Consider the following 144,179-nt stretch of genomic DNA (forward strand, 5'->3'; position numbering starts at 1 on the left):
GCTGGTCATATATAGGAAAGACTGAACCAGTTAAGAAAAAACAGCTTTCAGCCCCAATTCTCCAATGTGCAGGATGACTAGAAACCCCAGTCTATTACTGGAAGTGAACACAACCATTTTTTTTCAAGTCTTCAGAGATTTTAGATAAGGATTTACTTCATCCATTCTCTATACCCTCACATATCCATGTTATTACTAAGCTTGCAACAGAATGCTCTGGGAATCTTGCAAGAAGGAAAAGGCCAAATGTATGTTACGAGCTCAATAAGACTTGTTATACTTCAGGGTGCTTTCTGCATACACATCACGTTACTTCTACCTTCACTGACAACTACTGCTTTTAATTGCAGCAAATGGGGAAAAGAAAGAACCTTGTCTATGTCTCCACTGTAATCTCAAATGTCACTGCAATGTAAGGTGGGGATATTCAATCTACTTTTAAGTTAGTTCATACAGGAGGCAGGCTGACTGCAATTGTGCTGGACTTGGTATCAGCAAATTCACCTGCTTCCTCGACTCATTTACAGCCAGTTGAATACACTGCACTGGAGTCATGTCTACTACATGGCAGACTTGCTTTTCCTGGCTGGAAGTCTAGTGTCCATAGCAGTAGGCTATGCCCTCTGTGCTCTGTAGTGGAGCCTGTGGTGTAAACCAAGCAGGTCCTCTGTCATAACAATGAAAAAGGTAAAAAATCATGAATTTGATAACAAAATCACCTCTTTTACATGATTTTAAACTTTTTAGATGTATTAAATAATAATCCATGAATCAAAAGTGGAATGAACAAAAATAGTGAACAGGTTCCTTCCCAGGTTATAAGTAGAGATCAGTTTGAAAAGATTTATAGAGGTTTCTAGGATAAATAATTCACAGTAATAATGAAATTATTAAAAAGCCATAAACTGTGACAAATACACAGGAAGCTCATTCAAACACATTTCTTTCAAATCACTCTGCATGAATCACTGACCTTGTGGAAGATGGCCTCTTAAGTCACTATTAAAAATCTGAAGGCTGGGTTGGCATTCCTTCCTCCACCACAAAATATGTTTCTGGCATTAGGTCAGAATTGCTCTGTGGACTTCCTCATCCATCAGTGTAGGGTGAATAAAGTCTCTGCCCACACTTTTATAAGAAGATCAGTTCATTCATGTCACTAAGACCTGACCTAAAAAGCAATCTCTGAATGAAAAGCATCCGTGATAGTCCTAAAACCCCAAATTCAAACCTAAAATGTTTTTCTCTGAAAAGATTCCTGGAATTGTTTAGGTCTGAACATATGCCTGTTCCCTTCCAATCTTAGGAGGCAAGCCATGGGTCAGATTCCTGTCAGCCGTGAACTATGAAGAAATGCAAGCAATTTCTATAAGAAAGCTCCATGGGCTATCAAAACTGTCTATTTCAGTTCTATTATAAAATTACCAAAAATGAAGAGTCTTCAGGGTCCTCTGTACAAGGACAATTTACCAGACAGCCCTTCTCTTGGCAGCGCTGTTCCCTAGGAACATCCTCAAATGGAAGCTGTTGAGACTTGAGTGCTTGGCCTGCCTCAGGAGAGAGATGAGCGGAAGACCTCCCTGCCAATATGCTTCCAGCCGCAATTGCTAATTGTATTATTTGCTCTTTAAAATGCAATACCAATGAAGCTGTCCTCACCATCACAAGCAGGCAGAATCACCCACATCTACTTAATCTCCTACTTTATTGCCTATTGAAAAGAAAGGCAGTTTGCCCTAGCAGCATAAAACAGGCAGCTGTGAGACAGCAGCCATCCATTTCTACGCAGTATACAAGTTTGATCTTGTTTGGCTAATTATCCCATTAACCTGTACCTAAAGATCTGATTACTGTAGCTGTGGGTGACTGAATAAAGGGCAGCAGCGGTGGGCCTGGAGTGTGGGATCTGTGCTAACCTTCTCTGGTGTGTTTGTATCTGCCTGAGCCAAATAGACACTTAAGAGACCAGCAAAACTTAGGATTTTATCATCATCATGAACAAATAGGAATTTTTTTCTCTTTCTCTGTCTTCTTTTTTTTCCAAACTGAAAATAGGATTAGTGTTGACATTCAAATACCAAAGGCTTGAGTTCAAAACTAGTCACGATGTGCAAGCTTAACTTGAATGGCTTTGTGGCAGGGCACATTTGTCAATGCAACTGGAAAAACTCCTAGAGAAATAGAGGTTTACCTGTATAAAACCTGCCAGCATTTGCACTAGGGGCATGTGAATTGATCTCGTGCAAGAACACTACCGTCTAGCCTGTTCCCTTCAACCACACAAACCTTGACTTCATTCTTACTTGGACAAACAGTGATGGACATACAGCTTTCAGAATAACCCTGATGCCGATTGTACAGTAGAAGTTGCTCCAATCACGCACACAGAGGAACAGGAAATAAAACCACCATGTCTTTATTTTCACACCAAGTTCTACAAGGAACGTGGAAGACAGCACAGCTGCAAAATGCATGCACTAAAAGTCCCAGTGTATAAAAGATTCATAAACCTAACCAGCAGAAACCTAACAAAAAAAATAAGATAAGGAGACAAAGGAACTGTCTATGAAATTAATAGAGGGGAGTAATTATTTTGAGCAACACTAGAAATTATATAGAAGTAAAATAAGAAAAAAGAACTTATTGGAATCTTTATGTTTCTTAGGAATGGAAAGGTTGATGAACATCCAACATTACCTATAAGGACCTCTCAACAAGAAAAGAACAAGGCTGGTGGAAATGCACACTTGGGGTGTGCTTAAAGAAAAGATTTATAATCTTCCAGGAAAAATCTTCAACATCTGAAGAATCTGAAGAATATTTTGAGACAAGGCATGTGTTGGGGGAGGGGGGCATCGTTCCATCCCAACACACCCAGTCAGTTGCCAGCACCTACAATAAATGCTCGGAGTGACGCAGATATATTCCAGCCACTCCAGCCAATGAGCCAGCATCATTTGGAGCTCAGCTCAGATGCTTCTATACAAATGCCCGTAGCATGGGAAACAAACAAGAGGAATTAGAGATGTGTGCACAACTGCGGGAGTATGATATAGTAGGCATCACAGAAACATGGTGGGATGGCTCCTATGACTGGCGTGTTGGAATGGAAGGTTACAGGCTCTTTAGAAAAGACAGGCCTGGCCGGTGGGAAGGGGGAGTTGCTATTTATGTTAGGGATAGGCTGGAGAGTATGGAACTCTGTCTGGGGATGGGTGAGCAGTCGACAGAGTTTGTGGGTCAAGGTTAAAGGGAGAACAGCGATGACGGACATCACTGTGGGGATGTGTTACAGACCCCCTGATCAAGAGGAATCTGTGGATGAAGTGCTCTACAGACAGATAGGAACAGCCTCACGCTCACAGGCCCTTGTTCTCATAGGAGACTTCAACCACCCTGACATCTGTTGGAGTGAAGGTATGGCCCGGCACAAGCAATCCAGGAGGTTCCTCGATTGTGTGGAAGACAACTTCCTTCTGCAAGTAATAGAGGAGCTGACAAGGAGAGCTGCCATGCTTGACCTCGTGCTCACCAACAGGGAAGGGCTGGTTGGAAATGTGACGCTCCAGGGCAGCCTTGGTTGCAGTGACCACGAGATGGTCGAATTCGAGATCCTCAGGACAGTGAGAAGAGCATGCAGCAAGCTCACTGCCCTGGACTCCAAGAGAGCAGACTTTGGCCTCTTCAGGAGCCTGCTTAGTAAGGTTCCATGGGATACAGCCCTAGAGGGCAAGAGGGCCCAAGACTCTTGGTTGTTATTCAAGCATCACCTGCTACAAGCTCAGGAGTGTTGCATCCCAACTAGAAGGAAGTGCAGCAGGAGGGCCAGGAGACCTCCTTGGATGGATAAGGAGCTGCTCAGGAAAATTCAAAGGAAAAAAGAGGCTTATAGAAGGTGGAAGCAGGGACAGGTGGCCTGGGAAGAATACAGGGATGCTGTCCAGGAAGCTAGGGACCAGGTGAGGAAGGTTAAGGCCCAGTTAGAATTGAACTTGGCTAGGGATGTTAAGGATAATAGGAAGGGATTCTGTAGGTACATAGCGAGTAAAAGACAGACTAGGGACAATGTAGGCCCCCTGTGGAAGATATTGGAAGAACTGGCTACCCGGGATTTGGAGAAGGCTGAGGTTCTTAATGACTTCTTTGCCTCAGTCTTCACTGGCAAAGTCTCTGACCACACCACCCAAGTCTTGGAAGGCGAACGCAGGGACTGTGAGAATGAGGACCCTAGGCCCAATGTAGGAGAGGATCTGGTTCGAGACCATCTTAAAAACCTAAACGTACACAAGTCCATGGGACCTGACGACATCCATCCGCAGGTCCTGAAGGAGCTGGCGAATGAAGTTGCTGAGCCACTGGCCATCATATTTGAAAAATCATGGCAGTCAGGTGAAGTTCCCGACGACTGGAAAAAGGGAAATATAACCCCCATTTTCAAGAAAGGGAAAATGGATGACCCATAACAGACCAGTCAGTCTCACCTCTGTGCCTGGCAAACTCTTGGAGCAGATTCTCCTGGAAGGCATGCTAAGGCACATGAAAAACAAGGAGGTGGTTGGTGACAGCCAGCATGGCTTCACTAAGGGGAAATCCTGCCTGACCAATCTGGTGGCCTTCTATGATGGGGCTACGGAACTGATGGACAGGGGCAGAGCAGTTGACGTCATCTACCTGGACTTGTGCAAAGCGTTCGACACTGTCCCACACGACATCCTTGTCTCTAAATTGGAGAGACGTCAATTTGATGGGTGGAACACTCGGTGGATAAAGAACTGGCTGGATGGCCGCATGCAAAGAGTTGTGGTCAATGGCTCGATGTCCGGCTGGAGACCGGTAACGAGTGGTGTCCCTCAGGGATTGGTGTTGGGACCGGTCTTGTTCAACATCTTTATCGGTGACATGGACAGTGGGATTGAGTGCGCCCTCAGCAAGTTTGCCGATGACACCAAGCTGTGTGGTTCGGTTGATACGCTGGAGGGAAGGGATGCCATCCAGAGGGACCTTGACATGCTTGTGAGGTGGGCTGATGCCAACCTGATGAAGTTTAACTGTGCCAAGTGCAAGGTCCTACACCTGGGTTGGAGCAATCCCAGGCACAGCTACAGGTTGGGCAAAGAAGAGATCCAGAGCAGCCCTGCAGAGAAGGATTTGGGGGTGTTGGTTGATGAAAAAATGAACATGAGCCGGCTTCAGTGCACTCGCAGCCCAGAAAGCCAACTGTATCCTGGGCTACATCAAAAGAAGCATGACCAGCAGGTCGAAGGAGGTGATCCTGCCCCTCTACTCTGCTCTCGTGAGACCTCACTTGCAGTATTGTGTGCAGTTCTGGTGTCCTCAACATAAAAAGGACATGGAACTGTTGGAACAAGTCCAGAGGAGGGCCACGAGGATGATCAGGGGACTGGAGCACCTCCCGTATGAAGACAGGCTGAGAAAGTTGGGGCTGTTCAGCCTGGAGAAGAGAAGGCTGTGTGGAGACCTCATAGCAGCCTTCCAGTATCTGAAGGGGGCCTACAAGGATGCTGGGGAGGGACTCTTCATCAGGGACTGTAGTGACAGGACAAGGGGTAACGGGTTCAAACTTAAACAGGGGAAGTTTAGATTGGATCTAAGGAAGAAATTCTTTACTGAGAGGGTGGTGAGGCACTGGAATGGGTTGCCCAGGGAGGTTGTGAATGCTCCATCCTTGGCGGTGTTCAAGGCCAGGTTGGATGAGGCCTTGGGTGACATGGTTTAGTGTGGGGTGTCCCTGCCCATGGCAGGGGGGTTGGAACTAGATGATCTCAAGGTCCTTTCCAACCCTAACTATTCTATGATTCTATGATTCTGCTTCTCCAGGTAGAGTTCTCTATTGCAAAGGGTATTTATGTAGTCCATTCAAGAAGAGACAGAGATTATCACACCAAAACTTCACAAGTTGTTCTGGGAAGTACAGCATGGATATTTGGAATTCAGTGGAATTTTTCTTTTTTATCTGTCAGCCTGCAAAGATCAGATCATTTACCCTGTCCTATTCTTAAAAGCAGAGAATGAAATCGAGACAAAAAGCAGCCTTCTCCATGAAAAATGCTTTTCCTCCTTACATTGGGAAATATTTTATTTTCTTCCCAACTAGAGAACAGCAAGGACCCAGAAAGCTACACTCCAGCAAGCAGCTCTTTTTGTTAGACTTCTCTTCTGAATACCCTTTTGCATTAGTTTCCAGAAAACTTAGCAGTCAGTTTTTTGTTACTGGTATTCTCCCTATCTGTCCTCGTGTACAGGATATATGTGCATGAAAAGAATTTGCAAGACTAAAGCCAGAGTGGAGCCTGCTCAGAGATCTTTATATTGGTAATACTGGACAAAGGAGCAGTATAATTCCCTTCTATAGGATGAGAGTTATCTCCTGGTTGCCCAGCAACAGTTTGATTGACTGATTTTATTCTTCTGTTGATAATGTTAGGTGTAATTTCTGGGCAGTGTTTCTAATCTCACATGGTCACAGGTTGGTGATTTTCATTCTTCAGTTTCATTTCCTGTGCCTAGAGGCCACAGTGCTGGGCATGTGTTATATTACAAAACAGCTGAGAAACAGGATTCCACAAACAAAACCTCACCTGTTACACCTTTTATTGGGTGCTTTTGTTATGTGTGGTTGGGATACACACAGTGGTTTTCTATCAGCAGCAGTGATACAGCAACCACATATGACTACCGTTCCTGCCTGTCAGGGGCTTCGTGCAAATGCAGGGATCATATTTTCCACTCTCATACTCACCTTCTGTCCTTCGCTGATCATTGTTTGATATGTCAATGATAACCCTGATTTTTTCAGAACCTGCTATAGGAAGGACACCACTTTTCTCTATACATCTACCACTTTTCTCCTCCAGTGTTCACAGGTAAGTGCAGCTAAGTAGCTCTTGCTGTCAGTCCTGGAACTATCAAGCTCAGAGGCAGTGCTTTGTTAGGTGAAGACTTTTGTCTGGAAACCCTCACTTCGATATGCTTACAGATGCACATCTTCCATGAGCTTCAGAGGGTGATTTGAGAGGAGTTAATTTGGTGTAGATCTCAGTGATTCTTCAGGGACTTCAGTTGTGTGGATTTTAATTTATCTGAAAGTAAAGCGAACAAAAGAATGGCAATTTTAATTGTATCCATTGTGGGTGGTGACGTTTTGTGCTTTATTATTTTTATGTGAAGTGTTATTATGTGACTGACTGCTATGTCAACAGGCACTCCAAGTTTTCAAATAAAAATGCAGCAGAATATCCAGGTTTCAAGAGTACTTGTCTCTTTCTGTTTAGAAGCTGAAGAGACTGTCATATTGCACAGTGTACCAGGGAATATCACATCTTGGGATATGACATCATTTGACCTAACATCATAGAAGCTGAGTGGCATCATGCATGAGCCAGCACAAAATATTATATGGGAAATTCCGAGCAGTGCAGAGGTCCCTGGTCCTGTAAGTACTTAAATATGAATACAAATACTTAAATATGTATACAATAGACAATAGACTAGCAATGTTGCCAGGTTACTCAGCCATTGCTTTAATATGCAACTACTACAGTTTGTCATGTCATTCCTCCTTTATGATCAGCAAAAGAAAACATGGTATAGTTTGTAACACGCAAGCAATTCATGGACAGAATGAAAGTGAAGCGTTCTTGCTCATGCATTTGTATCTGACACTACCTTGGACTCTGCTGACCTGGGTAAACCAGAAGTGGGAATGATCTTTGTTTTTGTCTCCATCAAACTGTAATCCCTAATCAATAGAGTTTTGCTGAGCTGCAGTTTAGGCTCAGTCATTATCTGGTTTCTCTCTGGGACCAAACATGTCTTTAATATTTTTTTTCCAATTTAATATTGCTTGTTGGTGCAAGTACAGTAGTGCTTCCATGGAACAGCTCATACAACAGTTATGAAAACCATTAAAAAGCCCAGAAATATCCACCACAATGGGACAAGCCCTGCTTATGCTGAAGCTACTTGAAACGTTGATCTCAAGTGAATGAAGGTTGCTATTGTGAAGCAGCAAATTCCTGCAAGAAATCAGCATGCCACATTGTGCCCAGGTGCTCACCATGTAGCCTTCCGTATCCAGGTCCCCTCTATTCTTTCCTAGGCTCATGGTAAGGGCTGCGGAAACAAGCTTGGGATGCCCCACACCTTCCTTTCCCCATTCATTCTCCAAACACCTTCTTAATTTACACACTTTTGCATCCTATAATGTCATGGGGCAATCACAGATAAAGAGACTCATTCTCATTTACCTGGAGACTTTTTCTAGGCTTTCCAGCCCAAAGCCAAACTGTTAGATATTTCAAACAATTTAAAAAAAAACCATCTTGATGGAATATGGGGTTTGGTTCAAATTGTGAGGCATCTTGGGTAAATGTTTGCATTTCCATACCCACCATGTAAAATACCCCGCACAGTTCACTAATGAAGTAACAATATATTTAATGCTTTAGGAGCTGACAACAGGCATGCTATTATGCTGGGAGCTGGTACTGAACCATGTAAGCAGACACCAGTATGTGCAGCTTCGGACAATTTTCTGCTTAACGGTATAGGCAACTGATCTGTTGGACATCTTCAAGTTTTCATCTCTTTGGACCTGGGCCATTGGGTTCAGGTAGCCTTGTTAAAAAGGGATTTGCAGGTCTTTGCGGTGCTACAACCCTGCCAAGCTGGAAGCTACAGACAAGGTCAGTGTCTAGGACTCTCTTGTATTAAATGAGCAAGTAAGCTTATATGCATTGCAGATTCCCTGCCCATGAGATCTCTTGTCTAAAGCAATCTGCTGAAAGGTGATAGGTTTGAAGTGTAGGTTAGACAACATGCATATGGCAGAGGGTTTGTAATATTCTAAATAGCATCCACTGTGTTTTCTTGGGTCAACATACAAAGGATGTTGGTAAATCAATAGTTTAATCCACGTGTGACAAGACAATTCATCAAACCTCTTACAGAAACGCTTCTCTATGAGACAAAGCAAGTTTGCAGTGTTGCTGGCAGAAGCCATTTTGCACCACGTGGCATAATGCAGTTATAGCCAGTGAGAGGTGCCTACAACCTAGCCTTTCTATGCTGAGGGTAGATGAGCTGGGCAATCCTAGTATTTGGGCTTGGAAAACACTATTTAGCACACAGTGACTTCTTGTATTATAATACGTACATAGAAGAGGTGGAAATAATGACTGTGTGTTCAACCTTATTTACAAAGGGGAATTTGCTTTGCTTTTGGTTGAAGAATAGGAGCTATTGCTCCCTGGGCATTACAAAGACACAACTCATGGCAGCTCTTTCAAAGGCATGGGTAGGATGCAGTTACAAGAAAAGCGAGGGATATAGCTATGTGACAGTGACACCTACAACAGAGAGGAAAAGAATGGGGTACTTATATTTCACCATTTAATAACTTTGTGTGAATCAAGGGCAGCATCCGCAAAGCCTGGGTCCCTCCAGTTCAGTCCAGAGCAGCATATTCAGACATTAACTTCCCTCAGCTTCTGAAATCAAAGGCAACAATAGGTACATGAATATATTAGCAAACGTGTGTGATCACAAGCATAAGGCCTGCAGGTTTGAATGATTCAGGCAGGAACTTTGCAGGCGTACATCTCCACATATCAAATAGAGGTGCCCTTCTAAATTCCCAGATTCAAAAATGTGCTTAGAGCCCCCACCAGAATACATATATTAAATGTAAAAGTTCTTTGACCTAAAGTCTGAATAAAGCAAACGAAATTAAAGCCAAAGGAAAAGAACAGTAGAGGAAAAGAACCCTATCCCTTGCAAAAATTTGTACAGTCAGATAGAGGCCAAAGATTTTATTCTGAAACAAGCCTATGTAATATAACTGAATGAGAATTCTTGAAAACAATTGAGTGCATGTCAAAATAGGGTTATGCCTTGTGCACATGTAGAATATTCTTGTTATAAAATGGTTGCTATAACACAATAGTGAGCAACTTTTTTTTTTGCAAGGCCATTAGAGCCTTACAGATACTTTAAACCCACGTATAATTGCTCACAGGCTAAGAGCTTCTATTCATATTACTTAAATGCCTTGCTTTAGCTGAAGACAATTGAAATGAGTACAGTGTGCAAGAAGATAGAGTGAATGAGCTATAACCTTTCTTCACTAAAGCAGGTACCAAAAGATACCAGTCTTGTTTCACTCTGTGGATAATGAACACAGTTTAGTCTCTCATTTCACTTACCTTCCAGGCTATGTGTCATTGTGTAAAGGCTGGTTTTTTTGCATTTTTCTTGTTCTTTTTTTTTTTTTCACTTTTTCACTTAGAGAGACTCTACGGATGAGAAGGAGGGAAGTCCATCTAAAAGAATGCCTTGTTCTTGGCTTCTCCTGCTTCAGCTTTTTAACTGGAACAAAAGTATAGTCATTTCAGCATCAGTGACTCCAAGAGAGCACCCAGTGAAACGACAGATGACATTTTACATACTGGCCTCAGACACAAGTAACTCCCGAGAATGTTCCTGTGGTACAATTCTTCACCACCTCCCCACTACCATGGTCACCTTATAACATGGTTTGTGAAAGAGTCATATCACTCCTGAGAAAAAGGACAGCACCTACAGAGAAGTAAAAACAAAAGCAAAGCTCCATCAGTAGTGACCAGAGGAAAACACTTTCAAGAGTGTGTGAAACAGCAGAGAGCAGAAGGGGACACAAAACAAGTAGTAACCTGTGTCTCTCTAATAGCTATGGAGAAGTAGGTCTTCTTTTTTTTTTTTTTTTGGGGGGGGGGTAAAATAACTCCTGAAAGTATTTTTCCTTCTTCAGGTTGTGGTAATCCTAAATAGAAATTCACTGATTTTCCACTGAGTTTGTTAAGCTGAGCAGATTTTTTTCCTTTCCTTGAGCCCTAAATGTGATGCACCTATTCAGCCCCAATGCCTTCCATCTCTAGAAGCAGCTACTCTTATCATGGGATGTGATAGAAGCCAAGGTCATTAGCAGTGAAAGCTTGTGCGTTTGCATTCCTTCACGTGTGTCCCTCCAGCTCCTGCAGTTTCCTTTCCTGGCAGCAGCTGCTCATGCTCTTCATCCTGCTTTTAAATGCAGTAAGGAATAGGGAAGTGACAGTAGTACTGAGTGAACAGCAATGGTGTAATCTTGCAAATGAGCCATCACAACATGTCCAGCTATCATGTTCTGTGTAGCTTTATGTTTGATATGTCACATCTAACAAACAAATACCTAGCCTGGCAAATACCTAGAAACACCTAGAAACTTCTACTGCTATGTCAAACTTGCTTGAAATAAGCAAAAGTTGAGAAAGAGATACACTAACAGATACACAGATGGGTCATGGTCCTATATATTCTGTTTATAGAGAAACATCCATAAAACCGGTATTATTGTGGAGCTGTTGAAAGGCACTGGGATGGTTAAAGAAATTCAGTTGGGCAGACCCAAGTCCAGCTTTCCATACACGTCAGTGTAGCAGCTTGATCAATGTCAACATTAGAGGCAGCTCAGCATCCTGTGCAGTTCGTGTCTTCCTGACTCACTCTGAAAGAGAGTACAAGACATGGCAGGTTTTTCTCCAGTAGGCTACAGCTGAGACAACCTTCTCCACTCTCCGAAATAACCTCATCCCAGACTCTTCAGATGAGTTGGGGGCAATCTGAAGTAATGCTTCGTAGAGGGCTGGGCTGACCTGAAATCTGCGGTGTGTACCTGTATGATCCACCAGCAATGATTCACCCCACTCTGCCAGTTGCAGCTTATGCTTCACCTCTGAGGAGGAGGTGCTACAGATAAGGCTTCAGGACAAGATAGGATCTAACTCTGGACTTTTTTCAGCCTAAATAATGCAGTCTGTGTGATGCCCAGGTTCTCTACACACACTCCTGTAGTCTTTCAAACAAGTACTCTTCTAAAGATACAGCTTTTCTTAGCCTGTGAAACGCATAATACACACTGGAGAGCAAGTGGGGGGAAAAAAGACTATCTCTTTAGGAGGTAAAGCTGCACTGCCAGGTTTCTGGAAGTTGATGCCTAAGTTCTCTACACATACTTCTCAAATCTTTCAAACAAGTGCTCCTCTAAAGACTCAGTTTTCAAGATGGTGGCTTTGTAACACTTAGGATAAAATAGAATACTTAAGTTGGAAGAGACTTCCAGCGGTCATCACTGCCTCAGAGTGAATTTCACATGAAAGATGCAGTTTCCACGATAATGAAATCTTTTTAGATTATTTTGTTCTTTTTTTTAACAGATTTTTCTCTTTCCCTCCCTACCCCCCAGTCACAGTTATCATCATTAAAGACTTTCTGTTGCTCGGGCTATTTCCAAATCTGAATTCCTCAAATTGCTGGACTGGCCTAAGCTATTCATTCTGAAACAGTTCCAGCTTAAACTGGAATTGCATTTTAGTGGCACATGGCTTCCCAGGAGCCCATGCCTCCTGTGATGTCCCACAGCCTCGTACTTCAGGGAATTTGCCATGGGCACAGTGCAGCAAGAGGGCCAGGAGACCTCCTTGGATGGATAAGGAGCTGCTGAGGAAAATTCAAAGGAAAAAAGAGGCTTATAGAAGGTGGAAGCAGGGACAGGCGGCCTGGGAAGAATACAGGGATGCTGTCCAGGAAGCTAGGGACCAGGTGAGGAAGGCTAAGGCCCAGTTAGAATTGAACTTGGCTAGGGATGTTAAGGATAACAGGAAGGGATTCTATAGGTACGTAGCGAGTAAAAGACAGACTAAGGACAACGTAGGCCCCCTTCGGAAGATATCGGGAGAACTGGCTACCCGGGATTTGGAGAAGGCTGAGGTTCTTAATGACTTCTTTGCCTCAGTCTTCACTGGCAAAGTCTCTGACCGCACCACCCAAGTCTTGGAAGGCGAACACAGGGACTGTGAGAATGAGGACCCTAGGCCCAATGTAGGAGAGGATCTGGTTCGAGACCATCTTAAAAACCTAAACGTACACAAGTCCATGGGACCTGACTACATCCATCCGCAGGTCCTGAAGGAGCTGGCGAATGAAGTTGCTAAGCCACTGGCCATCATATTTGAAAAATCATGGCAGTCAGGTGAAGTTCCCGATGACTGGAAAAAGGGAAATATAATGCAAATTTTCAAGAAGGGAAAATGGACGACCCAGGGAATTACAGACCAGTCAGTCTCACCTCTGTGCCTGGCAAACTCTTGGAGCAGATTCTCCTGGAAGGCATGCTAAGGCACATGAAAAACAAGGAGGTGGTTGGTGACAGCCAGCATGGCTTCACTAAGGGGAAATCCTGCCTGACCAATCTGGTGGCCTTCTATGATGGGACTACGAAACTGACGGACAGGGGCAGAGCAGTTGACATCATCTACCTGGACTTGTGCAAAGCCTTCGACACTGTCCCACATGACATCCTTGTCTCTAAATTGGAGAGACATCAATTTGATGGGTGGAACACTCGGTGGATAAAGAACTGGCTGGATGGCCGCACGCAAAGAGTTGTGGTCAATGGCTCGATGTCCGGCTGGAGACCGGTAACAAGTGGTGTCCCTCAGGGATTGGTGTTGGGACCGGTCTTGTTCAACATCTTTATCGGTGACATGGACAGTGGGATTGAGTGCGCCCTCAGCAAGTTTGCCGATGACACCAAGCTGTGTGGTTTGGTTGATACGCTGGAGGGAAGGGAATGCCATCCAGAGGGACCCCGACACGCTTGTGAGGTGGGCTGATGCCAACCTGATGAAGTTTAACCATGCCAAGTGCAAGGTCCTACACCTGGGTCGGAGCAATCCCAGGCATAGCTACAGGTTGGGCAGAGAAGAGATCCAGAGCAGCCCTGCAGAGAAGGTCTTGGGGGTGTTGGTTGATGAAAGAATGAACATGAGCTGGCTTCAGTGTGCGCTCGCAGCCCAGAAAGCCAACTGTATCCTGGGCTGCATCAAAAGAAGCATGACCAGCAGGTCGAAGGAGGTGATCCTGCCCCTCTACTCTGCTCTCGTGAGACCTCACTTGCAGTATTGTGTGCAGTTCTGGTGTCCTCAACATAAAAAGGACATGGAACTGTTGGAACAAGCCCAGAGGAGGGCCACGAGGATGATCAGGGGACTGGAGCACCTCCCGTATGGAGACAGGCTGAGAAAGTTGGGGCTGTTCAGCCTGGAGAAGAGAAGGCTGTGTGGAGACCTCATAGCAGCCTTCCAGTATCTGAAGGGGGCCTACAAGGATGCTGGGGAGGGACTATTCATTAGGGACTGTAGTGACAGGACAAGGGGTAACGGGTTCAAACTTAAACAGGGGAAGTTTAGATTGGATCTAAGGAAGAAATTCTTTACTGAGAGAGTGGTGAGGCACTGGAATGGGTTGCCCAGGGAGGTTGTGAATGCTCCATCCTTGGCAGTGTTCAAGGCCAGGTTGGATGAGGCCTTGGGTGACATGGTTTAGTGTGAGGTGTCCCTGCCCATGGCAGAGGGGTTGGAACTAGATGATCTCAAGGTCCTTTCCAACCCTAACTATTCTATGATTCTATGATTCTATAGATGTGTTATGAGAGTTAATTAAGACTTTGTGGGAAAAGGAGGAGTGTTGTGGTCCCCATCTTCAACTTCTCTGTACCATGATCAGAAAACACTTTTCTGGTGACCCAGTGTGTTTTGGGTCAGTTTCATTTATCTCTTAGCTTGCTTCATGGTGATATAAAAGGTGCCCCAAATGCCCATTTCCATGGTAACCCTTTTGGGCTTTTGATTTCCCAAAATCTCAAATCTTTTGTTCTCAATTTTCAAAAATCATAAATATTAATATTGGATTTTTTTTGTGGGGGTTATAAATTCCTTTTCTTTTCTGCAATTCTAACTACCTGTAATGCTTTCTTGCTGTCTTCCCATATATATGCCTCTCTGTAGTTACATATGATATAAGATTTTTCCCACGTGAATTATCACTAGGACCTAATCCCAGATCCCAAAGTCCCATAGTAAAGATCTGTTCTCTACAAGCTGACACAACAGTAGGCAATTCATTGAGCACAGGCAGACACATCTTTTCCATGAACACATTTAGCATCATTGCTAAAACTGTCTCAGCAGCAATTTCAGCTAATAAGAAAATGAAGTTAGCGCAAAGCTTCTGAAAATAAATCCTGTGGAAGACGTCTCTCTGCTTTAATAGAGATTGAATGCAGTCCATTTCTCTTTACCCGTGTCCCAAACAACACATCAAAACAACGTTTAGCAAGTAAGCTACATTTCACAACGCACTAGCATCACAGATGGATGTAAAGTAAGTTGCTTGGCAGCATAAATGCCCTGGAGAGAGGAAAGTTGGTTGGTGTTTTGTTGTTGATTTTTTTGCCTTTTCTTTTCTGTCCAGCCTGTTTTCTCCCACTACTTTAGAATTGCCCAAGATAATTCCATTATCTCATTTGTGTCTCTGGTGGCTGTTAACCCTCTACGCTGCTTAAGAGGTGCTGCCACCAGAAGAAGCCATTCCCCCTGCTGTTTGAATTCAGGTTGCAGAATAGCTGGGCAGCACTGCTGTTAATTCCCAGCATATCCTGCCTAAGTAAGACTCAAACACCATGAAATCATAGGTGTGAGAGGTGCTTTAAAAAGCAGGTACTCCAGGTTCTGTTTAACCAAGCAAGGAGGAGAGATGTGGAGAGACATCATCCAGAGCAAGTCATCTATTCAGTGATTTTTCCCGATTTTCCAATTTGCTTAATAGTCTCAAAGACATTATTTTCTCAAGTGCACTGGTGGCTGAATGGCATGTGGAAAATGTTATTTTACTTGAGATTTTCCCTTCAAATGATGGGCTCCACAATGTAGGTCTTGCTAAGTTCTCCCTGTGCTTCTTGGGAGGACTAAACGCAGGCCGGGTCCCACCATCTGCAACGTGGCCCGTGGGGATCCATCGCAGAAAATTTGGCCCATGAAACTCCATTTCAAATTTCCCAGCTTCTCTGCCCAAGAATATTAGAAACGTGGCACTTGAAATGTGTTTTCCTGAAACATTTGGTCTAGTCAAGCGCCTTCGCACAATGTATGTGGCAAGCAGATGCAACGGGGTCACAAACACTCCTGAGACAAATGCTTAACGATTCGGCAGAGGATGTGTGGATTTTTTTGTTGTTGCCTGCTGCTAGACAACTTCGTACGCTGCTGGTAATTGCTGTATCTGGGGTCTTTTTGTTTGTATGCTTATGCCTTACCCAGTAGCTTTGTTCATGGCAATAAAAATATTCCGAACAGCTTGGAAAACTTCCTTTGCTCTGACTTGAAAAGGCTGAATTCAGTTCTTCGGGAACTCAGTGGGAGCTGGAGCTGGATTAAGCTCTGTGGTAAAATTTTTACCTCTTACCATGCTGCTGCTGCGGCAGGTGCTGAATTTCCTCTTACTGATCGGTTAATTTATCCTTTTATGGTAATGATGTACCAAAATCCCCTAAATTTCTTCCCTTATGCAGGGTTTCCCTGAGCTCCAGCAACAGGAGGTACTCAGCCAGCTCAGTGCCCCAAAGCTTCAGCTTTCCAGGATTTGTCCTGCACCAACAAGTTCTCTGTGTCAGTCAAGGAAATTTGCAATACTTCTTACTCCTTTTTCACATACTCCATCTCTGGAGTATGCCTATATGCTTATTCTTCCCCCAGAGTATCTAGCCTATCCAAATCACAGTTCTGAGTAGAACTGGAAACAAGGACAGGCACATCCTCTTACAGCTTGAGGGAGGAGAGGAGAGACAAGGACTTTACAGGTAAAGTTTTTGGTTTAAATCTGAAAAAGAAATGGTGTATTTACCTTAACTAGTATCCATTTACAGTTTGAAACATAGGTACAGTTATTCCCAGGATGTAACTTGATAGACATTAGCTAAAAAGAAATAGAAAAATAGCATGTCTTCCTTCATAAAGAGATCTGCCAGTCTTTGTTGTCCTGTCTTTCTTTGGTGCCCTTCAAAACCATTATTTTGGTATCTTGGAAGATTTTAAACAAAACTTTAGATCTAGTCCTATAAATCATGACAAAACAATTAAAAGAAAAAAGAAAAGTGCACATGTTCCCAAGTTTTGCTATTTTCCCACCACTGGAGAAAGGATTTTTTAAACAAGCTTTCCATAATCTTTTGAATGCTCAAATACCACAGGGCTGAAACAGAAGCTGTAAGCAGCCACCATGCCTCACAGTATAGTGAAAATGTTCTGTTCAAACTAAAAAACACCAAACCCCTCCAAACTCCACTCAAAACAAAACAGCAAAGGCAGTTTTCTTCTGTGTTACTGTAAATTAATTTTAGAGGTGGACACATCTCTAACTCAGCTACAGACAAACCCAGGAGCATAAAGCTCAAAATAAATCTGGGTCATTGTATCCAGACCACCATGGTAGCTGGCAAACAGGTAATAACTGATAAGTTAGCAACGTCCACAGAACATCCATTCCATATGTCCCCTATCTCACAATGTATTTCCCCTTACTCTGCACCTCTTTACATCCTGCACTGATGCACCACAGATATTTCTAACACCTTAGGTCCCTGTGACAGGCATAAAAGTTGTTTGGTTTTTTTTAAATATATTCTTAAATAACATAGTTTGGGTTAAAATTTTCACCCATAAATTTGAGCCTCATTTATGGAACCTCTCACAAATCCTTCTCATTTATTGAAAGACAAATTCTAGTTAAAGATCTGTCAAGAAAGGACATTCAAATAGAGCAACTCACCTAAAACATGACCCAAATCTGAATCTCTATGTTCACCAATTCCTGGCAATTCCGGTTTAGTCTGGAACTAAGAAACAGAAGCAAACAAATACATAAATACATGCCACTTTTTTCTGAATGCATTCATGCTGGACAAAAGTGAAGAAATGCAAAAGATATGGTCTTGTTTTTCATTTTAGGAAGAATTAGTTTATTTAAGATGATCATTCAGCTAATCTAATGTGTTGCCAATACTTGTTATTTGATACCAAGGCAATAAAAAGACTCCATAGAGCAATTCAGATGATTGCAAATAATAGGGAGGTAGGTCCTAGACACCCATATTGCCTCCTAAATCATAACAGTTCCTACATTGTTTAAAATACAAATCACACAGACTGGTTTAAATCCAGCTTTAATTCTCAGTCTAATGATTACATTGGTCAATTTCCAAGGCCACAGCTGAAGGCCATGAGAACTTTTAAAATATTTTCCCACCCATATATATACTGTCCCAAGCAGTGAAAAAAAGAAAAAAAAAAAAAGAAATTAAAAGGCAAGCAACCAAGAAAGAAAAAGAACAAAAACCATGCAGGCAGCACAGTAGTGAAATAGAACTTTCGACATGGAGTTGCTGCAAATGAGCTTCAAAATCACCAGGAGATATTACGATCTTCATTCAGCATCCCGTCAAATTCTCAGAGCTGTTTTGGAAGGTGGAAGGGGCCGCATATAGCGCCTTGGACCTCTTTACTATGGGTTTGAGGAGTTTCAGGTTTCTTTCCTTATTTTATTTGCTTTCCTGTGTGAAACAGATTGTCATAGAAAATTATTTCAAGACCTTTCCCTTCACTTTCCTGTGCAGAGCTACAACAGAGTACTATTAGCATCTGGTTCTGCATATGCTTAGAAGCCCATTCATTTCCAGCCACTTTCAGAATTAGGGCCCTGACATGTAATAATTCACTACAAATTCTGATATGCATTGGTTTTGTTCTTAAAATTTCAAAATACCCAAAAATCTCTGCAAGCCTCTTGGGAGAATAACTTTCTGGGGAATCATGACATTCTTCATAGCATTCTGATAAAGAAGCAGTATGACAAATGCTTGGTCTTATAAAAAAGCTGGATAATATCAAAATAAAAATATGAATACAAATTTACGAGCTGTATTAGTCATAATTAACCAGTCAGGAGAAATGTCAGTGTATACAGATCTGCCATGTGAAAAGTACTGAATATTTTAGCAATTCTTTCAGAAGGTACTGAACTTTTCTTGCAATCAATTATTCATCCCTAAAACTTTCCTTTCCTTATTTCCTCCTCAAATTATTGCAGAACTTTCTTCGCCTCGGTAAGATCAGGGGTGTAATCACATCCTTGTATACAGTACACAGACAAAAACACATACCCATAAAAAAAAACCTGCAACAGATACCACCCCCAGCTTTCCCCAGTTGTACATTTGATGCTTGCTGGTGCCATTAAGCAAACACAAAACAACAGCAAGCGCATTCTGTTGAAATGTTTAGCTAAATGGAACCAAAACAGTCACAGTTCACAATTTCATAAATACATTAATTAGAAGTGTCTCCAAATAGCATGTGATTTTGAATTATTAACATAAAACACTGCATTATAAATGACTGCAAATTGCATTCCTTAGTGCTCTCCATGCTTAATTTATTATGCCGTAGGAAAATTTGCAAATTACTTCACTGTTTTATATTTAATGGATAGTTTTATATGTATATTGTTTCATTAAGATAAAATTAAACCACAGTGTACATATTATATGCCTTTCCAGTGACATAAATGTCACTAGAGACCCTCAGACTTTGTCAGAAGGGGAACGTGCTTCTGTCATCCCCTAGATTTAATAACGAAGTGAAGATCGGGTTTGAGTTTCTGCCCTTTCTGTGCCCATCCACAATTGCTCTTCCCAGCCAACCCATTTCCGAGGTTTGCGAAGGGCACTGCAGAAAAGTTTCCTGCCATTTGAAAGTACAAAGAGGGGTGGTGGAGCAGCCCTCCCCTCTCTGCCTTTGCGGTTCGAGGGCAAAGGGGTCTTTTCAGCAGTGGCCTCTGCTGCTAGGGCAATGCAGTCATCACATCACCCATGTTTTGTAGGTGAGAAAGAAGGTAGCAAGCCAGGTGAGCCTGCTGCCTCAAATCCCACAAGTGAAAATACCTGTGGAGTACTGCTTCAGTCTCCCAGGAAGAAGAAAATAAGTTTGGCATGGGCTGGTGTAGTACACTGCCAAGTTATCTGCTGTCACATCTTCCTGCAGTAAGGAAAGGCTGGAAATAAAATATATTAGGAAATCCTGGTGAGGCTAGGTGAGAATAGATGTCTGGAGAAACACCAGGGAGAGGGGGTGAAGGACATAGCATTCAAAAGGAAAATCCATTAAAAATTTAACTATAAAGACATTCATCTTGGGCAACTTCTTTGTATGTTGTCTGTTCCTAGCCATTTGTCCTCTTTATGTGTAAATTCCTCATAAGAGGAATTGCCTCTAACTATGTGCTTGTAGAGTGCATATTACAATGGGGACTCAACTTCCCTGAAAACCTGAAATGCAAATAGAGCATAAATAATACATCTTATTTATGATACATAAAAAAATAACATTGGGCCATGAAGAGGCATTTTGGACATGTTTAAATAGGCTGTCCAATTCCCTGTTTTCTGAGGACTAATAATATCACTTTGATGGATGTGATAGATGTTTCTTAGAACTCACTGTCAGGCACTTTTATAAGAGAGAAAATATGCTGGTTACCTGTTTGCACAGGTTCCAGGTAGTTTTCAGATGTCTTTTTGTTTAATAAAAATATAGCACAACAAAATACTGCAGGATGGATAGGAGGAGGAAAGATGGCATATTTGGGCAAAGCTATAAATTCTGTTTTATGTTAAAATTGTATTAATGAAATTGAAGCTACAAGAAGATGCACACGGGAGAGAGAGACAGCCCTCTAAGCTATTCTTTTCAAGTAATGAAGATGAGACTGTCAGAGATTGAGGTGTCAAAACTGGAAGTGCTGGAACAAATTCACAAATTAAAGAGCAACAAGTCACCATGACCAGATGGCATACATCTGAGAGCTCTGAAGGAACTTAAGAATTAAGTGGTTGAGCTGCTAACAGAAAAATATGCAGCCTTTCATTAAACTGCTATCATGCCAGAGGACAGGAGGTAACAAATACCTCGTCTCACAAAATCTGGAAGGTGTGTTCCTGCGAGCTTGATTAAAGCTGTAGATTGCTTTTCTCTTTTAATCATCCTGGCTTCAGAGAGAAGTTCAGCAGATCCAGCAAAAACAGCTAGCCTCAGCCGATTGGGAGCCCCCAACGAAGGCGAGCGCAAGGGGTTTGCTGATTCAGCATACAGTGGTGACCATTAACCTGAATATGGCTGGAGGGCCTTCCAAGGGCTGACTTAAGTGATAATTAAAAAACAACTGCCCTAATTACCCCCTGCCTTCCCAAACATCCACAAGTACCTATCTCTGGCAGTATTTTCAGAATTGGTTAACTCTTTCCTTGGAACATTTATGAATGGGATGAGAGGGCAAAGCTATTGCCTCACTAACCCCGAAGTTTCCTTCTTCCTTTATGTCCTACTTGCATTTCCTTATGATCCAGATAAGAAGCTTTCTGTGGGAGCATACAGAGGAGGCGCGGAGAGTTAAAAATTAGCTCGACATCTACCTGTGCAGCACAAACCATGTACTTTTATCATTGCATCGATTTTAAGGTGAGTGTTCAATCGTCTAGTCCTGTGGTGCACAGCTGCTGTGCTGTTACCTAGTGTGCACGCAAGCACACAGCCCAGCTGATGGGTTGAAACAGTGCAGACATGTCCCCACAGCCTCAGGTGCACCTTGCATTTGCAGATTAGCAGTGCAGGGCACCAGCAGCACATTCGTGCCTTTTCCTGCCATGTAGGAGTGGAGAACCTTACCTCCACAAAAGCTAGGCTGACAGATACAGGCATCTTTGATCCCATCTTCTGGGGGTTACAGAGCAGAGAGGTTTTGCACTATTGTGCTCATATCAGATTGAATAAAGTATATCTTCCTTCTAGATACTTAGCCTGGGACAGACAATGTTAGGATTTAGGAAAGTCATCTCTACCAGTGAAGGTCTCTGCCAGTCACTGGCACTACTAAAAAATATATGCCTCAATTCTAAATTAAATACACCTAGCTTTCATGCTCAGCCACTTGTTCTTGTTGCATTCTTATGGTTAATGAAAGCCCTCAGGAACCAAGTTACTACTTTGAAGATTACAAACAGATTTCAGACTATCAAAGCAAGAGCTGTGGGGGAACAATTTAGACACCAAAAAAAAAAAACATTTGGAGATTTAATTGAAAAAAAAACCAAACCAGAAAAAAGATCAGGTCCTTCTTCAACAGCCAAATCAACCCACGCCTTGTAAGAGCTTTCATTTCCAACAACTAGAGACTCTCCTACCATTTCAAAATATTCAGAATTGGAGAACTGTTATCTAGGATGCACAGAACAGGAGGGGAAATAACTGCTTGAGAATAACCATCCGCTTGGCACTTCAGACATGTATTTCCAACATATAAGAGTGAGACTCATGTCACTGCTTTGAGTGAACGCCTGAAGCTATTATTTGGGGTGAAAAAGGCTCTCTTTCTAGTTAGGATGAGAAGTTCTATCCATGTTGAAAATAAAATATACACATATGCAGGAGGTTTTAAAAATACTTTTTTTTCCCCACAGATTAAATAGTTTGTAAGAGAAAACTCCTGGCCATGAACAGTCTTGCTTGCTTAAGGGCTTCACAGCTCCCTGAAGTGACTTTCCTTGCCGCAGAGGATAGCTGTAAAGCAGACGTTGAGAACCCCTGATTTAGATGCATGGGCTGAGGCCAGCTCTTACCTTGCCAGTATTGTTCAGCCTAGCAGTCAGGCTGGACATACAAATGCTTATGGACTCCTTGCCAAATGCAGTGAGCATGAAATGTGGGGCTTTTTTTCTCTGAGGTGGGTGGTCTAGAAAGTGAAACCTCTTCTTCCAAAGATGCAACAGAGGAACGATGGCTACATCAGCTATACATAACAACAGCTCTTGGACTGTGATTTGATTCTATCTAACCTGGATCATCATCCTAGCTAGAGTTGATGGAGTGGCGCAAAGAAGAAGAAGGACTGTTGCTGCCTTCTGATAACTGTTGCTAAACCTTGTTTCTCCTTCTCAAGCATATATACTCACATTTTAAAGGAAAATATGGGCATTTCTTCGGTTGGGGGGAAGAATAACAGCGACTGGTTTAAACTTTGGCTTCACTTCTTGTTATTTCTAACACATACATCTGTGAGTAAAGATCATAACATGAGCAGAAGTCCTAGCAGGATGGATGGGCTGGCGTAGACCATCATCTTTCATGTTTTCTCCCTCTGATGGATCTGCTGGAAAAATGGCATACTTTTTATTATGTCCCAAAAGTTCTCACTTTCATTATTAGCAAAGGATCATTTCACCATTGTCATTGCCTCGGTTTCAACCTTCAGAAAGGTAAGTTCTAGTAGATACATCCAAGTGCTCTGGGTGGTCAAAGCCACTCAGTCTTCTCCTGGAATGGGCAATCCTAAGTTATAGGTCATGATGGAAAGTCCCACCATGAGTGACTCTTGTATTTTCAAAATCTGCTGGAGGAACTTCAAGCAGATGTTCTCGCAGAAAAGTGAAAAACAGGATATGTGTGGGAGTCCTCGCTGGGAAGAATGGTGGCAGTCCTGCGGATTAAGTAATGGCCATAGGACTCACACTCAGCAGAAATCTACAGTTTGAAAATAGCTAACCCTCCCAACATATTCCCTGTACATTCTTTTCATGGCAGTCACTTCCTTATCCTAAATCGGGCGATAAATATGGACAAATTCACAACTTGCTCTAGTGACATTTAACCTAGAAATACAAGCCATTTTTCATGTTTTATCACAAACGAATTCCACTCATGGTTACGAAAACCCAAGTTTTCCCATGCTTGACTCAAATCAAGGCATATGCCAACATTTTTGCAATCCCTAGGCTGGTGTAGTGCAGCTTATTCTTCATGAAGCTATCACTGGAAAACTCCACATGGTTCAGAAAATTGATGTGCATCTCTTAAATGATCTCCAGTGGCCACTGGCTGCTGCCAAAAAAAGCTTCTGGTGCTAAGACTGCTACCTTTCTCCATAGCTGAGAACCCACCCTGCAAAGACATGGCCGTTTTCCTGTCCCAGTTGCAGCCATCATGCTCTGTGGGCTTCTTGCAGACCTTGATGCTCTCTCAGCAGAGGGTCTCTGTTAGCTGCACATCTCTCTGGCTGCATCCAGCATCTGCTGGAGTTTCAGAGTCAGTTCAATCTCTACATACTTTTGGAACCACCAGAAGCTCAATTTGAAGAGTTCAAGTTGGCCTGAATCGTCTATCTGGTTTTCAAATCTCTAATTGGCTTTTGGCAAAATTTACCTCAGCCTCTAATTTTTATAGCATCTTTACTGTTAGCATTATTTTCTTCTGGTTGAAACCAGCTGAAGGCAGACAAGTGTCACAAATGCATGAAACTGTGAGAGATAATCAATGAGGCTGAAATAATTTCTTTTGTGTAATTGAAACAGACTCAAATAACCAAATCAAGTTGATCCTAACTGAAAACTAAGCTTGGTTTCTCAGATCGTGAGCTGAAGTGGCTTCAGGACTTTCAGCTATAAGCCTACTAAACCAAAAGCACAACCTTTGTACCACCCAGTGGAGCCAGGATATCCCTCAGCATCCTTTTTCCCTAACAATGCTTGAACACAGAGACCTGGATGCAGGCTGTGGGCCCAGGCAGGCAGTAAGAAAGTGGGTTTGAAAAAGCCAGTGTAATCTACGTGTATTTACTGCCTGGACAGCTCCTTCCTGCTGGACTTAATAAAGGCAGGTCTGGTGCCAGGTTTCTCCCCAGCTTGCTATCCTTCTCAATCCAGCTGAAACAGTTCAACTGGAAATGTGGGGGTATGCTGGGATCAGCCTAAAGCACTTCTCCAGACAATGCAAGAGACTGCCACAGTGGATGGACCATCTTGACGGGTTTGATATCAAAGAAAAACAATGTCTGTTTGACGTTGTGCAGCACTTTGGGTAAGGTCGTTAACTTTTTCAGGCTGTAATTTCTTTCATTTTGTGGAAGTCTCATGTCCCTGAGCTTTGCTCAAGACCCAGAATCTAATGTCTTTGTCTGTTTTCTCCCTGACAAGTCTCAGAGATATTAAAAATCAAAAGAACACTCTAAGGAGCAAATAAAGCCTCTTTAAAGTACTGCTTTACTTTTGTGTTAACTCACAGAAGACTTTTGCTCTCTCTGCCTGGCCCCAGTCAGATCTTGCATAAAAGGGAAAAAACGCACTTTAAAGCACTGTTTTCTTTCCACTTCCCCATGCACTTCAAATCATTAGTCTTTCAGCATTTCTCGTTTATTCCCAGACTGGTTTGTGCCGAATCAGATTATAATACATTAAACCTCCAAGAAACACAAAGCTCTCCAAAGTGCTCTTTGGAGTCTCTGTACACGTGTTCTGTTGCTATTTCCGTCAATAATTACTGCCATCTCAGGGTCAGCTCCTGCATGCAGGTCCCACTCAGACACACTCAGCCTCACCTCCCTTCACTGCAAAATGAATTCAGGATGGAATTTGCCTGTTCATCGCCTCTGGTTTTGTGTGCCAAAGCAAGGGAATTGCCTTGTCTGCAAGGATGCCCTGCCCTACTTTTCCAGGCTCAGTCCCTTTTTGCAGAAAGGGCCTTCTGCAGCTTCTTTGGAGAAGTAGGGATGGTGGTTTCTACCCAGCTTCTCTGGATGCACCTTAATTCCCTCTCTACGAAAGGCAGGGAATCACTCAAATCACAGTCCTGGCCTGATTGACATCTATGCCGATGCTCTCCTGATTTCAGTGAGACCAGTGCCCTCACCAGTGAGTGAAGACAGCCAGGGCTGGGGGCAGTTCAACAGTATTTGTGCTTTCAGAAGGAAACACTGCCCTTAGCTTGGCCTTTACCCTGAGCAGAAGGCAGCTGCATAGGGCTATCACATCTACAAAGAACAGCCTCATCCTAAGGCAGCATAGTGCAAATAATTGAAGATAAAGCCGTTGCCAACCACATCAGCATCAGCTTCGTAAGCACACAGAGATAATTCACAGGGAGGACCTGCCCTGAGCGTGGTTTGACTCATTACTCACAGGTTACTGGAGAGCAGTAGCTCTGATTTTCCCAAGTAATACTTACAGCTCTCCACTGGAAGGACATGAGGAGTTCCAGGAGGGACTCGAGGGTGCAAACAGCCCTGATCTGTGGCTGCCAGGGCTGATTTATCCTGTGATTGCTAAAGCTCCTGAGAGCTGCGGCTGCTGCTGGTCAAGGGAAAGAAGCAAGAGCCACAGCTCTGGGTGAGCTCTGCTGAAAGCACCTGGGAACCACTTCTGCCCATTCAATGCCACAATGCTCAGTACATTAAAGTGGCTATGAAGTTACAGCAAATAAGCCATTGTAAGTTCTGCAGAGAGCATTACTGAAAAAAAAACCAAAACCCAACAGTAAGAAAGAGAGAACAAGTGGAACACTTGACATCCAAAGAAACATCAGTGGGAGATGAAGCTGTGCTAGCAGCATTTTTTCTTTTTTTGCTTCTGCAGGGGTGGAATGCACAAAAGCCCTCGGTATTATGAAAATCTGCAATGTGGTTTTTGGTCAGGCCCTGCTCCCAGAATGAATTTCTAAGGGAGTGAAAATATTTGTCTGTAAGCTACCACAACTGTCCTTTTCTTTCTTCTGGTGAAGATGAGGCTGCATTTCTTCTGAGGGCGTAAGGATAGCAATGGCAAACTAAGAGGCACATGCTTCCACTAGAGTCTTGTTAGCAAATCTGAAATCCCTCCTGAAGTGCTGCTCTCCTGCCAGTCCTGATCTCTACTTCCAAAATGAAGCCTGCTCTCACATTTTTGTGGTGGTTTAATAATGTGGAATAATGGGTCTGTGATGGAAACAGGGAAGGTTAAAATCCATTTCTACTCTTGCCCTAAGCAAGAAATGAGCAGATACCTCCCAAACTGAAAGCCTGGTTATCTCGTCTGCTGCAATGCCATGCCAATAAAGAAGCCTTTTTTCTATTTAAAGAAGTAATATAATAAAATGTTGGTTCATTTCATTATAATAGCTAGGAAGGATTTGCTAGTTTCACAGCATAAATTTAGATTAATTTTTTTGATTTGACAACGTTATAAAAATTATATTGATTCTGAAATTATAATTTTAGATTGGTTCTGTCATTTTAGCCTATTAGCAGTCTTTAAATGAAGTGATCCAGTGTTACAATCAATCTTATCTTCCATTATGCACTTCCTGGTGCTAAAATGTGAGATCGATTCTAATTAACTACACTGGTTCAGTTATTTGGGTAGTTTGTTCAGAGGAAAAATAGTTACTGCCCTAATATCACTAAACAATCTATTATACATTTTTGCACTGAATTTATATCCAAAATGAATGTCACTCCTATGGTAAAAACAACAGTCACAGCTCTCTAAAATTTTAGGATGGCAACATTAGTGATATTTCATTAGCTAATACAGCACATGACATATTTTCAGGGTCCACCTGAGCTTTAAGAAGCAAAGCAGGGTCAGCAAAAAATACTTTCTCTGCAGCACAGCCTCTAAATCTATATATGTACATTGAAAGCGACTTCTAAAATGGCATTTCCAACATATAGCAGCTGCCAGCTAAGAGAACAGGTTTAAATGCTGCTTAAGAATCCATGATGGTGAAAATAATGCTGTGAAGCAAGGTGATGTGATTTAAATATGAATCAGCTCAAACATATTTCTTCTTGCACTCCCTAGCTTCAGCTTGCACTGCTGTACCAGGGCTCCAGTGGGACTGCTGGCAGACCTGGATTTCCACCTTGTCTTGTGGTAGTGTCAAACGCTTTAGACCACTGGCCTTCAAATGAACTAGAGATGGTAGTGTAAGTGCAAGGCAGTGAGGGACCAATATGTTGTGATCCTGCCTGAAATGAACCTGAAGGTTTGATGAATACTTGGAGAGAAAAGTGGAAGCCAGAAAGACCTGCACCCTGATCTGAAAACAGAGACACAAAGTCTGATGTCAGATAAAACTTGAAGGAAAACATACATTGCTTGCAATTTTATTTCTTAGTAGGCTTAAATCATTCTCTTAACTCAAAAAAACACTATATACCAATCTGTTACTTTTCTCCTCTATAATGCTTGTGCCTGGTGTCTTTTCTAACTTATTCCCTGCTACAGCTTTAAAGAAATTGAGCATATACACCCTCGCTACTAAATCAGCTCATCTATCTGTCACACTCAGTTCAACCTGGAAATTATCAGCAGTTCAAGAGATGCTACACTAGCTTTTCCAATCACTGCCATTGCATCCTTTCATATGGAGTGACTTGCTGGGGAATGAGTCAAGGATAAGAAATGTGAGCCTGGCATACTGCTGCAGCATATTTCTTGACCTCCCTCTCTTCATACACCCTCACACATGCTTTGTTCTCATTCTCCTAATGGCATTGTCTTTCTAAGAAGCCAAATTGATGAAAAGAACTGTGAAAGGGAGCAGCAGCTTTAAAATGCTTCTCTTACTCTTACTTCTTTGTTGCTTTTCTTTAAGATCTCGTCCTTGGGCATTTAATGGAAAAAAATCAGAGATCAGAAAATTACTGTGAGCCTCTTTTGTCTGTCCCCTTTGAGCTGAAAAAGCATCTTGCCAAGGGGAAGAGAAGTCCTGCAGAGGTAGGTAAAGCTGAATGGTAAGTGGATCAGCACTGTACTTCCCTGTAGGCCCTCGAGTATTGCTGCCAGTTGTCATGAAGCTTGACAATAATTCTTAGTAAGGGGAAATCCCAAAATCCCATTTCTTGATGGGCTCTTTTTATTCCTTCATTGAACATGTCTTGATACAGATGATGTTCTGGCTCAAAAGATTGAGTTTGGATTCTGTACAAAGCCATTGCAGAAACCTACCCTACGTGCTGCAGGAAAACTTTTCTGTGGGAATCTCCTTTCTATACTGGTGGTTTGTTAGCTCAGTGACAGAGTAACTGTTTTGCAAGTGAACCTCTTGATTTTACTGTTACTGCTATTGAACTTACATTGCACACTGTCATTAATTACTTGCCACCTCGTAAGAAGCCCTGAGGAGCCTGATTCTCCACTGCCTCACACTTCATGTAATCATTTACATCAGTGCAAAGCAAGCGCAAAACACTATCATACGGCTGCAAGCAGAGAGGTCTGACTCAGGCTGTGTTCCACCACCTTCTTCCACCAGACAAAGCAGTGGAGGATGAGACTGAAAAGCTTCAGAAAGGTTTTGTACTCACACTGCTCTTGTTTGCACAAAACAAACAGCATTGGTTCACCTTTTTCTTTTGACTTAAGGATGCCTTCTTGAAGGCCAGTTGTTAGGGAAATCTCATTATGCCTGCAAAGCAGCATTAGTGCTTGGTGCTTTGCAAGGCAGAAGAGGATGCTGCCTTGGTGGTTGAACAGTGGCCAGGGGAGACTCCAGTGTGACTTGCTTTCTATTCAGGTCTCCCAGGATGACAAGCCGGAGCCACTCCTGCAGCAGCAGAGCCTACGCTGTTACATACCTGGTGAGACGGTGGTGGGATACACAGCCTGGCCCCACCTGGCCATCCATTGTTGCCACTAGCAAAGCAAGAGGACAGACTCCTGCCTCTCACAGCAGTCTCCTGGAGTTTTTTGAATCTCACCACCAGCTGCACAAATTGCTGCAGACGCTGTTTGCAACATGAGGCTGACACAGACATGGTACATCTTCCATGTGCCATGCACATGGGATATGCAGTCTGCCCATGGCCCTTTGTGTGGTGGCAGGGGTTCCCTGTTGCTGCAGCCTTGGGAAGCTGCTGGGGTGTGCCAGGTCCCCCTCCATCCCCATGTTTCATCCCAGCAAAGCAAGGCACCCCTCACCAGTTGGGTTTCTAGGCACAAGGATGGCATATTAACATGGGCATCACTAGCAGGGCTATGGATGAGGGAAAGGCCATGTCCCAGGGCCCCTGAAGGAGAAGACGGATGGGGTGATGTAGAAGGAGACCACGCTGTGTGACCAGTGTCACCTTGAAAACAAAGGGTGTGAGAGCAGAACAAGGTGAGAGATACTGCAAAAGAGAGAGGAGATGACATTTGTGCAGAAAAACTCTTTTGTTTCTTTGCCATTTCACAGGCCGTGTGTCTATTGAATGTGGCTTTTGCTGCCAAAGGACTTGTCATATTACATTAGGTTTAGCAACTTCTGCTGTGGCAAAGTGTGTAGCGTCTCCCTTCACATAAAGAAAATATTTTCACAAGTCTGTTTAACCTGCTAACTGTGATTACAGACAGTTGGCCCCTGACATGACATTTATTGCTCCAGCTTCCAAGTGAGATCCTCACAGCACTGCCCAGCCAGCTACCTGAAGAGCACATATGTGTGTGAAAACCTTTAACAAGTTTCTGCTAATGACTTCACTTTGTACCCTTTTAGTAGGTCTTTAGCAGCTTGATAGAAAAGATGTTACCCTACAGTAGTACAAACAAGAGCTCAAAGAGCATGTGCTAGACAACATTGCCAACCCTCCTGTTTTTATGCTCACCTTGAAATGTAAATTATAATATATTATATCTGTTCTCCGTTGCAAGTGCTCTTTGCATGCATATTTCTACACTGCTCAGCAATATTCATCATAAATGGGAACTACTCGGGGGGGTAGATCTAAAAAAATCATTGCCTACCTCTGTTTGAGAGACAATCTCATGCTGAGTGAAAAGACAAGAGGTTAAGAAATTACACAAAAACTAGGGCTGTTCAACAGGGCAAGGTGTGCTGACAGTGGCCACTAAGAAAAGATTGACCTAGCTGGATCTCAGCATCAAAGAGTCCAAGAGAAAACTGGCCAGGAGAGTTTGCCATGAAATGGAAACAAATGAACCCCTCAAAACCCAAAGCAGAGTAAATGCGCAAAGCACATAACTTCCCTGTTCCCTGCAAGTTATGCTGATCATGTTCACAGCATCCACTGTAAAAAAATGCCAAGAGACTGACTTCTCTATCACTGCATCCAGTAACTGTTCAGGCTGCTGCAAGACCTATGTACCTATTTTCACCACGTTTGTGAAAAAAGGAAGGATAATGAAGGCTTTGTCAGGACAAAAGAATATCATCTGGCAATCATTTGGTTATTAATTATTGTTAAGTGAGGGGGGATGAGCTATTTTAAATTGGATTTGTTATTTTAACTATTTTGTGGGAGTTGCCATCATTTAAAAATGTGTTAAATGGCCCGGATTTTAGCCTTCACTTTCCTTTCATGTACAACGTACTTGTGGGGCCTGAATTCTTACATGACTTTCCCTATGCTTTTGGCAGGTCACTTTGCTGTATTCTTTTCCAAACAGAAATTAAGCTTTGGCCGAGGGAGAAACAGAGCAGAATGTAGCCTGCTGCAACAGCTTGTAGTGAGTTGGAAAGAACTCTGTGTTATAGATGAGAGCTGAGCAAATACCCTTCTTTTTTTTTTTTTTTGGTTAATTTCACTGTCTTATTTTTAAACTTGCATGTGCATCTGCCAGCAGCACTGCATCTTGTGATAATATTCCTATTAAGCAGGTGGATGTATTGTGAGCACAGAAAATTTAGTTCCATTTCAGTTAAGGGTATGCTCTTTAGTGATTAAGTTTCTTCTATTTCTTCTGCTGGATTGGGAATTAAACTGATTCTGTGGCATCAGTCTGAACAGGCTCCCTCACAGTTTTGTCTTCTAGCATGTCAGAAAATTATTTACAAAAAGGCTATATAAGATTTAATGGCAGGCTTTCAGAATTTCTTTTGCCAGTCGTACCCTCTTGACAATAAAATAACTTGTGCCCAGAAAGGATACATAAGAGCTGTGCAGCTCTGTTCTGCATTCCTTGTTCACTCTTTTAAAGTCATCCCTTTCATTCTCTGCTTGTACTGACATCAACTGAAGTGGGCTGGATAAGCGACAAAAGGTGGGTATCAATACACAGGGATGGAGAGCTCACTCTCTGAAACAAAACTGTTTTCCCTCCTTCTCTCCCCACAGCTCAATCGGAAGAAATCATCCCAGAGCAGCCTCCCCTGATGTTGAGATCCTTTCCTGGAGATTTCTGATGTGCTGCAGTAAGAGCTGTTTCCCAAGACCCTCCATAGGTCTCCAGGGATTTTTCATGGTCCAGTCTTGGTTAAAATAAAAAGCATATTCAGGGGGAATGACTAATCCCCTGTCTGAATGTGATATGCCTATTGGAAAGTTTGTGATGTGGTACACTAACTCTCTGATTTGTTTGGCCGTGTGAAAACCTTTTAAGCTGGCTCTGGAAATTCACCCCTGAAGCCTCTTCTGGGGCTTGTATTTTTATTTTTTCCCCATTTCCTCAAATCTTTCCCTTGTTTCTAAAGAGTGCCATCGTCCGTTCCTGAGCCCTCAAATCCAATTACCAAACAATGTACAAATATATGGCTGAGCGTGGTCTATGGGAACAGCTGCAAAATTGCTAATATTAGGTCTAATTTAGCTACAATAAATTAGCAAGTGTGTGGAAGCAAAATGATGACAGCATAATTATAACAAAAGTCGATGTGTTGAAGTATATGGATGACAATACATACTAATTTTAGTGAAAAAAACGCACCAAATGAAATGCATGCAATGAACAGACGGGACTAATAGCTCAGACACATATACTTAATGTGACCAGTCAGTGTAAAAACAAAAAGATAGATGAAGCTGTTCAGAACCTAGTGCTAACAAGCAGTGTAGTCTGAAACCATTAACTGTCAGGGGTAATAACACTCAAAGTACTGAAGTGCAGTAAAACAGCAGCACTTTTCTCGGGATGATGTGCTGATGTACAAGCACACACCTGTGAAGAGGGTACTAAATCTATCCTTGCATTTATTACTATGGAGGGAGGAAAAACAACACTAATAATGTAAAGTATAAACGAAAATAGCAGACAGCAGAGAGTGACATTTGCATGGTCCCAGTCAGCTTGTTAGCTGAAGTGGGTTTTAATTAGCTATTTTCCAGCAAGCAAACGAGCAAATTAGTGGCAGCCATAAACAAGCAGAGACAATCAGGCCCAAAGAAAAAAAAAAAGAAAGAAAAGATCGGACCTTTTTCGGTGTGTTTTCCTTTCAGAACTACAATGCCTTCGTGCTTCTGCTAAATATTTCTATTAACCAAAAGAATGTGGAAAAGCAAAGACCTTGGCAATGGTGTGATTTCCCAGAGTGGCTCAAAACATGATGTTAATAGTACCTCAGGGACTAAAAGCCCTGCTCTGAACAAACCTACTCTCTGTATCAAGGGGTAAAGCTTGGGCCTCCTGTGCATAGCCTCAGAGGTCTGGTGCACCCTGGCTCTGCCCTCCTGCTGAAGGCTGTCCTCAGCTCTTGGTACCACAGGACTCCAGTGCTGTGCCTCAATCCTGCTCTGGATGAGGAAGAGCACGTGCTTCAAAAAGTGCAGTGCAGGGTATAGGTGTGCTGCTCTACATCTTCACCTTCACACCCCAACAGGCATGAGACAAGCAATGGCCAGTTGAGACCAAACAGGTGCCAAAAGCAACCAGCTGCTCTTGCTGCTGAGGAAGAAAGCTATGGCTCTGCAAAGGCAGCAGGAGACAGAAACCACTGAGGAGGGAAAAGGTGAGCAGCAGAGGACAATCCCTGGTGCTAAACTACCTTGCTAAGAGAATATGTTTATTTGTGTAAGGATAAGGATGGAGCCCCTGGCAGATAACATGGATTCTGGCAGTAACGAACAAACCCAGTTTCGGTGCTTCTTTTATTACCATAGTACTACTGGCTGCATAATGAGACTTGCCCCACTGTTACTGTAACATAAAGATGAGATGAAGATCCTTCACAGCGTGGTCCAGTAAGGCTCAAGGTTAAGCAGTTCACTGTAGTACTTTTGTTACTGAACTGATTATATTAACAATCAGCCATAATGAAAAACATGGCAAGCATATCCCTTGAGTCAGATATGTTTACCCTCCTGTTCCCTCTGATTTTAGGAAATGTTGATGTTGCAAAGATAAGAAACCAAATATAACAGGGCAAATTACTTCAACTCTTAGGTACCTGAAGAATTTAGGTACATTCAGGGTAAGATACAAGTGTGCAAAGTCAGAGAGCAGTAAACAACTACTAGAGGTAGTTGCTGAGCAGGAGGATTTGGCGATTTGAGAACTAATCTAGACCTTGAGAAACTAAAGTTCATATTTTACTCTATGAGAGACTTCTCCCATGACCATGGGTGACACAAGCCGTCTGTCTAGAGATAGTAGTGCTTCTGCCTTAGGAGTTTGCTGCAAAATGTTCATTAAACACTGTGTAGTGCTCTGATATTGTGGAGAAGGGGCTGATTACCTGGAAGGGAAAATGCCTAATAAAAATTAATCTTATTTATGCATCACTATTGGTACATGTGGCACTAAAGAAAGACATTGCAGCAGGCTTTCAGTTGGTATAAATTATCAGTGAGCTGCAGGAGAAACTCTCCTGCATCCCTGTCCTTGTCTTGTGCCAAGGGTATTACAGTCTAATTAATACAGATAACATGAGTGCAGACGCCTACCTGTTGGGCGCAGTTGGAATACTAACACAAGGGAAGGGCTGGGGGAAGGCTCTTAAAGAAGGTTTATTTTATTTAGTTCATCTGTTTAGTAATGTTTTGACGGTCAGAAAACCCTGGCAATGAGTAGAGCCCAAGAGTCAATTAGTAATGGGGCAGAAAATGTAATGAGCCAAAAAATGAATTAACTTGAGCAGACTAGGCACAGACACAAGGGGCCAATGCTTTTTGCTAGTTTATAACCCCTGCCCCTCCACTGGATTCAGAAAAGTAGGATGAGGTGTGATTTAACATAGAAACAGCCCGCAAGACATTTCCTACCGCACCCAGGGTAGCTCTTTGCCACAAAAAGCACTGCCGATGCACCTGCAGGCAGGCAGCCTCTATCAGCTCTTGCCTAAACCGAGCCTCTACCTATAAAGTTTTCTGCCATTACCACCACTGCTGAGGAGGGTAGATCACCACCATGCCCAGGAAGAGGAGACAGACAGGGGTACCCTGTCAGACAGGAGCTCCAAGCATTGCCCCTGCCCAGCAAGCAGGGCAGCGATAGGAGAGTAGTTTGTGCAGTACAGTGATGAGCCATACACAGGCAACCTCTCTTTGGCTGATTTTTTGCTCTCTTTGCCTCTTCAGACTTTCTTTTGTTCCTCTTTTTTTTTTTTTTATTTTGATGGCTTTCAGGTATTAGCAAACATACATGCTTTGAATTAGGATTCAGTCTTTGGTTCTGAATCATGGACTGTTTTCAGCTCATAGAAAACCATAAGCACTTTCACCACATTCAGACTGCTTGCACATTTTTTTTTTTGCAATGAACTTGTTTCCCTGTCTCTGACAGTTGTACATGAACACTGGGGTGGGGAAAAAACAGGCAATTTCTTTTGCAGGTACACACATGTGGTAACTATCTAGCATTCACACGAGGACACGAGGTAACCATCACCCAAATTGTCACGTTAGCCATCATGTTAGACATTAGAATCAAAGAAAATGATTCCTAGTTTAGGGAGCTGCTTGCCTGAATCACAGAAAAACACAACTGCCCCCAAGTGTGTGCTAGAATGATTTTCAATGCATGCTGCCTTTCTGCAATGCGCAGTCCTATATGGCCCATAAGCTTTGTCCTGAGGGAGATAATTCCAGCAAAAAAAACCACCCAAACCCAAAGTTGTTATGTGGAGTGCAGGAAGGGAAACTTTGAGCAGAAAAAAAAGAAAAATAAAAAATGCTCATATCATTTTAATTCTCTTCTTGCATGGATAGTTCAATGTCAAATGAAAGCATAGGAAAGCCACAAAGCACGCACACACTTCAACACTGCACCTTTCTGCCTGGGTCGTGCCCAGTGCCATTTCATCATGGCCAGGGGACTCTGGGGGAAGTGGGAGCAGAAGGGAAAAAGAAAGATGATCTTTAAAAGAACAGAACTGTTGAAAATTCAGAGCAAAGAAGTCAATTCATAGCTTTATCAGCATATAGCAAGTGGAAAAGCAAGATATTCCTCTTCAAAGAGGAAAGTCCCCAAATGTATAAAGGTCAAGATAAAGGGGCAGAATTTCTGCCTGGCTCCATGCAGCTCACGGCTGCTGTGACACTGTCTGGATCTTCAGTCTTTTTGGGGTGAAGTATCACTGAGCACAGGAGAGTCATGACCAGCTCCCTGAGCATCCAAATAGAAAAAAAGCAAGACGTCTAATCCAAACCCTTGACACTTTATATCAACAACTGTAAATCTTTGCCTCAGCTCCTGCCAGCCTCACAAGTTAAATGCAGAGAACTGTTCATTTCTTATGCCTATACTGCTCTGTTGCTTTTAGCGAAGTTGCAGGTTGTAATTGAGAATCTGGTAAGGATTTCTTTTCACTGAGTGATGTTACTATCTTCCTTGTTGGAACTCTTTCAGCCTTGTAATAGCTCTTTTTGAAGGACATCCTGATCTACTTTCCAAAATCTTCTGCAGAAAATAAGTTGCATTCAGAACAAGGAATGAAGTTGAAATCCAAAGCCCTCCACAACAATATCTCACTCACCTCAGGACATGTCCTGACAATCCCTCTGCATGAGGATGCTTCAGCAGCAGAAGGAGAAACAGCTTTCAGCAAGGATCCTGACAGGTAACAGAAAAGAGGCCTTCCAAAGCTCAGAGAGATTGGGAAAGCAGGAGACAAACAGCTCAACATTCAGCCCCTCACAGGTCCAGCCTGAAGTGGCTGGGTTACCCCAACCTGGGCAGTGAAGCAAATTAGACTAGCGAAACCTGTTCTCTTTGGCTTCTGTGTTTAAAATATTCCATACAGAAAATAAAGATTAAATGTCAAAGGGGCGCTCTGCTCTCAGTTCACCCCCACTAAAGAGTTACCACTGGTCTCTGTGGTCTTGTCTAAACACAGCAGTGAGACGCTCAAGTTTTCATTACCGCAATAGAAAGACTGCACCACACATACATCAAAACTGTATTTCTTCTCTGTTTTTCTCTCCCTCTCTCATGACTTCACTTTCAATCCTGTTCTTTAAATTTAGTTCTGCCATTATTACTTGCACTGAGTGTATATTAGACGCTAGACTATCAGAAATTAATTAGAGGGCTTAGCAAAAGCAGACCCAAAAAAAGGGTCAGGGTGGCAGAACCGGATGCTAAATAGCACCTTCTTTATGAGTGGGTTTTGGAGACACAAATCTACCTTCAATTCTCACTGACTCTGGAAAGAGTTTGAAGAAACAAACTCTTGTGACATGAACTTTTATTTCCAGATCGCTGTAAGAGAACACCTGGTGGACAAAACCAAATTAAAGTCTAATGAGGCACATGCTAAAAACCACAGAGGTAAGGACACACCACAGCTAGATAGGTCGTTCCCAGTTTTGCTAAGCCAGCATGGTCCTAATAGGTCAAGCCCTGGTGTCTCTGGTGTTGGTCTAGTTAAAGGAAGCAGCTACTTGATGTCTGCCACAACGACAAAGAAATTGCCATCGTGGAATACATAGTCCTTTTCCATAAGGGCAGTTTTGAGCTCTCTCTAATATTTTCAGCATATCAGTGTTATCACAATTAATTTGCTTTATGACAAGGCAGAAGATGTATTTCTGTGGGAATTGAACTGTGGCCAGGCTGACTGGCTAGAAAAAAAGCACCTGCCTTTCTTCTTTGCTTATAGTTTGGAAGAGTTAATCCAGTCACACATTTCCATAGGACACAGACCAGACTGAACAAATGTCTCTCCTTTCCCTTCCTGGTAGCTCCCCTTTTGAGAAAAAGGGGAAAGAACCAGAATTCTAAATACAAATGTGTCTCACAGGGTAATGGAGAGAAACCAAACATCTCCTCTTGTATCTTCTCCTCTTTGCTTGTTTTCACTCTTGAATGGGAAAAAGGGAGTCATTTCAGGCATCTTACAGGAAACAGGAGAGGATGCCTCAGGCTGATATTTTGCAAATGAATGATGAAGCCCAGATATGAACTTAGGATCAGACTGTAGCTATAATAAAACTACTCTTGACATATGTGATTATTAGTAGCAGTGGGAATATGAGAAATTCATAGGATGAGATACAATAAGATCCCTTAAAGTCTCAGCATTCTTCTGTAATTTAAATAGATTAAGGGTGCAAATCCCCCGGATGTAATCTCATGAGTACATTTTCCTGGCAGTTCATACATAACCAAGAAGTGCTTCCCAGAGGTGTCATTTTCCTTCCCAGTATTTCCATCTTTCTGCATCTAGTTCCAGCATCAGGCGTGGAGCATGGGAAGAACTAGGCAGAACTAGAAACTATCTTATTTTGAAACTGAATGATTTCCTTCAAAAACTGGGTGTAGCTGTATGTTGGGAAAATCATTGACACTCCTTGTAATTATTTAGTCTAGTCAGATAACTTTTAATACCTATTTCTATTTCCTTTAAGCCTTTATCACAGAAAATATGTTCAGGGGTTTTTTGCATCCAGGTATAACAATGATTTCCTTATTAAAAATATATTATACCAAAAGGCAGATAGTTGTGGTTTTCTTCCCCCAAAGAAAAAAATAACTAAAAGAGGTTCAGGAAGAAGAAATGGGTTATAGGCACAGAAGCACTTTTTTGCATTGCAAATACAAATCAGATTCCAAACTACTGAATATGATACAAACATAGCCTTGCACAGAATAAAATTAATGGAAATACCACTGTTGACTTTATTTGGCTTTGGATCACCCAAATGGATCACTATATATACATATCTAAAGCAAAGAAGATATTGACATAAGCACAAAGGCTAGCCACAAGAACCAGAAGTCTGGAATCTGGAAAATAGGTAAGCCACCCATATAAAAATATTCAGTATTTCCTCCTCTTCAAATATTCACAGTGATGACTTTCTTAAAGTTTTTCAGATGATCTGTGTATTCCCTAGATCCCATCTGCTTTTCTGTCATGTGCTTAGTTTTATTCAAATGCAGCACACAGAAAAGAAACAGTACCTTTTCCCTTGGCTTGATTATGCCATTATATAAGAGACCAAAACTCATGGAAATGGGAAATGCAGAAGAAAAACCAGACCACAAAACAGCACATGTGCTGGAATGACAAAAAGAAAAAAAAAATTAAAAAAAAATCAGTTGCTAAAGTTACTTTCTTGGTATTGCTTTCAGGCAGCAATGGGCAAATAGGAAAAAAGAAATCTCATTCTAATTCTCATCTGAAGATAAGAATGATGAAATTCTTTGGATTTGTAAAGCTGTGTTGGCATCTTGTCAATTCAGGTTTGCATGGAGTCGGGCAAGTCCATTCTCTGGACTTCAGATAGTAACATTTCCTCTCCCTCTGGTCAAGTGTAAGGGATGATCAAAAAACCCAGTCCTCTTTGAGAAAACTTCAGTGGTGTTTCTGCATGCGAAGTTCTTGGAAAGGTGTTTCCTTACCACTTCCCCTGCTGCAGCCTGGTCTTCATCATGGCTTTGCCTTGAGTTCCTGAAAATGCTGAGCACACACTCGCCTGCTGCACTGCTTCAGATCATCACTATCAGTGGTCCTGGAGCTAATCACAGATCTAAACAGCATACACACCGCTGAAGCACATTGCAGGTTCCTCTACCTGTCTCCTATTTATTTTTTTCCTTACACATTCCTTGTGTTTTCTATGACACAGTAATGGATAGAAAACGTGCATATCAGATGACTATCTCGGAGTAAAGTGAGGCATAAAATTTTAGAAAGAAGTTTTCCACTAAATTCTTATTCTTTTGCTGTGCTAAACATTTCTGCTATGTTGCGTTGATGATGATTAATAGAGGACCTGACACCGAACCAAACAAGATATAAGAACGGTACTCATTGTCCTTCTCTCAGCACATTTTTCTCTAAGCTATTTTGAGATTAGAAAATAAATTGGTTTTCAGGACTTAGATATTTCCAGTTGTTAAATCAAAAATTATATGAATCAAATTCTTGAGAAATATTGACAATAATCTCTCAGGAAACAAGAATTTTCAAGCTATGACTGAAAAAGAAGAGAGAGTTTCTGGTCTAAGAGAAGAATGTGAAGACACATTTCTTTTGAAGGACAGTGTGAAAATTCAGACAAGCCTCCATGCTGCTCCAAATCAGTGCAAAACAAAGCACAACAAGATTTTCTAGGGAAGGGTGTCAGAAAGAGCTGGAAAAAGAATCATCCTTCTGGAGTGTGGATAATAGGCTTTCTGAAGTGGGCTAAAGACAAGATTGATTCACATCCCAAGGCAGTGCACCTAGACAAGTGTCATTTCCTGGACATTAACAGTTCATAATGCCATGACTAGCATAGTAGCAGCAGACCACATCTGACCAGAGCAGCTGTGAGATAGAAGGGACAGGCTTTCCAATTAAAACATTTAATTGATATTGTATAAATTGGAGCTAAGAGATGCTGTAAAACAAAAGGCTTTAACTGCTGGGAAACAAAGCTAATGAAAGTAGGAGCACCGTGTGAACTGCACCCTCAAGACCCCTGGCCTCCTCCAGGAATCCTTAGACCTACAAAGAGTTTTGATGTCAATTTACGTTCCCACAAGGGTAACAAGAAGAGGGAAAAATCTCAGGATCACTAGGGGAGAAAAGAACATGGGGACGAAGGTTACTCTAACCTTTTTCCCTGCTTAAACAGCTGAAGGGACAATGCTTGACATACTTAAGCCAGAAGGGACCTGAATGCTCATGTGGTCTGACCTCGCATGAAACACAGGTTAGAGAGAAGCATCCACCAGTTCCTGCATCAACCCCAGAAACCTGTTCTGAGGCAAAAGAAACTTTCAGGAGTGGCCAAACCCCTACCCAAACACAGAAGTCATTTTCCCAGAGAATTGCAAGCCAGAAAGAAGGAGAAAAGATGTTTTTCCCCCTTTTCAGGCCTCTCCTCTTTGCTTTCTCAGATACCTCAGGAGCTTTGTAGGAGTCAAAAGGCTTCTCCCAGCTCAGGGGTCTGTTGCATTAATGCAACACACTAGTTGGATGATCGGAAAAAAAGCCCCTTTCCAAATTCTGAGTTTTGTGTTCCCAGCAAGATATCCTTTCCTCTGGCACCTCCTGCTACTCTCTCCCACTTGCCATGTCCCAACCCCTGAAGCAAACATTTGTTTCTCTCACCAGAAAACTCCTTGTCAATCAACCCCAGGTCCCTTCCAGACTCTCGGCCCACCTCAGAGTCACACAAAGGAGCATCCAGTGTTGTGCAAGCAACACTCACTGCTCCCATCTGGTCATCTCCATCCTGCCCCACTGGTCCCTCTTCAGAGAAGCTGAAGTCAGCTAAAGAGGCCCTAGCATAGCTTTAAGTTCAGTTTCATCTCAGCCTTAACATTGGTTTCTGCTTGGAATGTACACCTGATTCAGTGGGAGAGCTGCTGCATTTCTGTCTCTCAAAAGCTCTGGTTCCTTTTACCCATGTAGCTTTCCTGTTTGTTGGCCTTGTTCCTCCCTCCTCAGAGAAAACAAACTGGCATCAGATCTCTGAGGACACTTCACCCAACACCCTTTAGGAAAGCTGTCACATCAGAGGCCACTTTGTATTTCAATCCTGACTTCCCTGCCTGCACGTACACACACACAGAGAAAGGACAGGGACAAAACACTTAAGATTCCAGATCACTGACACAAATGCAAAAATGTTCATAGCTGTCCTGGTTTAGCAGTAGTAGTCATTTTTTCTCCTTCTTAGTAGCTGGTGCAGTGCTGTGTTTTGACTTTCGGCCTGGGGATAATACTGATAAAACCGATGTTTTCAGTTGCTGGTCAGAATGTTTACCCTGACCAAGGACTTTGTGAGTCTCATGCTCTGCCAGGGAGGAGGGGAAGCCAGGAGGAAGCAGAGACAGGACACCTGACCCAAACTAGCCAAAGAGGCATTCCATACCACAGCACGTCATGCCCAGGGTGTAGAACTGAGAGTTCCTGGAAGGGCTGGATCACTGCGGGATGGGGGAGTCATCGGTCGGCGGGTGGTGAGGTGTTGTATTCTCTTCCCTTGTTATTTCCTTTATCATTATTACTATTAGTGGTAGCAGTAGTGATTTGTGTTATACCTTAGTTATTAAACTGTTCTTATCTCAACCCGTGGGAGTTGCATTCTTTCGATTCTCCTCCCTGTCCTTTCAGGAGCGGAGGGAAGAAAGGGTTGAGGGGGGAAGTAGACTGCATGGTTCTAATTTACGGCCTGGGCTTAAACCACAACAATAGCACAAATGTTCTTGTGAGCCACAAATATTCCCAGATGCCTCTGCTTTAAATCAAATACTTCCATCCTTAGAAACTTCAATGGTGCCTTAATTCTGGAATACTGCAAACTGCCATTCCCAGAGTATTCAGTGTCTGGGACCTAGCCAATCCTTCCCAACAAAGACAACAAGGAAGCAGCAAGAATCCACCTTGTTCCTTTACTTCGATAACCTGGGAGTTAACAGTAACTGAGGTTGGTCCAACAGGCAAATGCAACCATGTATTTGTCATAGCTGTCATGTTGTACTTTCCACATGCATATTAATGCTCTACTCACCACCTTTTCCATTGGTAGGAAGAAGAAACTATTGTCCAACCATGTTGTTACGCCATGAAACCATGGTTTCAGCAGCAAAAGCAGAGCTTTTAATTTTAAGAAGAAATGATCCATGAATTCATCTCATTTGTCTTTAGATTGGATGGGAGCATCTCTCTTTCCCCAGCAAAAGAAAAATGGTCACTATCCTCATTTTTCACTTCTATTATTGATTGTCTCCTTGCTAGGGTAAGAAAGGGATAGATCCTCTTTTGCAAAATGAAAAAGAACATGATGTTAAAAAGAGTTAACCCAGGTATAAAACCTTAATTGCTGGAGTTCGTTTTATCACTACTTCTTTATCACTGATTTTTCAGACAGGCACCTCCTGAGAATCCTGTCATAGCTAGCACCTGACCCTGAGACCTCTGGGTACAGACCTATGAGCCCTACCTGTTGCATTAATGTAGGATTCTTATCAGCTGCCACTTACAGTAGCCCTGATGTGCTCCTCCAGGCCCCAGGTTCTGGGTTAGAGACTGCTGCAGCCCTGAACAGCAGGACCCCATGCTTGCATATTTTATTGATCTCAGGATGCACTTAGGCAATGCTTTTTTTCTTTTAACATTTAATTTACTATTTCTTTCAAAAGAAACCAGCACAAAGGTGGGGGCTTGCTCTCTTGTCCCCAGAGGAAGAGAGTGTATCCTGACATGATAGAGTGGATATAGCACTGAGGGCAGAGAACAAACAGCCTGTGGGACAGCCAAACTGTGGGACCGTGGGAAGCCTGAGGGATTTTGCAGCACCAGTGCAGGTACTGAGAGGATGGAGACCAGGAGCATCCCATATACTTGGCAGTTACCTCAGAGGAAGCTGAGAAAATGTGTCAGATTGGGAAGGCTCAATGACAAAGACCTTTTTCTACTTAAGAGAATGCTCCTATTAGTCACCTTAGGCTTGCCCTGGTAAAAATCTCCTGGTCTTCTACCTTCATAGCTGGACTGCAGCCATACAGACATCACACATATGTTTTGCCCCAGCAATTTTTTCATGTATCTTTAAAAAGCAAGCTGCCATAAATTGTTTTCGAGTTACAGAGTATTTTGTTCCCAAGGCAATATTTCAGCTTGCCATAATCACACATAAATGAAGAAATATTCTGGTAATTATACTAGCAAAGAGCAGTTGCTTTCAGAGGTTCATATTATAAAAAGATCCTGGGAAACTGCAGATGAAGAAAAGAGAAGCTGTGCTCCGTTTGCTCTCCCATCCCCAGCTCTGGTGAGGGTTGCAACCACCTCATCTTCCTCCAGAAAGGCACTGTAGCCTGAGGACCAGCACTTCCCATTGCCCTCAGTTGGGGCCATGGCCAGGCTGGGCACAGGAGCTGCCCAGGAGCAAGATGTGGGGCCAGAGCCCCCCACACTGAGACAAGGGAGCAGGAGCTTTTTTGAAGGAGTCCTTTTGCAGATTCTGCTTTGCATATCTGGTCTCCCACTGACTTAATCTCTCCCTATTTTAGCCAAGAAAAACTCAGTCTAGTACTGGTCACAAAGTCAGTCGCCATCAAGACTTCCCTTCAGCTCTTCAAGAAGCATTTTTCTGTCTGCACTACTGAGGAATATGGACCCCTCCCAGCTCTAGGCCCTGATTTACCACTGTTTGTACCTACAAGCAAGTGGCTAAATGCCACTATGGCAGCATGCAGCATCTTTACATACACCTTGCACAAGTGAAGTGGGAGAGGAAAGGAGATGCAAGGCTCTGGCAAGCTCTACTTGCAAACAGTGGAGCCACAAGACACAGGAAGCTTCTGGTTGTCTTTCAGAAAAGCCAAAATATTTCTTAAAAATGCTCAAAAGTGCTGTTTTTAAAGGGGTGGATGGCAGAAATGTTTCTGTCAGTCTCCACTGTCTTTGCTGAGACTGTAACAGAGGAGTGAAAACAAGGAGGGCATATGAGATGCAGCCCTGGTGCAGCATGTTATAATGATGCATCTCCTGGAGACAGCATTGCCTTTGGATGAGATGTCTCCCCAAGAACACTGCCACTCACTGCTTACTGCAGGTGTCAGATGCCCCGACTATTGTTATTATCATTATTATTATATATTTGTCTGGTGCCAGCAGTGCACCTGGTGCTCATCATCAACTCAAACAAGCTCCCGATTTTTAACAGTGGGCCGACTGCATTTCCACCTGTGAAAATCTGCCTATTTGCTGCTTCAGGCCCCATCTTCTCCAAGGGGAAATATGCAATACATAGCTTTGTTTCCTTCCTCCATGACTTTTGGTACCTGTTATTTTTTTCAAACGCACAACAGCCCAGCTCCTCACCACAGTAAGCCAGTCTTTTTTATCCATTATCTCTTTGGGATCAGATCACTAATTCACGTACAGGATAAGACAACTGCCAAATTATTATACTACAAAGAGAAGATCTTCAGACACCTGTCATCTTGATGAAAGCAGCACCATCAACTGACCTTTGCCAGTTCAAGGTCGATAATGAGACAAGTCAGGCAGGAAGAGCAGTATGTGCTGACTCCATTAACGCTGGCTGTGTGCACACTCGGTAGCACTGCGTCTCCTGTCAATTAGTGTGGGTAAACTAGGGACTGCTGATTGCCAGAGACATGGCATAGCGAGCTGCTGCTACCTTTACTTCTACACCCTGCTGCATTTTAATTAGCTCCAGTCCCCTGACTATTTCTTCAGAGCTTCATTACTGCCGTCTTCAAGAAACTCGAAGCAAGCCTTTTACATTGCACATCGCTAATGAGAAGAGATGTGAACATCCTCACCATGGAGTTTGATAATGCCGGACTGTCTGCATGTGTGTGTGAGGGTGTACGTGAAGATTTAAGGGGCTTCTCAGCATAACACAGCATAAACATCGCTCAGAGATGGCAAAAGAATAGAATGACTCAGAGCACACAAAGGAGAGTATTCCCAAAATAACCAAAAACACAGGATGGAAAAATGATGCACAGTCCATGATGTGTGCAGGTGAACGTGTGTGTGCCTGCATAAGGTGTCATTTCAGTAATGATTATTAAAGACCACCCATATACACTACAGCTCAATAGCATGAGGTCATAAGCTTGGAAATAGTGAGCTCCCTGAAGGGGCACCAGTTCTGCCTTGCACAGTCCACACAGAAGCCAGCAGCCAAGAAAGTTGGCAGATGAAGGAGCTGGAGCATCACTCAGTCATTTCCAAAATTCCGCATGGAACGCCACAGTTTTCAACAGAAAGCCAGGTGGTTTTTGTTTGGTTGGGGTTTTTTACTGTATTTTTAACCTTTTTGCAGTTATTTTGATAGCATCAGCCTAGCTGTACTAATTTTTCTCGAGTTTCAATTATATTTGAAGCAAATTGTGATAGACAATTGCTGTCTTTACAGCCGAGTGCTGGCCAGACCCGCTTCCAAATAGCTTCAGGTTAAAAATATTACAGGCTGTACAGTTCCCCCTTCACAACACACAGATGTGGTTGGTGCAGATCACCTCGGTGAGGGATTCATGTTGACATTTTGAGTCAAAGTCTTGGTCCCATTCTGTTTTTCTGGCTTCACCAGCTGACAACTCCCTCAGCATATGGGAGGTTCTGATGCTAATATTTGGCTCAGACGTCTATATATCCCAGCTATAACTCAATATGAATATTACCAGAGTCCCACTCCCACCGTGTATGACCACCAGTATTTATTCCTTCCTCACAGCAATAGCTCTTTTAATTAACTTCTCTTGTACGTCACTCATGCCCTTACAGACTTGCAGCTAATGAGCCAGAAAACCTACGCTAGGATTGTTTTCCTCAGCGAACACTGGCACAAATCTTTTAGATGCAACAAAAAGTTGCGATGAGAGCGCCCTTGCTGGAGATGTGATGGAGAAGTTGTGGGGTGGTCTGAAGAAATTCTGTTTACTACATGGCTCCAGCAGCATTTGGACAAGATGCCTGGTGGGAAAGGAATTGGAGGCTTTTTACTGACAGTCTTTTTATTCTCAGCAACTGTCCAGAAATAAAGGATGGGTCTCCTTCAGCTCAGTGACTGCCTTTACTGCTTCAGGAGGAAAGGTTCCTCAGAACAGTTTGTCCCTAGGAAATCTCCTTTACAATTAGTGACCCACCTTCATTTGGTGTTAATTGCTTCCTCTGCGCTGAGCAAACTTAGACCTAGAGAAGGCTGTAGATTGAAACTGGATTCAAAATCTTTTCAGTAAAGCTGCTTCTGGACATACACCAACAACATCTGCTCTCCTCTAAGTGACTGCCAATACAATGAAGCAGTCTTCCTGGAGGGGATGCTCCCATGACTGTGAAATGGAGGGAGGAAACAAAACCCAGAGAAGCTGACTGGTCACAGGGGAAAGCTCTTCTCATCCCGTAAGGAAGTGGTGCAGAACTGTGCCTCTTTGGTGAGCCCATGGCCTTTGCAAACCATCTGCCCAACCTCTGGGACTGTGGAACTTCATTCTGTTGCTCATCAGAGTTGTTCTGCATATATTTCCATTAACAAAAAACTAAAACAGAACAAAAAACCCCACTGCCTTCTCCTCCCCCAAAGCTTACACCCCTTTTTAATTTCCTTTGAATGACAAAGAAAATAACACTTTGCACGCAGGCATGAGATAGGGTTTGTAAAAGAAAAAATAATACATCGTTTGCTTTTCTATAGTGCCTCTACCCAGTGGGGTTTTTGCTTTCTCTGAAACAAGAGCCTGTTGTCAGCCTCCACACAGCCCTGTGCACTTCCCCAAAGCTAACTGGAAAAAACTAGTCCTTTATTTCTTAAGGCAAATAGCCATTATCCAGAAAAGCTTGCACACCCGGCACTGCTTCTCCTTCTATTCCTCACCCACAAGCGGTCAAATTGCTTCAGCATTCATGCTGTGCCATCTAACAAATGCTTGTTAGCCACCTGTGTGGATATCTTTAAAACAGTAACTTTAAAAAACACCCACCATCATCCAAACATATGGATATATGCCTGAGGGATGAATACATTCTGTACATACAGTTTCTCATGCCTGATGCAATCAGATGTTCCATCTATGCTACTGCAGGGACACCTCCCTGCATCCTCCTACAGGCTTTTACACAATGGCTGGGGAAAGGTCAATGGGTATCAGTGGTAGTCGCAATCCAAATTTACATTATCATCTCAGCGTTAAGGCTTTATCGTGCAACCCTGATCAATAAAGATAGAGCTGATCAATAAAGATACAGCTGATCAATAAAGATAGAGCTGATCAATAAAGATACAGCTGACACAAAGGAATCATATTTCAAAAGAAATTAATGGAAGTTGTATGGATGGCAGCAAGAACAAGTGCATGCCAGTTGCCACATGGGATCACTTCATGAACATCTCAGCAGAGCAGGAGAAGCCACTTTCACCAACCCTGGCTAAGGGGAAGTCATGCTTGACCAACCTCATAGCCTTTTATGAGGAAATAACATTGTGGATGGATGATGGCAGAGCGGTGGACGTGGTCTACCTTGACTTCAACAAAGCATTTGACACAGTCTCCCACAGCATCCTCATAGCTAAACTGAGGAAGTGTGGTCTGGATGATCAGGTAGTGAGATGGACTGCAAACTGGCTGAAGGAGAGAAGCCAGAGAGTTGTAGTCTATGGGGCGGAGTCTAGTTGGAGGCCTGTATCTAGTGGAGTGCCTCAAGGGTCAGTATTGGGACCAGTATTATTTAATATATTCATCAATGATTTAGATGAGGGAATTGAGTGTACTGTCAGCAAGTTTGCTGATGACACTAAGCTGGGAGGAGTGGCTGACACACCAGAAGGCTGTGCTGCCATCCAGCGAGACCTGGACAGGCTGGAGAGTTGGGCAGGGAGAAACTTGATGAAATATAACAAGGGAAAGTGTAGAGTCCTGCATCGGGGCAGGAACAACCCCAGGTTCCAGTATAGGTTGGGGAACGACCTGTTAGAGAGCAGTGTAGGGGAGAGGGACCTGGGGGTCCTAGTGGACAGCAGGATGACCATGAGCCAACACTGTGCCCTTGTGGCCAAGAAGGCCAATGGCATCCTGGGGTGTATTAGAAGGGGGGTGGTCAGTAGGTCGAGAGAGGTCCTCCTTCCCCTCTACTCTGCCCTGGTGAGACCGCATCTGGAATATTGTGTCCAGTTCTGGGCCCCTCAGTTCAAGAAGGACAGGGACCTGCTGGAGAGAGTCCAGCGCAGGGCAACAAAGATGATTAAGGGAGTGGAGCATCTCCCTTATGAGGAAAGACTGAGGGAGCTGGGTCTCTATAGTTTGGAGAAGAGGAGACTGCGGGGGGACCTTATTAGTGTATATAAATATATAAAGGGGGAGTGCCATGAGGATGGAGCCAGGCTCTTCTCAGTGGCAAACAATGATAGGACAAGGGGTAATGGGTACAAACTGGAACACAAGAGGTTCCACTTAAACTTGAGAAGAAACTTCTTCTCAGTGAGGGTGACGGAACACTGGAACAGGCTGCCCAGGGGGGTTGTGGAGTCTCCTTCTCTGGAGACATTCAAAACCCGCCTGGACACATTCCTATGTAACCTTATTTAGGTGTTCCTGCTCTGGCAAGGGGATTGGACTAGATGATCTTTTGAGGTCCCTTCCAATCTCTAACATACTGTGATACTGTGATACTGTGAAATCTCTTTTTATGTATTTTTCATAATGCTCCAGCCATGTATGTCTGCACATCACAAGGCTGCTTGAGGAGCCTGAAAACATTAGCTTTAAGGCTCAAAATCAGAAGGAAACCACATCATATCCCAAATCTCTTTTTTACAGGTGACAGAATTACTGCCTAGGAAAGCGCTTTTTTCAATGCTTGATTAAAATTTTTCTATTAAGGTGAACTGGTTTCTCAACAGAAAACAGTATCACCAATAGAGCTAAGCCTAAATCTTCCCCCACAAAATTGGTGTATCTTCAAGGGGAAAAAGATAAAAATAAAAAATATATATTTTTTTGCATATACTTCACTGAAAGCCAAAAATACAAAAATATTTCTGACATGTATTTCACTGAAAGCCAAAATGTTTTGACTGAAGATATTGCTAAAGTGCCTCAAGTGTGCTAATTCCTTGACTCACTCTTCCACAAGGGGCCTGCAAGATTTGCCAGAGGGTGGCAAAGAAAAGGACTCCCACTTTGCAGCACTTCAGCTCTTTGAAAGAAGACATTTCCTGAGGGAAGATTTGGTGGGATGAAACAGTTCTGGCTATAGGAAGCATACGGGTTCCTGTATTAATGTGCAGTGGCAGCCTATCAGAATTGAAGTTGCTCTTCTGGCTCAATTGCTTCATCTAATCCTGGGAATTATTCAAAATTCTACTTTTTCCCATGGTTTTAAGCAAAAAGAGTATAAAAAACAAACAAACAAAAAACCCAACAAAAAAACAACAACAAATCCAAACAACATTTGCACAGGCTGTATTTTTCCCTTCTGCCACACTTCTTCAGATCACATTTGCTAGCAAGCCAGATAGTGGGCAAAAAACATCCATTATCATTCCCCAAGCAAACTGATGCACAATATGCATTGCAAGATACCACAATGGCCATGACAGTTACACATGAAAGACCATGAAGTCAATGGAAATTTTTCCTATAACTCTGTCCTAACTGGGCTGTACTCTTTCCAGCCTGAACAACAGTATCTCCTTGCAGCACTGACAGGCAGGACCAGCAGTGCCTGGACCACAGCTCTCCAGGTAGCAGCCGCTTTTCCCAATGAAAGCCATCTTGCAGCTTTTCAAGCTCCACATAGAGGTAAAAAATTGTGGATGTCTGTCACACCTCTAGCACATCTCAAAGTCTACTCAGAAATGCCTGTCACTCTGCATCTCCTCTGCTTGGCTGACAGCTTAGTAAGGGGCTGGACTCCATTAAACAGAAGATAGCATAGCAGCAGCATCCACACACAGGCATCTATCTTGCCTTGAAAGACAGACACACATAGAGGGTTTCCTTCTTGATCAAAATAAAAGACTGTTTTCATTGAAAAAAAAAAGTGAGAACTGAGGTAAAATTTTGCTGTGGTGTGCAGGTGTGTAAAAAAGCAAAATAACAGGATTTTTGAAAGCATATTGGTACCTACTGCTCTTTAGAAATAAGATGACGAGAGAAGCGGAAGAAAGACAAAGCAATGCTGATCAAAATAAAGGAAAAAAAGGGTTTAGGGATTTAAGTTTCCCCAGTAGTCAGCTACATAAATTGCCTGTGAATAAGGGTTTAAAATGTTTTAAAATGTGCTTGAGGAATATGTAGGCTTGCTTATTTGCCAGGGAACAACATTTGTGCCTTTCTATTGGTCCTGTTCTAAATCACCCAAAATAGACTGTAGTGTTGCTAATAAAGCAATATGAATCCAAAAAGAGCAGGAGCAGAAAAAAACATCCCCGGGTAAAGATATAAGAAATAAAAGACATGGTTGGGTTTTGAAACTGAGAATAGTTCCTGCAAACCAACATATCACTAAATATATGCCAGAGAAGGAGGGAGAAAACATGAGGTGTAGTAACTGTTATGTGTCCATGAGAGATTTATCTCCAGAATCTCTTAAATGCCAGTGTTATCTGTCTGCTAGAAGCACAGGGATATTCAAGCAACACGACCCATTAGCAAGGTCTCTCCAACTAAAGACCCAACGAGAAGAGAGACCAAATAGAATACAAAGACCCATATGATTTTGTCTCTCCTAAGGTTTACCAAATTTCACCAAGGACAGAGCCAGGAAAGAAGCAAATGCGATTCTTTCTCCAAAAGAAGTAGAAGCTGAGAAACAACCAGCCTAAGCTTGAGAGATTCAGAGCCAGGTTGTGACCATCATTTCATAGCTTGGTGCACATGCCAGTCTGTGTGGGTTAACCTCTGGGCTCCCAGCTGTGCACATGGCTCTTCCACAGCAGCTCTTTCCTTCTGCACTGCAAACAGGGCACACCTCATGGGATGGGCCACAGCTGACCAGGCTCTAGGCTTCCGCAGGTCAGGGTATAAACTAACTGGCAGCATCTTGTTCCATCTGCCCTCAGCAGTGATGACTTTGAGAAACAGCCCAGTAACTGCAGAGCTGTAACGTGCTCCTGTGTCAATACAGTATTTCACTTGCTAAAACTTTTAAGGTTTGCTCATGTTGGAAGAAGCTTCCCCTTAAAGATAAATGCAATCTATTGTTAGGTCAATATCTACAGCTCATGGCTGGACTGTGTGAGAAAAGCCAAGTTTCAGCATGTGTTAAAAATGTAAGGGATAATTCAGGATACTCACTTTCCTACCTCAGCCAACAAAATGAAAGTCATTTCTGCGGGGCTTGCGCTACAAACATCAGTTCCTTCCTGTAAGGTTAAAAGCAGCTTCAAATGTCTTGTTCAAGGCATATTTCAGCAAGGCAAAGTTTATAAGATAAAAGGCCACATACAGACCACATTCTGTTCTCCTTTAAACTCATGTAAATTAATATGGAGCATCTCCACTAGCTTCAATCTAGCCTGTGCTTGTGTGCTACAGAAAAGGGATTTGGCTCTATGCTTTTAAAGTTGCTGTGGGAACCAACAGGCTAAAGCAACCCAAAGAAATGTGTGTGAAAGAAATCTCCTCCTTGGCTTCTCTCTTCCCTAGCTATGAGGCTACGAGATAGTAAAATCCACAGATAGCAGTCTCCCCAAAAATAAAATAAAGAAAAAAACAAAAACCCACACTAAAACCCACTAAAGGCTATCAAAGAATAGATAAATCAGCAGGAAATGGAGGGAGAGGAGGGGAGGAGGAAGGAAAAAAAAATACCTCAAGAGCCTAGCAGGCTCACTAGGCAACGTGAGAATGGAATAGTCTCCATTCTTTTACTCCCCATTAAAACGTGTTTGTTCCCCCATACTAACCATCTTATTTGATTTCTTTTTGCTGGATGGATTTCTGTATTGGTCACCAGGAAATCAAGAATAAAAGTCCACTTGATCTTCTATGCCCTCGCAGAATTACTTTAAATTCAGCAGGGCACAGAAAAAGAAAGGTTTCATTTTCTGGTTTGAGTCCTGGATCTTCCTCTAGTATACAGTAACCCTGCATGGTTTCAAACATGCTCATTAGGTGCTGAGCTAAAGGTAGCTATAATTAAATGCAAGTTTCCATCTACTGCCAAGGTGCATAGGTTTCCAGGGAGCCAGCTCCTTGTCACCTTTTCTGTGTACTTGTGGCTAAATATGAATATTAATGAACTCTGAGTTCTCTTCAGGCTCTGTTTTCCCCATTTACTCACAACTATTCTACCTTTCTGCAACGAAAGAAGGAAAAAAAAAGGCAAAATATAATTAGCTTCTCTCTGAGCCCTCAATCTGCTCTGGCGTCAGTGACTGAGCCTCCCACTTTGCCAGTGGACAACATGCTAATGAAGAAAAGGGTCTTTAATAAGATGGGGGTTTGATTATCTTCAGCTGCCCTGATAAGCTTGAGGGAGAACTGGAATGAAAAACATATTTCTTACCCATGTTCCTGGCCATATCGTTCAGAGAAGATGTTTATTCTGATTAGAAACATTTTATCCCAGCTTAGGTCCCAACACTTCATGATTGAAAATCATCAAACTCTCAGAGGGAGTGAGGACAGAGGGTCTGGTCTTAAACTACTGATGCTAATAAGAATAATGACATCTCCTGTCTGCCAAGCCATCACTTCTCTAGAGCTTGCAAATTAGCTTTAAAACTGGAGTAGGAGTCCATAATAATCACGCCACATCCGTGGGACAGCCTGCCAACACTGCACACTCTGCTCCCCGGTCAAACTCTCTTTTCACCAGTCCCAGGCCAGGCAAAGCCCCCACTCTCGGGCACAGCGAGCTGCTTTGCTCCGCTCTGCCATGGGCTGATCCCAGTTCAAGAGGTGAAATCAGGGAGCACACATCACCACAGCCTGCTGCCTCCTCCACAAATTACACCGTCTCAGAGAACCAATAGCAGTGCAGCACTTCTCCTTCCACCAAGAAGGGTAGGGGAACATGCAATGGAAAACCATTCTTAGGATATGGTGTCCCGACACCAAATGAGAGAGGATTTTAAAAGGCAAGTGGTTGCTCTTGCTAGCCTGGCCAAGGGCTGCCACCTCACCAGGGATACCAGGCCTCCTTTTCCACAGCCTGCCCATTCTTCCTGGGCCACATCACCACGGGAGCAGGTTGAGTTCCACCAGCTTTTTGGTGCCGAGCCCCACTGAGCACCACCCCCACCAGGGCTCAGCTCAGCACCACCTTCCCCTCAACCTCCAGAAAAGACTGTTCACAAGGACTACTGTGAAGACCCTCACAGTGCAACGACTCATTATTCAAGTTAAATGGGCTGGTTCACACCACACGTGGGTATGCCGCCAGCTCCCTCCAAAATGGGACACACATCACTGCATCTTGCGCTGTAAAAGCACACTCCTCTTTATATACATCCCCTGAAAAGGTACAGGCTTGCGCTGAGCATGTCCAGGTTTGGACTGGAGAGAATTCCCTGAAATGCAAGACAAAAAGCAGATTCCAGCCTCCTCCAAATTATTTTATATTAAAAATTAATTCCCTTCGACTGCGTTCACACCTCTGTGGTGTTTACTGACTGAAAACATGCTGGTAAATGTGTTTACTGAAGAAACATTCCCTGCACTGGCAAATTCCAGGCAAATATTTGTGGTAAGCAATTTTCAAAACTGCAAACCCAAATATTTATCCCAGAAAAAAGATTCTAGAAGTCCACTCAAAGGACAGAAACATACCACGTAACCTCTGTCTCCAGCCATTCGGACAGGAGCTCAGCAGCTCTGCAGACAAAGAATCCTTCAGAAGGATCCTGGGAGCACCCGGTAAATTCCCAACTTGCAGACCAAAACCCAAAGGACAGGAAGGACAAAACTTCATGAAGCAAGCAACTCACGGCAATTATTTGCTTAGTGTGCCCATCACGTTTGCTGAGAGGAGGAAGCACAATCAGGGCCTGATACAGCTCCACCAAGGTTCAGGAGAAATTCCCTTCTGTTTCTTTGGCAAATGAATAGCAGCTCATTCGAGAGTGCAGTTTGCAGCCTACCTTTAGAAGCAGGGGCAGCAGGATGGTGGCCACTAGACCTCAATTAGATATGAAAATATCATATAGATGGAAACGTACATAGTTTCTGTACATAGCTGCAGAAACACCCTTACATCTGCAGAAACCAGAGGGAAAAAAGGTAGCTTAGGAGGCAAATTTTATACTAGATCCAAGCCAAGCATCTATAATATATGTTTTGTTTGGTATTTACACAGAATCTATCTGAAAACGAAGGTGCCTTTAGTTGCCAAGGGTAGCAGATGTGTTTTATGCAAACTACTGCCAAAAAGTAGGCTAAGAAAGGGGGAGAAGTGGAGAGGGAAGTTCAGCTCCTTCAGCACGGAGGGCCTGGTGTCCAAATACTCCAAGCTGACCAACATGCAATAAAATTTAAAATATTTAACCCAGATGGCTAAGACTGCAGCTGATTATTTTTAACCTCACCAGTAGCACAAGGATCAGATGTTGGCAGCAGAGTTCAGCCTTTCTGGCATGTACCTTTCCCCATCACCTACAAGCGATACACGGGAACGGCCAGAAGACTTGCCCCAGGCCAACCCTGAGAAACTGCAAGAGCAGGATTCATTTGAGAACTTTGCCACTGACTCCTCCAAATAAATTGCATGGTTCAGGCTACTCAACAACTTGGTCCCACAGCCCAGTCACACCTGACCAGCCCTCCTCATACACTCACCACAGAGGAGAAGGCTTGACCAGCCTGTGGCACGATGCCCTCTGAGCAGTGCACAGCTCCTTCAAATTCAGCACCTTGATGGGAATGGCAGGAGGAAACATGTATTGCCACTAGCCAGTACAAGCTGGCTGTTCTCCTAAAAACCAAACAGGTTTATTTCTGAGTTCTTAGCCTTTCCATCTTTCATGACCTAAAATTTCATTCTCGAAGGGCTTCCTTGAAGGCATTTTAAGCAGAACTGCACATAAAAAGCCCAAATGGCCGACAAAAGATCAATCTCATTTTTCCCAATGAGACCTGTGAAAAATTGTATTTTTATTGTGCACTTTTAACCTCTCCCAGACTCCCTGTCTCAGTGCCTACTGCACAGCATATGGCTCTAGCCATCAGAAGAATTAAGCGAGTATCTAGGAAGATAATAAAGCAGTAAAACCTACAATAGAGATTAAACGCTCTGGAAATCTGTGAGTAACTGGAAAAGGTTTAGAATGATGTTTCATTGTAAATAGGAAAACAAACAGAAAACAATTTTGTTTTAAAGCAGCTGAGAATATGAAGAGGCTGTGAAATTGTAGAAGAATTTGTTAACATGCATAAGGCAGAGAAGTTGATTGTCGTGTACTAGGAGGGCTAACTTATCTTTGTCAAGGGAGCAGAGAGCGATCGATACCAGCAGCAAAACACCCAGTCAGAGCCTGCTGGGGGAACAAGCTCTTGGAGATGCAATGAGAGTTTGCCAAGCAAAGAGAATTTCCTGGTCTGGACTGGCATTTGCACTCCTCCAGCAATGTAGGCACCACAAAAAATCCAGTGTACCTAAGGGGAAGCACCTGACGCAGAAACACAGACCTCAGATCCAAGACAATGGGTGCAGAAGTCCTGACAGCAACCATAATTTCATGAACAAAACACTGTAAGTAGCCAGATAAGGAGAAGGGTTTGAATCCACAGCATTGTTTTCAGAGGTAGTAACAAGTCACAGGACATGGTGTCTCTGCAAAGGCCACATTTTCCCAAAATTCTCATGGGGAGGAGGCAGAGTCAGGCCCCTGCCCACTGCTCCTAGCACAATGTCTGATAGGAGCCTGCAAGCTGACTCCAATATTACTCAAAGAGGCCAGATGATATTTCATCTCCAGAAACACCCTTTGAACCACAGGGTGGCAGAGAGCATCTCAAAAGTCCCCGTGGACAGCGCATGGCTGTGAATTGTCCTTGTCTTATTGGCCCTGAGGCAGGAGATGTGCACAAGCATGCCTTTCTTAGGATTTTACAGGAACCCTTTTGCACTAGTCATTGTTTTGCACAGAAATTCAAGTGTCAGAGCACTGGCTAGGTTGATAATTGCTGACTTTGCCAAGACTGAGAAAGAAAAGCCTCAGCATCTGACTGATGTAAAAACAACACGAACTTCCCTACTGGAATCTGAGCCCATGATGAAGGCTCCCAACTTTATAAAGTCTTCCATATATTAATAAGCTTAGTTATTTGCAAGTCTAATCATTAATGTACCATAATTAATGCAAATGCCAGACATTACGGCTGTACCTATGTTACCTGCTGAAATATGTATTGCAGCGTCTGGGTGATCCGGGGGATCATGCTGCACACCACTCCCACTGTGCCTGGGTTTCTGCTGCAGAGGTTAGTGTGCACTTGAGTTTCATCCTAAGAAAACATGCGCCCAGGCTCAGGAGCCAAGAGATGCTGCTGCATTCAGTAATGGGCTGTATGTAAGGACAGAAAACCTTACCAACTGCCTTACAAGCCCATACAGGGTGGACTCTCAAAAGCATGTCCTGTCAGAGGTCAGCTAAAAGAATAAAAATACATTTTTCTTTATTGCCTCACAAGGGATGAAGGCTATTTAAAAAGGAGTAGCAGTAGACAGTACTTTCTAGGATTAAACTGCAAAGCAGTATTTGCAGAAAACCACACACTGGTTCTGACTCTACAAGATGCAGAGATTTTACCTTGGTGTACATCCAGGTTTCCACCTCTGCCTCACCAGAGCTGATCAAAATCGACAGCACAGACTGTTCAAGAAGCTCTTGTTGTCAGAGAAAGAAAAATGTCAGGAGAAACATTTATATCAGCACAATCATTCCTCTGGGCCTTTTGCCCTCCTTCTCTCAACCCTGGCTATTAAACAGATCACTCTAGCTAGGAAGTTCTTCATATAAATTCCTTACCCATACACACTGCTGACTGTTTGATGATGTTGTCAACTTCCCAATGCCACAATGTTTTGGGTTTGGTTTGGGGTTTTTTTGTTTTTTCAGAAAAAATGTGGGTATTTTTTCAGATGACATACTGTTTAACAGAAGACAAAAAACAAACCTCCAACTTCAGATACTGCAGAAAACCATCATCCTGTGACCAAGAACCGCAGAATGCCTGAGGTAGGAAAATACTATTTGTTCTTGTAATGGATTTTATGAACAAATCAAATGAGGTGAGATGTTTCTGAAAATTTGATCATTCATCACCAAAGCTTTTTACCATCTTGTACTCATCAGTTCTACTACCTGCCACTGCTGGAAATATTTCCTCTACATAGAAATAGATACAACATGCACACACACACTTATTCATATGCACAGACTCCAAGCAAGTGCCTGGCCTTTTTGGAGAATGGCGGATTCATAAAGATGAGAGGAACATTTAATCAGTCTTTTTTATTTGCTTTTCTTTTAATAAAAAGCTACTCTAGCTATGGAATGTGAACTATTACCTACTTCTTAAATGTTCGACTTGACTATTCTCCCCCCTTTTTCCTCCATCTCACAAATAGACTTAATATAGCTGTATGGGATATGAATCGTATTTTTCAGATTTGATTTTGTCTGTCAGAATGGCAATGATTTTAGACTTACAGAGATATAAAAAATCCCGAAGGTTTGAGTAAACTGATAACTAGGATACCTTAAAGCATTTTCTGAGGCTTTGGGAAAGAAGATGCCATGGTTGCAAAAAAAGTGGTTTTAATCCTGGCAAAGTTTTGCACGTGTGTATACATGTTTGTGTGTGCTTTTTAATGTCATGAAATACCAGAAAGAAGTTTTGGGGTTTGTGGGAATAAATTTTCAGCATTTTTGCTCATTTAAGGGATGGCGGCCAAAAAAAGTCTATTCACAGAAGCTTGGCATCAATCCCTCATGGAGACAAATAAGTACATTACAAGATAGCACTGTTCCCTTTCCACTGCACAGCAATGTAGGATTTCACACTCTGTTCACATTGCAGAAGATTGAATGAAATTTGTCAATGCTCACAAGGATCATTAAAAAAAAAAGAGCAAAACCCAACCTTTGCCCTGCAAGCTCTCAAGGTTAGCAGCTGCTGGTGTGGGGTGGTATTGTGATGGGTTCAAAGAATGAAGGATGCCGGGGCTGTACCATTACAGGCTGGTTTGTCTCTTGCTCGTCAGCAATGTGGTCAGTCTTGGAGGCACTCCATGGCTTGGCCTTGGGAACTTTCCCTCGATTTTTAAGACTGAAGACAGATGGTTTTCTGCTATTTGTGGCCCCTGGGTGAGGATAGAAGTGTAGGATTTCTCTCATATACTCATCACTTACACTGGTGGCTGGTGACCAAACAAGGCAGTTGATAGAAATGGTGGTGTTTGGCTATCTATCATTCATCATTTTCAGGTTGAATGGCACCTCACTCTGAGGAAGCACTGTTGCAACCGTAAACAATCTCAAAACAACTTACTTAAAATACTGTGAGACTCCAGCTCCAGAACTATTGCCCCCAAAATAAAACTACAGAGGTTATTTATATCTTCTCTTACCCCAACATCCTCTTTTTATTTCTTCTCTGGAAAATGCTTTTACTGCATCTTTCATTCCTCTTTCCCTCTCACCAGCTGTTTTATCTCCCTAGTGCACATGAACTCCTTGTCAATATCATCTTGCAAATTTTCTCCTCTGTTTGCCTGACAGCAGTCTTAAAAGCTACTCTCAGTTTCCTTCGTTGGACCTTCTTCAGCTACCCTGCCCCTTCAGAGGCTCTCTGGACTTTGGGGTGCTTATAGGATGCATTGAAACATATTGCATCTTTCTGACCCCAAAGGAAGCCTTGTAGCTTCCGAGGTAATAAGAAGCCTGAGCTGTAAAATCTAGGAGGGACAGCATCCTAGAGCGACATCAAGGTGGATATATTCAACATCATTCTCCATATGTAATAAAATTGGCTTTGCTAGGAGTTTCACTAAGGCTCCACCATTTTCCTGACTTCAGTATTTATATAATTAAAGTACATAAAGATCTAAACTGAGAAAGTATTCAAGTCTGACTCCAAAATTGGTCAAATATTTGCAGTGGTACGCATCGCAAAACAACACAAGTTGGGGGGGGGGGGAAGAAAAATTATTAGAACAAAATTCTGGGGTGACCAGGTGACCATTATTATTTCCTTTAAAATCTCAGAGGTGTTCATGGCAATGCCTGTTTCTAATGCATTGGGAAACTAAAAAAAATAACAAACAAAACAACAGCAACAACCAACTAACCAAAAAAAACAACCCCCCAAACATGTAAGACTTATTGCATTAAGGTACTTTTAAGAAAATGGAACATAACGCTTTTCTGGCAAGTGATTTGGCTGCGAAAATGCTTCTTTCACTGCCCTCACACTGTAACATTATCAGGCAGGCTGGGCTGTTCAGAGACAACTGAAATAGGATTGTTTCTTTTCCCTTTTGTTTAAATATGATTTTGAAGTGGTTTCACAAACACACTCAAATATTACCATACTGAATGAGAGGCAATTTCTAAAATGCATGTGTTATTTCCTTCCAGTGTTGGTACAGGAGGGAGAGATGGGTTTGAGAAGGCACTTTGCTCCCGCACTCTTCCATGCTGAGACAAAGACCTGACCTCGCGCTTCCACACTGCACTCAGAGCTTCCACTAAAGGGGTTTTGTCTTCTTTTGTCTGGCAGGTTTTGGCTTCATCTGAGTCAGATAGTCTGGAAATGACCATACAGGTTAGAAATTTGCAGAGTTTGTGGAAGCTGGTGAAGCTTGGGTAATGCACTTTTATCACTGTATTGTTCAGGAGAAGAGTTACTGTTCTGAGAACCAGAGGGAACCTTTTAAGACTGCATTTTTTTAGCCAAAGTCATGCAGATTGTTGGGTTGACCTCAGAGAGTCACTGCTCTCATGGCAAATCTCCCTACAATGGCAACTACTGCTTTAGAGGAATTTCCTGGCAAGAGAGGTTACATCTGTACTAGTAAAATAAGGATGACCATGACAATCCTGGGGCAGTGAGGCCAGCTGGCAGAAAACAGCCTGTGTCCACATAATCAAATTCTCCTACCTTTTCAAAATGCATCTAAAATGCTTGTTTCCCCAGCAGCTTCCTTAGCAATGCTTGTTTCCCAGCACATACACCATTACTTAAAGTGCTTGTTCCTGTTGACACTACAACGCCTACCAAAGGATGGGGATGGGCCAGTGACAGGTAACCTGCCTGATTTGCACCCAGGTATTCTTAAAGATGAGTCCTTCATGTTAGCTATCCTGAGGCTACTTAATGGGGGTGCAGGCAGAAAAAGGGCAGGAGCAACATTTGACTGTAGCATAGCTAGATCTATAAGGAACATGTGTCTGCACCCAAAGATTACAGGCCCATCAGGCAAATAAAAACAAGAGTATTAGATGCAACATAAATAGTCTTACAATTTACCTGCTCAAAGAGAGCCAGGGGAAAAGGAACACTAGAAAGAACGATCCTCTGAACAGTGTAAGACTAGTGCACACGCAAGAAGGCTCTGGAAAATCCCAGCAGACTCAAGGGGATCCCTATGATTGCATAAATTAATTTTTTTATTAATCATCACAAAACACAGCACCGAATTCCACTTCTGCACTTCTAAGATTAATGTTGGGGTGCTGTGCCCATTGGTCATGGTGAAACTCTCACCAGCATTAATGCATGCATAATGTTGCACAAGCAGTTTATCATCTAACTGTCATGCTTTCTGCAAGCATGACATCATTTCTTCAGGTTTCATTGACATATATGGTAGAAGCACAGGGAAGCACAGGAGACAGAGCTGGAAAACATCTTGAAATGTCCCAGGGTAGGACAAGCTGTATCTCAATGCTGCTCCTAGTGGATGCTTGCCTCCCCTACTCTGATAAAGGGCTCACCAAGGAGGATGGCTCACCAGATGTTCTTGCCCAATTCATCACTATCATCATGGGGTTTTTCACTTTCTTACCTACATCCTTCTTTCTGCATCTTACAACCACTACTTCTTGCTTGGCCTGCCATGGATATAGAGAATAGATCATCTCTTTCTCTTTCCACTTGGAAACTGTTATCCTATCCCATTTCTCCCACCAGTCTATTCTTCCTCAGAGTGAATAACCCAAGTGTTCTCCTATTTTCTTCTTAGACTATGTGCTTAGACCACATTTTCTGGATATCTTAATCTTGCTTTACTCCATACACTCCAAGTGATGGATGGCTTTCTTGAAGAGTACTGCCTGACACTGGGCATGAAATAGCTTTACCAGCAGGAGGATTATTATATGTATTTGTTGTTTATACATCTCAGTACGGATTTGTTTATACCTGCTCATCTTGTGATCCAACATAGTTCCAAGATCCTTTCTGGAAGAAACCAGCAGTTTCTCATCCCAAATTTAATGAAGTTCTATTGTTTGTTTTGGTTGTTGTCTTTGGTTTTCTTTTTGCCCACTACTGCGGATAAGGCACTGTGGAATTTCATCCTTTTTTTAGGAAAAGTCTTCAATTTGTCAAAATCACTTTCAATTCTAAATCTTTCTCCTGTTGTACTTGCAGTTTTTTTCATATTGGATGAGCACTGGATGAAACCATGTGGAGAAGAGTGTTCACAAAGGGAGATTTCTAAAAAGCTGACACTTTATCGCAGTTCCATAACACATATATTTTGAAATTCCTGTTCCCCCTGCTGATATTAGCCAAAAGGTTGATATCTTCTGACCTATGAGTTTCAAATTCACTCCTACACAGAGGCTGCAATAAGATCCTAGAAAGCATTGTCTAATTGATAACTCCGAACTTCAGCCAGGCATATGCATCTGAGATACCTAACTCATATCTGTGTGGATCAACTTTTACTACTAGGTATTTTATATCCCTTCCAACTAAAAAAACAGGTTTGAAATCCTGTGGCCTTCTTCCTGATGCTCTACTTCTCCTTGCTGAAAGCGAGTTTTGCACACTTTGTGAATCAACAGTGTATTATTTATCTTTCACTTCTTTTACTGGCAAAATCTTGCTTTTTTTCCTGTGCTGAATTTCTTGCAAACTGAGTCACTTTATTTGATATAGCAGATCTGTATGTTAGGGTTCTGCAACACACAGGCAGCATGCTCCTGGGCTGAGCAGAGCGCTGTGAGTCAGAAACTCTTTAGTTTCAACCCTAATTTTGCTATACAGGCAGCTGCATAGATCTAGGCTGCTATTTTAGCTCCCTATCTTGTTTTACTACCAGCCAGTGCTAAAACAACACAGCAGACGTTATCTCCCTTGTTTTCAGTAAAAGTCCAGAATTAATACCTACAGTGAATTGCACTAGGCTAAATGCACTTAACTACAATAATTCTTTTGTGTTTTCACTGCATATTTACAAACAACATCTTGGAAATAGGGTACCAGATCTTCAGCTGGTGTAACTGTGAGGCTCTACAGATGGCCAGGAGAACAGTTCGTGAAGGCATTATGTTATCGAACTGTATTATGTTATCAGGTTCTGTAAATCCTATTTGACAAGATCTGCTATAAAACCAGTTTCTGCACCCCTGAGCTTTAATGCAAAACACCTGCATTTAGACTTCTTTCTTCTGCTGAGGGCAAAAATATTTTAGAATCTGAATCTCTTAATGGAATTGATGTATCAAAGAAGAGCAGGTGGAGTTCTTAAAAAAAAAAAAAAAAAGATTTTAAAAGGCAAACAAAGGGAAGGAAAGCAAAGGAAGGAAAGCATACTAAAGAAAGAGCACGAGAAATCAAACAGAGGAAGATTAGGAGATACAAAAACTGGAGATAAAACAGAATTAGAAGTAGAAGAAGCAGAGCAGCAATACAATCTAGAAGGTCAATTGATAAAATATGTAGCAGTGAAGCAACATCAATCAATACTGCTCAGTACGAACCAAATCACAGCCTAATAACCACATCCACTTTGTGGTACTATCTATCACAACAACAGCATGAGCCAGTGGCAGTTCAACTTTCTGCACACTCATGGACTGGCCTCTGTCAGGGCTCCTGGTGCTGTTTCATGCTGCCATTAAAGCAGCAGGGCCTTTACATGATGGGCAACATCATCCCTCGGTTAGGCCTGCCAAATAGATGGGACAGCAAATCTGGGGTGGGAGATAGGCAAGAAGGTGAAAAGCTGAATATGCAGCCAGTAGGATTTGGGCCCAAATGAGAAGTGGTTCATCACAGATTGCAAGCAATGCAACACATAGATCAATGTGCAGCAGCATAGAGGAAAAGCAGAGAGAGGAAAGATACATGAGGTGTAGAGGTACATACACTACAGAATGACACAGAACACATTAGCTAGGGGTGGGAAATTATCTGGACAAGAAAGGTGGGATGTATTTTGCTCTCGGCTTGGTGCTCTGTCTCCAGCAATTGAAAAGTGACTAAGAAAGAACTTAGTTCGTTGATGAGAAATGCATCACAGACCTATGTTCTCCAAAGCAAGATCGGGATAGCAAGAGTGCTGTTAAGAGTGAAACCTTACAGATCTCTCAGATGGGAGGCAGCCTGCTCCCTGCATGGGAGCCTGAACAAAAGAGAGCAACCTGGTGCAGTTTCCTCCTGTGTACAGATGTGTACCCCACTGATCACCCCAGGAACAGCTTAGCCTCACACTTTACTTCCCTCTGGGTCAATCTCAGGGTTCCCCTGCAGGTTCCCTCTCCTGTTCAATATGCAAGTGGGCAGGAAAATCCTGCAGCCCAGCATGGTTTGGTCACAGTGTATCTCCAGTTCAGCTCTGGAGAGAAAGGTCTACCTTCTCCATAGAGGAAGACGGACACATATAGAAAATAAGTGGAGATTGGACTTAGAAGGCTCAGTCTGATACTGATACTGATACAAGCTCAGTATCAAATGGTGAGATCGAAGTCAAGTCTGGCCCATTTTCATAACACATTGTGGGAAAGTCTCAGCCCCTTCCAAACCAGTAAAACTCTCCAAAGGGTTTCAAAGGCCTGAGAATTCATCTTAAGTTTTGATTTAACCTCTATGATGCTTGACCTGCGTCATAGTCTCCTGTATCCTTCCCAAAATACTCATTTAAGGTTTTTATAAGTAAAGATAATCAGCAGTATATATGCTTCAGGAAAATACTGCACTAGTGCTCAATATGACAGCACATTTGATATAGGTGGCAGTTACTACAGTATGCCCAAAAGGAATTGCTGAAAGACAAAGAGTAAAAAAAAAAACCAAAAACAATCCTGCTCTTTCTCCAATTATTCTTATTCCAGAGAAATACTGGATGATAAATTTTTACTTTCTTTTCTATACAAAGCCACAGAAAATGACCTCTTCATTCTAAACTTTGCCCTGGGTCTGGAGGCTCTTTAAGCTGCCACTGGCACAGCATTCCCATGCCTGTTGCTAGCAACAGGCACAGGAGTGACAGGGCTGGCACTGCCAGCCACTCGCTCCCCTGCCTGAGCAGTGCCCGCAGCACAGCCAGGCAGGTTACAGGGGAGCCTGGCATGAATCTGGAGTGAATTTTGCAGTCACACACCTGTGGATCTGCTGGAGATGACTGCAGCCCCTCGGGCACCATGCCTGCCAATGCAACACACACAGATGCTATCGAAGCAGTAGCCCCAGGAAAGACTTGGAACTTATTTCCTTGGTTTTCTCCACACCTTTTCCTTGTCTTTCAGTCATTCCCATGCCTGGGAACAAACTGGTTTTTAGAGTATGGATTTTTTTTTTGCTTGTTTCGATTTCATGTTTTGGAGAGGATCATCATCACTGTCCAACAGAAATGATAAATTCACAACTCCGAAAATTCTGCAGGTTACCTTCTTAAAAAGAAAATGAAATTCATTTGACAAATCCACAATGAGATGAACAGGCCTCACATTTCAAAACATTTCATCTCACTAAAAACATCTTTCACAATCTTAACCTGCTTGAAGCATGACCAGATCAGCAAAGCAGGCTTACGGTGCTCACCAACTGGCAGAGTTCTTTTTCATACCATAACTAAACATTCAAGAACAGTTCATGAAGGCATTATGTGATCAAACTGCATTATTTTATCAGGTTTCAAGGAAGATGCTCTACCATATTTTTTCCACTTTCAGTAGCAGTGGTGCTATATAATATATAACTTACAGGACACATTTTGAGAATATCATGCATTGCTTATACCAGTGCCTCACAAGTGTAAGGAAATAAACCTTACTGCATATATTTACAGAGCTGTTTGCACGATTTTGGAGTCTAATTAATTGAAAGTTCTACCCAAATGAGAAAATGAAGAAATCACAGGGAGGTTGACAATTGGTACAGGAGTGGAATTGTCTCAGGAAATTAATCAAAATGTGTATAACCAATTATTTGACAGGCATTATTTTTTCTAATTATAGCCAGATACTACAGCTGGCAGAGAAGGTAAGGTGGCTTTTTACGTAACAGCAGAGCACAGGACATCTGCCACCAAAATCTATTCCACAGCTAGTTCTCGTAGTATCTCAATTAAGACAGTCTCTGATAAAAATCACAGATAAATAACTCTGTACATTTCCTATTCTGTGGCTGTGTAAGCAAATGAAGTCCTCAACCTGCTAAGTATGGAAAATACTGCCCTGTGTGCACAACAACCTGTCCAGATGCTGGGAGAAATCCAGCTGAGATTGTTATCTTGACCCATGCCCAGCTTACGCTTGCAATACCCTTTTGTGCTCACTTTATCCAATGTTATTGGGAAACAAAACAACTTTGTTGAGTTTCTAACATCCATTATTTCACCATTCCATGTGCCGTTAATCTTCAGTGCTGAGGATGGCTTTTTTTTGTTTCACAGCCAACAAAGTAAAACTCAGTCCACTGGGGTTAATTCATCACTAGTAACCTTGGCAATATTTTTATGCTGCTCCAAACACTGCCAATGTACAGTTCAAACATACATATATCTGTGTTCATACATGCCCACACACTCTTCTAGGCATGTATATGTAAGTATATGGGTACACACAGAGAGAAACAATTCAAATATAGTTCATTATGTTTTCCTTTAAAAATAATTTTAGTTAGTGGCATTGCATAATCTGCCTGGCCTATAACCAGGAGCCTGCACCTGCACAGATCCCAGTTGCAGAACCCCTCCTGTAACTGTTAAGCAATTTGCCTGTTAAGCACCACTGGTAAGAGTCTGGCAGATCTTATACTCAAAAAACCCCACATTGTTTTTGGCTCATATGTTACTAAGACACTGCACTATTTTTCAGACTATCTAGAAAGCCACTTGTTGCCATACTGGCAAAAGGGCTTGCTTTCCTCTTCAAATAGATTGAATACTCCTTTATATTCAAGGAGCACAGCCCAGAAGTACCAAATCCCTCCTAAAATAATGTTCCTGTCCTACATGCTTTCCCTATATTTGGAGACGTAGGAAGGAGCAGGGCTCATCGTTCCCTGCTCCTACTCCTACTCTTCTATAGAGGAGCTGGCTCTGAAAAGAGAAATGAGGAACAGTTCAGGCTTCCTCCCTTGGAGAGAACAATTACTTTCTATTTCTCCTTACTTCACTTCTTGCTAAACTTTTTAGTTAGTCTTTCACTAACATTATTATATCCATCCTGATCAATACATCTAGCATGGGCAACAGCAGTGAAAATGCACTGCAGCTCAGGTTGTAATACATGACAGCAACAAGACTAAAGATGACCCACAGGCTGCAGGCCCATGCTTTGGTTCCAGTGGCTCTCTGAAAACTACATTTCTGTCTTCACTGCTACTGCCCTGCTAACACATGCTACTTATTGCTAGGCTGCAGAAAAACATATAAGAAACCACTGGCAAACACATGGTCTGCATAAGCACTGTAGCATGACTGCAAATAAGGGCTCTCAAGGAGGTCAGGAAGACACTGGCAAAACAGGTATAGAGGTGGGAGCTGAGAAATATTTTCCAGTCATTTGATTACCCCTGGCTTCCAAGAAAACAGAACTACTTATTTACAAAAACATACACAAAATTTGCACCAAAGATGCCCGACTCAATCATTGGTTACTCCACACGAATTCCAAGGAACTAAATTTTGGCTGCCTGCTCAGCTCAAAAAGGAGCAACAAAAATCAGTCATGTTATCGTCTTCCTTAAGTTTTCCTTACTTGATTCCTCCTCTTTGGTCTTGGATAGAACAGAGAAAGAGATCAAAAACAAGCAAGTGCACAGATCTCTGATGAAAATTTTTCTGAGATTTCTGGTGATAAGTGCAAAATCACTTCTCATATAATAGCTACCTAACTCGATCTGTCTAGAAGCACATCTGCTAACCTGAATCAGTTGTCCTCTGTAGTCAGGGGGAGGCAATAGGCTGGCAGATTCACCCTCTGGAGATGCCAGTCTCAGACACATACCTTGGACAAGATAAAACAAGCTTTGGAGATGCCTTGTTCTCTCAAATCTAACTGTAGGAGGATCCTGGAAAACTTCAATTTATGTGCATTTACAAGGGTAATAATATATGAATGACTGGCAGTAAAACAGATGAAGCTAAGTGGGAGGGATCCTGCCTTTAATATCTTGTGGACAACATAAAGCCTAGAGTAGTGACTGCTATAGAAACCTTAGTACCATTTCTGCGTCTTTTACCTTGATTCTTCTTTCCGTTGTAAGTTTGGGATAAGTAAAATTCTGTGCAACTAGTCCTTTACTTTGTGAATTATTTAAATAGAACAAATTTTGAGGCCATTCTTTGCCTTTCTTTACCAGATGAAAAGCTTTCTAGCCATGCCATTAATCTGCATGTACTTCAGTGAGGAGATGATGTGCAGGTTTAACAAACTACTGAAGATCAGTGCTTGAAAAATGAGGACCATTATTATTCCATGCCTTGCAGATTATGAACTGATAGCTGTAGTCTCCATTCTTTGCTTGCGCTTCAAAACTTGGAAAACTCTGCACATTTAGAAGAGCATTCATTTAAAAAGGAAATGGATTTCTCTGTCTAATTAGACTAAGTGCTCTCTCCTAGTCTTTGTCCTTGTCTTTCTGGGATCTCATTTACAGTGCTATTTAAAAGGCGCCACATCTGTTACAATGAGCTGTCTGTCAACTAAACATCCCATATCAGACACAATTTTCTCTCACCTTTTACTTATACTTTTCAATAACAAGATGATGAATGCAGATTTTACTCAGCAGTTTCTAGAAACTGCTGAAAGGAAAGTTTGCCCTCCTCTCTATCTTCTTCCAGCTTGCAATATAGTCTTGATTTAGAGACACCATGAACACAGAATGGAAACCTGAATGAGTTTGGCCTCCAAGTTTGCTTTTCTTTATACCGCTATTTAAAATAAATAAATAAATAAATAAATCTTGGTCCTTGCCTGTTTTAATTGAAAAGTCTGTTAATTGCTCAGTAGCAATAGACATATGCCTCACTGTAAATTTTACTTTCACCCCTAGCAGTTGCAGCTGGTGTTGATTTAGTGTTACCCTGATAACCCTGCTGGGTGGTTTTTTACTTGATTTACATTCCCTGTGAAGGGTGGAGGTAACATTTGCAAGAGTGTGAAAACAAAGTGACCTTACAGCTAAACTTTCCTTCCTACAAACAGCAAAGCAGTGTTTTTTACCATCTAACCTTTAAAAGCAAAATTCCAAGGGTCATCCTGAGCAACACTGCTGCAATGAGTTTTGTTTTCATCTACCAGCCACAAGCATTCAGGGTCAGCTTTGAATGTTTCTTTGTTACTTTGATTTTCTTCATCCCTGTTTTTTGCACATGCATACAGAAAAGTAAACAGAGCCCAGGGGAAGGAGGCAGACCTTGTGCTGCAGGTGTCCCAGAGCCTACCTCTGGATATGCCATGGGCGCACGAATACACAGCACCACGGTAAGGACTGCTGTGCCACCTCCAAGCCACTCAACCATGTTCGTCAGCCCAGGGCTGGGAAGAGAAGTTAACCTGGTTCCTGCAGCCTCACCACATCTTAGCTCAGGGGAGCACCCTCGCTGCTCAGACAGAGGCTGCCACCAGGACTCAGCTAAACGTTCAGGCTGGATGTTCTCTGAGCTTTTATGATACAGGTCTTTCTTGTGGATCTTGTGTGCATTTAAGCTATGAATTCTTGCTGTGCCTGGTTCATCAATGACCTGGTTTTACTAGGTCATTTACTAGCCTTCAGAGGCTCAGTCACAACACAAATAATGATTAATAGCAACAATAAGAACCATTGTCTGAAATGCCTGTGTCTTGTTTGTGATGAATAGCTGCTCAATACTTTACTCTGCAAATATAGCACCATATAGGGGGGAGAACAATATTCTTTTTTTTATTCCATTTTCTATCAGTGTGTTATCAGTTACTTGCTGCTTTCTTGCATACAGGTTCTGGTAGATCTGAACTCAGAGTATTAGTCTAACATTTTAGCCTCGGTTGAAATGCATACATTGCCCTTCCTACTTATATATTGACAGCCAGACTTAACATTCCTTATGAAAACCATGAGAAGAGCTAGCAGAAGCAGGGCTCAGTTTTCACAAAGACCAAGATGTGCTTTTGGCTGAGTGAAACAGCTGTGATAAAAGGTGGGACCAACACACAGGGTTGTTAACTAACTGCTTCTTTATGTCATTTTTCATCATTTCCATTTTAGGCAACAAAACTCCATTGACACAAACTGATATTTAACAACTAATGATTTGAGACGTTTGGTTTTTTTGATTGCAAGAGGATTTAAGTTAGATTTTGACACACCATCTTAGTATATCCCTTAATACCTTTAGCTTTACACTGTGGGATGGGTGTGCTAGATGCAGCCCTTATCTGATCTGAGCCAGCCATAGAGCAGGCAGTCTTTGTCACATTTTATCTTACAATACAGATACCTTCTCTTGGATTGCATTTTGGATTTGTCAAGTTTAGTGTGAAGCACAGCAGACAGCCGGAGGGAACAAAATCTACGGTTTTTAACCGTGTTCCTTAATGAGCCTGCCCCAAATTAAAACAGCCTCCATTATAACTTCAAAAACTTTCCTACTTCTCAAAGATGAACTGCATATATCTCAGAAACAAAGTTCATGCCAAAGGGCTTTTTTGTTTTTCCCTTTTTTTTTAGCTTAACTGCCAAATGCTGCATTAACTCACTAGCTGAAATGCTGATTCATCGGACCCTACTTGTCAGAAATGCTTGTGTGTTCTCAAATAGAGATTGCTTTCTTTTCTGAGAGTTGAGATGCCTCTTCTATGACAAGTTTCAAGCCCTATGGCCTCAAGAGATACCTCATCCTTATTTGGTTCTGAATTGCCACCATAGATTTAAACCTGTCAGCCACCCTCTCGAAACCTCTCAGGGGTGGAGTGTTATGATTTTTTTACTACTATTTTAAAAGTTTATTAATATTATTTTTACTATGTTTTATTATTTAATTAAATTCTTTGCTCTGTTTTTTTACAAAAGAGTTTCATCGAGAAGCTGGATCACAGGTGTTCATCTTATGGGGGATATTTGCTTCAAGAGACCCTACCTCAGCAGGCACACATTCCTCAATTAAAACTGGAGCCATTCACAGTGCTATCAGCTCCCTTAGTTTTCTGCTTTCACTGAAATCACAGGATTTCAGCAGGAAGTTGGAAGTTAAGATAAAATTAACAGAAGAACAGAAATAATGACAGAAGGGCACAGGGATGTAGAAACTAGTGGACACAGTATTGGTTTGGTAGTTCAGGGCAAAATTAATCACTGGGCAGAGGCAGATGATGTGGTTTACAGTGTGTCTAGTGGAGGGCAAAATCACCTTGCTCATTTAATGTAAAAGAGCTGACAGTACTAATTTTCTCACACACATTTGGTAAGTGCAGTTTAAAAAGAAAACTAATGTTATTTGGTTTTAACCTCAGAAATGCTACAAAATTTACAACCTGGATCTTAAGGGTCTGAGTCTTCTGAATCTGAATCTTTTTGAGTTAACACTATTGTTGAGGAATCCAAAACAAACAGTTTAGGTTAAATTCCGCACTAGGCAGACAGCATTATAGGGCAAGGAATATGACAAATTTCATAACGTGAAAAGAAAAAAAAAAAAAATCCTATTTGATGGTGAAAAGATTCCAGCTAAATTTAATTTTTGGATTCAAAGACAGTTGGTTTGGGCCTGAATCTGTTCAAAACCAGCTCCTGTTGCTATTTACAATGTTAGCAAGTGATAGTGGTTTTTAAAACATTGTAATTCCCGTTACACTGGTATTTTATGGGCTGAAGTCCCATGATCCCTCATGCAGCTGTCAAAACCTCCAACTTTCCCAGGACAACTGTTACAGTTTATTTAAGTGCTGTCAGTGCCAAAATATGGGGCATTCTGAAAATCCGATGGTAGCACAAAATAAACTGAAGCTGAGTGTCAGAAAAAATGAGGCAGGGAATACATTGCTCACTGACTGAGTTAATGCGAAAAGGCATTATATAATAAAAACCTTCTTTGAAAACAAGGAGCCACCACCAGATTTTCTGTTTTTACTGCAAAACTCAGTACTGAAAGGCTGCAAAAAACGTAGTCATTTCACCCCAGAACTGAGGGTTGGCTTTGCACCGCTGTGCAAATACAGCTTTTGCCCTAGGAGAGGCATGTTCTTTCACAGCTTAATAAACATGGCAGTCATCCAGTCACGTCCCAGGGATGCCAAACCTTTACTTTCCCCACTTAGCCCTTGCTGTCAAATACTTCCAGTGACTTCTATATGGCCATTCGCAATGAAGAGAGAGCTACCAAGATCTGACCCTAAAGGACTGAGGAAAGACAAGCAAAAAATGGGTGGGTCTGAGAAAAATAAGAAAAGCAGGACAAAGATCATAACAAAACTTTTCAGATGCCTCTTGCCTTTTCTTCTTGTACGTTCACACGTAACTTAGTTGAGAACTTGGTCCATCCCAGCAGCAGCAGGCATACTGTGGAAGTCAGGGCTAGAAGGCAACAACAGGATCGGCCAGGAGCCTATGTATCATCAGGCTTTTCTGATGCATCTTTGTGTACCTGATGCCTGCTGGGCTGCGTAGCCTTTCTGATAGAAGATGTAGCATCCAAAGAAAACACACTGATCAGTCTTAAGGTAAATACAGGGTTACAGATTTCGTTTTCAAAGTTCTCTTTCAATTTATTTTAAAAAAAATTAAATTGGTACTACCAAATTTAATGACAAGGCTACCCCGCTGAGTTTGGAGCCCAGAAAGCTATTGTCTCCCTGGTCTATGTATCCTAGACTGTGCTAATGTTTCCTATAATGCGGCTAATAACCAACCATCAGCAATAAATGCCTTGTCATCTCATTGTTGTACACAGCAATAGCTGGAGCAGTGATACTGACAAATGAACCTGCGTAATCACTTTAGATTTCTTTGTTACATTTCACAGTGTGAAGACTGCTTCTGCTCAGCACGTCACAAAAAAACAAACAAGAGCTATAGCTGTCTCTTCCATCAATCTCAGCTTATTTTTGTCAACCCTCTGCCTGTACAGCCACAACCCCACCAGCACTTGACAGCAGATGGGGGAGCTGATGGTTTGGTGAAGGAGAGATGGATGGTGGTCAGAGTGAGACAGATGGACCTCTGCACTCTCCCTTCTTCTTTGTAAACAATTTTTGCCTTGAGAGAGTATGCGGGCAGAGGGAAAGTGAACTTTTTCTATACTTTCCAAGGCTGCCTTACATGGAAAAAGGGGGGAGAGGGGGCTCTCATTAAAATCCAGTTGAGTCTGCCATTTTCCCTTTTACCTTTTCAATCTTTTTATAGTTTCAAATCATTAGCTATCAGCGTGAAGCTCAAAGGTAGCGCTAGCCATCTATGAAACAGTGACACATTTGACAATAATGCTTTTGAAGAGCTTGTCACATCCTCTTCCCAAATCAGTCTCATTAATGCTCAGACTGTCTCTCTTTTCTCCTTACTTCTTTTCTCCTGATTTCCCTCTAATTAGCTTGGGTTTTTTATGCTCTCTCGTTCCACAGTTTGAGCTTAAAAAAAAAAGGAAAGAAGAAAGAAAAAAAGAAAGGAGGTGGATGTCATTTCCATGAACCCCAAGGCCAAGTTAATCAGGAGAATTAATGACTCTATTATCCATTAGACTTTGGGCTATGGTGCTTATATGGCAGCACCTAGTGTTCTCCAATCTCATGCTTCTTCACTTTGCTCTCACAAATGTAAACTTTTGCTCTCTCCTGCAAGCACACTTCCTGATCCAGTAAGCCCATCATGCTTCCCTTCAGCTGGTGGCTGCCATGACCCAGGATGGCAGCCTGGGCACTTCAACAAGGAAGGCAGCAAAACTTACCATCTGAAACAAAGGAGATGGGCAAAAACGAGGTGGTGCTGGTTTTGCTTCTCTTTCTTGCATCTATCTCCCAGGAGATAGGAGTAATCAAAGGGAAAGAGCTTTTGAGTCTAGACATGAGCTCCTCTTGCCCTGGACAGGCAGTAGGTTCCCCGAAATCGTTTGCAGGTTTTACTTTGAGAATCCTCCCTGAAGTCCCTTCAGAGCACGGCATCTCTGAGCCTTTCTGGCTTGAGCTGCCCTGCCCTTCCATGTTGGAGGGGGTCTGTTCTGGCTATCCTCAGTATGGGCAGCATTTCAGTCTGCTCTTTCCTCACACCAGTCAGTGTGGCACTGCTGTGCAGGTGAGGCCAGGTCCCAAACTGGGTCATTTGGGCAGTCTGCTCTCAGTCTGCCTTTCCTCACTTCTGGGACGAAGTAATGATCATGCCCTGAGCTGACGGAGAGTTGCTCTTTTTGTGTCACTGAGTTTTGCAAGGAAACTTTTCTTCTCTCATTCCAACTGCTTGATTCATAGTTTTAACAAAACTGCATTGCTACACAGGCAAAATGCAGACAGCCCCACTCCCCTGCCCCCAGCTACCTCTGTTCCAGAAATGGCATACTTTTGTGATTAAATAAAGTATATGATAAGGAAGGACTTTGCTTGGCTTGAAGAATAAGGGCGGCTTAAATTTGCTTTCTGAGAGGATAGCTTTATTTTCACACTTGTAACAAAAAAAGAGGCATGATCCCTAGGAATGATTTGCACACCTGCTCTAGTCTGCAGCCACACAGCCTTGAAAATCAGTGACAGCTCTGCCTTGATCTCACTAGGAGCAAACTGACTACTGGCAAGTGCCTCCCATTGAAGCAGCGCAGCGGGGCATCATCCACAGGGCTCAAACCTCCCAGAAGGCACAGTAGCCATCATGAAAATGTCTCTGTGCTTCTGGAAAAGCCACAATCCTTTTAGCCTGAGTGATCCCTGTGCTTTAAAGGAAACAGAAAATTGAGCTTTCCCTCACGCCCTTTGCACACTGAAGTGGTTTTGACGATAAAAACACAGCCTCTGCGCTGGGGCCAGGAGCCTCTCTCCACAGAAAAGTGCAGGATACCAAGGCCAAGCTGTATGAAGTATAAGCTGCTTGCATGGCAACTGATAGAGACATTTTTGACTATCAGAAATAAAAGGCAAAAGACAAGTACTACATGCCAGTGCACCCCAGAGAATCCAGCAAAATAGGTATCTTTTTGTATATGCACCCTTGTTAACTCCCTAAACAGTTTTTAACTCTCATACACACAGGTCTTGCTACAGCAGAGATGCGAACTAGGGTAAGCCAAGACTGAACCCTGCCTCTCCTTCTTTGCAGCACTGGATTAAAGTGGACAAAAATAGGAAGCCTCATCAAGGTGGTTGTGTGAGGCTTCATGCTTTTCCAGGGAGCAAAAAGGCTGGGAGCACGACCTCTTCCAACTCTTCTGCCTGCATTGGACTAGTTCTGTCTCTTATCAAGTTTTTGGTTCTAACTTCATTATGGTGATCACCTCCCTGCCTGGGTACTCAGCAGTGCTGATTTCAGACTCACCCCTGCACCACGTCCTCTTCCCTGCGCGTATGAAGGTTTCTGCTGCACTGTGCAGCTCTTCATGCTAAAGAAAATGCTTGCACAAGCACTAAGCGCCACAATGAGCTCCAGTGTGCCAGCTCCTTTCTATCAACCAAACTGAGTGGTCTGTAGGACTAAAACTTTGAATTGCAGCTGTGGCAATGGAAATTAACTGATTTGGGTGCAATTCTGATTTGTTCATGCAAGCAAGATCACCTCAACTTTGAGCTTGGTCAATCGCTGGTGCAAGTCCTTTCCTCTTTCTCTCATAAACTGGTACTTTGCACATGAGGCCAAACCAGGTTCTGCAATGACAAGTTGAAAACATGTTTGCAAAAATACACAAGATGCCTCACATTATAATAATTATAATACACATTATAAAGCTTCAGTATCACCCATTCCGCCACTCCTGCAATGAACTGCTGCGGAATAATGACAAGCATGGGTACAAGCAAGCAAGCACCCTCTCCCCATTCCATTACCTGTAGCTTTTCCCTTCTTTTGGGAGCCATTTCATAGCCTTCCAAGGTAATTCTTTGTCCTTCTTCAAAATGTGACCCTGCTTGTCAGCCATCACAGCTTTTTTGTGGCTGCAGCCCTGCCATATTAGGGTCTGGGTATGACCTGAGGAAGGGTGGCCGTGCAGCTGGACCAGGAGTCTGCAGGTTAACAGCTGTTCAAGAAATAAGGCTATGGAGAACATCAGCTTCTCTACAAAAGCTTTAACTGTCTGGTTTGAACATGGGACTTATCAAACCCTGTGAAAATAGCTTGAATATGGGTAAAATAAACGATAGAAAACTGAGTTCTTCCCCTTCTTTCCTGAATATTTGCTGTATCTCCTTAAGGTCACACAGGTTCTTCCTGAAGGGCCCCATCCTCTGAAGCAAATGGCAGATGAACCTAAAGCAGACATGAAATCACAGACCTGGCCTGTTCGGCACTCGACATTGCTAGCAGCTATACCCCAGCAGCACTGCTGTCCTCATTGCAATAGTCTGCCCAAGCCAGTTGTGGCAGCTACAGTGGTAAAACATACTTGCTGCTATATGTGTGCTCTGGGTTCCTCTTGGACTGCAAGCTCATCAGAGTCACTGCAGACCTGGTGTCATCTTCCAAGGCTCAGTCCCATCTCCTTCATAGTCAGCATGAAAACCATGACTGCTTTGCAGGCTGCTGCACAGGGGCACACGAGCATGAGAATGACTGGTGCTGGCATGAACTGCAGGAGAGCATTCTAGCATGGTACACAGAGGGGGATCCCTGAACCGAGGCCACCTTAGGGGAGGTTGAGATAGTTAGCAGGAGCCTTCAGTTCACACAGTATCAGCTAACAGGACCTGGGCAGGGCCCGGACTAATGGTGGCCAAGCCTCCCCCCCCCAACATAAAAGAACCACTTAGACATGTACAAGTGTGCCATCACATGGCACATACAGGAAAACCAGTTGATCAGGCCCTGTCAGCGTGGGTTTATGAAAGGCAGGTCCTGCATAACTAGCCTGATCTCCTTCTATGATAAGGTGATCCACTTAGTGGATGAGAGAAAAGCTGTAGATGTTGTCTACCTAGACTTTAGTAAAGCCTTTGACACCATTTCCACAGCTTTCTCCTGCTCATGTCTTGAACGGGTCTACTCTTTGCTGGGTAAAAAGTTGGCTGGATTGCCAAGCCCAAACAGTGGCTGTGAATGGAATTAAATCCAGTTGGCAGCCAGCCACAAGGGGAACTCCCTAGAGTTCAGTACTGGAACGAGTTCTGTTTAATATCTGTATCAGGATCTGCTTAATATCTTTATCAATAGTCTGGATGAGGGGATCAAGTGCACCCTCAGTAAATTTGCAGATGACACCAAGTTGGGCAGAAGTTCATCTGCTTGTGGGTTGCAAGGTTCTACAGAGGGATATGGGCAGGATCAATGGGCAAAGTCCAATTGTATGCAGTTCAATAAGGCAAAGTGCCGGGTCCTGCGCTTGAGCCACAACAACCCCATGCAATGCTGCAGGCTTGGGGAAAGTGGCTGGAAAACTGGACAATGGAAAAGGACCTGGGAGTGCTGATTGACAGAGCTGAACGTGAGCCAGCTTGTGCCCAAGCAGACAAGAAGGCCAAGAGCATCCTGGCCTGTGTCAGCAACAGTGTGGTCAGCAGGAGTAGGGAAGAGATCATCTCCCTGTACTTGGCACTGGTGAAGCTGCACCTAAATCCTGTGTTCAGTTCTGGTCCCCTCACTACAAGAGAGACACTGAGGTGCTGGAGCAGGTCCAGAGAAGGGCAACAAAGCTGGTGAAGGGTCAAGAATGATGAGGAATGTCTGAGGGAACTGGGGTTGTTTAGTCTGGAGGAAAGGAGGCCCAGGGAAGACGTTATTGCTCTCTACAGCTATCTGAAAGGAGGCTATAGTGAGGTGGGGGTTGGTTTCTTCTCCCAAGTTACAGTAACAGGGACAAGAGGAAATGGCCTCGAATCACACCAGGGGAGTTTAGATTAGATATTAGGACAAAATTCTTCACAGAAAGAGTTGTCAAGCATTGGAACAGGCTGCCCAGGAAAGTGGTTCAGTCAGCCTCCCTAGAGGTATTTGGAAGATGCATAGATATTGCACTGAGGGCCATGGTTTAGTGCTGGACTTGGCAGTGCTAGGTTAACAGTTGGGCTTGATGACCTCAAAGATCTTTTCCAACCTAAACAATTCCATGATTTTATGGAGAATTTTCTTACATTAACTTCATAACAAAGCAAAAATTTTGGTCTCAAATTTTGCTGCAAAACAGGGAGTAAAGTACCCTGGTGGTCACTGGGGGAGAATAATAATCAGTGAAAATATTAGAATAAAATCCATGAGTAAAAACCAAGAACCAGCATAGCCAATAACCAGCACTAGCATTTCTCCCACATGGAGACATTATTTCACCACCATATTTTTCACACACTGCTGTCTCAGGTTCACTGGGCCGATGTGACTGAGCAATCGCTCCCCTCACGCAAAACTAAATTGACCTGAGAAAACATCTTTGATTTTATTGCCTTGCTTTCAATGCTTGTTCAAAATCCAGTGCTTCTTTAGATATAGCTTTAATATGCACTTTTCTAAAGTGCTTTCAACAGTAAATATAGCAGACCAGGGATAAATTTGGCCCAATGCATTTAACCATATGAAATAGAGCTAAGGCACTGGGGACATCCTTGAGTTTCAACTCATCTGTCCCCCAAAATCCATAATAATAATATTTTTATTTTAGCACTCATACCTGAAGGCCTCTAGGTACTTTAAAAAAATGTGTAGAGTAGTAAAAGCAATTTAGTCCCCAATACTTGCATATTTTAATTCATGGTAGATTATTATTCCTCTGCACACATATTGCTTTAGTCATCTACATTTTTATACCCTTTCTTTTTACTGTACAACTGAGTTCTTAACTATATTTATGGACTGCTGTATTTTCCCTGTACACCTATGCACCTTATTATTTATTCATAATCTCCCATTTCTCTGTAAGTTATTGTTCACAATATATTTTTAAAATAATGATAAAGCTTAAACTCCAGATTTTGACTTTTTAAACTAAAGAAGAGACTGCACAGGGCTAAGCAATGTTTGGTTTACACAACAGGAGTGAAGACAGGATTTGGCTCAAGAATACATCATTCCATGTAGGAGGGAAACCATTAAGATTCACACCACATCCTGCCTCTCTTGCGCACGAACAACGAGCAGGCACAGGTACCAGCCGACTCACACTCATTGCAAAGAGGATGCATTTTGCTAGCACAGACGTCTCATTAACCATCAAAATTCCTCATAGCAGCATGTTAGCCAAGGCCTTAACAGCACGCTGCGCCATTTCCCAAAGCACCTTTCTGGAAGCAAGGATGCTCTTGGCAAGTCCTTCGCAGGACCACTGCGCCCTGTGACAGCACCAACACGAGTAAGTCTGCATGGAGCCGTCCAGGAGCCTTGTGGCAGTAATTATCTGCTTTGTAATCGACTGTGGTGGAGGTTTATAAAAACATTGCACTCTGAGCCTGGTGTTTTTCCATGTCTTTTTCCCTTGAAGGTCTTTCCCAGAGAGGAATACTGCATACAGTTGATCTGAATTAACTGTTAAAATGGATTAGTTAAAAGTGCATATTCAGAATTAACTTGGTCTTTATGAGACTTATCTTTCTTTACCTTAATTCTGAACAAAGACATCTACACAGGGACTTAATGCAATTTAATCAATCCACTTAAAATTCAGTTCACCTAGCTAGCTTGTATTTCTTTCCTTTCACATGCCTGTTTAGACTAACTTATGACTCAACATATCTGAGGAACAGCTGACAGAGGGCAGGAATCTGTAGAGAGTTGTACCTGGTTTCCTGAGACATGGTGAGTACTTCCTATTTTCACATATGGATATGCACTCACAGAGCCCAGCAAAGCATCCGCACGCCCTTGCAATTTTGAAAGAAACTTGGGTCTGAAAACAGCCAGGATCCCTTCCGTCATAACCACATGAAGGTGCCCAGCGATGGCCCTTAGGAAGTCCATGTGGTTCTACCAGGGTTGACAAGCACCTCCTCCATGCAAAACTGAGGCATCCAGATGAGAGGAGACAGCTGTACCATTTTTTGTAAATTCCCACCTAAGGACCAAGTCACAGGGAGACACAGACACTATTTCTTATAACAACTTCTATTTGCTGAGCTGTTATTTCCAAGAGGTCATGCCACAGGGTTTTTGCTCTTTACCAGCTATTCCAACAAACCAAAACCAGGTCTCTCCCTGGAGTTAGAGGAGATCAGTTAGTCCCACTTGACTGTGTGTTTTTGGCAATGCTGAAATGGGAATCATTTAAGCTGTTTAAGAGAAACTACCACATTTTTCAGACTTTTCTTTTCCAGAAACGAGGAGAAATGAGCTGTGAATATAAAACCTTGCTCTCTGTGTTACAGCTTTCTCTTTCCCTATATATTCATATATCTAAGCCTTCTTCCTCTCTATTAGGTATGTTTCTCTTCAGAAGCCACATATTTCACTGTTCATCTCCTAAGGGCAGCCAGAATATCACATGAAAGGGAGTTGTCATTTCTCCACTATTCCTTTTGGGAATTTGGCCCAGACAAGCCAGTAACTTGAAGGATTTTGCAAGTTTTTCCTGCATGCTCTCTTTTCTAAAGAGATTAGAAATAAAACTCATAATACCATTAGACTTTGTATGTATGAGAAAGATATTTTTTTGTTGCTGGGTTTGAGATGGAGGAAGAGAGGCCAGTGAGAGTTGGGAAGATGCTGCATTTTAGAACAAGTGAAGCGTAGGCTGTGTCACTGCCCTCTCACAACATAGCCACATGCTGTTAGACTGCTTGAGGAGAGGAAAGATAGCATTTCTCACATCACACATGTCCAGTCACTGCCATCTAAAAAATACCGGCTTTGGACAAGTCTCACCAGAGCTCTTTGCTGAAAGTAAGTAACATTCATAAACAGATGGGCTCATTCTGGATTTGATGCCACTCCCAAGCCACTGGATCAATGTCTTTCCCTCCTCTGTTTCCCCCATACAGAGTCAGACACCAATTCCTCAATGTATTTACAGCACAGCTCTGTCCCTCTGCCTGCACTCGTCCTTGTCCCTTTGGTTGCACCATCTTGTTATCATCAAGCTCTGTACCCTAGAGAGAATCTCCCATGGATTATCTCTGCCTTATGTACATATCAGTTAAAATAAATTTCCATTGCCATATTTTCAGGTTTGCCTTCTTTCTGTTCAAATAATCAAAGCATTTTTCCAGGTCTTTGTCACTCCCCTCCTCCAGGCCTCCAGATTCAGATTCACCTTTGCAAAGGATATCCATCCATTCTGGTGGCTTTACCTCCTCTTCCTTCTAAGCATTTTTTAATGCCAGTCTCCAGCTACACATGCCTCATACCTTCACCTAGGCACTCCAGCTTCTTGCTTCATCTCCCACCAAATATCTCCCCCATGTTTTCACTGACACCAGCTTTGCTGCCTGCTCCTAAGCTTCTTGTGATGAAATTTTAACATGCTCACTAGGACAGGCTATTAGATGAACACCCTGACTGCACCTGTCCAACAGGTTTATCCACTTCTCATTCAGTCCTTCTCATTCCGCTCCTCTACACAGACAGGTCCCATGTAACTAGCCCTTCAGTGATGGCTGGCGCAGCCAGCATCCAGCTGCCACACTATTTACGGTATTTTCACTGTAATTGTTTTCACAGCTTAGCATTACTTTGCTATTCTTCACCCTCCTTCCCTTGTCTTAGGCTATGCAACTTCAAGCCAGCATCACTACTCCTGAGTTCCTGTTGCTCCTACTGAAATGAAGACATTAAATGATAGCATCCTGGGACACTGGAAATACCCTTGATATTAAGATAGGTGTTGCCTTGTCTCACACATGCACACAAACATTAGGTGGTCACAAGAGAGTAAGTGAGAGGCACTATCAAATATCTGGTTAGCAAATGCCCTTTTGCTTATACCTTGTTGCAGTAAGAATATCTGTCGTTCTCTTAGTGGTTTGCTGCTTGAAGGGTTATTTTAATTAAAACGTAAAATGTCAAACATTAGTAAGAAGGAGGATAACCCTGTGGGGAGTGAGGATGAATCAAATTTATTAGTCACTGAGCAGCAGGCTGGTAGCCCTTCTCTTGGAGAAATTTTAAAAGGCAGTTAATGCAAAATACAAAATCAGTCTTATCTCCCCCTATTCTAATAAGCCTTCTGAAGAACAATATCACAAGTTTCCAACAATTTTGGAAATTAAAGATAAATCTGCTACAGAGATTAGAGCAGTGTCATTTTTTGTGTGCAGGACACACAAAAACTAAGTCTCATTCGTGGACTGTAAAGGAAAACGTCTCTCTTAGGGTTATTTATCCCTGTTATCAAGAGATGCCTGTGTTAGCACCATACATGGTGTGTCACAGGACTGTGAGAGCCACTGGCATTTGGTAGCAAGCACGAAAACCAACCCTTGGAACTATTTTTCAGGGAATTATTTCCAAGAGCAGAATTTGCCTATCCACACTGCTCAGGAGCAAGGATGACTCTAGACTCCTCAGACACGAGTGGAGAAGGTTAGGATTTTAGCATATACCAGCTTTACCTCTCCACCTACTATCATGATATCCTCTGCAGTTCTACTTTATTCTGTGCCTGAATCCACTGGATTGTTCTGTCTGTCTTCCTAATCATCCACAGATAAATACCATGTTTTTTATTTTGTAATGTTTCTTTTATAGATAATTTCTGGTGTAATTTTTACTTTGTTAGTATTAAGCTAACAAACGATCACATTTTGGTTTAGTTTTCAAGTTTCAAATTTAAGATTCAATGGTAGAGCCTTGTGAGTTATTCACCATAGAGATTACTGAGAAGCTTATGAGAACACTGAGAGCTTTTTACCTTATACACATAGCTAAATGCACATAGTGACACAGAGATAACCATCACTTGCAAAGGAGGGGCTGTAGGTGGTGGTTTTCAGCTAGATCTTCAGCTCCTCTACAAATAAATGGATGGTGGCATTTGCTCTGAACACCTCTACTCATGGCAGCAGTCAGGGATTTTAGTTGATAATGATACCCCTTGGGTTATTTACAGCCCATGCACACTGTTAAGTCATAAGGCAGGGTACAAGCACTCCTCCCTGGTCATTCATGGTTCACACAGTTGGACTGCTAGGGCTAAGGTGCCTTGGGCAAAGTGGATAAGTCCCTTCCTTGAGAGGGCATCAGCTGCTACAGGATAAATCAAAGCAGCCATCTCAACAGAGACTTTACATAGGCGATAATTTTCACACCATCAATTCACAATGATATTTTTATTTTTTTTAACTCATGATGGGGTGTAAGTTCTGGTAAAGAATTTGAACAGCTTTTAGTTAAGAGTCCTTAAAATTAAATTGTTTCATTCGACTTGAAATATAATTCTGTATGGCAGAAAAGACAGGCAGCATTTGGGAGGTAGGGAGGGAGAAAAAAAGAATAGAGCAACAATATAGAGCTTACAAATTAAAACCAAGTGGAGCTGTCAATAAGATCTTGCTCACCATATTGTCACAGAATTTTCCTTCTGTGTCACGTTGGTCATTACTGTAACACTACATGAGAAATCACTCCATCTGTTAAAAAAGAAAAGAAAAGCAGCTGCTACCTTCCTGCAAAATGGAATTAACAAACACCCAGTAACTGTATTCCTTTTGACTTTTGTAGTCACAATTTTAGTCCCATTTTAGTTGTGCCATGCAAGCCACCAAGCAGTTCTACCGCCATAGTAATAAGGCCTGCAAAAAGCCCATTTACCAAAACAAAAGATGCTACCTATGGAAACTGCAATGACTGTGACAGTTTTAGTTCCTGCACTGATGGTTTGGAGGGCTTTGGGTTCTCTTGTGGCAGGGGAGATGTTAACTTATTGGGGAGAGGAGCACTAATCCAGTCACTGCAGTAAAATACGAAAAATTTTCACAGAGATTCGAGATTATTTTGCTGACTTAGCTTGGCAGTTGAACCAGGTGAGTCCCATTACATCCAGCCACAGAAAATACAAGCATCTGAATGCATGAAGTGGATGAGCCTGGAGCAAGAGCATCAGGCTGCCAGAGGAGGCACTCAGGCTCAGGAGGAAGCCTGGGCTAGGATTTTATGACTTACCATTAACACTGAACACCTGGGAACAGGCTGTGTGTACCAAGAAAAGGACTTGGTGGGATCACACCTATGTGTCATACTTTTCTGTACCTAAATTAGGCTGGAGGGTAGCCTGCAGTCCTTGCAATTCAGGGAATATTGAGCCAAAATCAATTTGGGCTCTCAGGGAGAGCCCAAATCAAACACCTAATGGAGACCAAGTCCTGAAACAGTTATATTTCTCCTAAGAAGGGCAAGATAACTAAACTCCACTCACAGAAAAGAATCCATAGCAAAACCACACACGACAACCAGTGTTTTTAAATAGCTATTGAGGAACGAAGGCTGGTCTGTGATCAGACAGGACTGTACTGGAGACAGCACTTGCGTTAGATGGAGCCAGCTGCTAAATAATGCCTTAGGCAAGCTGCAGCCTGCCGGGGGACACCCCTTATTCTCCATCTTTGAGTGTGCCTCCTTGTCCTCCCTTCCATCTGCTTAGTCTTGGCTCTGGAGGTACACATCCCACCAATGGCTGCCTTCATGCTGGCAGGTTTCTGCACCAGCTTGAGACGTGACAAGAGCCACCAAGCCACAGGAAAGTGTTCAAATGTGTATCACCATACTCATGTCACACTTTTTATGCTCCTCACCAAGCATGCGCTGCTGGTCAGGGATGGAGATAGGAGCCCCTTTAGAGGCATGATGTTACAGTGAGTATAGCTGTTATCATGCAAGGGTGGTTTGGGTTTTTTTCCCAGCAGTTCAGGCTTCTTTTTTCCTGGCAGGTTGTTTCAACATGCTTGTAACCACGTCTACATTGGAAGAAAACACAAGAGGCAAACACAGTTCCAGCTGTTTGAACAGAACCCCCCTGAACTCAAAGAGGGTTCACTCTGGGGGGCATTCCTGATCCATTCGCTATCCTGTAGGACTCTTCAGTTCATCGGGGAGTGATTTGCAGCTATTCTGCAGCAGAAGGAAAATGCTGGTAGGCAGCATCATTCCAACAATCTGCAAGATGGTACTCTAATTTTCTGGAAAGATTGGATTTTGTTAGAAGTGCGTGAGTTGTATCTGTTCATCTGGTCTGTTAATTCATCCAAAGGCTTCACCATTCTAATAGGCTTAATGGCTACTGTAGCTGATAGGATACCTCAAAATAATCATTAGAGGTACTCCATTAAAGAGAATGTTATTTGTATTACAACAATACACAGACCCAAGTGAGATCAGAGTTTCATTTTCTAACACAACGAAGTAATAAAAATCTACTTCCAAAGGATTTTTATGGAAAAGACAAGTAATGGGTGAAGGGAAGTTGAGGCACAGAGATTTGAAGTGCTGCTGCACAAAGGTAGCAAAGCAAGGAATAGAATTACATGATTTGAGTTCCCCTGATACATCTACAAACAGGAACTTCATGTTAGTATCAAGGTACAGTATTCAAATAAATTGCTCTGCAGTAAAAGTGATCTGAAAAAAACCCAGAATCAGTGCCCACTGAAGTTGGCCAGGAATTTTTTAGAGCTTCAATAAAATGGCACCACAGAAGGAAGTGAGATTTTTTCATAAGAACCCATCAGTTTCTAGAAGGAAAAAAAAAAAGGCAAAGCAAAGTAAACAGAAAATCCTCCCTGGGAAAGCTGCCTCCAACCCATGATGAAAATTCTGGCTATGCCTAGAGAAAGGCCTAAGGGACTGGAGACCACTCTGAGATGATTCAGAGCACAGCCTGGCCCAAGGCTTACCTCAATTTGGAGCACCTTGTCATGGTGAGCCGAGTCCTTCTCATTTTCCCTGCACTCTTTTGCAAGTGAATGCAACTGAACTGATGAAGATCAGGTTTTCTATCCCTGTTCTGAACCGGACAAGAAGAAACTTAAAACAGGGGCTTCCAACTAAAGGGTTCCACTACAGGACTTACCTGAAGGGCTCTGGAGCTTCAAAACTCAGCAGTCACATCTCCTGCCTACTCGTCTACCTACATGCATGGGACAGAGTCACAGTTTTAGCATATATCATGGGTTTTAAACACAGCAAAATATGCTGTAAGGGCTGCCTGACTTTCCAGCCCAATTGTTTTAACCAAGACAGGCCACAGGGTTTGGATCTGTGCAGGCATTTTAAATACCACAAAGTCTGTTACCATTTATGTGGCTTTGTTTCAAGCTATCCCCTGTTTTGACAAGAAACAAAACTGTCATTTTGAGGCAACACAACGCGAAGGCATTCAATGCACCTGCCAGACTGCCACCATGCAGTTTTTCAGCATAAAGGGTCAGCAAAACCACTGCACCACACATGAACTGTTACATAGCGATATTCATTGTGCAAATGAAAAACTGTTCTACACAGCATGCCTGACCAAGTGCTTGGCACCAATGCAAGAACTGGTCTATGAGGCAAACTGGATTTTATCGCAGGCTGAAAGACTCTTAAAGTCCTTGAATACAAAGAGCTCCATTTAGAAAGAAATTGCAGTGTGTAAATATAATCCACAATCAAGGCTCTCAGAGTCACAAAATAGCATGACTATATCTCTGATTACTAATTTAATCAGGCACCACAAGCACTTAAGTGAAGAACCCCAACCAGACAAAGGGAGCTCCTTACAGCTGTTTTTAGCAGGCTGTATTTTGCAACAGACATGTGAGCACAGATCCCAGTTTGTAAGCTATCCCATGTCTGAAGGGCAACATTTACTAAAACAAAGTGAGATTGTACAGACACAAAGTGAATTGCAAAACTCTGCACAGATCCAGCCCTGCACTCGTAAACCACATATCACCACATTATGAGCAAACACAAGTCTTTGCACCATTCACCCTGACTCTCATTTAGTCAGGATGCATCAGAAACTAGAGTTAGCTTGAATGACTTGAATGACTTTCAATTTTTATTGGAAAGATCTACCATAATTTCTGGTGCAGAAATAAATAAATTAATCAAATGAAACCCTGACAGATGCCTGCTACAGATGCAAGTCTCATTATGGATTAAGTGGAAGTCCTAAGTCACCTATACTCGGCAAAACATCTGGGAACAGCAAGACCTAGTGGGATTTTCTGACCTGAGCTCCTTGGAAGCTTCAGAGGAGCTAGGGCCACTCTTGTCCATCCCAGGGCAGCAGCACATACCACACAGCAGCTGGAAAGTTCTGACTTCCTTCTCCTCCACGCTCCTGTGCAGTGTCTGAGGGGAAAGGGAGATCTAACATTGCTTTATTCTTTTAAATTGCCAAAGAGTATACAGGTCTCTCTGGCTATGCGTTAGGTGCCTCAAATATACCTGTCAATTGGGTGTCAGAGAATAAAACTGTAAATACATAGGCAGCATTTGCATTTTAGCTCACTTCTCTTTTTCCCCTATTCACCTTGTTCCGTCCACTTTCATTGAAAACCTTTGAAGCAATTCAGCTAGCATCTTCTTAGTGGTGCTGTGCCACAGACTGCCAATCCCATATGGACATGAGGGAATTGGGTTGTTTAGTCTGGAGAAGAGAAGGCTCAGGGGGGGACCTTATCGCTCTCTACAACTACCTGAAAGGAGGTTGTAGTGAGGTGGGTGTTGGTCTCTTCTCCCAAGTAACAAGCGACAGGACAAGAGGTAACTGCCTCAAGTTGTGCCAGAGGAGGTTTAGGTTGGATATGAGGAACAATTTCTTCACAGAGAGAGTGATCAGGCATTGGAACAGGCTGCCCAGGGAAGTGCTGGAATCACCGTCTCTGGAAGTGTTCAAAAACCGCATAGATGAGGCCCTCGGTGATATGGTTTAGTGGTCTTGGCAGTCCTGGGGTAATGGCTGGACTTGATGATCTTAAAGGTCTTTTCTGACCTATCTGACTCTAAGATTCTACCTCAGACATAGCAGAGCAGTCCAAAATTGCAAGTTTACATACCTATCGATAGGTCCTGTGACCAGCACACTGCTGCTTACAGACATGAATTATATCCATTTGCTTAATTTTCTGACAATATCTCAAAGTGATATAAAAATATCTATATGACACATATGTTCTCCCCCTCTCCTACCCTCCTCCCCACTCAGCCCTAAGCAAGCAACGGGTGAAAAAAATTCACAACGCCACATAACATGAAATCTCTGCTTAGTTGGGTGTATTAATAGCTCAACCCATTTTCTGATGTAATTGCATTAATTGTTCCTGTCCCACTGGCTTTCCAGGAGAAAAAGGAAGGTTAATTTAAATATTAAACAAGGAAAGTGTTGGGGTTTTTGTTACAGCTTTGTGCACAGATGTGTAACAGAGTGCTAAATATCAGCACTCTGCCTAGTTGAAGGCTGTTGTGTTAGCAGGAATCCTCACCTATTCGTACAAACTAGCATGTACCAGATGGCTCCATGGGAGTCAGGAGGCTTGAAATGGAGCAATCATTCAGTCTGCAGATGGAATATACAGTACGTTCCTAGTTAAGTAAGGGGCTCATTTATTCAGATAGATTCTGCATATATGGAGCGTGTCTCAGAGGACAAGCCAGTTTCTGCCTCCAGATTTTTAGCAAATTTCTAAGCTAGGTCCATTTCTAAGCTAGCTACCAGAGTCCAGAAGAAAAAAGCCCCCTTACTAAAAAGGTGGAATTTTGTTTAAGCCATGCTGAAACAATACAATGAGCACAACATTTACTTTTTATTTTTATAAAAAAATCTTCCCAATCTGGAAAATAAAACATGCTTTAATAGTCTTTTTTTTTTCCGACTCATCATGCAAACATTTGGACAGAACCTTCTAATTCGGTGCTCCAGTTAGAGCAGAACTACATATTTATACACTACTTATGATTATTTATCACCAGAAAAATAAATCAATGACTTAATGTTATTCAAGACCTGCAGCAGCAACACCCACTGTTGCCATGCAGAGTCCCAGAAGAGAGCCATGCCTGCCTTTGACGTCTGCAGTAAATGAAGCAGAGAGGCAAGACACGTGCCTTAGTGGAAAGAAGCAAGAAGGATTCTGCCTTGTGAACAGATATCCAGAGAAGTCCAAGCTAGAAGTTTCTGACATGGGATTGTCATTATTTTTTAAGAATGTAAACTAGAAGCTATCCTGAACAAGATTAGGGACTCAAGCAAGCTACTATATTGCAAAGCAACCTTGCTCTCAAGGACACAAAACAAATCAGCATTCTAGCCTAAGATTTTCAATGGCCTAGTAAAACTTACCTAGGCAAATAATTGAAGAAAACAATGAAAAAACATTTTCAAATATCTAGGCAAAAGATATTCACTATTTCATATTGTAAAGCTTTGTAGAGCTGATTCTACAGGGGAAGGAATATGAAGAGTTACCCAGGCTTTGTTGTGCTCTAACCAAAGTCCATGAAAGCACAAGAGCTCATGTTCCACACAGAAGTGAAAAAACCCTCATCCTATGCTTTGGCTCCACAAAGTGGCTAAGAACACGGAAAGCCTTTCTCTCCATACCAAATCTAAAACTGTGTCTTGAGAGCTTGGTTAAGCCATGAACTAGATCCACCCCCAGCAAAGTTACTTCCCACCTTCTTCCTGGGACACCAAGCTGCTTCAGCACAGAGGCTGTTTTGCTGCTTCCTAGAAGCACTGGCATCTCCCTGCACAGAGGGGAAGAGATGGCTTTCAGGCTGGATGCTTTTTCTGCCCTCCCCACAGTCCATGCTACTGTTGCCTACTGAGGGACTGCTCACTTGATCCCTTACTTTTTACCAATAAGGATAATCTTGGCTCACAGTACCTGACACAGGTGATGTAGCATGTGATAATAGTATAGTTTACAAATGTGAACATCACAGGGTAAGTACTGATTTATAATAACAAGCTGGAGGAGCAGAAAGAGGGAATTGTTAAGGGACTGTCTTCTATCACTTTCCAAGAATGGGAGGAACTCAATTATATCCAGCAGCCTCACCTAATGTAATTGTATTTGCTGGCTCTTTGCCTTTGAAGTGCCTCTCCTGAAGTATGTCTTGGCAGTGTATTCTGCCACATCAAAAAGGGAAAGTTTTAGTACCTGTGCTTTTGGAAGGCTCATTAAAAACACACCAAGTAGATAGATGGAGCAGAAAATTGTTATCAAATCCTCTGGGGCTTTTTGTTTTGTGTTGTTTTTCTTCTCAGATCATACAGAAGCCCATGCACTTTGTGGACTCCGTTACAGAAATGTTGATCACACGGACTGCTGTTAATTCATCACAGCTTTGCTAGGCTACTTGTCTTCATTTGCCATGAACACAAACAAATTCTACAGACACACCATATCAAATCTGTTCTCCTGAAAAGAGACATTCACTGGTGAAACAAAGAGAAACGTAATGGCAATTAATAAACTAACATTTACTGCACTAATTAGCATCTCCTAGAGGGCTTGATTATGTGTTTACACCAGTTAGATACAGCTCAGTATGAGAAAATACCCACATTTCATACATCAAAAGACATTTCTTTCATATTTCCTCTTCCATTCTTATAGTACTGAAGTGTGAAGACAAGAGCATGAAGGAAGGTAGAATAATTCATTACCTTGTCTCCTACTGATTTGTACATTCAACATTTTTTTGGAATAAACACAAAGTCATAAATTAGCTTGTAGCAAAACAGAATTAATTGAATGTCTTAGTAGGATCATCAAACCAAGGTTTAAAGTCAATTTATCTGCCTGGGATTCTGTTAATGTAGCTTCAACTCATTAGGGTGAAAGCTGATGCTGTGGATGGGGTGCACAGGCTCATGAAAACACAGAACAACCCATGTTTTCTCTACTTAAGGATGGACAAAAATCTCTCATATATGTCATGCACAAACACATGCATACACATGTACACATATTTACATTCACAGAAGAAAAAGTGTGAGCCATAAAATAAATGCTCTCAAGAAAAGGATTTTATATCAAGAGGCTAATAAAAGGATTTCAAATGCCTCCTGAAGACATCCAGTCACATGCATAAACCCAGATTGTCCCAAGTTTCCTAGGATCCTTACAGCACCATGTTGTTTCCTCAGTTCATGAACAGTGCTGAAGCCACATTAGTAAGAAATGGATATAGAGAGACAGTTTGGTTATATTGGCCCCTATACCTAAGAGGTAATATTCTGAGGCTGGAAACAGATGCGGGACAATTATGACACAGAAGTCAGTACTGTGGTTTTGGGAGATGTTTTGGTAACAAATACCGTATTAATCTCTGTGGATATACTTCATTACAGCCAGAATGTTTCCCGTCAGGAGGGTTTTCGACAATAAACACTCCAGCTAAGCAAGGCAGACAGAGTGCGGCAGGAGCAGTCTAATGGAAAGCATGCCACCAGCTCCTTCAGCGCACTCCTGTAGGCAGCGGGTTGGTAGGTTTTCCTGAGCTGGTGTCACAGAGAAGCAGGACATAGGAAGCACCTCAAATGCAGATCAGAACTTGAAGGCTATCCTGAGCACTCTGTGCTTCCAGATGCATCCTGCAGAAATGGCAACAAATTTTTATGGGACTGATGAAAAACCTACCAGGGCTCAAAAGCAGCTCCCAGCTGTACCTGGCTAAAAGGAAACTCCAAGCTGCCAAAAGACAAAGCGCAGCTACCACATGTCATTAGGAAGAAGAACCAAGTATGTAGCAGCTCAAACAACTTAAATCCTGAGGAAGGAAAAGACAATGCAGTGCAGCACTTCAGCACAGCTTCAGATGAAGTCGCTGATGGTTGCATAGGCTGATGCCAAAGGCCAAATATAACACCTGGCACATGAACAAAGTCAGTACACTGAGACAAACAGTCAAGAAATAAATAGCACTTCAAATCTACAAACCTGTGACACACAACTTGCCAGCTGTGAGCATCTCACTTTTGTTACTGCATAAATGCCTCATGCTCTTATTCATGTTTACTACTTTCATTTCAGGAGGACTTCAGTCTCAACCAGCTAGCTGAGAGCCACGTAAGTGTATGGTGGCAGGAGGCAGTACCTCACAATCCAGTAGAAAGAAAAAAGAAGCTGCAGCAATGATGAGAAACTGAATGATGAGACCTCTCAGAAAGGGTGATAAGCTGTTCTACTCACATCTTTAAAACATTTAAAACACTAAATGCAGCAACACATCAGCCTGTTTACACACCTAAAGATACAGACAGCAGTGATACAGGCAGCAATCTCCAAAAGCGCCCAGGTTCGAATCTTCCTGAATAGAATAGTCACTCAGAAACTTTTGATAATGACAGCAGTTGACTTTGAATGGTTTGCTTAGTAAACTTATTTTAAGAACTTCAGGATGAGGGAGATACTCACTGCCTTCAATCACAGCTTTAGTCAGAGCCTGCAGATAAGAGCACTTCTTCATTTACCAGCAACCCCTGTGGGGTGTTACCAGTAGCCTTACCTTTCTCCAGGAAGAAAGCATTTGCCCCAGAAGTCTTCCAATTTGTCACCACTTTCACTCTCCACATTGGCTTTGACCATGGATAGACCATAAGTGGAGGGTCTGCCACATCAACATAGGGGCAACCACTTTGCCTGCACCCCCAAGCCATGAGATCTAGCTCTTTGTGTGGGTACAAGCAAGTTGTCCCACGCTCAACATCAGTTCAGTAAAAGCAATGCCTGTAGGTAATTTAAAACGCATAATAAAGACGGCTGATGCCGAGGCGGCTCCATTGGAACATGCAGGCCTGAGTTTTTCCAGCCTGGCTTGGTAATTCTCAACAGAACTGGATCAGTTGCTGCTTTTAGATCCTAGGGGACAAACCGTGATAGGAATGGAGTTTTTGGCCCTCAGGCTTGCAAGAAGCTGTGACCTCTGCTGCCATAGATGGGACTTCTGACATTTCAAAGTCTTTGAAACTTCAGCCCTCAGTTTCAGAGATTTCCAAGTGCAGCAAACTGGTCCTGAATGCATCCCCTTGTTTCAGCCTATGCCAATAACATGCATGCATAAACATGTTTTCTCACTCTTCTGCCTACTCGCCTATTCATTACCCCTCAGCTAGCTGTACTCCCTTCCTAATTTACTAATCTGTTTGCTACAGACAGTACAGCAGCATCTTAAATGGGATATATCCAGCTGGGAACAGGGAAGACAAATAGCTGTTAGCACCACTGCCTTCCTTTAATGGTCCCAGCTTTCAGTTGTCTTTCTCCCTTGCCAGCCGTCTGTCCTTCTTCTGCAAGCATGGCTGGCTGCAGACCATCTGATACAAAGAAGATGTCTGGCAACTCATGCTCTAAATAGACTCTCTGATGTAGCCCCTCATCCTTGCCAAACACCCCAGCACTAGGCTAGATAACGGAGAGCCAGGGCTGAATTGTGTATACAACTGTATTACCCAGGACTAATACAAATATTTGGCCATATATTCAACCAGCATTGAACCTAGCACCACTAGCTGTAATGGATGGATGCCATTTCACATCAGTCCTCCTAAACAGCAGCAAGCTGTTCACAGCACGTTTAGCTGCAGATACAAAAGAACTTCTAAAATTCTTTATGAAAGACCTATTTTCCTATTACCTTAAATCAGCCTTTCGTCAGGCAAAATTCCACTTTCATTTTATGGAGGGAACTTAGGGCTAAGAAGTCTCATAAAGAGTCAGCAGTAAAGTAGAATCAGGACTACTCCGAAATCCAGCCCACAAGCTATCTTATTCAGACTCCAAACTCTCCCACATTATATTGACTTCTCACATGCATCTGTGTGCCTTCAGAACAATATTTATGTTTGTAGTTTCCCATTCTGTGCATACAAGTTACTGCCTTCCTCAGAGCAGACATTTGCCTTTCTGCTACGTCCTCTTCTTCTACAGAGAAGGTCCTTCTGGCCCATGAGGTAGGACAGTGCATAGGCTCTGTGTACTTCTTCAACAGCTACCTTTTACAGCTGCTTAGATAAACAAGAAGAATTACAAAATCCTAGAAATTCATCTGCTTGAAGAAAATTCGCCTGTGTTTTCTTGCAATAGAAACAATCCCGCTATAGTTAAAAAGAGTGTTTGCTTTTGGTGAATTTACATTTGTTGGCCGCTTGAATGTCACTCCAGCTCCTCTGCTTCCCTGTCCTTCGCTTTCATGTGATCTGAAAGCAACTTTGGTTTGTTTCTCTCACTCACAGCAAAGCAGAGCTGCAATAACAGCAAATGATCCTTGGAAATCACAGTCACATTAGGCTTCTGTTCAAATAGCTTTTAGGGCTGTGATAATAGGAGGCATTCCTAATAACTGGTGACTCAGTGAGACCCTGCACAGAAGGCCTCCAAATGACAGTACACAATTTAGAATTTAATCTAGAAACAGTGGTGGTGATGAGATTCCAGCTGGGGACCTTCTGGTCTGGAGGCCGGTGCTGTACCAAATAGTCTAAAGCAACTACTTTACCCAACCAGAAAGCAGATGAATCCCCTTCTCTTCCCCTGAACTTCACAACAACTTTGGGGCTGCTGTTTGACCCATGAAGCAGAGAGTGCCTTCATTGCTGCCCTGGCTCTGGAGACTCACCACCCTGAACCACGGCACGTTAAACTGCTGATAAGTGGAGAGCATCTAGTTTTGCAGCATTAATATGAAAGTTAGTTCCTGAAAACTGAATTTCAGCACACTTCAGTTCACAGGCCACCCATATTGTGCATTTGGACTGTCCTTGATTTGCTATAAATCTAGACCAGATGCTCGCTCAGAGAGAACAAGAATAGAGTTCATCCCTTGCTCTCTCTCTCTCTCCTAGTGCACTGCTTATGCTGAAATCACACAATGTTAGCATGACCTATGCTTAGCAACCCAGATTACATAAAGAAAAGGTTTCTTTCTTGAGAGTAGGAAATTATGACTCCAGTAACAAAAGAAGTGTATTACATTTCTTAAAATAAAACCTTCAGACCCTCAGTCTTTGCCACTGTGATATACAAAGGGAGGAAAATTCAGCACAGACTTATCTTTCCAAGAAGGTGGCCACTGGGAAACAGTCAATGGCCAGAGACAAGCACAATGCTTGGAAAAGGAGAAGATGGATGAGGGTTTCCTGGGAACAGACATACTTTCCTATGATCCTACTTAACATTCCTCTGATGTGCCCTAGTAGCATCCAGTAAGAATGGGAGGAAAACTCACATACAATAGAGAAAGGACAACTCCACCTCAGGAAAGCAGGTTGAGAGGAGACGTGATTGCTCTCAGATGGTTGGGTCCCATCTAGTGCAAAACTCACTATGGATAATAAATTTCAAAAAGCCAGGACAGCATTTACTGACTGGTGGGCAGTCAGAACAAATACCAGGGTTTTGGAACTTTGTTGGGTTTTTTTTTACCATCAGTGGTCTTCCAACGGGGTGCAGCATTTGCTAATATAGCATAATCTGTTACCCACAGATAGTTCAAAAATACAAAGAGTTCATTGCCCAGATATCTCTATTTAAAATAGATTTGCTTTTGTTCATCAGTGTAATGCACATGGCTGAGAAATGGCAAGGTGCCAAAATGAAACTGCTCCTAATTTTCAGAGGAGGCCACCGGCTAATTACACAGACTGCAGGTGTGAAGAGAGAAGCTCAAAGTAATCAATAGTAGTAATTAATCTGCTAGACTGGAGCTAAAGAGCTAACAGCTGGACATCAGAAATGGACACATGCAACAAGATCAGCAATAATTACCTCTTTAAATATTGAATTTCCATAGCAACAATTAAGCATATAAATAAAGGCTTGAAATCAAGGCTCCGAGGCATGATGCTGAATTGCAAACACAACATTCTCCAAATCAACCATTTTAATAAAACAGTAACAATATGCTTGGGCTGGGTCGACCGGTCTCTGGTGCTAGCAGAAACTTAGCTTCTGCTGCCTCCAGATTTTTTGGCTGTTTCTCCTTGGCTGCTTCTAACCCACAGGTTCTGCTGTAACTTCTCTTCGTTCAACTAACATCTAATGAGACCTGGTGCAGCACATGCCTTCAGCTCACCCCCCTCTATTCTAAGCCTGTTCACCTTACAGTTTTGGCTTTTCCACCCGCTGGAGATGATTTCCTCTCAAAACGATCTTCTGAGGCACCATCTGGATCAGGCTGGCAGTGCCATTTTGACTGGGCAGTGTCAGAGCACTACCTGGTAGGTGACCTCACCACAGCCTCTGCTGGGCTGTCAGATGGATCAAGTGCCAGAGTCACAGCTCTTCTGGGAGAAGTTTCTCTGAGCATCCTGCAACCATGGGAAGTACCGCCACTGCCTCTCAAGGAAGCACCCAGAGACTTCTCCTTTTGTCTCATGGCATAGGCCCACAGCATGCACAGCAGCATTGCGTTTCCCCAGCACCTTTGTGGGGTCAGTAGTAACTGAAGAAATTGATACCTGATTTCCCGATTGGCTTAATAGCATGGCTTCACCACAGCAGCTCTCTGCCATGGAGATGCCAGGAAGCCCTCATTAAGCTCAAGCTTATCTTCTCAATAAATGTTACGTTCTGATGTATACTGGCTAAAACCCACCTTTGCTTAGGTCAGTGGAGATGTCAAGGCCATCTGCTCCCTTCTCCAGAAAATTCAGACCAATGGAAAATCAAAGCACAAATCTGCTCTTCGTTATGTTCTTGTGTGCTGTGAAACCAGAGATGGCTTCATGGATCCTGACCTCTGCAGGCTGCACCTAAGCAGGTGGCAGCCACAGACCACCAGGGTTTTAGCAGTTGAAGCAGCCAACGCCGTCCTGCCTCCAGGTCCACCCTGTAAGTTTACTGCAGGGATGACACGCCTTCTCATTCTGAAGAGGTAAATAGGGTCTTATCAACATGTTTGACAGGCCACATGTTAACTCATATGTTACCTCAGTAATTAAGACAAGGAAAAAAAAACTTCACTCAGCAACTATGTGCTATTTGAAGCACCATCAGAAGCATTATCCTCCTTACATCTGCTTTAGTGCAAGGAAAACTAAATCACACCTACACAAATTCAAAGAAAAAAAGAAATCCTAAATTACATACATGCATCATTTTGAACCCTATGTTTCCAGAACCAAACCTGGCGCTAGATGAACGCTTGGGGAACTGTTTTTAGAATTTATATCTTACATTTTCTGTATTTTAAACATTTCTTTCTCCAATCATTGATGATCTCGAAAGTTTTCCTTCTCTCCAGGATTTTTCACATTTTTCCTTAAAATAGTTAGAAGTAAGGGACCTATTTCTATAGTTGGCTATAGAACCATATCCGGTTAGATAACACAGCTGAAGAACAGAATCTCCTTGAACTTTCCATTGGTTTCAGTAAAATTTTGTAAAGGTCCACATTAACTGCTATTAAGGTAGGATGGGGACCTATATTTTTTGCCTTAGAAGGCAGCAGTATTTCATAATTACCCTCATGTATTGATTCCCCCAACCATGCCAGCAATATTTCTGAATCCCCATGGTCTGCAAATATTTCTACACACTGTATTTTAAACTCTTCTGTAATATTGATTTGCAATGTACCTGCCAGTACAAAATGATATTTTACCAGTACTGGTACTGACTGTGTTTTCTGCCTTTCTAAACAGCATGCAGCAGTTCAACTCTGTGAAGAACTATTGCCAGATATTACCAACATATCTAAGCTGAACTTATTTAAAAAATAAAATGATGTGCTTGACTGAGAGACACATTTGACTTTGTATCAGGCATATACGAACTATTAGCTCAACTCAGCTGCAAAAATAGGATGATAAATCATCTGCTTCTCCCCCACACTTTCCTCCATGGTGAGACATGTGCCACTGCCATTAAGAATTGTTTGGGAAAGGTAGAAACTGGAAGAAGGCTTTTCCCCAAGCACTTCTCTGAGCAGCACCTATGATCCCATTTGCCCCGGTGCCAAGGGCGGTCGGGTTCTGAGGACCAACATCCACAAACCACAGAGGTGCCTGGCCCTGGTAGCGAGGATCCAGGCCAAGAGTAGAGCACATAGCCAGCAAACGTGCCTGCCCAATAACAACCAGCTGGAAAAAAGCATCAGATCTAGCCCTCCAGTACCTCATACCTTACATCTTCTGGAAAATTATGCATGTATGTGGTGTGAAATGCTGCCATTCTGGTCGAGGGATCAAAACAAGGAGCCCAAAGGGAGGTAAGCACTGTGGGGCTGAGAGCAGAGGTTGTTCTTAGCTCCACTACGGCTCTCCTGTGAGACTTCAACTAAATTGCTCACACCTACCTTCTTGCACCTATTCATCACTATGTTAGAAAGGCACGTGAAGAAATAATGTCATCTTCTTTCCTGAATCTCCTAGCTTGTTTTCACAAAAGGGGATCTCTTTCTTGGGAAAGCTTGTCTAGATTAGTCAAAGAAGTTAAGATTAGCCTTTCCCTCCCCATAAAATGGGCACTCTACACAAGGTGAGGGCCAGGATCTGTTAGGGTCCCTCCCTATCACTGTACAGCCATAACAGTACTCTCACTAAGTCAGGTACTCATGTTGCCCAGCTCTTAGAGGATTCAGAAAACATGGTACTTGACCCCAGCTTATTCTCAGAGTCTTTTTCTCAGTGGCTTTTCTTGTGCCACACCCGTAGTCTCCTTCGCATATAGGAACAAAATTGGATAAAGCCTGTGAAATACCTTCTCTCCCTCCATCATTCAGGATACATCAGGAATCCCTATCTGTGGGTCAAGTAAACAGGAAGGCAGAGAAAGAAAGATCCTGTTGTCTTAAGCCACAAACATAACAGTGGCAGCTATTCACTCTGCTCAACTCCATAGATAGTAAATTTAGATGCCAACACTGAAGAACATAAATGATCCTACACTGTCCATATATTGAGAGGAAGGTACTCCTCTGAATTTGTGCTCAGAGGACTCTATCACACTTGCACTTGTCCTCTCCGACTTCTTGCACTAAGCCTCCTGAAATGCATATTACACATGACTCAGTGGTAGATAGGTTTTAAGTCAACATTAGCATATATTGTTCAACTAAGTTTTTTGATGTAGAGGCAATTTTTAAAATAAAGTGTGGAAAAATAACAGGTTTTAATATTAGTATGGCTGGAAAATAAGCTAGGGATGGGAAAGAGATCCTTCAGTTTCTTTCCTATATAACTGTCTTTTGGGGAAGAAACCACAATAAACTATCAGGTCAATGTCAGTGCATCAGAAAAAATGCCAAGGCTGCTTTTCTCAGGATATTTTGAGCACATTCACACTGGAAATACACAAGAATAAGAAGTCTCATGACATTTCTGCCAATTCATGTCTGGATTGCATTATCATTTGAGAAAGAGACCGAGCCCCTCCCAGAACAGGGAGTCATTTCCATGAAGAGCTGTGAAACACAGCCAAAGTTTAGAGCGGATCAAGGGCAAAGCAAGTGCAGCACAGCTCCAAGCCCCCAGATCATCCTGCATCAAGCAGGGCAGCCCCTCCAGGTCCTGCTGCTGGCAGCTGCAGGGAGACCTGGGAGCCCTTCACTCTTGCTAAAAGCCAGGCGTCCCTGAAGTAGTTTAGAAGCTTGACTTTAAATACACTTCTCTGAAAAAGAAGAAGAAAAGAACACCCAAACCCCCCAACTGCCTCTCGTAGTTCACATCTCCCTATGAAGGGCATTCATGCAGGCTCACAGCAGTCTTGGCCCTCACTGTTGAGAGAAAAGTCCTTGCATATGGAAATTGCCAGAAAAAAAGTCTACTGCTGTTGCTCTAGATTGCATCTAGGGGGAGCTCCTCTCTTCCCCTTGACCAGGGCAGGAGTCTAGAGACATTAACCTTGCTGGGCAAAAGATAACCCCTGCAAATACTTCTTGGGCAATATGAAAGAGTTTACAAATCCCCCAGCCACACTACAAGCTTGCATACCACTCTGCAGAATCAAATTGACTTGGGTCATGTGTACACAGATGTGCATACATGTGTACCCACAAGTGTACAATAAACAACTTGGTAGTTATTGTTTCATCATAAAATAGCTGTTAGGAGAAGCATTTCTTTATTTTAAAAGACAAGATTAAATAACCCTCCTCTTCCTGTTTTCCCCTAGTGAGATTATGGCTTGCCACTGCATAGTTGGTTCATTAATCCATTCTGTGCTTTCCATACATCTTTTGACTTTCTCCCCCCACAGCATGCAAGATCCATGCACACATAGAATTAATACTTGCATGTATTGCTGGTCCTCTGTCACTGATGGATCCTGACAAGGAAGCACCTTCTAGCAGGGCTCATGTGCTCCGCGGACTGACAGCCAGCCAGAAAATTGCAAATCAGGTTGATCAGCTGTATGTAGTGTACTGAGCTGCAAAGTGGATGAGGAACCACAGCATTGTGTGCCAGTGAGCAAGACCATGCCCAATGGCCAGAGAAACAAAAGTTGGCTACATAAAAATCTCACATCTGTTTGCCTAGCATGTGCCACCCATATGGGATAGTACTGACTAGACAGAAAAATGTGTGAGGTGCTTCTGAAGGCACCTCCAACTCAACGAAGACACCAAAATGACTCTGCACAGAGCTAAGTATTCTTTAGGTTTATTGTGCTGACAGTATTCCTTGCTTATGCTCCAACCTCGGACAAACCCTGAGTACCCCTTCCCTCATGTTCGTCCTAGCCCTTGTGGACCACACTGCTTGTGACCAAACACGACAAGCAACTTATCCTTTTATGCATGCTACATACAGTAAGTCACCTCCAGAATAACACCTGCAACAGGACATCCATGAAATACACGTACCTTGGGTGGAATAAGCACTGAATTTTGTATTCCTGCATGCCATCATAAGCCACTCGCATAATGACTTTGTGCAAGGATATTCATTTTATCAGACCAGCGAGGCAAACAGAAGTAACACTACACAGGCATCCATCTCCTTGGATATCTATGCGTTAGAAAAGCACTGTCACATCAGAGAGCTGCTGTTGAGTGAGTGTTAAGGTAAAAACATGTATCAGTGTGACACATCACAGCCTCTAGATATTGAAGGAGACATTTCAATACAGTCACATGCCTAGTGCCAGCAGACAGGCAACTCCTTGCAACCCTTGAAAATGACTCAGTGCTTAAGACAGACAGCCATTTCAGGCAGACTGACATGATATGATTATGCTTATGTTTATGCCCTGTATTGAGGCATGGCTCCACAGCTAACTACAATGCCCAGCTCACAAGGACTGAGAATTGAACTCATTTCTGTTTCCATGTATCTTCAGCTAAAGTGGTTATATAGGAATGGAGGTGCTTTCACTGAAAAAATAGTTAGCAGAGTCTTTTTCAGATTCAGTGAAGCAAAGCACTTGGACTGCCATACTTGGAGATTAAAAATACACAAGAGAAGCACAGGAGTCATCTACTGTGACTGTGCAAATATCTGGCCTATATAAACCCAAGTCCTTATTGCTGATTTCATTGTCTTCTTTCCAAGTGTTATGACATCTTTTCAGATTTGAACTGTAAAATACTCAGAGAGTAGAACATTTCCTACTTTGGTCTTACGCAGCATCTAGTGCTATGAGGCCTGAGTCCCCATGCTACCAAAATATAAATATTGTCTTGAACACTGCTGTTGGGTACATGATGTATTGCTGTTCTCGTTCAGGCTGATGCAGAGGACACTCAGGCTGAAACAAGATGATAGATGTAAAGACCTGGACCTCTTGATGATCCACAGACTGACACCCCCCCCGCCCCACACACTGCCTCACACAGCCCCATTCCCGCTTAGCAGGATGCAGTGCAAGGGCTGAACCTCTCCATCCCACCACACATTGCTGTTCACAAGCATTTCCTCTTCTCACAGGTTAACATCTTCAGTATTTAGCAAAACTACATGTGTACAATGCTTGCCATGCTGTTCACACAAGAAATCAAAACTGTTTATTTTTGCAACAGGCAAATTGTGGGCTAATTTATACAGATGTATTTATTCAGTGACTCATTAACAATAAGTATCAGCAACTTCATTTACTGCAACATCAGCCCACAGATTGTGGCAAATTATGTTACACAGAGAAGACAACCCAGGTCTGTCAGAACTGACATTTAGAGCTGCGGTTTATTTTTAGCATCTGTTTCACAGCCAGCTTTACATCAGCAGGATGGATTCTGTCAGTACTCTCAGCAAATGCTTACCCACCTATCTTCAAGTCTTTTTTATTATTACTATTTTATTTTTTTTTTTAATTCTAGTGACAGGTTTGGGTTGTGTTTTGGTTTTTTTTTTATATGGCAAAACATAATGTTCCTGAGGATTAAACAGGAAAGCATGTAGGGTCTGAGTGCTTTAAAAAGCACCTCAATAAAATGATGTCAATAATCAATTCCTTGCTCCTCTCGAACCAAAGAAATATTGTTGGGGTGGTATATGAAAAGGAAATATTTAGCTCAATCTAAAACAGCTTTTAAAAATTAGATTTACTTTGCCTAGAAAACAAGTGCAAGCCAATCCGTTTCTTCAGCTCCAATTTGGAAAAGTTTGTATTTAAGGTACTTGTAATGAAAGGACATAAGTAAGGAACACACAGTCTGCAAAAGGAGATCATTCTCCTTGCCTGCAATGGTCTGCTGGCCAGACTATTCACCCTAGAGGCAAAAAAAGCTTTTTTCTTCCCTCCATCTGATTCAAAGAAATTAAGCCATGGTCTGTAACCATCAGGAGAAAGTTCTAACCATCAAGTAGGCTGCAGGGTATTCAGAGATAAAGGTTTTCTTTGAGTGTCTCCTATTAGAGTTGTTCTACTTCTCAATGAATATGTATAGATTCATTAAGAGTTGGAGAAAGAGAGACTACACTTAACTGGGAAGGCTGGTTACCCAGTCCCTGCACTAGTGAATATCTTATTATCTGTACAAAGATGAACCAGGGGCAAAAGACAAGTTATAAACATTCCACTCTCCAAGCCAGAGCATCCTACTACTGGCAGGCAGAGAAGAGGCCTCACGTGCATGGCCACATCATGGTTGAGTGCCCAGAGAATCAGGCTCGGCACTAAAAGGCAATCCATAATAATTTAACCTGTAAAAACTTCCCCTTCCCATCTCTAAGGCGGACAAAAGAAATGGAAATGCAAAAGTCCCCTTCTCATTTCAGAATGCACATTCAGAAACTAAAAGTCCCTAAAACTAGCAGTGCCTCCCAAAAGCTTTAAGACCACAAGTCCCCTTCTGCAGTCCTCAGATCAACACGTTAGCTTGGCCAGATGCTCCCAGAGTTTTAAAATGTAAACAATGCATATGCTTTGAATGCTTGGTTTTTCATCTCACCATGCCTTTCCCAGCTTGACACAAGCATGCTTTAGTGTAAGAATTTATTTATTGCTTGCATTTAAATTTATACACAGCCCATAAATGATTAATATGTATCCATGAAGAAGACTTTTGTATCAGTCAGATCAAAATTAATGAAACCAATCAAGTAAGTAGGTAGCTGTTCTACATTTTTTTTTTCCCAACATTATCCTATCACATGTTATACTACCCTGGAAGTGTTTTAATGTATTTCGTATGTGTTGTGAAATGCTTTTGTGGTCTCTTGCCACTGCACCCTGGTGAAAACACCCCCTGGTTAGAAGTGTTTGAATAAATTACTAAATCCAGCACAAAGAAAGGAAGCCAGTACAGAAATTGGGGAGGTGGAGAAATCAGTGCAAGGAAAGAATGTATTCTTAGACACAAACTCCCTTGCATAATACTTTGTTCAATAGATCGTATTTTTCTTTAGCACTGAGGGAAGAGGCTTTTTGCAGATTATAACATTTCGAGCATTTGATGGAAGGCGAGCTAAGTTTATTTATAAACAGAACCACAAAGGAACAATAGGCACTAACATCTGTAGTCACTTCTGAGTTATGTTTCTGAACGTCAGCCTGAGAATATGAATAATTTCTTTGCAGACCATCCAGTTCCTCACCCAGCCCAGGTCAATGAAAGTAAGAGCCCCTGTACTACCTTTATTTGTCTTCAAGACTAACCTCACACAAGACAATTACTCTTTTATTTTTTTTTTTTTTAGAACAGACGTATTTCTGAAGAGCTTTTAAATCATGGAAAAAAAAACCCAAACATTTCCTCTAACCCTTCTTTTTCTCTCCACTGAAAGCATAAAAAATCAGTGTTCTACCTGCTAACACTCACAGACCAATATCTTAAAATTTTGGCACTTATTTATAGACTCAATAGATCCATCCGCACCTGCTTTTCCCTTAATTAGTTGGCTATCCAAAGGCTGCAGACTAGCTGCTGCCAGCTTCCTGTACTAATAGGAAGATCATTTAGGGCTGATGTAAAAGCACTAAATAAATAAAAATATCCCATTCAGAACCACTTATAAGGAAAATATTAACACAAAAGGGAAAATATAAACAAAAACTGAGAGGGGGCATGCATTGTTGGGCAGGGTTGTTTCTTGGTTTTGCTGGATTATTTTTAAGTCTGAGAAACTTAAGCCTACAAAGGTCTATAGGTTGATAAATAAGCAGTGAAGGGCCCTGATTCAGTACCATTACAGTACTTTCAGGGAGTTCTGGATCACCATGGAGGAGATGAAATCTTCAGCCTCCTCCAACTACACATCTTATAAAGAGAGCTATTGTGGAGGTAAGAGTCAAACTATTATTAGATTAGCTATTAGCCAGAGGGAGGAAAATGCTTGAGAGAGATTTACTTTTCACAGTGCTATCAGCTGAGTCGCTAGAATAGTAGGCGTCTAAAGACTAAAATGACAGGAACATTGTAAGCACCTAAACGGGCAGGGAATGCATTGGGGGATTTTTTTAAGTAAACACTTGGGTCTTATTTTTCCAAGCTAATAACGCAGAGACAGCATTCACTACATTTAGCCAACATACAGCCTCTCAAAAAAGTTGGTCTCTCATCCCCAGATAGGGACCATGTCAAGGCATTGGTCTGTTGCAACTTGCACCCAACCCATTTCAAAGGATGGGATTAGCTTCGATCAAGGGCTGCAAGTTGCACAGGAGATAATGGTTTTCTTCAGTGCTCTGCTGCTTTTAAGTTCCTGCCTTAACACATAGTGAACAGCACCCCAGCACAAGGGCATCTTCATCCACCTTATGTCCTCCAGACAGAGCTGTAATTACAAAGTCTGGTCCTACCACTGCTCAGACCTTTCAAAGTTTTATTTTTAGGAGAGTAGCTCCAATAAAGCGCTCAAGTCTTACTGTTTCCAAGGTTCAAAGAAAAAAATTGCCTTGTGGTGCATGTTAGGACAGGAGGAAAGGAAGACTGTGCAATTAAATACCTAACTATGAAATAGAACAAGTAGGATAGTAAGAACTAATTACTCATCTGAGGGTTTGCTTTGACCTGCTATTCTGCAGTCACACCTATTTTACTATTATGTTTCAATAACCCATTTTTGTTCTGCTCCAAAGCTTAGACCTATGATATTACGTTAGATGAATTTTCCACTTTGTTCTTTTCTGTTTGGGTAGTGGTATAATTATAACTGATTTAGAGAGCAACAGTTTGAAAATGTTGCCTGAGGCATTCCAAAGTCCCATGACTTGCTAATAAGTCACTTCTCTCACAAGGGGTTTTTTTTAGCTACTTCTTGAAACAACATTAGGGCTTCGTCGCGACATTTTCCTAATATTCGGGTATGCCAAAAACCAAGGGTAAGAGTAGCTGTTTGGGTGTATGTATCTGTTGCAGTGGAGAGCCAGCTTAGCTCTTACACAGGCTGAGAAACCTTTCCTGTTGAAAGGCTGAGTCTTCAAAGAGGTCTGAAATCTCTGATGATTCAAACTACCTCTGAATTTGCCATGCCTCAGAAGGGTCTGTTTGTCACTCAAAGTCAGGCTTTTGAGAAAAGGACACAAGACACCTCTGCGAGACACACAGCCTGGGGCTTAAATATCCCAGCTCCAACCCTACCCACTGGAGAGGGCTGCGCTAGCATCACCATCAGGACCTCACTACAACCCTCACCTGCCTAAAGGCTGCCCAGTACAACCTCTAAGCAAAGGCATCATGAATTCTAGTGCACCCAAGACAGTCCAGATTCCTCTTGCCTGCCAGAAATGTGTATAACATGTCTTGCACCCACCTGCATGTACCTCTTGCTTGCTCCAAGCTTGAATTCCAGCAGGATAGTGGATATGTGCAGAGACCTGGAACCGTAGCTCTTCAATGTGTGCTGGAGCAACACAAAGGCCAGGACTCAGGCTGGGTCAGCTCCGGAAACCCAGTTTAGAGAAGACAATCACAGGGGAGCTCAGTATACAACTTTTGAGTTATTAATGTTTTAAGAGCCTGGGAAAGAGACTGGACCAAAGATACATGTGAGGTTATATGTCTTGCCTGAAACACAGGGGAATGGAGATGTATCAGGCTACTCTTGCAAGCTTCTAGCTGTTACAGCCACCGCTTGAGAAAGCACTGAAGACTGGAGAGACAGATCACAGGTTTGTATTCTGTTCCTCTTCTGCTAGCCCATAAGCATTTCAAAACAGGACTATAACTTCAAATCCATGGTAGCAAAATTGATTTTGTTACAGATAAAAGAATGAAACCACTTAATCACTTAAAACATAAGACATCTTATTTCCTCTTTAGATATATATATCAAGTGAAAACCTGTATGTTAACTTCAACTGCCTAAGTCACCACTATTTTCAACAAGAAAATTCTGTTACAATTGGTTAAGCCTAGGGAATTCGCTGATAAATGTCTTTGTTATCAGAAAGTCTGGGCTGCCCAGTAATATGCACTGCTCTGAATAAGCAATCCTTTGGAAATAAGAAAATTCAGCTGTACAATCATCGCCTGACCTCAGTTCCCTTATAACACACTTTGTGGATGCAAGGAAAGGGAGATGACCACTGGTGACCACAGTGGGACAGCATCCAACACTTGTTGCTAACGCTAGCTGCACTGTGTGCTGTACCAAATGGAAGCTGCACACACCTACCCCACACCCTGCTACATAGCCTATGGCAGCACCCCAACCCAGCACTAAATCTGTAAGCCAATATTATCTTATGCCTTGCTGCCATTAAATCTCCATTTCTAGATATTTGTCTCCTTGCTGCAGCTCAGTGCTGAAATGGAATTCCAGAGTTGTCCCAGCACATAGGTGCCATTTTCCTTTATGCATGCATATACACACAGAGGTACGTGCATTCAGCTTTTCATCTCACCCTCCCCAAAATTTTTTCCTGTTACCCTCCAAGTTCTGCCAAACTCCAGCTAATCCTCCCACCATTCAGTACTGCTCCAGCTAATACAGTCACTGCAGCTGGAGTAGTTGCAAATGATTCCCAGTGAGCACTACCAGCTCCAGGGAGGCAGAGTTAATGTTGGCAGAGTTAATGTTGCAGAGTTAATGTTGGCATGTACCTTGATTCTGTATTTCCTGGATTTGAATTTTCCACTTGGAAAGGTCTCTGCTACAACCGGGTCATCTTAACTCTGCATTAACAGTGATATTTTTTTATTTCTTTTTTTTTCTTCATAACCCTCAGAGCTTCTTTGTGGTAAGGTAGCTGTAATTATCTTCAAAGACTTTCTGTCAGAGTTTTTTAGCATCTTATGATGCATATCGTCTATAGAATTAAACAGATTTGTAAAGCAAATTACAAATCCCAAATACTGAATGCAAAAAGCTATAAATTCAATTTAACAAATGAAGACATCCATTTACAAAAGGCCACATCCCCGCAGCACCACAGAGCAAGAAATCCCTGTAGTAGGTGTGGGAGAAGGGGCTCTGCCGGTGCTGGGACAACCAGGAGCTTGTTGTTGTTTACAGGCAAGCATTTAAGTTCTAGGAGGCATACTTCAGTCACTTAAAGGAAGGGTGATGACTGCAGCAGGTTTGAAAGCCCTGGTGATTTTCAGCCATCACCACCCCTAGGTACAAGGGATGAGCATCACCCTTATTTTCTACCCTTGTGGGCAGCCTTACTGATGCAGTCCAGAGGGAGGAATTGGTGGCCTCCCTCCTACCCACTAAGCAGCACCTTATCCCAGAGCAGCTGGGCAGAGCAGGCATTCCCATTGCCACACACATCACTGGGCCCCAGCACATGGCCAGCCAGAAAGAGCTGCCATGACAGAAGCCAAGCAGAGCCTGCAAGGGCTGCTCAGCATTGTACAAGCCCTACTAGGCCAGCAGTACTGGCACTTCATCCTTTCGTCCTAGGGACAAGCCAGACATCATCCGGAATAAACATCTGCAAGGCCTGGTTGACCACCCCTTTCAATCCTACGTCCACCCAGTGTGCCCACAGGGAGCATTCTTCAACCTGATGCCAACAAGAGAATTATGACTTTATTTTGGTGGTTTGGCACAACTTCAGGATTCTCACTCAATCCCCCAAGCCTTGTATAAATGTAAACTTCCCTCTGAGAATGAAAAGAGGGTGAACCAGGTTCTGCAGCTTTTCCTTTTCATTATTGCTGAGCTGTAAAACATTATATGGCAAGTAAGGCAAGAAAGCTTGCAGTCCTATGGTTGCCACAGAGATGAGTTGGCAGTGCCAGATTCCCTAGCTGACCCTGTAACAGGTACCCACCCTCATAAAAGGAGCAGCCATCTTGGAGGGCCTGCAGTCTGCAAGGTACCAGCAAGGCAAGAGATGCAATTTCCTCCTCCTCCAGCCTCTATGAGCACTCTTTTCCTCGTTTCTCTGATATTGGCCAACTCTTCAGCAATGTAGCAAATGTTTCTCCCCATGTACCCCACGTGAGTGCCCTCCCACCCAGTGCCTTGAAGAATGTCTAACCTGACATGGAAGAAACTTGAATCAGCCCAGAGCATCTCATCTCAACATATGACAGCCTCACTGGCACTATTGTACATGAAACACTCCCACCGACACATGAATAGTCACTCACGGGTGACTGCTTCTGGGATGGCTTAAAATCAATCCTAGGTTCAAATTATACATTTAATACTACATATTAAAGCTTGCAGTTAGCGTTTTCTTTTATCATCATTTAAGATCATAACAGCCTTCACTAGACCAAGCTAAGTGATGTGGACAGAGTACTTTATACTGACCTTGATCAGAGGTTGCTCATTCAGCAGTACAGGACATGTCAAAATTTGGCCAAGCAGACGTTTCTCCAGAATGACACAGTTGTTTCAACAGTGACAACCTTTGAGTAATTACCACCTTTTCCTCCCCTCCTCCAACCCCAATGCCACTGGGAAAAAAAAAAGTCCTTTATTAAATAAACTGATTTGACTCACCCTTTTGAATAAACAGGCTTGAGCAAAGCCTATTTCCTAGGAAAATTCTCCCACGTCCTCTATGTCCTACTCTATCCTGCTGCAGTGCAACTTGGATTTTAATCCCTCAACTGAAGTGTTTGGCTTCTGCATTCCACTTAAAAGTTTTTAAGTAGAGACCTCTTTTTATCTATTCCTACAGCTGCTTTCTTACAATTACATTAGCTATCTATTTATTTTCCTGCTTGGAAGAAAAACCAGTCAAACCAAGCAACTTACCATTATGTCTCAAAATATATATGCACTTTTCTATAAAGCTCTGCAAATTCTACAGAGCTTCATCCCCTTCTTCTCTTAATAAGACTCATTTTAAAGGGCAGCAATATTCCCAAGGAAATGGTGCTTCCTTCTCTTACTGCACCAGAAAACGCATTTCAAACATAAACAAGCTAGCAGCAACCATATCTTTGTTTAGCAAATGGAGTAGTCTCATCACTTAGTCCTGTTCATAGCAACACACAAAGGAGTACTCTGTAGCCAGGGGTAATAGCTGATCCCATAATCTGGCACTAACACTTAGAAAGATTAATTACCCTATTAAGATCTTAGACACTACTAAGAAAATCTTTGTATAAACCTTTTAACTCACAACAAATGCAGCATATTTGGTGCCATCAGTTTGTTGCACAATAAAGGTTCTCACCCTCCCACACTTGTTCAGTTTTGTCTCTGTCTCCCATACTATAAAAACACACACACACACGTGCTCACACACACAGCACTTTTTTTCCTTTTTTTTCTTTCTCTTTTTTTTTTTTTTTTTTTCCCCTCTTTTCCCAATACAAAGGAATAAAATACAAGTGTGTTTGGAGCAGATAAAGTAAAAACTCCTTCTGTCCCCAAATTGGCTGCCTCAGAGATTAAGCAGCAAGAGCAGACGCTCGCCGATTCAAAGGCTGCTGCTGTGTCAGAAACCAGAGGCACCTAAGCAGATTCAGGTTGTAATCCCCACGCAAATTATAAATCCAAAAATATGAGGAGGGTTAAATTATTAAAGCGTGTTATCAAAGACACCTTCTAAAGTACATCGTTACTGATTAGCGCCATCAGATGCCAATGCAAAATAGCTCGTCACCTTGGCACGGCCTCCCACTTCCAAGCTATCTCACTCTCTCACTCTGTCCTTCTCTGCCACATCGTCACCAGCAAGAAAAGCTGCAACAGTGTGAACAGACTTAGATAAAGCAAATGTGAGTCATCCAGTAATGTCTAAGATCACCATTACTGCCCTGGCTATCCATAAGGCGATTGCATGTGATTGAAGTCTGGCGCAAGACAAAAATGTGTGCTTTAGTTGCAGCCTGCAAGGAAGCGGCTGTGGGGCTCTGCCCTCCTGGGAAGCAAGTAGGAAGAGGCAGAAAATAACATTTTACCTGTACTCCACTTCCCTTATTCACATCTGGGGCTAAGCGCCAGATTTTCCTTTCAGGAAACACTTGGGCTGCAAGTCAAAGAGGCAGTTTAACATTTCAAAGTTCTTTTCTGAAGGAGCACTTCCAAAAAGATCATTGTAAAATCTGTGATGTTTCTTTCTTGCAAATGAAATGGTGGGAGCACCTCCTACCCTAGATCCTAAATGCAACAGGCATCAGCAGTAACTTCAGATTGCCAGCAAGCTGCCCATACTACAAAGATCATGTCTGCTTTAATGCGTCATCTATGAATACTTGTCCCTGAGCTTACCATTTTGATTTCAAAATATATCTGAAGCTGACCTTCATGGGAACATACCAGGAATCCAAAAACAAATAACATTCACATCCTAAAACATAGTTTTCTTATTGCTCATCACAGCTTTTCTTGATAATTTCTGGTCCCAAGCTTTGTCAAGAATGATTTTATCGGTCAGCAGCTGGTGTGGGTGGGTGAGTGGCCATCGTTACTGGTACACAGGGAACATCTGACACAGCTACAGTCCTTCACCAGGAGTTGCCTGAACAGCTTTTATTATTCACATCAGACATCAGCCACACGAGTAGCTGCTGCTTTGCAAATCAGACCCTAATGCCCAAGCAGACTTCCCTTGTTGCCAACTCTTTCCCCATGAACACCCTCAGTAGTGCATAACCCAGCCTCGATATGCAATCACGTTGTTCGTATGAGCAGTCAATGACATTATTTGCACAAGCCTACACCGAGGATGACCCATTTCTTCCTCCCTGACATCTGGTAGGTTTTGTGCGACTCAGTGGCCAGGACAAGAGCGCAGTAACTCTAATAATCTTCCACTGCCACATCCAGGTCCCTTTCAGTGCCTTATGGCCCACACTGCTCCTGCCGCAGCCATTATGGAGACAGCAATTCTGCTGTAATTAGGATCCTCCTGGGCCAGCCAATCTGAACTAGCAGCAGAGGCCAGCTGCTCCGTGCCAGACAGATCTTTTTGGCACACCCTCCTCTCAGGCACTCGTCCCCTCCTGGAACCCATCCTCTCTTCCCAACCGCCGGCAACACTCAGGCAGCCTTTTGATGAAGAAAATTGCCTCCTTCCCACCACTGCTTGCCCCATCCAACGCTGCAGCCAGCCGAGGCTTTCCCCCAGGAAAGGCTGAGCCTGAAGCACAACCCACAATCCCCATGTCCTGTGCCACAGGGATTTGCTGCTACTTCAGCCTCTCCATGTTGTTTTCACTGGCAGAAGACGTTTTGCATGTGGATGTACATATTTCTTTTAGTATCAAACGATAAAGGTGGAGTATGTTCAGTATTGCTCTATCCTATCCTTTTGCCCTCCTGATAAGGACCAAGGCAGTTACAAGCATGGCCACCTCTCAGTCACATATTAAGAAACTCTCAGCATGGTATGAGCTCACGTTTAAATTTTTTCCAGTCTTAGAGTCCTGCACGTTCCTTCATGTTTCTTTTCATTAATAAAGTGTGCTTTGGGAGGTGAAATGTGGACATTTTTGTTTGTTTCCTACTGCTACCACAATATATAACAGCCTGTACTTAAGTAAATAAATATGAAAGCCAAACACAAACCCACATACATGCTTTTTCAGTTCTAATTTGTTAATATCTCTGTTTTTCCTCTGTTCAGGCTTGAGCAACAGCCATGGTCACATTCATTCTTGATCAGTTTTACTTCATTTTGAAATTATTATTATTTGCGTGTTTCATTAAATTATTTCTCTTACCTTTTTATTTCATTTTAAACCCATTTTTTAAAAAAATACCAGTCTACTGCCATCCCTTAAAGGCAGAAACCTCCCAAGAGATGACAACACCCTTGCATGCAGTGCTATACAGCACAGTGCTATGACCATGACCATCACAAAATCTAGAAGAGAGATGTGCCCTTGGTTTTCTCACAGAGCCAGTAGCTCATTCTGACATGCCTGCTTCCACCCTTCCACATCTTGTAGGAGAGCCGGCTGGTCCCCATAGCAGATGAAGCTAAAAACACCATAGCTAGTTGATGTCACTCTGGTGAAGAAAGCTAACCTTAACTACTTCTCATAATCCCAAGTCTAGAGGAGACTGATAAAGAGCTACCAGGTTTCATAAAATAGGTTCTGAAAGCAGGAAAGTTGTCTTCTAGTACTTCCCATGGGAGCAGGTTGACTTTACAACAGTGATCCTATTCCTAGGTTGAAACTGTCATCATCTTACTCTTAAATAAATTTCAAAATTGCTATGCTTTCAAACAAAAAAGAAGTGTCGATGGCGCACTGCTGCAAGAATCTATCACCTAACAACGGCACTTGTTCAAAGTTGTGGGGTTTGGTTGGGTTTGGTTTTTTGTTGTTGTTGTTAAATTAGCTTTTTTAATATATGTGTTGAAGAGAGGGAACAGTCGTCCCTTAAGCTGTGTTTTTTGAATGGTTTGATTTGTTCAGCCACGCTAAACCAGCCATATCACAGCTTCGGATGCTAGAAAATATACAAGAGCTGATAAGTTTTTTGAAGGAGAATATTTCTGAGGAGATATGCACATATTCCCCCTCAGCTCAGAAGGGTGCAAGGACACACCATATGGTGTTCAGTACATACCTTCACCTTATGGTGTGCGTTAAGTTCTCTCAGCCCTTCGCCCACCCTTTTAGTTACCACGGGTGGAATGTGACTTCTTCACCACTGCACTGCAATTTCACTTCCCACAGAAATTACTCCAGGGAGTATGGCCAGAACTTGCTGACAGCTCTGGATATGTCTGCAGCCTGCTTTGCTGTCATAGTCCCCCTCCTTCAGCAGGTACCCAGGGCTATGCAGAGCTTCCCTGAACCCTGCTCACAGCAATCTGTGAGGATGCACACATCCTCAATACTCTGCTTTGGTACAATCGAAAGAAAGAGCCCACCTACCACGGTTTTACCTGTTCCTCGTACAAAACGTGCTAGAAGAGCATCTGCTGCCCTGCCTGGAGCGGTTGGACGAAGGGGGAAACAGGAGAGGAGTGAAGGGGGTGAGAATTCCGTGTAGTTTTCCTCCCTCTAGCGATGGAAACCGAGATTGCGGGTCACTCCTCCCGCACTGAAAGAGGACAAGAGGCTACGAGGAAATCCCCAAAAATCAGGCACCTCGCATTACACTGGAGGAGCGGGCTGGCTGCTCAGACCAGCTCCCAGACCCCAGCGCTGGAGGTGGGTGCCAGGAGACCACCACGTCCCAGACTGGGGGCTCGGGAGCCCAGTTGTCAAATCTCTGCTGGCAAAGAAACCCCTTCTGCCAAGCATTAGGGGCAGGATTTTCAGCTGTGACCCAAGAAGCACCCAAGAACTCTTTTTTTACACAGACAAGAACAAAACGGGGTGATAAGTGTGAACTGCTGTGGCTCTTTCGTTGCATTTTGCCTGGGTTTAACGATTGTGGGGCTCATAAAAGAACATGTGTCTTCCCAACACCGCTTGGCGAGGCTTTTCAAATATTTACAAAATGTATTTGGTATCCTTGGCTAATAATAGCCCAATAGGTCCCCAGATAGAGAGCGAGAGACTGAGGCACTCTTGTTCTGGTTGCTATTTCACAGCCTTACTTCACAATGCTGAAAGACTTCTCAGTTCTTGTAAAAGGGTAAAAGACAGGGAAACAGATTGCAGAGGTTCCCGAGGCTGTTATTTTAGGAAACACTGCCTCAGTGGTGGAATTGCACACTTTCTCCAACCAGAGTTGTGTGAGGCCTCTGGTCCTTCCTTACTTTTTGTTCAACTTACTCGTCAAAACTGAGAATAAAAACCTGTAGAAGCAAACAAGCTTGCTGGAAAGCTTTCTTGAGCTTGCCCCTTTGTAGGGAAAATTAGCAGTTTTGACCACACTGCATTTCTGATACCAGATGCCAAAACCAAAACAAATGCCATTTCAAAACTCCCTGTCTTCGGCAATGAGCTATAAAACTAAAGCCCACCTACACAACGGGGAAAGCCGGACACTTGCCCTTTGCAATATGGTCAACATTATACCGCCAGGAGCTACTCAAACTGCAGGAAATCAAAGCTATCTTACACTCTGGGCTGACAAGAGAGCCAAACAGACCTTGTTGGGAGTGCTTCCCAGCAGGGACCTACAGGAGAAACCATGTTTCCCACACCCTTCCTTTGATCTCTGGTCACACACACAGTCCCCAGGGGCCTGAAGCTCCCAGTGCACTAGGAGAAGGAAGTCAACAGCATAAATCCCCTATGAAATCTCTGTGGGAACAGGCACGAGGAAGAAGGGTTACTTTGTATTGTCCCTTCCTGCAAGAGCCCTCATGCAGTCCCTGTGCAGGCATCCCATCCCATTCTACATACTCCCCATCCAAAAACCACAGCTCTGGCCCCTCTCTGGGGGCCACTCATTGTCATGTCTGGAGGTCCAGAGCCAGCACTTCAGCTGAGTTCCAAGGACAGACGTGTGCAGCTGGAATGGGGATGGTCACTCCTCCCTGCACCACACTGGTGCTGTTGGGGTGCAGGACGCACAGGATCAAAAAAATCAAAACTCCTGGCCTGCCAGGGGTGGTCGTCCACATTTTCGTTCCTTGTATCCACCCACAAACGTCAGAGAGGGATCAGGCCTGCCTCAGCTGCGGGTCTTGCTTGGTGCAGCAGAGCGGTTACAGCCTGCAAATGAGATCCAGGTCTCAGCTGTATATTCCCTCTCTTTAAGCATCACTCAAGTCCCACTCAATCTCAGTTTGACTCCAACATGCAATTAAATGCTGTCCTAAGTGGAAACACTCCTGTGAACCGGGCTCAGAAATGCAGTTTTCCCAAAGTACATTTTAGCAGCAGCAAACTAAAGAGAGTGGCTGCTATCAGGAATGATGCTGAAGGCATCACCACCAAAAACAACTCCTTTGAGGGAGCTGGGTGGCAAGCAGGTCCCGGATCAAGCTGGTAAGAGGAAGTTTCTCCTTCAAGGCATGTGTTTTGGGGTTTTTTTTTTCTTCTTTTCCTCCTCCCCCTCTTCTTCCCCCTTCATGGCGGAATGGAAAGGAAGAAGCAGGAGTCACCAGCTGTATTTTAGTGCCAGAAGCATTAACAGCAGTGCTCAGTGGTAGTGAGAGGGCTCTGTGGGGCACATCTGGGGCTCCAGGAAAACTGGAGTGGGGCCAGCCCTAAAGGAGTCATGTCTCACTCCTGTTTTCAAGAGCGCCACTGCACACATACCGAGGACAAGCATACTTTGCATGAAAGCCTTGCATAGGATAGCAGTGCAGCACAAGCAAGGAGATTTGATGCATGTGGATACACATGTGCCTTTCTCTCATGGCTTTATGCACAGTCTTCATACCAGGCTGTAAAGTGGTATCCCAAAACCAAGATGGTGCTTTTCTACTTAGAGTGCCCCACATACCACATGCTTCAAGAATTACACCAAAACCCTTGGCAATGCATTTGTTAGCCCCTGCCTTACGATGCTGTCCTGGGCTGAGCACAGGTTCTTGGTACGACAACAGCATGTAAGTTGAAAGCCTTTCAAGTGAAATACTCAATAGCCATGGGTTTGCACCTTTCCCTAGAGCACAGGAAGTGGCACGCAGGGAAGTGGGAGAAAAATTCTTTCAAACAAGTCTAAAAACTCCCCTTAGCAGCCAAAAGACTTGTTAACATTGGCAAAAAGAAGCAAGGATGAGTCCGCCAATTAAGGGAAGAGATATGACTGCAGAGGGATTTCTAGGAATAGCTTCACTTCTTGTATCCCCCAAGAACTCATGTGAAGAGCTGGAAATAGAATGAAGCTAGGCACATGCAGATGTCCTGAGGATGCACTACGGCACGTGCCAGGGCAGTTTCTCCCAGCACAGTTCACTGCAGATGGGTGTTGAGTACATTCAAGTTTAGTTCAAGAATGTCTCTGCATACTATCTGAATTCAAAGGGATGGAGCAGGGTTGCATGAGCAAAGGCTGTACAGGGAGGCCCCAAGGTTCACCCATCCCAAATTGCTCCCATTTTTCCCACCTAGGCCAGCACTGGCAGCCCCACGTGCAGTATGTAGGGTCAGCTCTGACCATCAGCACAGTACTCATGTTGACTGAGCTGGACTTTGTTGGATTTGATTCACAAGCAATGATCTGCCGTAAGCCTTATTTCACTACATCCTACAGTGACCACTATTTACTTTGGGCTGCTGGTGGCTCATCCTGACTTGCAGGCTTAACTTTTATCATCCAGTTGATCACCTTTAGCCTTAGCCTTACCCTAGATCTTGGGCTCCCCAATGCTTCTGCTGGCAGCCTCCACCATCTGAGACCACTCACCCACTAGCATCGCATAGGACCTCTGAGACCTACAGTATATTAGCAGGAACAAAACCAAAAAACCATGCAAAAGATGCACATCTGAGTCTGAATTGCATTTGCCTCTAAACTAGCCAAATCAGGACTCCAAGGACAATACCACAAAGCAAACCTGACTGTGCCATTGCAGTCTAAAAGCCCTCCAGACCATAGTTATTTAGGTGCTGGACCCAATATTCTGGTCACTCTCATCTGAGCTGTTGACAGCCTGTACCAGCATTGCGCCATGTGTTTTTGAGTGATTCAACCTTCTCCATTCCCAAATCTAAAAGAAAGCCTCGGAAGAGTGCAGGAACAGCCTCATGCTCCATTTCAGCTCAGCTTTTCTGGAGGCAACAAGCATACACGAGTGTGAAAGTGAATGCATGAGGAAGATCGAAGCTGCAAAACATACATGACTGCATGTGCGGTTTCTATATATGTGACAACGGTTAAAGCATCACCCAACAACATTATCACAGCAGCGTTTGGCAAACCAGGAGCCACTCCTAGTTACCAGATACAGTAATTTTCTACACAGATACTGTGGTTTGTCCTTCAGTAAACTTCATAGCCTTGTCATGAATCTCTATGATTTACAGTACCTGCTGCTAGCTGGTGCTCACAGATGGAGCACCAGTACTCCAGACTGACAATATGCAGCCAGTAACGCTGAGCGGGGATGTGTCACCTCTATAAAGGTTGAAAATAGGACAAAAATATCAGAGAACAGAATAAACTTCTGGGAGAGACTATTTTAGTCTTCTAATCTGAATATTCAGGCTTAATTTGGTATTTTACACCAGGCCAATTAGACACCCACAGAATGACACAAGACTAGTTTGCCACTGATGAGTGTTTGGGCTTTGTAATTCTTCTGTCAGTACACTTAGTCACTTGTTATTTCATGGTCAACTTATGGGTACCTTTCCAGGGGGGTAGGGAGGTAGGGAACATAGTATATCTTAAAAAGATACCGATTAAAATGCCATCAAGAGGCCATTCATCCCCACTGACATTCCCAAATTTGCTTAACTAAGTTACTTGCCATTTTCAAACACTAGAATTTCAAGTCATCTACCAAAATGAAGCCGTTGTACACTAGGGAAATGGTGGGGGGAGGGACAAAAAGGAAGAAAACAAGTACACACAGACAGACACTTCCCTGGCTTTTAGAAATCAGGAAATTTCTGCTATCAGTGTCAGATGATTTAGGGGAAAAAAATAAGAAAAAATATAGCAAGCTAGTTGTGGGATTAGCCAGCTATATTTAGCTGTTAAGCAAGGGCATAGGGTGCTCAAAAAGAAACATGCAAGTGGGTATCAGTGGAAGTCTCTGCCACAGTAGTACTGTGAGCCAATGCTTCTCCACTTGTGGCACAGTCTGGAAGGGACTGCACTCCTGTCTATCATGAGCAGATCATTTAAAGTGATAAGAAACATTTCTAAAGGAATGATGAAAAGTGTCAAAATGTTTTAAGCGTTAAAAGCAACAAAGACTTGATTCTGTGTTTTTCTCCTCTGCCCAGCCAGAACTATTGTCATAGGGGATGCCTGAATCTTCTCAGATTTATTTTTGTCCATATCCAACCCTCCCTCCCCCCTTTCATCTACTAAATTTAAAAATAATCCTATAAATTCTAGGTCTACGACATGTTTAATCAAGGAAACTGAGCCCTCTTAGCAGCCAAACCAACTTCTAGCAGACTCGATACATATTAGGAGATGGGGATGCTATGGACATTAAGTGATGGAAAGTTTTCAGCAGCCTTTCATAAGCACTACAGACTCAAGAAGAAGGATGATGCATGAGATGACCTGTGCATGTCATGCACATGCCCACTTTACATGCTGCAAATCGCAGAAGAGGCTAGAAAAAAAATCAGTCCCACCTCATCAATGTGACCAAAGCCATAACCAAATTCTGGCATTAATGAACTGAACTCTGGAGAGGACATCCTCACCTAAGTTGATTCAGGCCATACAGGAAAGACCACACCTGCTCAGCATGGCTCTGAGCCTGATGGGCCATGCTCTGTGGATGGGGAACTTTAGAGCTCAGTCTCTGTTACAGCATGCACATGGGCATGCACTGGCATAGACATGGCAACCATTCAGCTATTCTAGGTTAAGAAAGACAATTTAAAAGCATAACAAATGGTCAGGTAGATAGACCTTTTTCAGAAGGTATTTAATAAGCAAAACTACCAAGCCTACACCGATACTAGCCTTCACTGCATTTGACCTTCAGCTTTCTCTCAAACACTACCTTCCTAAAGGTCAGAGCTTTTCCCAGTTGAGATCACAAACAAGTTTTCCCTGTGGCAAGCCTGGTGCTGGTTTGGGAGCACACTGCCAAGCTCTCACTGAAGGAACAAGTGGTGCTTGTGCCAGATTTGGCTCCTGGGGCACTCCAGGCCCAAAGGAGTTTGGAAATGCAGCAAACATCAATCACAATCTAATGGGCTGAGGAAAAGGTTCAGGGCATGAAACAGGTCTCAGCTAGGGAGAGATCTTAGAAAAGATCTGCCTCCTCCAGAGAGCATAGGAGAGCACAATTTTCCTAGGAAGAAGGCAGCTTTTTGGTGACCTATTTCCGAAAAATAAGAGCCAAAAGTAAGTTATGCAGAAAGTCATTGTTTTCTGTTATCCTTACACCTTTGACTTCCCATTTTCCCCTCACAAAGTAGAAGGCAGCCTTGGAGCTAGTATCACATGTTTCCAAGACAGGCAGAAGCTTTTTTCAAGATACCAACAGATCAGTCAAACATGGGGCTAGTCATTTTTGTGACTCCCAGAAGGAACCTTCTTGCTCTGAAAAGCCTTCATTGTGCTCCCTGTGGGCAGCAGCCAATGCAGACCTCCAACATCTGATGAATCCAAAAGGATCGGTGGCTGGAGGGGAAAGGGGACAAGAAGGATGACCCTCCTAAATAACTTTTGCAAAGTGACTCATCCTTTCACTGACAGCATTAACATCTCTGCTCCTGCCAGCTGGGCAGCTGCTGGCGGCACTCTGAGCTGTGAGAGAATGTTTTGTTCCAGAGATGAAAAAAGGGGGGCTCAAGGGGGGAAAACAACCCTTCTGCGTGCATGTGAGCATGCATGTGTAATTGCCACATGATTTCAGCTATTTTGACCTAATAAGAGTTACTGCATTAGTCACCAGCCTTGGTACAAACAGATGGATTTGCAAGAGTTTAAAACAGAAAGCGAAGAAAAGAAGAGATGAGAGATGCCACAGACCCCAGGGCAAAAGGGCATCCTGGTCATGGACGGTGGAGAAGCCCCACTTTGAGCAGCAGACCCACAGCACCCTGGGCTCACTCCAGGTGGTGGCTTTCCACCCCTGTGCACTAAGGTGCCAGAATCCCCTACCCTTCCAAACCACTGGATTTGACTTCACTTCTCTACCTGTGCTGACGAAGTTTCTCATGAAGAAGAAAAAGCACAGCTGACACTGTGTAATGGCTTCTTTAAAAGCCTCATTATTTTTGTCACATTATAGGATCACATCTTTCAGCTATTCATCATAAAGCTGCAGTAAGGCTTGCTTGGGGGCGCAGACTGCCTGGTTTTGCTAATCAGAAAAGGCATGGCAAGGCATCAGAGCAACATTCCTGCCCTCTGAAGCCTCTAGATTGACCAGACATGAGCTTCAGGCCCACACGGCTGAGCCCACCAACATTAGGAAAGAAAATTCCATGCATCAGGAGCGCTGTTCCCCCAGCCAATATTTACTTTTCCAAGCTGAAGCAGGCAGGCTTTGCCATCATGCATGGAAATATGGGCAGTTCTCTACTAAAAATACTTCTTAGCCTTCCCCCTTTCCTCCTCTCTACAGGAGGTCCCACTCTCCCTCCAAAAGCTGTTTTTTTGCATAGGCCTCTGCTGACTCCATTGCCAGATGAGGAGGGGAAGGAACAAAGAACGTCTCTCTTGTGTACATGCCTGGCTCCAGCATAACCCATCCCACCACTCCTCCCCCCCAGAAAGTCATCTCCACCTGAGAGCTCCACCCTCCAAAGCCACTAACTATCCCCACCCTGTCTTTCTCTGTCTATATTCACTCATTCCCTCCTTGTCTTTCATCCAGCCAGTGCCAGTAATGCAACATCCCACATATCTGCACCACAGCATTTACCAAACTATAGATACAGCCGTTCCTGTATAGATATATATAGATACTATATATACTATATATACTATATATATATATAATATATATACTATATATACTCTCTCTATATATATATATAAAATATATATACTATAACTATAGATACTGCAAGGGGCCGACAGTGGGGCAAGACAACACAGAAGAGGACTCAGTTAAAGCACAAGCTACACATGGACCACAACGCTTACTGTTTATAGAATGCCTGTTCTCAAAAAACAGGGGAGCTGGGAACACGGACATCAGCCCCTAATGTTGATCTGAGCCCCAGCATACAGGAAAAGGGAGGGAGAAGCTTCTTGCCCTAAATTACAGGTCTGAACTTCAGCAACAACAACCCCACTCAATGAAAACTTGTAAGGACCAACCCAAGCACGTACATTTTCATTTTGAAATATAAAGAACAAATTTGGGGACACAAAGGTTTTAAATTGTTGATTGGAAGATTTGCATGTAGACAGAGTATTGTTTTCTTCTCCTGGCTCCCTGGGTAGCAAAACAGAAAAATTATGTGTAATTAAAATGGAAACAGTATCAATTAGCTGTGATTCTCTGAGCTGTGGAAAGAGTAAACCAATGAGGAAAGACTGTTCTTGTCCTCTGGCAGCCTCTTCACAACAAGATTATTCTGAAGATATCTTAAATCCACTTAAGCATAAACTATGCAAACAAAATTTAAAAGGAATTGGTGCAGGTGGAGGAGTATTTACTAGCTAGTGTAATACTTGATCAAACAAATCCTGAGGAATTAACTTGATTGCCAGTACTTGAGCTCAATTCATTAACATTGCATCCTTGTCCTCTTTGAGTTATGCCCCTGAAGTTTAATCTAGATAGGGCCAGGCTTATCTTTTACTTGTATAGAAAGTTCCTCTTGTGTCAACATTTTTAAAAACTACTAGAAAAAAGGACACACACAAGAACAGAAAAAGTTAACGAGTTACTGTATCTAGTCACACAAAATCAGGAGCTTAAAAAAGAGGTAGACTCCACAAAGACGTTGCCTGCAAGTCCCGTTAAGCAGAAAACATACTATAGCATGATAAGAATCATAATTCTGATATTAAGGAGTGTGTTATTCCTTCTAATAGAGAAAAAAAAAAAAAAAAGAAAAAGAAAAAGACAGATCACTTTTGGATTTGATACAGACTTATTTTCTCCTCTGAGGTATTGCCAAGTCAGAAATTGCATCAGTTAAATCTATTAATTCACTATAAAAACAACTTTCTTGTCATTCATTATTTGAGTAGTACACAGAGCACACAGATCAGCAAATTTTAACATTCCTGTTTTATATTAGTGTTTCGTATGAGGAAAGAGTTGGACCTGAACTTGATATAGATAGATATTTCCTATAGTTCTCTTTTATGAGAAGAATTGCCAGCATGCTCAAAGTAAAGGAGATAATTTAACACTTTGTGGTGCAAATCCTGCATCTCAACTCAGCCTTCCACAAACCAACCTTTCACTAAACCACCACCAGCATGTCATTCTTGCATCTTCTTCATGCATATTCTTTGGGTCAGCTCCAAAGGGGCTGAAGTACATAGAGAACACATTTGAGAATAAATCAATAAATAGAAACACAGCTGTACTGAGTCACCATTTGAAGCGATTTCACGAGCACTGTGAATAAGGACAACTTTTTCCTGCCACAGGGACAGCTTTGGTTTTCTGGTCATTTTGTCTTGATAGCTTGATATTAAAATACCTCACAAAATTACTTCTTGTGAGCAAACGGCAACTTGCATTCTCTAAAACCCCAAGTCTAGCCTGTTGCCAACCTGGGAATTTCTGGTGGCATCAAGGGCACGCCTTGAAAGGAAGAGTGACTGCCTGTGGCTGAGAAAAGCCTCTGCTCTGCACCAAGGTTAGCCCAATAGCATGCGTCCTGCCCACTCTCTGCCACGGCGTGACCCTGATGGTCTTCCTCCAGGCAGGGAACATGCCATCTCCATACCACCTGCCAGCTCTCTTTCAAACTGTTTGTCAAGTAGTTGTTTGTGAATAATAGTTTTAGTGCTGACACATTTTATAAGTTGGCTTCAGATAACTGACAAATAATGAAAAACTACAATTGCATAGTAGAAAAATTCATTGTTAATTATTCTCTTAAGTCTAAGAGAGTTGCTGACCTTCTTTTGGACATTTCATTTAGTTAAATGAGTACAAACAGATGCTGACCTTCATTATAACAGCTCTGACATATTTCCTGAGGAAACACAAATAAGAGTGTAAAGACATGACCAAACATATCCCAGCCAGTCACACGTTAGTCATCAGGAGCGTTTTCCAAAGTGCCTACTAAGTTCTGATGCTTTGTATTTTGGAGGGGCGTAAAGGGCACATCACATCTCTGACAAGTCAAGTACAATGGTCTTGGAGTTGAGCAACTGGAAAACCCAAGGACGTAAACCGAGTAGGTGTTTCAGATCATTTCAGCCATTGTTTTGCACATGGTTTCTGTCAAGACAGCTTCTGGACCATAGTTACTCATCATTTCATTTGCATCAAGTTTTAAACTAAGGACAGCAAGAACTGCGGGTTTGAAATGTGACACCACACATCACAATTTAATGAGGCCTCTAGGGCTATGTGCAACACAGCCTCATTCCCCCTACACGTACAAGCACACTCACACAGTGAGTCAGATCCAAGAGCATCTTGCAAAGCACCCCAGGGCTTTAAATAAAGAAAAAAATAAAATAAAGTAAAAAAGTGTGATTTGTCAAAGACACTACAGCTCTCTGGAAGGAATAAGATAGTCTTTCCTGAGTATTTGTGCTCATGGAGACTTAGAGATCCTTGTCAGCAGTGGAAAATGGAATCATTCTGGGTTTTAATCCTGAGCAGCTAGTCATTTTAACAGCAAGGTTTTTACAAAATCATTTTTCTTGACCTGAAAGGGTACATACATACAGCCTCCAACAGATGTGAAAAGCAGTTAAGTCAGCATAGATGCTCCATTCAAGGCCCTCCTGAACAGAGATGCCAGTGCTACATAAAGACGGGTATTCATAGCATCCTCTTAGAGCAATTTCAGCCATCCAACTTGGACATTATTTACAGCAGCTAAATTCAGAAACCCAAGTTTCCTCTGCAGTCCCTGGAACGAGGAGACCAACCAAGTGCAGCTCAGACTACCTACACTAGTCTAGGATGGGATGGGATGGGTGAGGACCACTCCTCCCCATCAAGCACTATCTGAGATGGAATTTAGTGATCTCTGTGTGACAGATTTCGTACAAGTGAACCTGTCTACATGCTTTATGACGGGTTTCATTTCCCAGCTACAAGGCTACAGTCAGTGCTTTAAGTAGCTTTGAAAGCACAGGAGAGAATAGAACGACCAAAACATCACTTACCCTTTTAGGAAGCTGCTGAGGTGAAGAAAGAATCTGAACTGCAGTGATAAACTTCAGCTTTTAATTTATAAAGAGAAACTGACTAAAATCATCCAGGTCCCGGTTTCTCCTAAGCCTTATCAAACCTCCATGCATATTCTTTTCAACTACTCATTTGTACAGACCCAAAATTAAAAAGCTGAAAACATTGAGAAACCTTGTTCTAGCATAAAAACCATTAATTACAGAAGACAAAATAAGCTTTCCATTTTCACAACCCCATCTCTCTGTGGGCTTTGCACAGATGATATACATACATAAAATATAGAAGCTACAGGTTTTTCCAGGTACAAGCAAAGTACCAGTGGTACTTGTAGCACCTTGTTATGAAAGCTAGTACCCAACTCTACATTTCATACAAAACCTGATACATGGACATGAAGGGCTTTCACATGAGGTTCATATTTTATATGTAACATTGGCTTAACTGCTGATAGGAAAATGCTGACAGATCACTTTATCCTGCCTATACCAGGGTGTTGCACATCATCCACAGACTGCTGGTTTTGAACTTTTGAAAGGTTGGTGCAAGAGCCTACATTACTGTTGATGATGAAACAAAGAGTTGGAAGGGCTGGTGGCATTACCAAAACCCACAGCCCTGTGATGGCTGGAAATTCAATAGCTTGACCTCACACATCATTTTGACTCTGGGCATATGTAATCAACCCCATCTGCAGGGTACAGATCCCCCATCGAGAGCTCTATGCATAAGGATGGCTCTGGTGACCAGGACATTTCACAGAAAAAATCAAAAAAAAAGAGCTAAACAATCAGAAGAACAAGTCCTACCAGTTCCACAGGCAGGGAAAAACTCTTTCTGGCAAACACGAGTGAAGCCTGAGATCTCTTCTGCAGCCTGGGTCCCAACAGCAATCACAGCACTGCTACCATGTCAAAAGAAACCCTTCTCTCCTGAAGATTCACAAAGATGATGATGAATGAAGGAACCCTTGTGCCAAGAAGCACTCACTGTGTCCACACACAACCTTATTGTTGAAAAAAAAGCCACACACTTGGGTTGGCGTTTTCTTGATCATCGTTTTTTTACCGTTCTCCCCTCCCTCCACTTTCCTTGTTGCAGAGCTACAGGTGAAGCTCTCCTCTGCTGAGCTGCTCCCTCTGTTTGCACTGTTCAAATTCCTGGAACACTGTCTGTCTTATCAAGATTGAACGCACATAACCAGCAGGGACCTGCCATCAGCTCTTTCACAGAAAAAATTGTTTTGGAAAAGGTGTCTACCTCTTCCAGATATAAGTACTTATATGCAGCAACCAAGTTATCCCTCAGACTGTTTCTGATACACTAAATGCACTAACTTTAGATCTCACAAGATCTGAATAAGCAGATTTTATAACACACCATTTCTCTGGCCTTCCCTTGGACTTCCTTTACACGCCAGCACTGATTCTACTAATTGTTCAAAGATGGACTATAGCCCTTTTAACATGAGCTTGACAGTTGTATGTAGAAGGAAAAACAAGAAGAAAAAACATCAAGAAGATAGGAAGTTAATTTCCCTGAAGGCATAGTGTTTATACAACTATTTGCCAGTTTTGACAACAAAGTCCCTCTCACAGTGTAGGTACAAACTGTCATGTACTGTTCTTCGATTATTAGCCAGCATGTGTCTGGATCAGCACATCTAGCTGGAACAGGATGCAAAAGGAATTGCAAAGACAGAGAAGAGCCTAGATCACCTGAGCACCACAAGTGAGCACAGCACAGCATATTTTGAACTCCAGCCAGTGAGACTATATTGAGTTGAGCCACAGGAGGAAAGGCTTGCATGAAATTACTAACACAAAAATCAGTGTGACTTCTACCTCAGCAAGTAAAGTACTGTTTAAGTACCAAGTTGAAGATAGAAAGGAAAGACACACAGAAAATAAAGTCTCCTACTGAAAGAAAAAAAAATAAAAATAGTTCTTCAGAAAACTGAAGCTTCCTTTATTCTCAACTTCACAACAAAATAAGAATGAAGAGGGCACTTTACTACTCTATTTCACAAACCTAAGAGCAAATCAGAAAGTCCTTTAAAAACAAACACTTAACTAGGACATTTCTCGAAGCTGTTCTGCTTTCCCTAGTTGCCATGCAGAAAGTCATCCTACTTCATGCAGCTAGCAGCAATGAAACTCCCCTCACAAATACCTGTCTTGCTCACTACAGACTTTTGTGACCCTAAAATTAGTTTACAATTGGAAACATCTTCAGGACTAAGAGAGTAGCAGAACTAACAGTCCTCCACCTTCTTTTCTCCTTGCACTCATCTCAGCGCTGGGAGATGTAAGCACTTGCAATGTGCTGTATCCTATGAGACTATTAACTTTCACTTTGAAACCATACTTTGCTCTGTTATTTTTAATGCTCTATTTGTGTATTCCATATTGTTCACAGACCCATCTTAAGAAGCCTTGGGAGAGAAGTTTAAATTCTACTTTTGCTTCCACATAAATGTTATCGGTTATCTCTGGGGAAAACAAATTCAAGTTCTCCAATAACAGCAGAGAGAATACAGGAGGAAAAAGTTTGGAGGAAGTCAGGTCTGACCAAACCTCACTCATTAGTGAGGTCTGGGAGCGCAGGTAAGAAATAAAGTATGTGTCTGTGGTGGGAGATGCAGCTGAGGAGATGAAGATAACAAGGATTTGGGACTGGAAAGAGATCCAGGGGCTACGAGGGTCAGGCTTAGCATGGGAGACAGCCTTTGTGGAAAAGTCTTTCTCTCTCCCCCCAGCTTGCCATTTCTCCAGTCTCTACAGCTACCCTCCTTCCTCCCATCCCTTTTCCTCTTATTCCACTACTTGAGAAAAGGCAGGAAAAGATCAAGGGGTACTTTGAAGTACTGGAGATCAGCATTTGCACATCTTTTTGTTGTCAACCCTCTCACATGTTCCCACCTCCTCCTGGTGGTGGCCAACAGCTGGGCAAGCAGAAGGCACGGATGGGTTCCTGTCTGGCAGGAGCACCTGAAAGCACTTCTTGTGGACCACGAAGACCATGTACATAGCTGGGTGTTGTGCCTGTGATGGTGAAAGCCCTGCTGAGCTGAGGAGGGAGGAGGGCAGGTAAGGACTGCTGGGGAGCAGCACCACCTCAACGGTGCTGGATTCTGCTCTCTATTAATAGGGCAGCAGCTTCCTGCTCCTGCAAGAGTCAGAGATGCTTTGAAGTAAAATCAGCTTTTCCGGAGACCGATCAAAATAGAAATCCAAGCTGCCTAAATCTGCAATGGAAATTTCAATCAACACCAAGTTTTTAAATAAAATTTGGACTCCATTCCGGTTCAAAATGAATTGATTAAAGAAATCAGATACACAAATAAGTCTTTTGGTTGGCTTTTGCTCTACATTAGCTCCAGTGAAACTTCCTCTAAAGTAAGAATTAACTCTCAGAGATCCCAACCCCTCTCACTCATGTCGAGATACTGCCAAAGATACCAGCAATCAGCCCAGATGAAATAAAGAATCACTAGAAAATTTGTACAGGTAGCAACCCCGCTCTCCAGTGCTGACAAACTCCCGGTCAGCAAAATTCAGCCTCCCAAAGAGTTAACATTCAATGGGCCAATAAAGCATGATTGATTCATCGATAACGCGGCGCTGCCTTTGGGAGAGGGAAGAAGCCATCTCAAGAGACAAGCGAGGCAATTGTTTGCTTTCTGTGGTGTTCGCAGAGTGCCCTGCGGTAACCCTCATGCTCTGCAATACTCATATTGGTTATTTCAAAGTTGGGTGCAGAGCTGTGCTTTCCCATGGCTGCCACTAATGACTTGCAGCTGTTGCTAATCTGTGCCTCTGATTTCCTTTGATTACTATGTGTATTGATGCCTGTGGTAAATAGGCATCTGCCAGGTGCCAGCACAATCAGGGGGAAAATATAAAAAGTTCCCTGTTTCAAATTCAATGTGACATTGTGCTTGTGGAGAGGCAGCCGGTTAACTATTTAAGGGGAACAGTTTGCTGGGCTCCTCACTGGCCTCCTGGCTATGGAGATTCTCGTGCATTTCAGTGACAGCAATCCCCCAGCTCCTTCTTCCAGCCCCAGCTGTAGGAAATAGCCACAGGGAAAAGTTGGTGGGAACTGTCCCAGCCATATAACAGCCCATGATACCTGAGTTTGGCTCTGCTAACCTGGAGAGAGTGAAGACTCTCTGACTCAACTCATTCCAACCCCTGGGCACAGCATCCCAGAGCTGCCTGAGGACCCCTGCTCCTGCACATGGACTTGGGCTGGCTACAGCCTGCTGCCTCTTTATCCTCTTGTAGAAGAAGCTTCTGCTTCAGACCACGCTGAAAGGCAGCTGGGCAGTTTTGCTCGCAGTCCCAGGGTCAAAAGAGTGGAGCGGAGGCTTCCCACGTTGCCCATTAGGAAATATCTGTCTTGCTGACAGCCAAGGCTAATATTAGATTTTCCAGAAGGAAGCACGACGGTCTTGCAATAAGAAGCATCCCTGGAAGAATTTCCCCAGCAGGCTGTTGTAGCATGAGCTGTTACCAGCACTTACGTTTTGCCCCATCCCCAGAGCCCCTCCAAGCAATGTCTCTGGGTGTTTCTCATTCCACCCCTCCACCTCCCTTGCAGCAGCCAGCTGAAGATACCACACAGCTGCTCCTCACTTCCATCCATCATGCTTCTTCGTGGTAGCAGGTAATTATTTCCAGCTGTTAATTATCCAAGACCATCCCGCCTGACCCATATTGTTTGCCTTTCATTTTCACCTCATGTGCTGAAAATAACTAAATAAAGGCAAACTTCAGAGAGACACCAGCTATGTGCCAGTGCTAGAGAAAGGAGTAACTTGCCCTCTCAAAAACTGCATTTGAGGTTCATTTCCTCAGCTTGGGGGGGTCACTATTCATTTATGTGCCAGGTTGCATTCAAGGAGCAGCAATGATTTGAAAGCACAGGCCTCCTGGAGCATACTTAGGTGTCCACAGCACTGACTTAATTTCATTCCCCTCTCTGCTCAGCTTGCTTCCCTGTGTGCTGTGAGCTACCCTGGGCTCAGGAGGGTGGGGAGCCCATGGAGCACAGCAAAGCACACAAGCCCCTTCCTCGTGACTCCAAGGGTTATGGAGCAGAGGCGTAGCTGTATTGATGTTATCATTTAAGTTTTGTGGAAAGTGCTTGATCTAACTCCTTATAAATCACTGGAAGAGGAAAGCTGAGCACACGTGTCCTCCTAAAACAAGTCAGATAAGATGCCTTAGAAATTAAAGGGCTCTCAGTTAAAAGGGATAGGGCTGAGCTCTGTTTCAAAAAGCCAAGATGACAGAGGAAGTTGGAGACAAGCTGATCCAGCTGCAGAAGGAGAAAGGCTCTTCATAGGTATGCCACAGTACACAGGCCATGAGAGTGGTGGATAGCAAGGTTTTGACCTAGGGAGCAAGGTACTGGAAACTGGGATTTTTAATAAAGATGCAGGCTCCTAGTTGTTTGATTGCTACCGAGTTCAGGTTATCACAACCTTGTACGTGGGAGGTACAACCTGACTTCAGAGACAAGCAAGTTCTCTGTTAGCCTTTTTTCCAAAGTGAAATAACCTTAAAGACCTCAACTTTTGGCTTTGGTCATTATGTCAAATTTAGCTGATGCAGAAAAAGCAGACCGATTCTGGTAATTGTCACTGAAAAAGAGAAAGCAACAAGTGCTGCAATGACAATGATGCACATCCAAAGAATATTCTTTAGCTTAAAGACTGGGTGACTTTTTGCCTGAGGCAACACTAACCTTCAAGATCAGCTAATGAGAGCCTTGTGCTCCTCTTCTTTTAGTCAACACTGACAGTCCAGTCTTCCTCTGGGCTATAAAGCAAGTCCCTCCACACCCCCGGTTCAGAGAGGAAAAGATGGACGTTGGCAAAGAGCAGCAGAGTGCAGTTTGTGGCACTTCTCAATTAGCATGTTTCAGCTCACTTGAGGAAGTCACATATCCTTGCTCAGATGTGGCTGGAGACTCAAGGGGTCAGGAAGGTTTTACATTTCACCACTGAGACTCCCATAGGTTTTGCCAAGTACTTACTACATTATTTAAAAGGAAAACAAGGACCCGGCTGGGCTTCTCCTTTGTTTCAGTCCTGCTCTAGGCTCAGGCACCTGAGCTGGCAGCTGCATCTCTCTCTCTAATGGCACAAGGGAGAAGGGACATTCATGCTGTCATCCCTGCTGGCATATCCTGTTTCTGTAAACTCACATCTTGTAACTAGCCTAAGCTAGTCAGTGCTGTGTTTTTCAAGGAAAAGAAAAACATCTGAACTTTGGCATCAAAACCCCACTGGAAATCAGCCATTGCCTAGAACGTAACTGAGCCCTTCAGCACAGCTTTCATTACAGCAAGATTTCCCAGGAGAAAATGCCCAGACGACTGACAGCAAGGAGTTTTCTTAGGACTTACAGTCTCTGGGACTCAGCCTCTGCAGCACTAAAACACACACACACCCCACCCATCCCACTCAGAAGCTATTCACAGCCTGCGGCCACCTCTGCTAGAAGCACACTTCTGTTCCCAGCCTCCCCCCAGGCAGGAGGGTAGGAGGGTGCCCAAGGACCAGCTGGATGCTGGAGGCAGTAAGCAGGCTCTCCCAGACATCCCTGTCTATGCAGCAACAGTCAGCGCAGGGGATAGACAGGGCTCAGGCTCCAACTCCAAGCACTATGCCAATGCCAAGGAGAGATACTCTGCCCCAGGGAAGGTGTGTAGGGTCGCTCTCCGCAAGGGAACAAGTAGGGACCAGACAAGATGCATGGTCTACCCCTGCTTTCCTAAATGGATTTGCAAAGTTACAGTCTGTCCTCCAAGCATTAAGCAGCCCCAAGGCACACTGAGCAGCATCGGATGCCGGTGACGGTAAAAGCCCCTTTTACAGCGGCAGGTTCCACAAAATAATGGCATAGGGCGAGCTCCTAGCAGTGGACAGATGCGCTGCTTGGCTTGTCACTCTAATCTCTTCCCACCATACCTAGGAATGGTTATAATGATAAAAGAAAGGCTGGAAACTGTTATTGTATCAAAGCAGATATGTGGTTTCCAGATTTTGTGCGGTTCTATTGTATTCTCCTGTGCTGGCTGTCTATTTTTAAAATCTAAGCTAGGAAAAATAAATTGCTCTCGACCTGAGCTTGAAAAAGAGTTTTCTTTCATACTGGCATCTTAACTTTATCTGATAATGAGACCCAAGTAATTTCCTTGAGTTTCAGCTGATGCAAGTAATGAAACAGTGAAATCTTTCTTTGCTGATTAACAGTATAAGGCTTCTAGGGAACTGAAGCAATTCTCCAGTCTCAGGAACATTAGAAATCTGCAGGTAATCCTAACCTCATCTGTGTCCGCTTTTGCCTCCCCAGCTTCTGTCTCACTCAGTATGTCAGGTTGGCAGCACTGCAGCAAAACATAACTTCCCAAATTTTAAACTGATTTAAACCTGGGAGAGGGGAAGTGAGAGGAGGGAAGGGTTTTATGGGATTTGTTTCCTTGTTTTCCGGAGCTTCAAAAAGGGACACAATTTCAAGATTTTCTTCACAATAGGAGAGAAGGCCTACTTATCCACTCTTGGTATTTCTAGCTGCATCGTTCCATCCAAAGTACATGGAAAGTCAATGAAAGGCTTTCTACTAACTGCAAACTTCTCCTGAGCTGTAGACTTCTGGCAAACGCCTATCACTGGTTCCATCCACACAAAAAGCTTATCTGCCTACAAGATCAAATCTGCATTTAGGCTGTGTTATGAATCCACATATTTTTTAATTGTATAAGCTCCATATATTCTCTTACAAGGTTTCAGATACATCAGCACATACTGCAAGCCTCAACATTTGTGTTTCACAGTGAATATCCATCCATCCACAGAAAGTGGCTCAGCTAATTTCCAGTTTTCTTTTTGCAGCCAGGACAGCATAGGCAGCCACAGACAAAAGTGATCATGCTTTGAAAAGAAGTGGAAGTGTTGCAACAGAGAACAACTGTGACCATAACCTATAGCTGTCTTACAGAAAGAATAATCTAGAGTCTTTGTAGAGACGCTTTTTGGATAACTGCTAATAGTTCCGGTGTCCAACTGGATTTAAGCACTTGGTTTCCAAAGGATACTGAATATCTGTTCTCTGGCAATAAGCTACCTCTGCAAGTTTCAGAGCCTAGGCACGAAAAGAACAAAAAAGGCACCCCAAAATCTACCCACCACTTGGCTGCAGGCTGCCATGAACTCCTTCTTTTTCAGTCTTGAGACAATTTGGTACGATGATAAAGCTGCAGCCAAAACTTTAACGTTTTGTTTTACTTCCAAATGCTGTATCATCTTTGCTGATGCTTGTGGAACCACTGCTCATGGTGCCTGCACAGCCTGCAGTAATAGAGGATAACATTAACTCTCAAGTCTATGGCAACCACATGCCTGCCTACAACTCAAGTCAGTTGCACACACTCATGCATAAGCCTACTACTTGGGTATTAACTGAATAAGCTTTCAAAAATAGTTTAAGCAAATTAGTTCCTGACACATTGCACATCTCGAGCTTTCCATTTGTGGCCTTTCATTCATAAGCGATCATCCACAGAGTGAAAAGAAGCACACTTCACTCTAATTAGGGAGGAGCTAATTATCCTCCATCAATTAGATCCTACAACACTTATCTGTAAACAGTTGCTGGAAAGGTACATAACAGATTAGTGATTGAAGACCTAATTAATAAGGAATAATGAGCTCCTTCCTGCATGAGATGGAGGAAATGTGCTCTCGCTCCTTGAAAAAGCCCGGTGATAAGAGCCATGAAGCTGACCACAATTGTGTCAGGAGTCATTGCATACATAAGAGCTTTCTAATTTTTACATCTGATGCACAGTGTGTGCTTTCCTGACTTCACTGTGCAGCAACGCCACATCATTCTGCGTGCTGCTGATGTAGTTGTGCCTGCATGGCAAATACATCCAGGGCTACAAAGCAACCCCAAGGAGATGAGTTCTAAATGCTTTATGGAGCAAGGACTTGGGAAATGCAGAAGCCTCAGACTCTGTTTTCTGGGTCTTCTCTGCCACTAGCACAGTGCATTTCTTCTTGCTCTGTCTCAGGGCACACATACATCCACTGATCATTGCATTTGTCATTTTCACACACACACACAGACCATCAGTAGTGTTTCCTTCTCTTCACATCTCTGTACTGAAAGGAGCTTCAGCTCCTGGACAGTGTTTTCTGAGTCTTACCTTGCCTTTTGAGCCCCTTTTATTGCCATATTTTGCCTCTGTCTTTCTTTAAAAGTGCTTTCCAGAATTGCACTTTCCTTCACCAAGGACTTAGCACTGCAGAGCTGAAAGGAATACTTCTCTCCCACAACCTATCAAAGTGAGAAGTGCTCTTTTTTAGTGACAGCGTCCATGTTACCAACAGACTTAGGCCAGAGCAGAGCAAGCCCCGTGCTACCTGAGGTCATATCATTATTTTTAGGCATACAATTTGTTCATACAGCCGTGAATTAGTGGCATAACTGGATATATGGATTGAGAAGAAACATCTGGAGTCCACTAGGACACCAGCAGTGTGACAGAGGTCGCCCTTCTCTAAATAGAGATTCTTACAGACTCCACAACCAGTCATTTCTCCTGTACCATGCTTTGCTACCAGTTTATAAAGCAGTCCCCAGAGCCTTACTCAAACCAAGATATCCCACACTCAGTGCTTTCCCCACACTCACTGCTTTCCCCTCACCCATGTGGATGACTCCCATCAGAAAAGGCAGTTGGCCTGGCTCGACATGATTTGCTCATGACAAACCCATGTTGGTTGGGTTTTTAACAACACTGTAAATCCTTCTGATACTTACAAGGAGTGTTAAAAAATTTGTTCAGGTATCTTTCCAGTGTCAGGCAACCCAGTTAAAGATCTCCAGCCTTTCCTTTCTCCACCTTTTTAGAGACAGGAATCATCCTCATTTATCTTCAGACCTCTCAGACCTCTGAAGTTAATTTCCTCTTCACCTTATTCTGCTGGTCTGAATACACTCAGCTTCTCTAAGTTTCAATTGATTTTGACCAAATACTTTCTTCACAAAAATGAAGCAAAGAAAATGCTGAATTTTCTAGCTCCTATGCATCATCTGCTATTTATACTTCTTTTCATTAGAGTATATTTTCCTCTGTCTATTTATAGGAAGGTAGTGGAGTTTACTTTTTTCTTAATTGGTTTTGCATGGGATTTTTTTTTCTGATTGCACCCCAAGCATGTTTATGTTGCCTTGTTGCAGTCACTCAGTTACCAGTCCCTGTTTCAACCTATCTCTTAAGTCCCTTTTTATTCTTAGGTCTTGGCTCCTGGTGCAGTTGGATGCTAGTCTCCTGCTTGGTTTCCTCTTTCTTTCACATCAGGATAGCTTACCATTCTGCTTTTGCTAACGGCAGTTTCAGTAACTGACAGTTCATTTATCTTCAGGATTATCTTCCCAGAAGACACACATTTACCTGTTTCCCAGGCTTGTTGACATCTGCTTTTTGAAGTTCATTACCCTTTTTCTGCTCCTTTCACTCCTTTCTTTTCTCAGAACAACGATTCTATTGTTTCATGGTTGCTTTCACTCAAATTGCCTTCTACCTCCACATTATCTCCATCCGTTCCTCCCTTGCAGAGTCAAATCTAAACACAGACATTGCTTTGAGATTTTCAGTTGTATAAACCCTTAGCTTAGACTAACAGGGAAGATTAATAGACACTCATAGAAGTGATGCTGTGGTGTTTAGGCCAAGGTGCCCCTCCTACTCTCCATCCAATGGAAGGAACACATCAGGTTATAATAAAACCAAACCCCGGATTCCTTTAAAAATTCTTACCTGTATTTAGTTAAAAGTATGAGGAAATACATATTCTACAGACCAATAAATCAGTCAATAAAAATACTATAAATGTCCTATGAAATTAGTTCTAGCCTACATCAAAAGCCTAACTTTGAAACCTTTGAAAAGTTAGGAAAATAAATTATTCCTGAGGAATCATTGGCTAAGGTTACTTAGAAGCAAAATGCAACAAAACAAAAAAGGAAACGGGAAACAGCTCAGAACATCTCAAAACCCCTCGTCCGAAAAACACCCTATTAGTAGATGCTCTCTCCTGTTAGTTCAGGAATGACTATGAATGATCACAACAGTACATATGTACAAATAGTTTTCGAAACAGACCCGACCCCAGGCTGCTTCAGGTGCTATACCAAGCAGATTTTGTATGGGATGAGGTGCCAGAAAGCCAAGCCATGATCTGGCTGGGACTGAAGCAGCAGTGGAAGGCCCAGGCTATCCCAACCCATTCGTCCACATAGAGAGTCATTATGCACATCAACATTGTTCCTGAAGTGTGTGTAACTGTTCACCCAGGAGCATGCAGAACAGAGGGATGGACAGTGATTCAATGCACACAAAACCCAGATATTACCAAAACTTCAGGGTGTTTTTTGAGGAACAAACTTATGACAGAGCACTGATTGTTTTCTGGAAACATTGAAAAGACCCATTTCAGAAAGCAGCAGAGGAAATGGGAAGAATATTTGTTGCTTCTGTACATTGCAAACTGTTCTTTCTGCTCAGCATGAGTAAGGCCTCAGCTGGAGTACAGTCCCCAGTTTTGGGCATAGCACTTCATGGAAGATAAGGACTAAGAGGAAAATATTTAGCAGAGATACACAGTCAGAGGCCTCCAAGAAACTGATTATGAGAAAAATAGGGGTAAATGTTACCAATTTATTCAGAGGAGAGAGAAATGAAAGAAGCAATTGAAAGAGTTTAAGAATTAAAAGATTTTTATCCAAGAAAATCTGTTTTTCATACTGAAGACACAGAACAGATGTCCTACAGCACCACATTAGTGAGGAAAATAATCAGGTTAAACAACAGAAATGGGATTAGTCTGATTAAACACAGGTGTCTACACTGTAGGCATCTTCTGAAGTCAGCATCAGTGAAGGTTGGGGTGAGATTCACTTTGTTTTCAGTAGATGACTACAGACAAATTCAGCTCCACTGAACACAGACACTAGCTAGATGTCCACTGAGCACCACGGCAGCCAAGACTGCTAGGTCAGAAGAACAAGTGAAAAATTAGCAGAAATGACTCCCAGCTTTCTAATGAGGGCAGCTAGCACAGGAGCAGACAACCAAGGCAAAGCAGTGGGAGCTTCGCCCCTTCTAAGGGCACTTAGGCAAACCTGTGGTAGCAAAGGTTTCAGAGAAGCTGGGCCCTTCTTTGAGGAAGCAGAGTGGAGCAGATGACCCATTGAGGTCCTTTCCAGACCTCTACTACATTGCAACCAATAGCCAGGGATGGTTGCTTGAGGTGAAAGATCTGTATTCTCTCTCCAGAATGCACAGATATGCTGCTCCTTAGAAAAGTTACTCACATTTGTTCATTGTGGGTGATTGCTGCAGCAGAATTGCTGTTCCACAGACTCACAGACCCATGCAAAATACATGTGGATTTGCCAAGGATACAATAACCTATACTTGTTAGCTTCGGTGTACCAAAAATCCCTGAACACTGCTGCAAGAAAGCAGCAACTCCCAATGCCAGCAGCAGTAGCAAAATCAAGTTGAAAGAAGACTAAAGCTACAGCTGCAGTTCTGCACCTCCACCAGCTGCTGCTGCAGCAGCCATGTAAAAATCATAACATTTGTTTATGTCAACTCTCACACACCCCAAAAAAGTGCTGGTGAGAAGACAGCAGAAGGGATGCCCAAAAGGGAGAATTGGGACACTTCCCAAACACCAAAACAGACTTGTTTTCACATCGGACGTTTGATTCCAGTCAGAGACCAACATTGTGATATGTGCGACAGGCATAGAGTGACTGGAGCTTCTTGGGACTCTCATTTAACTGTGCATCAGTGAAAAGTATAACTGAACTCAGAATACTTTTACACCAAAAAAATCCCCATGTGTGTCAAGGTGCAGTTGAAGGCAATATTTATCAAGCATCTTAGTAATTAATATAGGCAAACTTAATTCACTATGAATATTTATATGTTTAATAAGAATACATACCATATTTAGCCATAATGTAAAAAAGTAAAATAAGGCTTCAATGAGAATGTTTTAAAGGGCTGTTATTAACTCTGCAAAACAGGGAGGCTTGGGATACAGACATTTTGTCAATAAACCCTGAGCTGCCTGCTCAGGTAGATCCCACAGACATCAAATCAAACTCTAAACAAGCCATCCTGAGTAGGACACAGATAAACCTGAATAAACTGATACACCAAGTCTCTGGTGAATTTGAACCAAATCCCTGTTGCAGGTCAAATCTGCGACAGTTACCTCTGCCTTTTCCCATGCTTGGTCCCCTAAGGCACAGCTGAATGGCACCAAGGCTGAAAAAGCACCACTGTAGACCTAGAACCATCATATCCATGCACCCAGGTGCTGCATGATGCCAAACCACCACCACTGAATCCCTTTGCCATCACAGCTGCAGAAAAGCCAAGCCCATGGCCAAGGGAGTTATGAATGCTCCAAGGCCAGGTTGGATAGGGCCTTGAGCAATCTGCTCTAGTGTGAGTCGTCCCTGTCCATGGCAGGAGGGTTGGAACTAGATGAGCTAAAGGTCCTTTCCAACCTTAACCATTCTATGCCCATTGGCGCACCAGATGCTACCAATGTCTCAGCCACTTCTGTGAGCATCCACACTTTGGGGGAGGTTCAAGAAACACCTGATCTCTGATTTTATGAGTTGTCTGAACAAATGCTAAATTCAGAAACCTTTTTAATCAACTCATGGTTAAAACTCAGGCTTGTCAAACAATTCCCCAGGGCAGGGCCAGCCCCTCTCTTAAGTAACCAACTCACTAGTTGGCCAAGGGTATCCAGAAGTATAGCTCCCTTAGGGCAGAAGGTGTGGACACCAGATAATGCTGCTGAGATGGTTAGGACTGGTTGGGATTATTGTGTCAGGAATTTGTCCCTCTTTACCTGCCACAAAAACTATTGGACAAATCTGATGCAAACCACAAAGGTTTTCCACCTGAAGGGCATTGGAAGAAAAGGAGGATTTCAAGGACAAAATTGATCTCATTTATATGAAAGTGAGTGTGCCTTCAGGCCCCTAAAGACTCGGGGAAGAGTGACAAAATATTATTGTCTAGATAATATTTTTTATTTACCTGCGCTGATATTCTTTAATTACCTGCAAGGGACCATGATCCAGTGGAGAGAGAAAAGCCAGTGCCTTGCCACCAAGCTGAACAGAAAACCAAATCTGTGTGGTGGACATGGCTGCCGGTGCCTCCAGCTGGAAGTAAACTGATCGCAACGCTAAAAACCAACACGATCGCGTCTGCTTGCTTTCTGCATATATCCACCGCTAGAGGTCATCACGCATCGCCTCCTCTGGAGAAGGCTGCCCTCAGTTAAGCCTTGGTGGCCTGACACGACAAAAAATTACATGCTTTTAAATCAAACTCCTTGCTTGAGGAGCTGCATCCCGAGTGACTGATAAGAGACAGCTGGCAGAAACTTTAAGACTGTAATTTTTCCTTTCTTAGCATCCAACATTCAGCCTGCAGGCTTTAGGTTTGATACACAAACTTCGGCAATCTCACTGAGGTTTCTTGTCCAGCTTATATCTCCTGCCATCCTCTCAAGACAAAGCCGGGCTATTTCTTTTTAATCCATCCATTTAATTCAAGCAATATCAGAGGATTATAGTTTACCCGTGTGCTTACGCACATGCAACCTAAGGGTACGCACGGTTTTCTGCCTGTCATGCAAGTAAAGCAAAGCATTTTCTCAGATGTTTAGTTATTTTTCCATGGAGTTTTGAAGTCCTGATTTTGGTCCTGGTGCAGCTGACTATTAAGTTGATCTGAATGCTTACTATGCTTGTGGTTCCTAGCATGAGGAAAGGCTGACTTCAAGTTTGTATATAAAATAACCATCCTCTTTTTCTCCTCTGCCACAAAAGTGATTTCGATGGAGTCAGCTTCTGATCCAGTTTTTGGAATCACTGAAGTCAATGGGTCATTTTGACATCCTCAGGCACACCAGGGGAAAAGAGGGATAGAAGGCCAGAACTTGAGTGTTACCTCTGCAAGAGTCTACCCCCCAGCCTTTATTCTAGCAAAAGGTAAAAAGTAGCACAGAACAGCTCTGGAAATGTAATCCTTTGCTAGTTGCAAGGAAGATATTGCAAACACTGGGGTTTGATATCACCAACATCTGAGACTTGTGAACCATCATCTAAAGTCTGGGGTATGAGCTCCTGTTCTTGCTATGCCCTGAGGCCAACTACTTACAGCTTTGCTATACCATGATTTTGGCAAAGACATTGCATCTTGATCTGGCATGTCACCATGTTACCAAGGCAAGCAGTACCAAGAGTTAAACACACTCCTTGTTGCAAATTGAGTCTGGTTTCTAGTCTGGACATGCAGTGTGAATGTGCAACAGTGTAATTTTTGGATAATGCTCCATGAGTGGTCTCTTTCACTCATAACTTGCCATTATTAAACCTGTTGGGTGCTGCATGCCAGGGGTTTGGTATTTGTGGGCTGAATTTCTCCAGACTATGTTATTGGAATGAGTCAAAGTATAAAATCCATCCTGCACAGCAGCACTTGGTCTTCAAGCGTGACAAACAACAGACCCATTGATGCTCCAGAATTAAAGCCCAGATGTGGTGTGCTCAAATGTTTCAAAGCTGCACTCCTGATTGGAGCAGCAAAACAGCAATGCACCAGGTGCATCAGGAGCTGACTGGGCCTAGCACCAATTCTACTGCCCTTATATGCTGCATCCTCCACAGCCATAAGCCCAAAAGTTTGCAGGAACAACTCCTATGCTTCCTACCAGGGCAAAGCAGAGGGTCATCAAACCAAGATGGGCTTTATTAGTTATGTAGTGCCATGGTATGTGCCAGGGAAGGAAACGTCAGCCGATGTACAGTAGCAGGGGTGGAAATGTCACATGTTTCACCATACAGCAGGGTGTGAAAGCCATTCGCCTTGTGGAAGTGCACTGCTCTTCGGAAAGAGCTCTGCTTTCTGTGCACTTTCCACCGTCAGTCATCTGCACACCTCCAGGAGATGTTTGACTTTGCTTCTGTCCAATTTTGTACCTCCCCAGTGTTCAAAGAGTGCAGCAGAACTATCATGGCAAAGACAGACTCACCTTCTGGGGATGGGGAAAAGAAGGTATTACACCACTACCTCCTTATGAGGCCGCCTGACCCATGAACATCCCCAGCTTACCATTCCCACCCCCATCCAAGGGCACTGTCAGCTCCCCTAGGTCACACACACATCACTTCCATGTGTCCAAATGAACCTCCAGACTTCAATGAAGAGGACAGTCATCTCCAGTTCCCTGGTAATAATCTTTAACATATTATAGGTGGAAAAACAGTCACCACCTTTAAGAGCACTGCACATTTGTTCTCTTTAACAAGAGATCATTAACCTTGTTTTAAAAATACACAGGTTGGAGGGCAGTAGTTTGAGTATTATATTCCTGTTTGGCTACACACACTGCCCTTGATGCCAACAGTTTACATCCTATCAAGGATTTAAGCTCTTCTGGGATCATGGCAAGGTTTTCATGATGGCTGAAAGCAAGGGTCACTCCAAGTAATTATTGTGGCTGCCCCCAAGGACACAAACAGCAGAAATGATTTATCACCATTGGCACCACAGCTCCCTGAGGTGTCAGGGAACAAAATAGACTAAATTAATGGTAATGGGATAGTATTTCTAGGTGTCCTGCTCTCAGCAGCTAAAGCCTGGGGCTCCCTGCAAAGCTGCAGGCCAGGAGGAAGGCAACAGAAAGGTGATATAAAGGAAAAGTCATCTTGCAATACTCCATTATTGCTCTTGCAAGCTGCTGTTTGGAGGTGGAGAGGAGAAGCCCTCCAATATGATGCAAAGGCATTAGTTCTTGCCAAAGCTGTTTATAGAACATCTTGCGTACCCATGATGTATTTGTACTGGGATGAACAGGCCACAGCAGCAGCATACACAAAGAAGCTCCAATGAACTTTACAAAAATGTTTTCAAGACAAAATATTCTCTTCATCATATTATTTCAGAAGTAGTAAATGGAGTCCCAAGTTTTAATGTGACAGCTTGGCCTAATCAAGATCCATAGGAGCTTTTTCTAGTACTTTCTGTAGAAAATCCTCATGTTTTTACCTGTAAGTCCAGTTTTAAGAGCAAAGATGAATTGCAATCTTATTAATTTCCTAGAGCTGGGAGGGCCAAGAAACACCTGATCCAAATAACCCACCTCAAGCAATCTACCCATTTTCTGCTTTGTTAAATCTTCCCTATCCTTCTCAACAAGGGGCAGTGGTAGGAGTGGGCAATCATATGGGTCACAGTCCATAATTATTAAGTGAGCCTGAAGCACTTGAAAGGTCAAAAATAAAAGAGCTTTTCTTCTTTTTTATTGAGAAAACTCCACTTCCCTCAGGAGAGTTTTTATCAGGGTCTTCTCCCCGTGTCTGTGCAGACATTCCAAGGGCATAGTTAAAAGGAAACCAAACCTGCCCCAATCTGGAGCAGCAATGATATGGAGAGGAAAAGGCAGCTCTAATTTTTCCTCTACTTTGGGAAATAACCTTATTCAATGACAAATGCGCTTCATGACTAATTACCCACCGAACTCTCTCTTCGAATGCCAGAGCTTCCCACGGGTGTTTTGCGAGAGATACAGAAACCAGAAAGACCAGGCTATTTCGGGATTATTTCCCTGCTGTTTAACTTCGCAAGTTGAGCGGCTCATTTCGGGGCTAGGCGCTACAACCAGGCGGCTCTTGACACTTTTAGTTACCCCTGAAAGTCACTAGAGGGCAGCAAGAAACTACATTTGGCAGCTGTTTTCTCCCGTTGATCATTTTGGTCAGCGTTCCTGGGGTGTTCCCACACACACTCGCTTCTCCTTTAGCTCAAAGCCCTGTATCTCTTCAACCAGCTGCCGTTTTACTTTATTTTCTATTACAGCCACGTCTTTTCCTTTACATACCTATACTGATCTGCATGACAGAACTGCCTCCTGCTCCCCCAGCTCATCCTCCATCCTGACATACCTACAGAGATGCCCTCCCCATCTGCCTGATGCAGTGGAAGGTCAGAAGAGAGAGCATAACTGAGATAACCCATTGGTTTTGTTTCACTCTGTTTTCAGTATTTGCTTACAGGCCACAGACACCTTTTGTCACCTGCCCTGCCATGCATTATGCAGCATCTCCCCACACAATATCCCATGACAGCTCTTCTCAAGGGGCAGGAGGGTCACTGCAGCACAGAAAGCCTTCCTGTAATACCCTCTGCAGGGGTGGAAATAGCAACAAGTAGGCTGTTTAAAACTTATGACAATGGGCTCAACTCCCAACTCCTGCGGCACAAGCACTAGAAGCAATGAGGTTGCTCACAGGTTTTTTTTCCCAAGCTGTATTTCCTGTATGTAGGCACCCAGCTTTGCAGCCTCTCGACCTATGCACTCTTTGCAGGCCTCTCAGAGCAATGACAACCACTGGCTATCCTGGGAGATTATCTGAAGGGCCTCCAAGCACTGTCCAAGAGAAGCTAAGGCTGAACTAGGGTATAGCTTCATCTGTCGTGCCCCATTTTTAAGCTCGTCTTTTAGATGACAGGCCAGGATTGAGGTGAATCCTTAACCTCTCAAAACACACTCTAGGGCCTCTGATGGCTCACCCAGCCCCAGTTGGTCTGCTGCTGTCCCCCTCAGTCTGGTATCTTCAGATGATCCTGTTGCTGTTTACAGAGGACCCCGCTTCCCTCAGGGGCTGTGATTTTACCCATCTGATCTCTTCCTAGCATCTAATCCAACCTGCTGCAGCACAGCCGCACTGATATTTGCACTGTGCTTGCTGGCACCAACCAACCTTCAGCCACACCAAGCTTTCCTATCGCATCCAACAGCAGCTCCAGGGAACCCTCACAGGCAGCAGCAGGGAGTCCCTGACATCTCCAGATCTTTTGGAGTGCATGTCAGGAAGAAATTTCAGCTTTTAGCAGGAAAATGTTAGCTGCATTTCCTGGTCCATTTCCTGGTGCCCACTCAGAGATAACTAGGTATTAGTTTCTAAAGGACAAAGTACTGGCTACCTTCATCAGCCCCATTTAGCAGCTGCTGGGAAGGTCAGTCCCAGCCCTCATCACAGTGGCACTCTGGTTGCAGAGCACTCATGCAGGTTTGACTCCGAAATGGCACTTGGCTAAAACCTCTGGGTTAGTGCTCTGCTTTATCCCAGAGGGAGGGCAGCAGCCACGGGAAGGGCAGAGGGGCAAGAGCATAGCAATCCCTTTACCTTACCCCTTGCATTGGGTCATGCCTGCAGAAAAGGGAAAGCAGCAAAATCCCAGAGTCCCCCTAAGTACACAAAGGAAAGCCAGGTTATTTCCAAACTCATAAAGGCACTGTCCTTTCAAGTAATAGTGAAAGTTCCTGCACAGAGAAGTATCTGAAGTATTTCAGAGACATCCTTCGACTTCAGTTAAAAGCAAAAAAACTCCACTTTGCCTTCAGAGCCTCACACATCACAGCTGAAGTGCACAGCAACTCTTGTAAATCCCCTATCTTAGTTAATGAGAAGTTGCATCACCCCAGTAACTTAAAGCATGTCTGGATGTGTCAGATGTTATGGTACTTGAAGAATGTAACCTACTTCTACCAGCTAAATTTGTTCCTATTCGCAGAGAATCACTCACTGTATCAGAGCCAGGGAGGGGAGGTTGCACTCAGCTGTGCTAATCATCATTTAACCTTCCCATCAGTGCAGAGGGGAAATTGCAGTGACTGAATCCATGTAGAGACA

The 144,179-nt window shown here is 42.9% G+C and overlaps 1 long non-coding RNA gene across 4 annotated transcripts; it reads right to left on the minus strand.

Moving 5' to 3' along the window:
• Positions 1–5,512: 5,512 nt before the first annotated feature.
• Positions 5,513–121,182, minus strand: LOC308217540. 4 transcript variants are annotated; one of them, XR_013956259.1, is made up of 6 exons: positions 121,164–121,182; positions 17,698–17,764; positions 10,467–10,596; positions 10,224–10,386; positions 9,409–9,509; positions 5,513–7,100 (listed from the first exon to the last, which is right to left on the minus strand). It is a non-coding gene; the product is annotated as an uncharacterized lncRNA (long non-coding RNA). The 4 variants fall into 4 exon arrangements; XR_013956260.1 differs by having other exon boundaries at positions 10,467–11,539; XR_013956261.1 differs by lacking the exon at positions 121,164–121,182 and adding an exon at positions 83,341–83,358 and having other exon boundaries at positions 10,467–11,539.
• Positions 121,183–144,179: the final 22,997 nt, after the last annotated feature.

This window comes from Psittacula echo, assembly GCF_963264785.1.
Source record: "Psittacula echo genome assembly, chromosome: 2".
Taxonomy (NCBI): domain Eukaryota; kingdom Metazoa; phylum Chordata; class Aves; order Psittaciformes; family Psittacidae; genus Psittacula; species Psittacula echo.